The sequence below is a fragment of the Alosa pseudoharengus genome, unplaced genomic scaffold (assembly GCF_046254945.1).
Source record: "Alosa pseudoharengus isolate Yale_2024_CS ecotype anadromous, Long Island Sound unplaced genomic scaffold, YU_APseudo_1.1 YU_APseudo_1.1_scf_16, whole genome shotgun sequence".
NCBI classification, from domain to species: Eukaryota; Metazoa; Chordata; class Actinopteri; order Clupeiformes; family Clupeidae; genus Alosa; species Alosa pseudoharengus.
In genome coordinates, this window is record NW_027468630.1 from 18,780,212 (window position 1) to 18,924,390 (window position 144,179).

The 144,179-nt window shown below is 39.8% G+C and overlaps 1 protein-coding gene across 1 annotated transcript; it reads left to right on the plus strand.

Moving 5' to 3' along the window:
• Nucleotides 1–4,532: 4,532 nt before the first annotated feature.
• On the plus strand, nucleotides 4,533–93,491 carry luzp2 (leucine zipper protein 2). Its single transcript, XM_076288141.1, has 12 exons — nucleotides 4,533–4,677; nucleotides 60,194–60,305; nucleotides 71,024–71,094; nucleotides 74,734–74,815; nucleotides 77,597–77,659; nucleotides 79,444–79,506; nucleotides 80,108–80,170; nucleotides 84,959–85,033; nucleotides 85,232–85,399; nucleotides 89,117–89,221; nucleotides 91,534–91,611; nucleotides 92,594–93,491. Exons 1-12 carry the CDS (start codon nucleotides 4,616–4,618, stop codon nucleotides 92,693–92,695), a joined length of 1,044 nt encoding a protein of 347 aa, XP_076144256.1. The 5' UTR covers nucleotides 4,533–4,615; the 3' UTR covers nucleotides 92,696–93,491.
• The last annotated feature ends 50,688 nt before the right edge of the window (nucleotides 93,492–144,179 follow it).

Genomic DNA, 144,179 nt, shown 5'->3' on the forward strand with positions numbered 1-144,179 from the left:
CCATCATCTCCAGACTGCAGTCTAGCAGGCCTAGCTTCTAACGTTAACGTTATCTCCAGACTGCCAGTGAATTCACCGGGTTGGTCAGTTGCTAAAGAACTTTGTTGGCATTGCATCGGTTGTAAAGACACAGCTCTGTGCGCAGTTTTCACGGATCATCATTGCCCTTGGACATTTTCAGCTGGTTTGGAAATTGGACTAATTTTAACATCACTTTTTCCCCTTTTAAAATATATTTTCTTTTTTAAATTTGTTTGTTTGTTTTGTTGTCTGTCTTGTATGTCTTGGTGTCACGGGTACCCTGGCGACTACGCCGCTCCGTCCGGCATTTTTTTTGTATTTGTTATTTTTTAAATGTATTTGTCTTGTCTTGATGTCATGGGTACGCTGGCGACTACGCCGCTCCATCCGGCATCTTTTGTCTTGTTGTTATGTGTCTTGTTTGTGGAGCGCTTTGGATTGCACTATGTGCATGTTAAATGCGCTTTATAAATAAATCTGACTTGACTTGACAAGTCTCCTCCAAGTGACAATCATATTATACACAATGCTGAGAATAATTAGCATCCTCGTTTATCTTACTTACATTGAGTTGACTGTGTGGCTTAATCCACAGATGTGGTAAAGCACTGTTTCGTTATGGTTTGCTAAGGAGTAACCCATTGCTTAAAATAGTGGAGGGCTGGGATGAGAACATTGTGTCAAATCTTCGCATTGTATCGCAGAGTGATTTGCAAAGTCTGAGTTGAAATCAAAGATTCTAGAACAGAGCTCTGTTCTAGAATCTTTGGTTGAAATGTCCAGGGATATTCCAACTCATGGAACGTATCTCGGCCAATCAGAAACAAATAAATAGTTCCATAGAACCCAATTGTTGTATAATGGTTCTTTACATGAGTGGTTCTTTTTTTAACACGTGGTGTAGAATAGGGTCATTCCAAGTATCTCACCGTGCCATTATCCACACAAACTCATATCATTACAACAAAGATTTCTGTGGGTATACGATTTCTGTGGGTATCTGTGTTACACAGCATGTGAAAAATATGGCCTTAACTTCCTTAATATATTTTATACAGATATCTCCTTTTAAGTATATAGGCAAGCAAACCAAATAAATATTATTCATGATTTGATGTCAAGTAAATTAAGTCCTTTTGTGTAACTAATTATACATGCGTCTCCCTCAACAGCATTTCAATGTACCATAGTCACATGATGTTTGACTCCAATTCCTGATATTTCTGCAAAATGAGACAACCTACAAACACATTTAGTAAAATCTTTGATCCTTGAAATCTATACTCTGGACAATGGTAGCCATTTTCAAGAGTATCTGTCAATAAAACTGCATGCCAACTGATGATGTGCTAAAGTAACAACACATTAGTATTTCAGGCATGTCAAAACAAGATCAATTTGAAGATAAAGTCTTAGATATCCAAATGACTATTCAGTAACCATGGCATCGTAGGATACATCCTACAGTACACATTAAATTATTTTGAGGGCAGTATTAACAACAGTAAACTAGTATCACAAAAACATATATTACAATATGCATATTATAAAGAAAAACATGAAGGCTTTAAAGAATTTGAGCAATTTGGTTCAACATCTGTTGTCTAAAAGGTGCTATATAAATTAATGACCTTGACCTTAGCTTAAACATGTGTGAAAAACAATGTCTTGGCTTTGGTGCATTCTCAATCAATCCATTGCCTCGTGAGAGAGAAGCTCAACGGAGTCGATACAAAGAGTGAACAGCAAAGGCGAAGGTATTATTTGTCGAACTGTACATGGATTTCAGGAGAAAAGCCACCGACTTGTCAGCTCTCTCAGTTCAGTATCAAAATCTAAACAAGATTGCCCCTGGATTGTGTACTCTTGTCACAGAGCGCTGGAGTCATGTTTGAGCCTGTAAGGATAACATTAAACTACCCTTGGTGACAAATAAATTGCACAATATTTTTCCCTTCGGTATCAACCTGGCACCATGTCCACTGTCATATATTAAGCTTTCTCTCTGTACAAGATGCTCTCATTCATGTTGTAATTCAAGTACAAATACTAGGCTATGTCTGTCCAAATACACGTTCTTCGACAATCCATTAGAGTGTTGGGAGATTGCTCTCTTCCAAGACACAGCAAATGGGCTGCAGACAAAAAGCGAATCAAAGTTCTAGCTTAATAATTAAACACTTGACTTTTTTCCTGATGGCCTTGGGGTCCTATTAATCTGATTAAACTCCTTACCAATAATTGGCCACATGCATATGCAAGTTGTTTGATGCGAAGCCTAATGTTGATTTAATAGGCCATCTTATTACCTTTGTTGGTCTGCCGGTGTCTTAGCAGAAATTAAAATCTAGCTCTTTTTCAGAGTTATTTAAGTCTCTGTTTTAGTGGCTGAAATCTGATCTGCCCTTCATCCTTCCTCCACAGTTTGATGCACAGCGGAGTTAGACCACAGAGCACTTCAGCTAGCTGGTGGTGTGAATTGGGTAAGTCCAGTCTCTCATGCAAACTCGTTGCAGTTGAAAAAAAGCCCAGACAGGGATCAAATAGGATTAGGAAAGCTTATCTGGGCACAGTTACATTCACACGCAGTCATTTAGCAAGCATGTTTATCTGAAGCGATTTACACATTGAACTCAGCACCTTGGTATTAACCTGCTACTGCCCTAGCCGTTCAGTGACGGAAATACAGATTTGGGGTAAGTAAAAGAGCACAGTGGCCATAGGTGATGGATTGTGGAACAATTGATTCTTTTCTACATGAAGGATATAGCTGTAAAATGAACTGTGGATGTGTGATCTCCCTCTCCCTCTCTCTGGACATTGATTACATCATATGGCCAGCAAAACCTCAAAGACTATAGAAGCCTATCTGTTGAAATAGAGCAAGTCCAACAGCTTGACCCATTGGCCTAACCACTGAACCAGTACATTCAAAGAGACAGAAATGCCTACATGTTGTTCCAGAGCAAAAACTCTCAGAATGAGAAATTAGTTCTTGTGGAGTCATGATCCAACATAAGTCACATTTTCAGATGTGGAATTTTTGCCAATTCATTCTAATCAATAAAGGTTTTCATCTTCAACTTTCTCACTCATACATGTCAAATGCATGGTAATGGTATTCCCTCACCAAAATGATCGATTACCCCCACTACATAAATCCTGTTGGCGCATTTGTTAGCTCAACCTTTGAGGCTTCTCTAAACTACGTAGGATTAAAAGAGGATCCGTCACACATGCTTCTCTCCCTAATGCGCTTGTGATGGCTCACTAGCCCGTCTCACAAAGTTAAATAACCTGACATGTGACAGGTTTCCCGTCACTCTTCCCTGCGGTAACGCGGGCCGTTTTCTGGCTGATTTGAAGTGATGATTAAGACAGATCATCAAGGTCCACTGAGGACACTTTCTCGGATCCTCCTGTAGGTTATGGCCCAGAGCACTTGATATGGGTTACGGTGTGCGCCTCCTTACCTCCTGCAGGTCTTCTAATTAGGCAAAAATGAGACGGGGAAAAGCCATGGAGAATGAGGCGTAGGAGTAACACTATGGGACAATAGACTCCAAACTCCATTAAAGCTGTAATGGAAATCATTTATCATGCTTTTTATTATGTGACCTCAACCTTAGCGAAATCCCCTCACCATTTGCCAAGTACTGCTTCATAGCGTATTGAGGTCTGTTTTTTTTAACCAAACAAAAAGTACTGGTTTTCCATTAAATTACACAGACAAACAGATCAGCATGTGTAACCCGATGGGCAGAGAAAGGGAGACATATATTACAGCAGTAGAGACAGAGACAAAGTGGGGAAATAAGGACTGAGCGATGGGTAGTATTTATCATCAAAATCCTTGCCCCTTCTTTTCAAACAATATAGAAGAGTAAGGAGAAATATATGACATCAATTACTTTGATGGACAACGCAGGCAAAAATGACACCCTAATGAACCCCCCCATCAAAACATAATCGCAGGGCAGAGTCAATCATTTACCATTTTCTTGCCAGAGTGACCCTGGTTTACGTGTGGCCCGATAATCGCCTCCCCTGTACCCCTGCTGCTGGTAATAACGCTGCCTGATTGATATCATGGGAGAATGCATTACCAGAAATTCATCACACAACACAAGGAAAAGCGGGGAAGAGAGGCAGGGGGAAAAAGCCCTGAGAGAGCCAGTGGCTGAATTGGTGCTGACATCACATCGCCATCTCAAATCATCCACCGCTCCTCTCCTTGGATCTCTGCCCCTCCTGTTTCTGCCCATTAATAAGTCTGTCCGTCTCCTGGCCTGTTATTTAAAGCCAAAGAACCTCCCTCTCGCGCAGCTCACTGTGTTGCATCTGTCCGCCACCGCGAGCAAGACCGAGAGAGAGGGAGAGTGAGTGAGAGAGAGAGAGAAAGAGAGAAAGAGAGTGAGAGTGTGTGTGAGCGTGCGCGTGTCTTCGGGGGCGTGCGTGTGCGCTAGTGAGAGAGAGCGACTGAGCAAGGCGAGAGAGCGAGCCAACAGCCAGAGAGAGGAGAAGTGTGCAGTCGAGAGGGCTAAGAGAGAGAGAGAGAGAGAGACGCGGAGAACACCGAGAGCAACACAAAGCTATGAAATTCGTCCAAGCTGTTTGCCTGCTTCTTCTCTGTCCCGTTTTTAGCCTCAACACCAGGTAAGAAAGAGAAAGACGCAGTGATTTCTCTGTGCTTATAGTCTCTCTTTTAAGGATAAGCCGGTACGGGCGCCTTCCTTGGCTAATGTCTGATATGAATCTGTGTCTGTGTTCAGTCCTGTTGGCTGGTTTAGCTGCTGTCTCCGGTAGATATCTGTGTGTTCCGGGCTTGCTGTCATTGAGAGAGATTGAGAGAAAAAGAGAAGAAAAGAAAGAAGAAAAGAGGCTTATCCTCTCAACTTTCCTCTCACCGTACTCCTGTGTCTGTGCTCCGTGTTGCTTCACTGAAGAGGTGTCCCTTGTTCAGTCAAGGTGATAAATTGACGGAAATGTTCCAGTGGCTTTGACTGAATGGGAGCTCAGAAAATGTCCGTGGAAATCATGCGTGCAAGTTTTTAATCAGTTAGTGTTTTGGGGTAACTGTGGCAATGTTGGAGGTGAGGTTTGTGTGTGTATGAGATTGTGAGGGAGAGAAAGAGAGAGGAAGAGTGCATGTGTGTCTGTGTGTGTGTGTCTGTGTAGAATAATGCTGCAGAAGAATTCTGAGGATGAGAAAAGAAGAGAGAAAGGGTGAAAAACAGGAGGAGTCATGCACAGCAGAGGGAGTATTCAGGATTAATGATTAATTAAACCATTGATAAAATCTCACCACTTTCTGCTTTACAAAACATCATTCCAGTGGTAATCACTTTCACAGATCGCAGATTTTTCTTTTCTTTTCTTTTTCCAGGAGGTTACAGGCCATGAGAAATCGTACATATCTAGTTTGCTAAAGTTATTGCCTTGCATATCTCCTCTACGCAGAGATATTCTTCTCAATGGTAATTCCATGCAGAGGAAGCAGCTTGGATGCACACCAAACAAAGCCACCCTCCCACAATCCCACCCACCCAGCTCACACCTGCTCCCTCGGTCTCATCCACACTCACATATGCACATGTTTGCAAATCTGAGGATAACTAATGGAATGAACAATCAGCAAGCAGAGACGGGACTCAGGAACACCGGTGTGCAGTTTGAATTATATTGCAGTTTGGTAGGTGCTTTTAGGTTTTAGATAAAGATTTGGTCCATTTGTGTTGGAATATGGGAAGGTGTCTGAAAGATCTTCACAGGGAAGTCTCTGACAGTAGAGTCAGGCTTGTTTGTTTATTAGTGTAGTATCTCCATGGATCCCTTTTTTTTATTCAGCAAGAAGGTTGAGGAAATGTTTTGATCATTGTCTCTCTGATAAACAGATGGCTTTGTTTAATGTGGTGTGACCCTAAACAATAATTTTGATTTTACTAAAGAACATAAACAGAGCTAAGACAAAGGAAAACACAATAGGGCTGTATTTACATGTACACACCCATGTGCGCACAAACAAACAAACAAACAAACACACACACACAGTCATAAACATGGCAACTAAGTGGACTAGCTCCTGATTTACAAATAAACCCATATATTGTTTTTTATTTGTTAAGTCATCTGAACTTTATAGATTTTTCCATCATTTGCATCTCATTTAGGTGGTTCGCAAACCAGAAACAGTACTGTAAAAATAACACCTGCTCCACAGTAATTAAAGCAGGCAGTATATTATTCTCCTATAAAAACCAAGTGAAAATGAGCTGTTTCAATTGCTAGTCTATATACATCTGGCCATCTGACACGGTCATTAAAGCTGAGTTAACGTGATTCTCGCACACAGCCACTGACCAAAGTGATGTGTGTGAATGACAGACAGGATGTGTCTCATCACCTTGACACTGTACCTATTCTAGAAGTTTCACTTTTCGTCACTGTGTAATAAGCAATCTGGTTCTTCAGCTTGGCTTTGGGTGAATGATGAATTACTTAAGAAGATGGAACCTGTTTTAATTGCGAGTCCAATCAATTTATCAGTGTTATGTGTACACTGTTTACAATACACAAGTATCAGAAAGTTCATGGAGCAATTGAAGTACTGTATGGGCACTTAAGCACACGCTTCAGTGCTTAAGTTTAAGGTTGACCTTTGGCTTTTGGATGCACTTGTTAGTGCCACATAAATACATTTTGATATTTTAGACTATGGCTTCATGTGTCAGCATGGTCTCAGAAAATTCTGGCAAACCGGCGCTGACATCTTCTGAATATGTATGAGTGAAAATGTGAAGCATGACTGCAAACACAGATTATTTACATGAAATGTAAATACACTGCTCAGAATGATGGTGTCTTATTATAGGGGGATATGGGCTTGCCTCTGTGTTGGTGGTAATGTCTGTCATTTCAGGCCATCACTCACTGACACAGAGTCTCATATTTTAATAGCTTGGAAATTCTTGGTTAAGTCTATTCACTGAAGCCTCCGAAATATGATAAGGTATTCAATTTAGCCTTTGTGTGAATAATGATTTGGGAGCAGTGCTTCACGGTGAAATACTGAAATATGTCATTTGGTCAACTTTAAATGAACCCTCCTATAATAGGATGGCTAAGCCAACCAGAGGCTAACTAACATATGATCGCCTGCCTCTGTGTTGTAGTTGTTAGGATCGTCCCCATTCGTTTCACACACAAACCTTAAGACTAACCATTTAGTCACATACTGGCATGGAAATGCAACAGTTCTAAAACACCTACAGGGAAATATTGACAAACAATTAACTTCATCACACTCATGTGTACTTTCTGTGCCGTTTTCAAAGCTTAACCCAGATAGGTGCTGCTCTGTTCAAATGTATACTCTGCTAATGGTACCCTGCTTACAGCCTATGATTAGTCTGAAGCAAAGGTGCCCCATTTGGCATGTTTATTTCCCCTGATGCCGAAGTTAGCAGTCTAAGCCAGATATGCGAGCACAGAGAGGGAGCCTGGCCAAGGAGGGGGAATTAACCCTCCAGAGAGCAAAGAGCCTGACTACTGTCTGCGATCCTTTCACAAGTGCTGTTTGGAGGTGATTTCTCGCACTAAAGCTCACCTGCTCTCCAAAGTGCGACTTGGGCAAGTGAATCTCCAGGGGGTCAAGTGAAGGGAAAATAGCAAACCGCCCTTCTGACAGAGCCCTTGATGTCCCAGTGCTGTAAAAGACAGACATCTGGTGTGGTTGTATAGCTATGCCTGCAGTGAACCTTTCATTACAGGTAGAATATACGGTGTCTCACCATAAATGTTTGTAATAGATTTCTAAATGTGTTTTTTTTTACTTGTTTTAGAGTATTATAAGTTGAAAGGACAATTTGTTTACTTGCAAAAACTGTAAAGAAATGCAAAAATATTGTTTTATTGAGCTTTTTAAAATGACTGCACACTGTTTGTTTTATAAGACAACAGTGAAATATGTATGCTTTACATTTTGGACTGTATGTGGGCCTATGAATATAACTTGAGTCTATGACAGGCCACTATAAGCATGGTTCAGTCAGCCAAATGAAAAATCTACCAGCAATAAAATCCCTTGACATTATGAAAGTTGAACAGAAACATTTACTTGTTGAACGAATATATTTTAACACACCAAGGTAATTTCAAAGCCCTCTTCCTGCCAAATTTCCCCTAGTCCTCTGTCCTCTAGTCTTTCCTACCCTGAAGTTGATATAATTGAAATTCACAGGGCACATTGTAATCAGTGTACCATAGCGCCACAGACAACCTGACAACCACCAAAAGGGATCACAATCAACAGAACCTTGGGTTATTCATATTATATAAATATAATAAAAAGATGTTATAATTTGTGCTGATGACAATGATAATTCATGGCCACATCAGGAAAATGCCAATACTTGCATTAGTCCTAACAGTACATTTAATATCCCATGCTAATGGTCCCGTATTCCTCATTGATGATTGCATCCCACAGGGCTCCTTGCATTGGTTTGGGAAATTGAACTGTATGCTTGAAACCACCTCAATTTTTCATTTTCGTTCTGTTGATGATGCTGAAATATGAGCGGGAATCATGCAGAACAGACAACCTGATATTATAGCAGGGACCATAAAGGCAGATCAATATACATTATAGGGGTTGTGTGGGATTGTGTTCTGTTTGCTGCCCAGAGAATAATGAATGGCGTAATAGGATTTTAAAGGCCCAAATAAATAAATATCCCACAGGGACTACTACTGAAAAGTGGTAAAGGAACACAGGGGATCTGAGTGGGTGAAAGGGATTTGAGGAATGCTCTTTCAGAGGGAACGTTGGTGCCACACATCAAATGGGCTTCCGCTGAGTGAAAAGGAAATCGTTTAAAAAGGAACTCAAGTTTTTTCTTTTCTTCCTACCCTCAATGTTAAACCCTTGGAAACCACTGTGTGAAATGGATTCGAGATCCGTGTGAAACCATTTATGTGACTGTGTTGTCAAGGTGCAGGGTAACTTTTAATTCTTTTCAGGTATGTACTGCTTATGTCATCAGAGTTCAGTGAATCAAGCAGCCACGAGAAAGGTGCCATATCAACCACACAAAACATTAGATCACAGATGACCAAAAACGATTTAACCCAACCCTTTGAAACGAGATAGAAAAGTCTCCATTCATTCACATAATGTGACATACAGTACCATACCAGTTGCAACAAATGAAAAACCTGGATCAGGCTGCATGCCACATATAGACTGAATGAAACTCACAGAGGGTCGTATGGAGAGTCATATGGTGGACTCCACTAGGTGAATGAAGTCCTTACACGGACACTGGGCTATGATGATAGCAGCTCTTCTCGTTCCAATGGCTGTGTGAAATTGGCTGGTTTTTGGATCTCTGTCCTCATATGCTCAACTGGACTGAGATGTGGGAATAGAGTAGCTCTCCAAAAAAGCAAAAGCCTTTCCCACCTCGGCCGCAAAACCCCATTCCTGGAAGATGTTCCTCTGGAATTATGACATGAGAGAATACTTCCGAGCAGAAGTAATCCATTCGCAGATGGCTGAACTTGATTGGCAGCAGTGCTCAGGAATCCTGTGCCATGCTAATGCTGATTCACTTTCGTCAAGGGACCCGGTTATGCGCCGCAAAAAAACGTTCCCTCTGTCATCACGTCTCGAGCATCCCCTGCAGAGATCAGCTCTCAGGCGGTCCTCTCCGCGGCCCCTGGGCAGACCATCGCACCAGCACTGCATGGAGCCAGTCAGCCAGTCAATGCTGTTTTACAGTCGCCTGGTGTTCAGTGTTTTCCTTCCTCCGCCATTTGTGGTTTCTCGTTTGAGGTGGGAGTCGATGAATTACGATGAGTTGTGCTTTCGTTTATGGCCACACTGTTGTACTGTCTGCAAAATTCATGACCTCCTCCGCCAGCCGCCTTTGTCAATGAGTTGCTTTAACCAGCTGCCCTGCTGGTAGCCTGGAGTCCTTTAGGTAGCCTACAAACCAGACATGTTGCACACAATGTGCACAGAATCATGTGCACAGAATCACAACTAGCATGTAGGGAACCACTGTACTTAATCTAGTCTAGACATGAACTTAATATTTAGTCTAGGCTTGAGCTTCATTTCTAAGCCTGCAGGAAATGCCACAAATCTCCCGTACACTATCTTCTGTGTACGTATAGGCATTACGCCATTAGGCCATATACTTGCATGTTTCTATTTGCCTCCACAATGCATTCTTTACAGGTGAAATAAGACCACATTTTCAAAGCACCAAGCAGAACAACACAGACAATATATTTACATAACAGCATATTATGGCTCCGAAGGATGCATTCAGTATTATCTTCACTGGAGAGTGATGAAAATGGTTGTTTTTATTACTTGATCCATCACATACTTCACACTGAGTTCATTTACGACATTTCTTTATAGAAGATGCAGGAAATTCTTTTGGAAAACAACAGAACGGTTGCATTTCGCCTTTGTCTAAGGAAATTGTTAAGAGCTTACCCCACAATCAGGATTTGTATTGACCTATTGTTCCTTTGTCTTATTGGCAGTTTATGTTTTATGAAAATAACCTTGAATTTCCCTCAAGAGAAAATCTGGTGCCTGTCACTCAAAGACCTTTTTCTCTGCAAACCTGGCAACCGGATCGTGTCTGTGAATGTGTGTGTTTCAATGTGCATCTGTGTGTGTGTGTGTGTGTGTGTGTGTCCGGGGGTTGGGGTGGGGGGAGCTGCAGGAGGAGGGGTTAGAGGCCGGAGGGGCATGTGAATACATGGCCTAGCCGTTAGTTATTTTTATTCTGCCATCAATCAAGCCATCAGCCTCAATCTGGGCCTCTTGGTACCAAAGTGGCTTTTTTTCTAAATTGAGGGTGACACTTAATGACATTGACAATGACGTGGCACTTCTTTGGAAGGACGATGCAGTGTTTCACTGTGAGTGAGCAAGTCCCACAATATTAGAGTCACGTACAGCCACTTGTGTCTGGCTTACAAAAACACAACCTGATGGAGCCCAAAGGGAGGACACGTCATGGGAAAATCTAACTTGGCGACTGGTGTCACAAAGCACACATTACCATTAACCATTAGTATGCCATGACTTCAGAACACCATGGAAACGAATGAAGCGATAACAGTAGCCATGAGAGGCTTTACTAATGTATCTAATGACATTTATTAAATATCTTGAGAGGTTTAATTAGAGTTTACTGTCTGTTAACAGTAGCCATTAGATGTGATAAATGTATTGCTGAGGTATGTTTTCATACTGTACTATCAACAGTGTTAACACTGACCGTGACCGTAAATATGAGATTGCATCGTTGTACAACTCTCGGTATCTGACTAGTTCCTGAGCACTTCATCTCATATTGCTATCTAAATTGTGATCGTGTCTTTTATTCACAATTTCTGCACATGCCTTCGCCAGCCGTCTTGTTTCCTCTCTAATGGGCCTTAATTGGTCCCCCATGGTAGGAGGCGAAATGCTCAAAGGCGTAGCTCACCACTGATTAGCGAGATTAAAGAGAGTGAGAAGAAATTGGGTTGGGCATGAACAAAGGCGAAATTCATAAATAATACACATTAAAAAAAGTCTCTCACCCAGACCATGAAAACAAAGCCATCGCAGCCTGCAAGGCTTCTCTCCTTTCATGCGAGGCTTGGGCGACTCTTCTAGTTGAAGTGATGGAAAAGGACCGATGGTTGACTTTGACCTCGCTAAGGTTATAACTGCTTTTCTGGGGTCCATGTGAACTGTAGTTCACCTCTATGGTCATTGCTGCTGGGGCAATTCATCTCCCCCCACTTACTTTCTCTCTCTCTTCCTCTCTCCAACACTTCCTCTTGCCTGCATGCATGCATAGAAGAAGGTTACATGCTGAACAGGGTTACCATCATGTTCTTCCATGCTTTGTAAATCATTTTTGTCACGTGTACAGTTTGTCCCTTGAAATAATTCAAACTCACACTGGTACAGAAGTTGTGCCTGTACATTTAACATCATTATTGTACTACCAATCCGAAAAACCTGGACCAGAAATTATTAATTAGGTTGAACACAAAGGGTACTCCCATACAATTGTATTCATTTCTTTGGTTTAACAAACTCCAAACTTCAGCCTGAACTTTGAGTTGGCAGACCTCAAAACTGTATGTCGAGTTATTGATGTCAGGATGACTGAAGATTGTGCTGATTGGACTGCCTTCAAGGTGAACCTACAAAGCTAATATCAGTTGATTGCTTATAATTGGATTCACAATTCCACACAAAAAGAGTACCGGTAGACGCGGCCTTTATTTCACTTAATTGGAAGATTATTGATCCCTTGTTTCTGCTGTATTATTATAGATATTTTCAAACAGAATCACCTCTATTCTAACATTGCTTCCTTCCTGGAAAGACCAACTTTAGTCCAACTAACTAAATGGTAACACTTTACGGTAAGTGTACATGAATTATCATGAATTCATGCATGAATTAATTCATGATTTATGAATTACTTCATTCCTTTATATCTTACAGTATGAATCATCAGGAATTTACATGAGTTCATAATCTCTCATTCATGAACAACACATAAACTAAAGCATTAGGTATGATGGGTATACCATTATTATTTTTTTCTTAAGCATGATCATCATTACATGATTTTAAAGTTAATTGCTCATGAGTTCATCATGTCTGTGGCACCTCAGCTAAAGTTGTGAATAATGACATGTGTTTAGGGAGCTGCACAAATTGAGTTCAAATCAGAATTTAAGTAGTGATGACCACATTTTTGGCAGAAGAAAATACAAAAAAAAGAATGAGCATGATTTTAAGTTGTTAATATGTTTGGAAAAATCATGATCATTCTTAATAAATGCTAATGCTTTAGTTGATGTGTTGTTCATGTATGAGGTTACGAATGATAGACTGAACTCATGTCAATACCTGATGATTCATGAGATGTTAAGGAATTAAGTAATACATAAATCATCAATTAATTCATGCATGAATTCATGATAATTCAAGCACCCTTACTTCAAAGTGTTACCAACTAAACTAACGTAAACTGTAATGAAGATTCTGTCTAAGTTTATATGTCAATTTCTCAACAATTTCAATCCTTTTATAATACATTTATTGATTGAGACTGCAGCCTGAACATGCTCCATATTACAGTGAACAGCTTAGGGAAAGGTATAGAAATTATAGAGTCCAAACCTCTTCTCCTGAGCACTTTTGAAAATGGATCTTCCATTGTGAAGAGTGCATTATCCTGGAAAGAAAATGCTTTATTTGAGAAATGTTGAGAAAAGTGATAATAATTTAGGTTTACCACCAATACACCTGCAACATTTACACATAGTTTCCATAGTAACAGACTATTTTGACTTAACTGTAACAGCAAAATCCTTTATTTTCTGACAATATACCTTAGTAGGTTGCTCAACATACTTTCCGGGATTGCACATCCCTTAGATGGAGACATGCACCGGTGTCCACATTACAGAGTTCACCCAATTAGCCAAACAGCAGTACAGAGATTGCCTATTTGAGCCGTGTGAAACAACGAACCACATGCATTAAAGGATGACAAACAAGACAAGAAAATGGCCTTTCAAAAACAAATAGCTGTTTTCACTCTCACTCCTTTTGCACACCTTTAGTCACTATTTTTAAACTGGAGAATGATGCTGTTAGCAGAGAGCTAACATTTCAGGGGAGAGGTGCTGTGTTGTTGTCATGTTGTGGGAGGATAGCGCTGGAATGCAAGCCTGCTTTGCCTGACTGACTTCATGAGAACCAGCGCTACCAATATGGTTTAATGAGTGGGCCTTATTTATTCATGGAATTTCAAACGGAGGCCATTGAACTGAAAAATCTTTTCTCTCTCTCTCTTAGATTTTGAGTGAGAAAACACGAATAGCACATAGAGGCCAAGTGTTTTCTGTGATAAAAACTCGACCACAAAAACACTGCGGAGTAAATCCAAGTGGTTCTCATGAGTCGTGTAACAATTAAAGTTGCTGTACACACTCTTCTCACAAGGAAACAATACAGAGAAAAATGCATTCCATTTCTGTTATCTTTCAAAGATTACTGTCTGCCATGGAGTCAAAGACACTTGTCTACACATTCTTATGTTGCCTCTGTGTGCATGTCAGTGAAGTCTATCCTTTTTTACATTCCCTCGTCGTATTCCAAATGTCATGCCTGTGCTTCTTTAGTGTGGGACTACATAAATCTGAATCTTTATCGGCCACCTCGCACTCCTGATGACATCTGGATGGATTTCGTTATTTTTATCTCATCTCTTCCTCTTCATTTTCTGTGTCCGAATTCATCTTGGCTGACAGAAGTGGGTTCTTTGGAGTGCATATCGCACCTCACTTTGCAGTCGTTTGCAGGGACACTCAGCTCCGATAAGTTCCCCCGGAGTATTCCTGAAGAGCGAACATTTTGTGACCAGTGGTCCTCAAGTAGAACTGATAAAGTCTCTCACAGGGCTGCCTGCTGCAGCATTTTACCTTTGTTTTCCCATTGTAAGAGCTATGATATTATGTTTTTGTTTTTTTTTTGCAAATTAGGTATATATCGACTTCAGCAGCAAATTGGCACACATCTAAAACACACATATCCTCCTCACCTACTCGCATCTTTATCTCGTACAGAGCGCAAGCTATTTCCCTCAGAGTACTGTATACGTAATATGCCAGGAAGTGTTCTGAATTCATAGGCGCTCACATTTTCCACTTGGTTTTCAACCGTATCTCACGATGAGGGTCAGGAATCCCCACTGGCAACATATAGCCTCCGCTTTATGTTGTGCTTTTCCCCTCGCTAAATGTTTAGAGAGCGTAAGGAGAGTTGTTAGGAGAGGAAAGTAGCCAAGGCTGAGGCTGTTGCTCTCACTCTGAGCAGCCTTGGGTTATATAACCACGTGTATTGTGTCCTCTTTGACAGTTTTTTAGGATGTAAGTTTTTTTTTTATTGAATTTGTTGTATAAATGAAAACATCGCTGGTTTTAATGGAAGTGCATTGAGGCGTGTTGTGCTGTGGCAATAGCCTTATCTGAAGGATAATTTGCACTATGTCTTTGTATCTGAGGGGAAAAAAAAACAAATTAAGAGTGGGTGTCCTCACTGCTGATTGCAAGCATGTCTTAATGCTTGTCTGTCTCTTAGCCGGCACCTCACATGTGAGCGTGTGTTTGTTCATTCCCTCCAGTGTGGCCTTTAGGGTGTTGAGGTCTTGTTGCCACGGTGAGGGGTTGCCGTGGCTTTGGGTAGTGGGTGGTGAGAGGGTGTTGTTGTGTTGCTGAAGTCCACAGCTCCCATTTGCCAGGGCTGTCTGTCTGAATGCTCGCTTGGCTGAGCTGCATCTTGGTGACGGCGTTGACAGAATGACGGGAAGGGTGCACCCGGGTGAATGCCAATGTGGAAAGCTCTGTTTCTAGAGGATCCAGCACACAGAGAGACACAGGCAGACACACACATACGCAGTCCAGTTGACGAGGAGTGCATCGGTTCCCAGCTCAGCAGAAGCTACCCATGTGCTTGGACAGACACATCCAAGACGTTTCAGGAGGATGATGCCATGCTACAATGGATTAGTGCAACAGTACATTAGGCTCATAGAACAGTAATCAGAAGTGACGAATGAGATTCAACATGTAACAACAAAACAGGCAACAAAACAACCAGTGTACCAGAAGAAGTATGCAAACAAGTGTTAATCTAAACAGTGCCAATGTTTCATGCAGTTGTGGGTGTGATGCCTAATTTCATATCAGTCTATGAAAGCTTTTTAAAATGGCTGTTTAGAAATATTCACTATCTACTGGTTTTTAATCAGCAAGTAGTTTGTGCAATGGTAAAGCATTTTATCTCATGCCACAGAGAGCAGTCTTGTCCAAACTGCCCTATAACATACATGTCAGTCAGACTAAATTAGTCAGTTGTCAACCAGCCTAAATTAATAGTGCTTCTTGCTTGATCAACATGATTTAGTGTTTTCAGTGTGGTTGAGTTTACAGGCTTTCTGTTGAAAAAAAAAAAAAAATAGAAAAAAAGCTTTATTTTTTAAAAGGGTTTACTTTTTAAAAAAGTTTCTCCTCATATCGCTGATCCTGACAAGAAAACTGTATTATTTTAACTGTATTATTAAAAACAAAAATGTTGAAAAATACAAAAATACTGAACCAACAACACTACCTCTACTTTCTCTTCCCTTGTAGAAGCATATTTATTACTTAGAAAAGAGGGTACTCGCAGGATGTGCTACTGAAATTGGCTTGTTGGATTTGCTGAGCTGCAAGCATTTAGCAAGTAATTGATAAGTAGCCATGGAAATTTGGACACAATCTGCTAGTGCAGCCCTATTAGCCCGTCAGCAGATTGCCGGCAGGTGTGTGGAATGATTACAAAATTCAGGTGTGCCACCAACACCCCAGGGCCCCATTTGAAACAGGCAGAGTCGTAGGACAGACTGTACTACAATAGGTATGTCCAACACACACACACACACATATATTCAGTTCCACTGAGTCACACACACACACACAGACCTGCGTGCACAGGCAGATACACATGCCACACAGTCAGACAGACAGACAGACATACACACACGCACAAGGACATATACACACATACCACACAGACAGACAGAGACACACACACACACACAAGGTCATATACACACAGCCCTGCATGCACAGGCAGACACACACATACACACACACACACACACACACACATAAGGACATACACACAGAGCCCTGCATGCACAGGTGCCCACAAGCAATCCATCACTGCACTACATTTATTAATTGTTTCACCATGGGCGCACTGTGCATAGATGGCAGAGTACCCAGGCACTTCATGTGGCATAATTCCTGTATACATGTATACACACAGGCACACCGCACGCATAAACAACCCAGCAGAGAAATGTCCAAGCTGAGCTTACATATCTCTTTCCATACGATGATGTGGTTTTCTAGTTTCATTACTGCTTGTGCCACTCTCACCAAGAGAGCGTTTTACCCGGCCACTGAGTACAGACGTGCAGCCACATGTCAGTCCGGATCATAGCCGTCTCTGCGGGCATTCTTCCATAGGTGATTTTTCACGGTGTGATGTATTTTCTTAGCCTAGAAATCTAGACGCACCCTAGCGGCGGCACATTAATTTGCTCAGCCTGTACGTCTAGTATCAAACCATAGGGATTTCTATTGGCTGACGCCGTGGACGTCATCCAATCACAGCGCTCTATTTTGTTAGAGAGTCTTAAGGCGGGCTTAACACGATAACGACAGTCCTGCGACGGTGAACAACAAGGAAGGTGGCTATGGCGAACGAAGATCGGTTGTTTGAATCGGCGTTGGCGTCAACTTTGGAGGAGTTGGACTTGTGCTTTTCTTTGAAAGTTGAGCAACACAATGCACTTAAGTCATTCCTTTCGAAGAAGGATGTATTTGCCGTTTTGCCGACCAGATACGGATATGGTCGTAGCACTGGCCTATTGCATGCCTAGGCAGTTTGAAAGACAATTCTCTGCCCGCCCCTTGGATTAAGCGAGGTGAATGGTTCGATTCCAGACTATACATTTCAATGATATAGGATGGCCCGCCAGGCTAGTATTTTCTGGCTTTTGTGAGTATTTTGATTATCTGTATGAATGAGAGTCAGAGCTTACTCCATTCAACCCCCAAAATGAGAACGATCCACCTGTGTGCCGATTTTATGGAAATTATCCTGCTCAAGAATTGATACTGTAGCTTGTGTTTAATAACAACAATATTCATCTCATGGGGAAAAATGAATTCATGCATATTATCCAAAATAAACATTAACTGACTACTTTGGAATTCGGTATCAATTTCTACCTCTCTTTTCAGAATTCAAGTTAAAGTTAAGTTCATCAAATCAGGTTTCATTATTCAGGGGTAGTCTTCCCAAAGCTGTGCAGTTCTCTGTCCAGGAAAAGCAGCCTGACCTAACAGGCTCTCTCTCGACTGACACAGTTTGGACATTCAGTATTGAAATGATTTGCAATAATCCAAGATGAGACAAAGCCTTGGACAGGTTTACGTTGGTATCAACCTAAAATATGGTGACATTTTAACTCTGTGTGAATGAATGGTGACATTTTAACTCTGTGTGAATGCAGGACTGTCCTCTCGAGAGCCATTCCTCTTGAAACTGTTGTCATGTGCCAGTTGCTTTTTGTGCTCTACCTCTGCCAAATGCCGTGGCATTTTTCATTCTAAATCCTGCTCTAGTAGGAACATAGAATAAGTGTTGGACTATGAAGTCAGCATTCATTAAATAGATGCCTGTCTGTAGACGGATACAAATCGCACACAGAGACTGCTCACACAAGCATTTATATAGGATACCACAAGCACAAAGGCATTCCTATAGAATGTCAGCAGTTCATCATGTTCTCTTTTGAATCTATATTCAGGGGTCACATTCAGCATGGCTCACAAGTGGTTTCATAGTGTCAGCACATGCCCCTGATTCTGCCTCTTGCTTGCAGACATTTTTTTTGCAGAGTAGTGCTTTGTACCTTGTTTTGACACAAAGTTTTATTAACCAAGTACCAAATCAGTGCACAGTCCAAAAACACATTCTATTAATTAGTCTATCTTGAATGTCCTGTGTGTATTGACAGCATGGGTGATTTTGTGTATAATATTTAACGTTTCGCCACTGACGGATGGCTGACTACCCACCCCTTACCCAGAGGCGGCCACCGATGTGGAGCAGCCCATCTGGCTTTGGTGGGCTTCGTTCAGATGACCTTACCAATCTTATCTGCGATGCTGTCTTTCACACACAACATGGCAACATGACAGCACTGGATCTGAGCACATCCTTACGAAATTAAGCCCCAAATCAAGATTCAGCTGATAGTTCTTTGCCTATGTTGTGAAGAGAGATAAAGAGATTAATTCAGATGATCACCAGGGCTTTCATTAATCACCCGTTTTCCTCCATCACACTATTCAGCTAATATCACGCCTCTAACAGGGCTTAATAGCAGGTATTTCTGGCAAATATCTGAAATAGTCAAACATTAGTTATAGTTTAGGGGCTGTAAAATCTTGCCTGTGGTTTAAACAAGTGGTGCAAGCAATATCTGTATTCTATTCATCCTGTAGCTTGCAAAGGCACTTGCAAAAGCAACAATGTTGTAAAAGCAGAGCCAACAATTATAAGTATACAGTACAGTGAAGTTGAGAGTGATGCTTTGTTAAATAGATGTATATTACTTTCATTTGATGGTGTGATGACATGACCAAATACTGTGTCATCGCTGTGAGAACTTCCATACAAATCACGCAGCTACATAATAGCAATAGCTCAAGGTCATGCTGTCATACAGTGTATCAGCATAGTAGTGGTATTTTTCAGCATTGGCTTGTGGTCTCATAGTTGAGTCACAGTGTGTGCAATACAACAGCAGCAATGAGGACTGAACTAAATGCCCTGTATAACTATGAGACTTTAGGAACTCGGCAGAAATGATCACATACCAGACTAAAAGTAAGATAGTAGGGACCATGGAAGGCTATTTTGAAAAAAAAGACAGATCTAAAAGCTCTGTGTGACACTGTAATACTTTTAGATAAACCTGTAAAAATATCCATAAAATATAAAGGCAAGTATCAGTCTCTGAAAATTAATGGTTAGAGGACTTTCTGTGACAACGTAACTTTTCACAATTGCATAAAATTAGATTTCTTTGAAACAGGCAGTCAGGGTGGGTGATGAAACTGGAGATAACTCCATCAGACAAAAATTATTATAAAATACAATTAGGATATATAAAAATGTAATCGCTATAACACAGTTGGAGTTATGAACTGATCTGAATGTCCAGCTCCTCCAAGTTACTAAACCGTTTAACATACAGTTTTTTATAACTACAGACCCTGTGTACAGCTGCAAATTTGTTTCCAATCATTTTGCATTAGTGCTTGTTAAACACTGTTTTAGGTACATACTGGTGAGGGTGCATATCTGAGTATTCATTCTGTTAAGTGACTATGGTCTTGTATAATGCATTATACAACCGCCATCAACCTAAATACCTTCCTTGGCTGACAACAAAATCTGAATATAGGGTCTGGTAACATGGCAGCGGAATCCCATTAACTTAATGGATGAGACTAATAATAAAACGTTACTTCTCCCCTAACTGGATTAGCAATGATCATGTGTTTGCAGGGATTTGCTGTGCTGCTAGACTACAGAGGTGTCCCGCCATGCAAAGCCTTTAAGCAACGTCATCTCACATCACTGCTTTGTCAACAGTGGATGCTTTCTCTAGGTCAAGCAGATTAAAGGTTAAAGGAAAATTATGCATTTTGAAAGGATCATTTACAAATGTTTACACTACAGCGTGAATGGATAACAGGCATGAAGTGACCAGATTTTGTACGCTTTACTGTGGGCGATGAGACTATTTCATTGTAGCCTTTTGGCCCCTTCGAGTCCAATAACTCGTAACTCATGTCCTCATTGCAGGGATATGAAAAGGCAACAGCTTAGTCAAATGATATTGTGGGAACAATATAGTCCATAAAAAGGACCCTAAGCTATCTGAACCTCTCATAACGCTGCAAGCTGGATCCACTGCTTAAGATGATGCAGCTGATACTGTCATGGCCAGGACACTGTTTACACATGGATCTGAATTTAATTTGAGTATAAGCAGATGTCTTGTAAATTGACCGTGATTTGGCCTTTTGCTGTAAACTGTACAAGTTCAAACAATAACCACAACAAATTGTCAAAAAATGCAGTTTACAGGAAAAGACAGAGTGAACTGAGCTTTTTACCATGGTGATCTAAGTTCCAGGTACTAATGTAGTAACAATAATGATGAACTGACTCAATGGAATTCAGAGCCAACCATTACCATCATGGTAATCATTAATCTCACCATTAAACAAACCAATTGATTCCAAAAATGAATTTGGTATGATAATTTCACAGTACACCTATGGATACAGCATGCTGGACCAGTTCATGGTCTAGCAATGACATTACAAGGGCGCTGTTTTAATTTCCCTGCCGTGGTGTCCTTGGTGCACCAGCAGTTATCACCAGCAACCAGCAGGCCTTTTGCGATGCGTAGGAGGACAGGCTGCACCCCATCTCCGGTCCATTTGAAGAGCCCGGGCCAAGAACCTGAGACAGCAGAAGCTCCATGCTGGCGTCTCCCCTGGTGCCCCCAGGCCTGGACCAGGAACAAACAGACGGACATATGTGCCCCTGCGCGGGGGGCAGAAAGGTTCCTGTGAGGTGGTTTCCGGGGCACGGTGGGGCCCCTGCTCAGGTGCAGCCAGCAAAAAGGGTGGACGCCGCAGGACAAGGCGCGCCACTGTCATCAGCGAGAGAGTAATCAGGAAACGCAGCAGGCCTCAATCAGCTCTGATGTGCTTGAATCCGTAGGGTGTTCCTACTCCTTGTGGGCTGAACAGCGTGCGCATATGGCTCGGAGATCCCTCAAAACAAAGTGCCACCGGATTAAGATATGAACATATCTTACACAGCCAACATTGAACCTGTTAGTTTATGGCAAGTCATGTGTTTTTTTATGCTTCTGTATCTTACACATGAATGTTGACAAAACAATTTTGTTTAGTGACTATAGGATGTATTGACGTTGATATATGATGTAGCAGAATGTCATTTATAGGTGAAAATAGAAATCTAGGCTGTCAGTTTTATAAACTATCGTCTAATTCTGGTTTTGTTTTTTGGCACAATATGTTCCCGGCAGCTAACCTGTCCGTCCGTCACCTTAATGCCTGAGGTAGATTGCACTGTTTTGCTTCTTTTGGCAATGTTTTTTTGTGTAATGTGCTTATTTATCTGCCGCGACGGGGTTTTAGTGAAAGTGATGGGTCTGTTAGCTTGCGTGACTGACAAAGATCTTCAAATCAGGGCACCTGCCTGTCAGTCGTCCTCCTCCCCTCAGGGATGGCACATTACCACAGAGCCAGCGAGAGCCACTCCACTCTCCGCCTTCTCCCCATGCATCTCCCTCCACTGTTTATTGTGACAGCAAACCCCCATGGGTGCATTGATTGCATCGACCCTTAAGGGAATAGAAGTACATATTTATATTCCGTAAGCTTCTGTTCAGGGTATTGTCTTATCCCTTGGGTCATAGCCTAGCTTTAAATCTACCCCTCAGGTATTTCGGTGTGCTGCGTCACAAAGGGAAATGCAAAGCTTATTTTCATGTGTTTTTTTCACCTTCCTGAAACTGATCACAGAGATATGATAGCTTTTGGTATTACCATACTGAAAGCCTACCTTATATCACAAGCTTCCTGCTACTGCTAATGGAAAACAGAATTCAAATAGGATTTATTGTGAAGCATAACTGCCTCTTTGCTTTTAAACTAGATGAAGACAAGGCCTTGGTCTTTTTCTGCGAGTAAGACAGGGCAAATCGGATTAGCTTCCTGCTGCAGCCTCACAGGAACCTGGTTAGCAGAGCCCTGTGCTAGCTACCTGTCCATCCCTGTGTGCTCCCTGTGTAGCTGGAGGCCGGCCAGTGGAAAATGGGCATTAGCAGAAGTGGCTCAGATGTGTCATACGTCAGACTGTGTTTAGGCTGGGGAATTCACCTTAATATTTTATAATGTTGCCTAATGCCATGGCTCCAGGCTTCCATTTTGAGCTATCTTTAACCACAAGTGTGATTTCCTGAAGAAAAAAACAAAAACAAACAAATAAAAAAACACACACACTTCATAAGCTTATAAAGTGGATTTACATCACCTTTTGGGATACGTCATACTTCAAGTAACTCCTGTCTGCTATGAGCAAATGAGGCAGACCTACTTAGCCAGCAGAACTGGCCCTGGGTCTCTGGAGGGGAATGTGCCTCCCTCGACTGAACCCAGCCGACCACCACCAGGAAGGAACCGTGTTACCTGTCCAAAATGACCCCAAGGTTGTGGCTTTGTATTCCGATGTGAAGTGCAGAATGGGAGGCTCAGATGTGCAAGAGATACATTGGGAAGCAGAGACAGACACCTGATATGGTGTCTTCCTCTCTGCCTGGTCCCTAGTGTCAGTGTCCCAGATGAGCCAGAAGTCACATGATACGGAGTGATCTAAACAGCAAAATGTGATGGGCATCCAGCCAACTTCCATGTGAAGCCTCGGAGAGAGCGTGTGGAATATTGACTGAAACAGGAGTGAATTTAATGAACAAAGGAACCTTTCAGATATCTAACACTTGGATGACATCATAGCCTAACAGCAGGGAGATGTCAGTCTGTAATTAAAAGGAAAATGTTTCCTTTAGCTGTAGAGACCATTTTCAGTCTACAGTATATGGATTCTGCTTGCTAGGGACTACCCTAAAAAAAAACACTAGATTATCTGGTTGGCATGGAGACTCTTTAGTTGATTCAGTATAGCTCATATATATTTGATTACATTTCATATACGATATGCCTTCTTACACTAACCAAAATATGGGCTGAATCTGATACCAATGATTTAATCAGGAATCAAGAAAAATATCAACATTAAATATGGTCAAAATTAAGTATGTCCACAACTCTTGAATGTAGTTCTTATTAATAGCAGGTTAAGATGAGAGCAGGATGAAACACTGATCAGTCAAGAGAGCCCTGCCCTTGAAATATGCTGCTCTGAGACTGTGATTCTGCGTCGGTAGGAAAATCTACAATGGTTTTGTAACTGGGCTATTTTGGCCTTGGATAAGACAGGGAGAGACAGCGAATAAAAAAGGCACACCATCACCAAGACATCTGGTCTATTGCTAGGCTATATTGGGCGGGCAGCTGTGTTCCAAAAAAATTAGCAGTTCGAAAAAGAGGGCGTTACAATTAATGCAACGATGGGGACCGGAGTATCAATGCATTTCTGATAAGCTGTGCTCGAAACAGGGCAGAAAATACCAGCTGTTTTCACCCCCCCCCCCGTATCAGACAGAGAAAGCACTTAGCTGGTAATTGTGGTTGAAGCTACAGACACTGACAATTACCAGGTTGAGAGACCCTACTACGACTCAGCCACAGCAGTTGTAGCTGCACCGAAGCAGGACCTATGGGTGCCTGCGCGGTTAACAAGCTAAGCCCTCTGTCTCCCATCCCGAACGCAAGCCATGATGAACAAGACAACGGTCCTGGCACTGAATCAGCTGTAAGACGTGAAAAGTGCCAGTGTGGCTCCTGTCATGCCACATGCTTGTACTGACCTTCCCCTTGTATTGCCTCGTTAAGAGGTTGCCCTTCAGGTATTGACTACCTGTCTGAAGTGGAATTTACCAGAGCAGCGTCTCGATGTGTACTGTCTGGCTTCCAAGAAAAGAACAGGTGAAAAAAGACCCAAAACATATAGGCTAGCGCTGTAGCACAAAGCCCGCCATCGTACCATCTACAGTACATCAAGGACTGTGCTCACACAACATAAGTAAATCTTTTCCTCCTGATCCAGTTCAAAGGCACTTCTGGTACACTTTCCTTTGAAGTTAACATTCATTGTACTTGGTAAATGGGATCTCAATATGTTGTGATGGATTTGTACAGTGCTGAGAAGAAGCTGTGTGCATTGGATAGAGGATGTATTCTTTGCAAGATCTTCTCTACCTCTGAATATTCAGGTACTTGGCTAATGCATTAATAGGATGTAAGCTTACAAAAAGCACACTGGGAGCCGGTAACCAGTATTGCATTCTCCCACCCTTCTTAACTATAACAATCTTACAGATTCATCCTTACTGGTTGGAGATTCATATCATTTTTAAATACCAAATTACACTTTCAAAAGGAAATATACAGATGGTGGTATCAAAAATAGATGTCATAATTGAAAGCACATTATGATGAAATAACTTTTTTTTATTTATCTCAAGACCATAAAAAAGGATTATACCAGCATGCTCAATGAATGACAAAGAATATAAAAGTAATAAAGAATGATGCATTAATGGAAATTTAGAGGTTAAGATTAATCTCCGCTTTGGTCTTACACAGCCCCCTAAACTTAACTAATTAATCCAACTGATAATAATTCAGTCACAACCTATTACCTTCTCTCCTACACAATGAAAGTCGATTTAGGGCCTTGGAGCAGATTTCAAATTAATTGCAGCTTATTCAGATGTATGTCCCACATTAAACCGTTCAAGTTCTTCAGGATTCAGATATGACGAGCATGGCTGCGAGGCCTGTCATCATAAATTACTTGGCTAGAAATGTGGGCCATATAAAAAGTCTGTTACGGGCTGCAGCAAAACAACATTTTTTCCCTCTACATTATCTCCTCAGAGTTCCTGTTAACACTTAATATCTAGCACTCAATCAACCCTTTAATACTTTTGTGCCTAGTGGTCGACTTAAGTATTCAAGATATACCAGTTCAGGCTTCAGTTGGCACAGTCGTGCTGTGTATGTAGACTTGCTCATTATTCAGCATTTATGTGACACGGCCGTTCATCCTTTTTTTATAATGTGGTAGATATTTTATGCTCCTCTGCCGTTTTTCACGTATATCGTTCGGTATTTATCCTGTCCCTCTCAGTATTCTCCCAGGATTGCTTCATCTTAATTGGAAAGCAGAGTTAATTATCCCCCGGCCCATTGTTGGCACGGCCTCCGCTGGGCCGCTAGGGACTCTGGCAGGTCTGGCACACAGTCCTGAGAACATCAAGGGAGAGAAATGAGAAGAATGCCACAGTCCCCCCCCCCACCCCCTTTGTGGTCCTGGGAACCAATTCAGTGGTAGTTCAAAACAGGACTAAATGCCAGGTATTTAAAGATGATATCACCCAGTTTGTTCCATTAACAAACTTGAAATCCAGAACAGTGTCGGCGAGCACTAATAAGCACTCATGAACACAGAAAAATGTCATCTGCATTAATCCCTTTTTTTATTCTTCTTTGACATAACTGTCATATTTTCTCCCATTCAATTAAACATTGGTCACTCATAGACTTTGCTGGCTAATTAAAATGGTTGGACTTTTGACACTTTATAATGTATGTGTCTGTTTGAGGATATGATGCAAGAAAAAAGTTTTGATTCATGTAGACCATATCTCCCAATGATATAGTATCAAATATTGATGCCATGAATGTGAAAGCAACTTATCTGAAATGGACTTTTTTACCTTCACAAACGAGAATTTTACTCCATTTGCTGCTTGCCAGTTTACAAATGTTACCATCATAGCCGTTTCCCTGTTAGTGATTTCAATCTTTTGGCCAATGTGCTCACAGAAAAAAAAAAAAAAACCTGAAAGCCAAATTTTATGCTGGTTCCCATTAACATATAATTTCAAGCTCGATACAGCAATCCTTAACCAAAGTACAAAATCACATTGCTTTATACACATGTGCAATTATTTCACGTAATTTTCTCTCTTTAGATGCCTGGCTGGATGAACAGTGAATGTTGAGCCAGAATATAAAAGAGCTTTACTCAGATTAAAGAGTATCAGTGATTGTTTCAGGCTATGTTCTACCACTTCTGGTTGCAGGCAGGCTAAACACTGAAATGTTGAATGTGTCTTTTTCCTTTCCCATTTTTTTTTTACGGCTTTCAATTATTAAGTAGGATTTTAAATATTTACCAATCTTTGGTTTCAAATCACAAAAACGCCTCCTTCCTCATTGCTTGTTTGCTCTTTGAAGGCTTCCCCAGTATGCATTCTGGCCTACACTGTTGTAACAACAGGCCCTCATTCAAAATGTCCACTTGTATTGTGAGAGTAGTAGTTTGCTTGCCAACACCAGGACACATTATAAGATCCCCATCTGTGAGCATCAAAGAACAGGAATTCTACTTAATTATATTAGTTACCCGTGCCGTTCCAAAACAGTAGGGAGAAAGAGCACCGTTGAAGGCAATATCTTACCCAGTGGGGAATAATCCTCAGATAGCTGAAAGACAGCAATACTGAGGGAGGATAAAAAAAGACGGAGGCTGCAGTGGTGATCGCATACAGTAATATTTTACATGCCACACTTTCAGGAATGACTATAGGAAAGCCTGGGAGTGTGATGATTATCATGGTTTGTGATCATGGCATGTCAGGAGAGAGATGACAAATGCAAAGTCTCCTGAACAAAGAAGTTGTCAGTCCAAGCCGGAGCAGGGAGTGTGCCATAAATCTGTGAGGAAACTGTCTTGGAATTCCTCTTGTTTGAGAAAGGGATATAATCACCATGAGCTTCTCATCTGGGATACTAGCAATTAAATACCTATATGCAGTTACTTTAACTACAGCGGAAACTCCCTTCACTACTGATATGACATTTTTTACCTCTTTTGACAGCTGGATTTGACAATTATTTAATTTTTTATGCTTGTTTAGCTCCTGTGAGTGACTACTGTCTCTATACAACATATTAGTTTATTTGGTCCTGAAAGGGTTAGCTTTTGGAATATCGTCATGTATGTTAGAATTCTCAAAAGCTACATTTAACTCCACATCATCCCCTTATTTGGCACACCAGTGTCCTTCTCCAGGCTAGCTCAGGTGCTTAAGAGCCACACGTACTGTAACAACACACCTTGCATCCGACAATCCTACTGTAACACAATCCATATGCCTTATGTTATTGTAGGCCTACTTATAAACGAATGTAATAGCGTTCTATAATAACGCTTTTCAAGGCTTTTAAATGGGCTCCCTGCAGCAACTATAGTACTTCTCCATGTTTAATCCTCATAACTGAATATATGATAGTTTACACAGTTTGGAGGCATAGGTGGTTATTAAGAAATTCCTCTGGTTTAGCAGAACGTAATATGTGGAAATTGAAAAATAACATTGAACACACACACAGCAAACCTTCACCCTCAAGCCCAATGTCGACCCAGACTAAAAATAAACACACATTACTTCCTCAGGTTGAGAAGGAAAACATTGGAAGTTTTCAGTATTTGTGTTTCAGGTAGAGGGGATCAGCAGGAGGAAAGAATCTCCAGATCAATAATGACAGCCCTTCTCTCGAGGCTCCTCATGTTCAATAGACGGGTGTAACATGCTTTGGGATAGGCTGACATTTTCTATCAGACGTCACGGAAAACACAACCTGCCCTCAAGGGGAACTGCAGTTGTCAGGCAGAGGCAAACATAGCAAGGAACTACACATCCAAAATGGATTTAATTCATGGTTCTAATATTTAATAATACCACAGCGGTGGCATCAGATTCTGAATCGTCAATTAACGAATGGCAATGAAACTAATGTAGAAAAATTGTCGAGACGGATGGTGTCAAGTTACTAGTTCATTAACAATCAGTCTTACTTGATGAATGGCTGCTAAAAATCGTGCTTTTCAAAGGACCACAGCTGTTACATCTGGGGAATGCCATGTTTTTTGCCTGGTTTTATGTTTAAACACTAAACTACAGTATTTATGCACTGTTTCCATGCTGAAATTGGCATGTGTTTAAGTATATAGGTCCACAAAGATAGCTTTGAAATGACCAGGTGATAATGAAAGGGCAGTATTCATGCACTTTGACATTAATGCATATAACATCTTCAGCACAAGTAGAGAGAGAGAGTGTTAATGTGACACCCAGCTAATGTGTCAGCAGCGAACATTACTTGTCATGTAAAATTACATGACAAGTATGTCAGGTATTCAGGAAACTGTCCCCCTAAAACACCCATTTATGTCATTGACCATGACCATGATATATCTCCTTTCTTGATCAATTGTGTTTGTGTGTTCTGTGGTATTTTGAAGATGAGATTGAGGTGACTTTGATTTCGTTTGATTTCGAGTTCATCTCATCAGCCCGGGTTGTCAGTTGATCATTTCCAGGGGACTATATATTTTTTCCCTTTGCAGTCATAACATTTGTTTGAGTCAGAAAAATAATCCAAATGTTTAAGAACATATTCAGTGAAACACACAGATTAAAATAGTTAGAAATTACAGTAGATGTTATTTGGTCCATTAACTGGATTCATTCTATTCAACTTCCAGTGTTGGATGCTAAAGAATAAGAGGTGGTTTGGGATTTATTTCTTCTTCCACTAGGAATTTAAGTGGAAAGATGGTGATGGTATCTGCAGAGGTGAAAACAGAGCACCCAAGTGTTGCAAATGCCCACAGCCAACTGGACCATGAGAGCCCTGCATCCCCAGCATCGCTCCCTACACCCTGAGAGATTAGAACTGGGACTCCAATCATTATTTTCCCATCAAACTTCTGGCTGCAGAAAAAATGGCCTGGTTTAAGCCGGCAGCCATAGAAGTCCATCACCACAGCAAGGTTAATAGCAAATCACTTTGAGGAATTGATCTAAGCTGGTGTGGGCTTTGGACTCATGCAGTGTCACCCTAGCAGAGACGGAGGATCCTTGTCTGAGGGGGGACAGCCATTAATGACAGGAGCCTTCAGGAGGCAGAGCCCTCTTAAAAGGTTGATTCGGAGCCAATCTGGGCCTGGATAGAGTGCCACCATGCAAAAGCTTTCCAAACGAGTGTTTAGCCACCAGTTTTGCACTTTAGCCCAGATAACTTAACTGACCGTCTGAGATAGGACATAAGATAGGATTTTTACTGTTTTCAAGGCTACTGGAGATGTCAGCAGATGCTGAACTTGAATTCAAAGCTTCCCTGTTGATTTATGCAATGGATTATTTCTGAATAGATAAGCAAAAGCAAATACGCTAAAAGCAAATAAATGAATAAAAACGTTTTCAAACAAATAACATTGTGCTGATGACTACCTATATACATTCAGTTTTAATCGCCTGTGAACTTGAATTCAACAGCAAATCAAAGCTTCCCTTTAATCCTATGCAATATATAATATATAGCTGAATATATAAGCTCTATACTGAAAGCAAAAGAAAAGCCTTTGCAAACAAATAACAGTGTGCTGATGCCTACAGCATATACAGTGCATTCAGTTTTAATCACCCGTGAGTTATTTAGAAATGAGTTATTTTATTGCCCCTTCACACCAAAAGGGCCATCTCTGTACTGTTGATATGGTGCGAGGCCATAGGAGGCCAAGTGCCATTGAGAACACAGAGGTCATGTCCTCTGTAATTTTTATCCCATGAAATATCTCGTTGCTATCGACACTTGAGAGACATTAAATAATTGATTATCACAGAGTCGTTTGTGACTCTCCTCACTGGAAAGAAGGATGTCAGAGAGAAGAAAGAAAAAAACCCTCTCTAGGTTCTGTAGGCTATGGAGCCATTTGGCAGGGGAGATCAGAGCTGTACAGAGAAACAGACAGGGAGATGATGAAATAGTGCATGGACTGGCAGCAAATCTCCTGCAGAGGAGGGAAATGAGCAGTCTAATATTGCCTCAAATCTTGAAGCATATGGCCGGCATTTACCTTCAAATGTGTCCTCAGTGAAATGACCAACAAGGGGGGAATATGTCCCTAAGTCTACATTATTAGCAGTAGCTTGGCCTACAAGCATATGAATACGTACCCATGAGGTTACGATATGAACTTTAGCAATACGTGCATTTACAGTGGAATCAAGATTAGACGTGTGTTGGAAAATAAAGAAACTAGTACAATGAATTGCATATTTGGTATCCTTTCTCAGGCCACTCATGGAAGTATGTAGAAGTAGAACAAATAGTTTGAATAAAGACATGATGTAAATTAAATTTACTTCTGTAGTCTGACATGAGATGGATGATCATGAAAATAAACGCTTGTGTTTGAGATTGGATCGTTAGTTTTAAATTCACAGTATATGAGAACAATCCTTATCCAAGTTATACAGACCCACTGTAAGTGCATTATACAAAAGTAGCTAACTCGACAAATTTTAAAATGACTAATGTAATTACTTTGGAGTGAAGTCAGCCTCTTCTTAATTGAATTATAATGAAATGCATCCCGTATTACTAATGTTTTGAGGGGTTCGCTTGTAGCTTGTAAAATCATATGCGTTTAGTGGCAAATTGTTTAGGAAAAAATAATCCAATCAATCACTCAATTATATAGATAGCTTTAATGAACTGAGTAGAGACTTTAATGTGTAATGAAGAATGGTTGGGCTACGATTTTCTTGAATCACAATCACACATTTCCCTTAAAATGCACTGAAAAATGGGAAACTACATCCATAGCACAAATTGCTACCTATTTGGCATCCCAGGGATCCGACTACAAATCAGATTGCACTAACAGCAGCCTAAAAATATACAATTACATTTTAACCTCTGTGATAGGATATGCTAGTGAAGCTATATGGAAAAACTTGGAGCTGTCGTCTGTACTGCTGGCAGATCCCCGTCTGTATTAGTGAAAAGCATTCTAGCATTCGTCTCATACAAGTAATACATGCAATTAGAGGCGTCTATTTGTATGTCCCCCTTGTTTCCCCCTGTGTAATCAGTGAGAGAGCACTGCTACCTGTTCCGAGCCGTGACATGCAGTCAGGAAGAGTGAGTCTATGTCAGAGGAGATTTTTGTACCCCGAGCCTGTCCTCAAAGGAGAATACCAGACACACTGAGCCTAAAATAGGCTTTCCAAGGCATGAAGTGCATTGTGAATTGGAGTTTGGGCGCAGGGAGGGGGACGGGGTGCACACGCTGTGCAGTGTTTTACATAATGTGCTTAGCTTAGAGCCTGTTGGATGTGTGAGTGGGTGGGGTGGGGGTCTGAATGCAAATCGATCCTGATGCAACCATAAGCAGCAATCCGGTGTCACTCAGTGCAGCGCAGATCACCTGCGTGCCAGGACTTTTACGCCCCGCCAGGACCAAGCGGCTCTTGCACTGGGCTTAAATTGGCCTACATTCAATTTTCAAGGAATCAAGACACCCCCCCCAAACCCCACCCCCTCCGGCTTCACCACATTTAAATGATACATTTATGATTTCAGGCCGTGGCTCACTGACGTCACATATGGTGTAATGAAACAAAAAAATCTGAGTGACATGCCTCTTACTGCGGCAGAGAACAGGAGGGAAAAACCCCATGACAGGATATGAGCAAAAATCTAAATCTCAGCCACTTTGAAGCAAATGCTCACTACCTTTGGTGTTCATCGTCTCAGTATTCACTGATGACTTCAACTCTTTTGTCTCCAGAGAGGACGGCCAGACCTCAATGCAAGTGACATTAATGCAAATCAGTTCTTCAGAGCCGGGGCCTAACCTCCACTAGTTTAGATCTGAATGGGAGACAGTGTGTGTTCTGAGGAGTGTTAATGAGAGAGCTGATTATTGCTCGCCCTGTCAGACTGGGCCGACACAACAGCAGACGGAATTGGCTGGCTGGTGGTGTCTGTAATCTCTCTGATGCCATCGGATGTTACCCATCTGACCCCAGCTGTCTGAGAACAGAGATGCTGCTGCCACAGCAAGACAACACCGACTTCAGAAGTCGCCATTGTTCAGACTTTGAAATGTCTATTTTAATGAGAAATATCAACAATGGGACAAAAACAACTTTAGAAGTACACATTGTTCAGACTTTAAATTATCCATTTTCTTGAGAAATATCAGCAATGGGACAACACCGACTTCAGAAGTAAACATTGTTCAGACTTTGTTGAGATTTCTTTTAGACTTAAAATACTTATTTTTACAACAACCTAACAACAACATCCTTTTCACCTTGCAAGTGCTCCTTGCTGGTGTTCAAAGGGAAAGTGCAATTGAATGCAATTGTAATGCGCAGTTGTATATGTGCGCTAATGCAATTAGTCTGTTAGGGGCTCAGCGTGCCACCTGCTAAGTCCCAAGATATGCAAAAGCCAAACAAAAACGTGTAATCCAAGATGATGAAAGGCTTTACTGTTCTTTGGCAGCAAGCACATTTTTAGTCCCATCTCTATACTAACACTAATAGCACTACCAGGGAAAAGAGATGTCAGTGGAACTGCAAAAGCCATCTGCATGTGAAAGTGCCAGAGATGCATCCTCACAAAAATTTGGGGAAATTTTGAAGATGTCGTATTCCGATCATAATCAGATTTTTGGCTTTAACTAAACTTAACAATAGATTTTACTGCCATCAGATCAGGGCCTATACAGTATATGAAAACCTGAATGTACTAAACTAAATATAACTTGTAATGGCTTGATTTAGGGGTAACACTTAAAAGTAATACCACTCCTAATTTTAGGGCTCATACATTTTTCATTTGGGTGAAATCCAGAAAGCATTTCAAGCACTAAAAGTAGCTCCTCAACCCAAGTCATTTTAGGGGTAATCTAGAGCGGCAGATTCTCAATTCTGCTCCAGTAACCTCCAGCTCTTGCATACTGTATGTCCATGATTTAAGTCATCAATATCACTCCGGATTAGCTAAATATACACCTGATTTATTTCCTCAAGAGCATTGTAATTGCATATGCTTTAATCATGAGTACTTTCAATAGGGATAGGTGGAGGCAGTGGGTTTTCAGAGAAAAACAATGATCCAAAATGTCTGCTGTCTGTTACCTGCTTTGTGATGTTAACGTCAGGAGAGATTTAATGTCAACTTTTTGAGGAGACATAGACAGCCACAATTGACGTAGTGTATTATTCATTATTTATCATCAGAAAAAACTTATCATCAGACTTTAAATGCTAAGAGTTAAGAGAACATTCTTTCTAAAAGGGGGCACTAATTGAAGAGCAGAGAGCTCAATGTCATGTTTTGTTAGAGATCATCAGTTAAATGACTTCACAAGCTGTGTTATTTATTGTAGGTCTCCTTGATCAGTTGTGTATTATTTTCCTTTTCTTTCTATTTGCTTTCAGGAGGCTTCATCTGTTGCTTGAACAAGGTGATTTATCGTCATGAAGTAGCAATTACTGTTTCACTTGTAACATAACCCGTTGTCTATCGAGTGCAACACTCCAACTATTCCTGGGGGACTCGACTGACTGAAGGAGGAAACAATCTGTCTTTTATAATTGATGGAGGTTCAAAAAGATCAAGAGTCGAGAAGCGACTAGGGTAGAAAGGGCTGCTTTTTTTCACTGTTACAATTTATTAGCAAAGTTATATTGGCTCGTAGGCTGAACTATGAAAAATATGGAAAATATGTTTTTCTACAATTTTTCTGTTTACTGATAGGCTGGAGTTCACAAGTACTATAAAGTCTGCACAGGAATGGATTAAAATTGGTTGAAAGCAAACAAGGCTAATTGAAACCTGTTGCTGAAAAACAGGTGCAGTGTCCCAACATGACTCAGACTTGTTATGAAAAAGATGGGCTGGCATGATTACTTATTGTTTGGATAAATGGGATCTCAATTTCAAATGATGTGCAATTCGTTTTTATAATTATTCTGCATATCTGCGCCTGACAACTTAAAACTCCTAAATCCCTGAGCCTACTTTATAATAGGTATTATCCCCCTCATCTTAAAAAAACTGTTTAGATACAGTAGATCAATAACTTTTTTCTTTCTTTTTTAAATAATCACATTATTTTCATTATTGGGATTATTGTTACCCCCCCCCCCCCCCCCACACACACACACACACACAAAAAAAACCCTGAATAGGGCGGCATAAACCATGAAACACTGCTTGCATGGGAGACTTTGCTATATGCTGTTCAGTGGCACTGGTCTGGTCTATCCTTGTTTTCTTGTGTATCTGGAACACTACTGAAACAGCAGTGTGTTTTATTTGGAGAATCCTTTTACTCTAAATGGCACCCTAAATATTTAATTGGTTTCTTTCACCATTTTTAGCACTTCAGATACCATGTGTTGAGTCGTAAAGGTCATCTGTTGTGCAAGACTGTGTTGCAAGGCACTCAAACTGTGAAAAAGGGAGTCTGTGTCATTGAATATAGGCTGTGTTGGTGTGTGTGTGCAGTGTTGGGGAGTAACGGAATACATGTACGGGCGTTACGTATTCAGAATACAAATTATGAGTAACTGTATTCCGATACAGTTACAAGTTAAATAGTTGGTATTTAGAATACAGTTACATTGTTGAAATCAATGGATTACATGACGATACTTATCTGTTTCATAAGTTTGTTCCCTTTCTAAATAAATTAAGGCAACTCCATTTCCCAGAAGCTCCTGAAAGCAATCTATGATGAAATTGTTTACATGTTTAAATCCAAGCCCTGCCGTCTTGCACTAGCCTCAAAACCATAAAACGCAGCCAGCGCGCATTATGGAAGCGTCATCGGAGACCCTGAAATGACTGTTTGCACAGCAAATTGAGTAAAGTAAGTGGAGGTAACTCCTGTTCCTCACTGATCGTGGTTCCTGATGTCTGTTCAAAGGATATTTTCCCCAAGTATTAATAGCTCAGGCTACTTCGGCCAATCGGTTACACAGTTTGCTAAGCAATAAGCAAAGCCTAGTCACGTGTTGATTTAGACCTAGGCTACAATAAAACCAATCTCTAAAATAGGCACTGCATTCTAAGTTTTTTATTCTAACTTAAAATAGCTTTATAGATTATTATTTTTTCTAGATCTACATTTACGTTTTAAAATGAATTATATGGTGCAGCCTCTGAAGAATTATTCTTGCGAGTAGGCCTAGCATATTTTAACGTGCGGTTTTTGATTGTCATTACGCGATCACGTTCATTTTGAGAGCACTGATATACAGTAGCCTAGCCCATAGTGTTTAAATTTACAGGTAATTTGCGTTCCACCTGTCATATGCGCCCCTCACTTGTAGCCTACTGGGTTGATGTCACCGAAAAATCTCACAGGCACACCTTAATTAGGGTAGACTGAGTACAGTTGAGACATGTGTACAGTTGAGACACCTTAAATATCTTGCTTGCACAGCAAGCCCAAGTTGTGATTTTTGCTATGCACATGCGTATTAGTGCCCTCTTTGATCATGGAAAATCTCCCATCCAAGGATATCGGCAAATGTTTTTTTTCCAAAGTAAGCATTTCACTTCACCTTCGATGAATAGCTCATTACACTTATGTTACTGTTAAACGTAACTGGTATCATTACAAACATTATTCTGTGTTCTAAAAACTGGCATATTTTATTGCATTGTGTCATGTAAGGTCGTTGTAAAATCTAGAGAAATGTGTGAGGTGGTCAGCGGGGGACAATTGAGACACACATTGGATCGATAATTTCTGGCTATACGCCCTTAAAGTAGCCTATTTATTTGTTTATTTTAATTAGCCTAGTCGCCTGCTGTAGTTTTAATGGTCACCTTGCTATTTTAAAGTTGTATCAGGTAGCTTAGTTGACTTTACATTCTCCTATGTGGGCCTAACACTTCAGCCATTTGGAACAGAAGAACACAACAGAATAGGCCTGTTTAGTATAGGCCTAAGCAGGATTTGATGGCCGCATTCCTACGCTTATAAAATGCAATTCAATGCGGAAGTAATCTAAGTATTCAGAATACTACTCAGATTGAGTAATGTAACGGAATACGTTACAGATTACATTTTTGGGCATGTATTCTGTATTCTGTAACGGAATACGTTTTGAAAGTAACCCTCCCAACACTGCATGTGTGCATGAGTATATGTGTTCGTGCGGGTGTATGCATACTTCTGCCATTGCGTGCAAACACAGTGAGCTCCTGACATTGATTTGTACACACAGAGACAACCACACACACACACACACACACAGGAGTGCACACACATGAGGAAGGAGCATTGTCATGACAAAGGGAGCATGTCGTCAGCTTGCAGCCTCAGAGCAAACTAGGCTACACCTAATTCCCAGAGACATACGTGTCACTCCGGCACCCAAGCTACCATGACTTTAAACCAGTCTCTGTCTGATTAAATAAGAGACTTCATTTTAAGCCACTACTGATGCAGCCCCCCCCCCCGTGTCTGTCCCTAACTGTGAGTTTATCCAAGCCTAATCTCCTGGACAGATCTGCTAGTGCCAGAGGGTGAGCTCTGTGGAGGAAGCTGTGCTAGCACTGTGTGGTCCTCCAGCAAGCCAATTCCTGCAGTCCCATGCTGCCGCCACGATAAGCAGCTGCCTTGGCAGACTTGGTCGGGACATTTGAAACAGCTGAGCTATATGGCTGTTACAATGTGCCACTGTTCCAAACTAATTTGGGTCTGCCTGACAGTAGGGGGCTTGAGACAGTGGAGCAAACCATTAACTCATCTTCCCATGGCACCACTGGATCTAAAAGAGGGCATCTATAACACTATTAGATGCCTCTGTCCACACAAAATAATGTTCTGATATTTTGTGGATCTGTGGATGCAACTTAGATGTTCCTTGGATACTCTACTTCTCTTCCAGTACCTCTGTGTGCCAATGTAATCATGTTCATCAGCAACAATATCTAGGTGTGTTATGGGATCTGTGAGGCCACAGAACCCATTACATGGACTGACTTTCTTATCTGTTGATACACTGGCTGATAAATACATTACACACAGGATTTACACCAAACAATATTTGACATCGCTGTTTGGAGAGACAATGTGCAAATTAAAACCTGTTGCTGTACAACAGGTGCTATGATGCATTAGGTCTGACGTACATCATAACAATGGCATTTTAAACAGACATATACTCATATACAGTACATTCATATACATTATTTTTATGGCATCTGTGCATGTATGCACAGTTTGCTCTTGATCATCTGTAACCACTCCACATAATGTACAGTACATGACTGAAAAAGAAATCAAAGATAAAGGGGGTTTGCCCTTTCCCAAGGGAGTATTGCACTGAATTTGCTGTCCTTGAATTTACAGTAAAAAAAAAAAACATTCTTAGAAAAAGCTATGGCATATTTTTTCTCTCATCTTCACTCTGAATTGCCTTCCAGACACAACAGTACATCTCCTCCCACTGAAGCACAAAAGCTTTTATCCCTCCAACCCATCCACCCCCGCACCCTCCCAAATCCACAGAGCTGCATTAAAACACATGATTCAAATAGACCTTCCATCCACTTGTTGTTCCAGCTGCTGATCACTACTGTATGCATAGATTTCTTTTCTCTCCTTTTTTTTAAAAAAAATATGAAAATGATCAAGCCCGGTAAACACAGCTAAACCTGTCATGTTTATCTCTGCTGATACAAAGCATCCAAACTTTTTTCTTTGGCTCATTTTAAATTGGAATATGCAAATTTACTTTTTCATGAAGGTAGATGACCTCTCCTGGGAAGCCCACCGAGCTATTTTCAATTTTCATCCATTTGCGTTGCCACACAGACGTCTTGTAACAACTTTAAGAGTAAATTAAAGACGAATCCAAACAATTTTGTGGAGCATTAGGGGGATGAAACTCTGCTGTGGCATTTTGATGATTTTTTATTTGTGTGCTTAGAGCTCTTGAAAGACGGAAGGGGCCAGGGCGCCACTGAAAGGGCTGATATTTGTCGATACAATGCTCCATTTGAGAAAGCTCTCTAGATGAAATAGTTGTGCACCGAGATGATTAAAATGGAACAGTGCTTGATCAGTACGAATCAGTTCGTGTGCTGAGTGGAATAAAATGGAAGGTACCGCACAGGTTATTGATTTATTGTCAAGAACGTGTCTAAACATATACACAGTGCACCTATATCAAAACATAAACACACAAACAGGTACACCTATAAAAGGGCATTCCTCCATTGTTCATAAAGTATATATCACTGTACATAGCTAGAAACACAACCGGCCAGTTATGGTCAAAAATGACGACATGGGGATTTTGGTTGCGGTCTTACTCAACAGCAAGCCCTTTTCACGCTGACAGCTCAGGATTACACAGGCCAGTGTTCTCATCTCCTCTGCCACATATGTGAAGGAATTCTGACACCTGTTTTGTTTGGCGTTAAGTGCCCATCGATTCCTCCTTTGACATCTTGTCCCTGTGACTTAAATAGAAAGTCTAGCACATTCAAGATTAGTGAAACCATTCTATTCTCCGTCATGTCCCGCCTGCTACATGTCTATGTGAGGACAGATCACAGATCCTCTGACCACTCTGGTCCCCGCCCGCTTCTGATACGACTCTACGCTGTATTATGTGAGGGGAGATTGCTCTGCCAAATAAACCCCAGTTCCTTTGACCACAACAACACAAGGAAGAGTGGCACAAGACTAGATCAACCATAACAACCCATAACATGCACTGAATTCCATTCATATGCGTCATATGCTAAATCACTGTCCACCTTATCCAATTTTATTAATGATTGTTCATCTAAGCATATTTTGCAGACCGTTATGACAGGCTCTGAGGCATTTTTTATTCATGTTTAGCTTGAAGAAATAACTATTTTTCTTACATCATTAATATTCATTGATGTATTATTGCAGCAGATTTTGAAATGACTGATGAGCCTATTTAAAGCCACCCTAAGCTTGGGGCTAGAGGGGGGAGGGAGGGGGGGCATTAGAACCTGGACTTTCTAGCCAAAGATTCCACAAAGACACATATTGAAACTTCGGTGGAAGCCAAACACAATCCTACAATGCTTTATTCATTAGACAAGCAATTTAGAAGAGCTTCCCTAAAGAACTGAAGAAGCAGACAGATGCATCAGGGGCATGAGCTGCTCTTTAAATCCCAACATGATGGGAACAAATCTGAAACAGGTTCCCGTTGCAAGACACGCCGTTGATTGCCAATGTTTGGCGGATGTTGCAGCTGGCAGTGCCAACTGCCAGGGGGCACAACCCAAGAAACAGGCAATGGAGCATTTCACAGAGCACCCTAAGCACCCTGTGGCAAGTCAAGTCTGCCATGAATGCAGTGAGTGCAGGAGAGAGTGTAGGAGGCTCCTTCATGATGGTGTGTAGGTCTGAAGTATCAGGTGGATGCACTGGAATCACAGTGAATGATTGAACGAACCTACGGATATCTGTAGGTTTGAAGAATGACAGATGCATAAGGTATCTTGCGTCTACTCTAAGTTTTAAACATTTCCCAGTCAATCTCAAAAAATATGTGTTAGTAATAAGTGAGGAAGTGATGTTTACACCTGAAAAGTTGTGGGTTCAATTCCTGGCTTCCACCGTTCCCTTGTGCAAGTCCCCAAGTTGCTCCAGGGACATTGGCCCTTGTAATATATCCAAACTCCCCCTATTACCGTCGGTCCCGTATTTCCGCCGTCTTGCGTGTATGTGTCACTTAATATCCATTTCTATACAAACCAAGACGGCGGACTCCTAAAGAGGTGTATCTAAATTAACTATGTACCAACAATGACATTTTACCGTGACTCGAAGAGCTGTAAACAGTATTGTAAGGCTGCGTGTACACAACCGCTTGGAGCTCCAGTGGAATTTTAACAATTTTGAAAAATGTAAGGTTCATTTAGCAAATGTTATTTTGAAGTGTTAAAAAACATCGTTGTTTTAGAATTTCTGAACAAAAGTGGTGATAATTGGGGGTGTTACGATAATTGACATATGTAAGTCGCTTTGGATAAAAACTGTCTGCTAAATGAATAAATGTAAATATACTACATACAGGAAAGCTATGCACAAAAGTTTTTTTTGTTTGTTTTTTACTGACTGACAGTCACATTATATACACTTTGGCATAACATGGAAATGTCTCCATCTCAACAGAAGAGATATGCATACTTGGGCTGTATTTAAAATGTAAACAATGAGCACCAAGAGGTTGTGTTCTGTAGTGGAACAGATATGGGGTTGTTGTTAGGCACGATGCAAAAACACTTAGCTGTTCTAAAACTAACTGTACCTATAACCACACACACTTACAAGTAACACTTACTGTAAATGGTCAATGCATCAGTGGTTATTTAACGTAGCATGACTGTAGTCCCCAAGCACACAGAAGGCTGTATACGTAGTGCTTCCGTCTTACGTCCATCTTTAGAGAGCCCATTTGATTCAGTGCATTATGTTTGAATAAGCTACTAGAAGTTAGTCAATAATTTAATTTGATAAACCCCATGGCACCTAGACTTGGGTGTGCGAGCTTGGGTGTCCACATCTTTCACTATATCATAGAGTTTGGCAGACACTGGTTTTAACCAGCCACTATTTGTCCTGAAGGTGACAATCTCACCATTAACCATCTTAACCTCGAATGTGGTAAGAGGGCCTGCCCATTTAGCTATTGCATAGTTTGTTGGAATCCAACTAGATTAACTTCAGCTTGAGTGCCAACTGTCATATTTTATTTGAGGCTGCTGGTTTTGCTGTACACTTTTTTTCATCTACAATGTTCCCAGGCATACAATAGTCTTTGCATATAACATTGAGGAAAACATAACATTTAGGACAGCATAACATTTAGGACAAAGGCCACAAATCATAAACGTCTTGAGGTATAATCCTTAATTTAGGCCTACATTTTGCCATGTTGCCAATATTGCTATAAGCGCTGTCTTTATTTTTTAAAAGCTTTTGGCATGTATGTGGAAATGGCTGTAATGAAAAAATCGATCACGGGCCTACTGCTGATGTCATAGGTGATGAGCACTCATGGCCTAATAGACAGGGAAAAACCCAGAACAATCTGATCACTACCAAACTTTTCTCAATTGATTCTATAGTACTTTTTTGGCGTAGAATCCATTTCTGCTTGGGACATTTTTATATCACGCGTAGTTAATGAGATAATTTGCATATTTGAATACATTAGTGAATATAAATGCATAATAAAGAAATGTATTGATAATATGGCTGTAAGCAGATAAATGAATGGCTTTGTGGCCAAATAATATTCAAATTGTATCAAATATAACAAATGATCATACAAAAGTATGTTTTTAGATGGGATATTGCAGTTACATTATGCAAATTAGATTTTTTTTAACCTTTTTTGTTCATGTGCCACTTCACATTTACAAGAACATCAATGCAAAGCAATTATGAATGTTTTTACTTAATTAGTGCAAATATACACTCTGTGCATTATTTTGTGAGAGCAAATTTGCATATGGGTATCATTTTGTTGACTAATTTGCATGCGGTGAAGAAATATTCGTCTTGTTTTCATGCTGTGTTGTAACTGATCTTCCCCTTCAGTTGTCCACTTGATTTAGTAATAGTAAATAGCTTGTAGAAATAGTATACAGTAATAGTAGATATACATGTTTTTATATCGCGCATAGTTAATGAGCTATTTTGCATATTTTGACTAATTAGCAGAAATAAAGGATATGGATTGTCCCACTTATGTTTGGGTGACATTTTATGATTAATTAAAGAATATTCTATCTCTTTGAGGTGTAAAGTTATCTGCAGTGTAAATTCTGGTCATGGTTATATTAGTAAACTTACATAAATAATGCCAATAACAAAAATGCCAATGCAGACTCTAGTAAGCACAAGCAAGCTCTTGCAACCCATTTTTTCAGTTTTCAAATGTTCAATGTCCTCCGGCAGATCTTTCATCGGATAAGCTTCCTTATCCTTCACTTTCCTTTCGATCAATTTCAGAAAGTCCTCAGTAACATTATGGGCTCTAATATGATTATCAAAAGCGCAGCGCAAAGTGTGTTATCACTACACAAAGCTTATTCCGATTGTACACTCGAGTTTTTCGCCATGCGCGTCTCTTTTATTGAACAATGCGCTCAGGGGTGTGGCAATTAACGACCTAAGGTGTGGCCTGGCGCAAGATCTAAAAATCGCTATCGTACACTATCTAAGAAGCATTGCACCACTGACCAAGAAAAAACTGGTCTTTAGCAAGGTGCATATGGAGCACAGCTGAAGACGCACTGTCACGAGATGTAAGCAGCAACTCCTCTGCATGATAAATGTCCTTAAGTTTTTTATTCAGTCATTCGAACATTATTGGGGTAAATTTTTTCAGGCTATGTTTTCGATGGTAACCCATTGTGAGTCATTAGTGAAAGTAATTAACTGTGTATTACTGTTTTGTCTTTGACTATAACACCACGGTGAAGTTAGTTTCACTTTGCCAATGAGTTCAAATAATAGACGAGTGAGGATGCAAGTAGGCTATTTTGTTTGAATGGTCGCCAGTGACCATGCATTTTTGATCGCCAAAATATAGCCCAATATTTCAATGTTTCCTTTTCTTCTCTGTCCAGTGTAGTCTCTAAGTGGCTGTAAGGGAAGGCAAAAGACAGGTAGCAGCTTCCATGGTAGTATACATCCACAGCAAACATATCAAATGATTGTCCACTCAAAAGAAGACCCTATCTTAACGATCTGAAACACAAGTATCAAACACAAAATGCAAGTAGCTTTATGGGCGGATCTCAAGCGCTGTTGCTACTATACCGGAGGGATAAATTACTTTTGTGCCCGACGCAAATCTAAAATAGGTTGGTCTGAAGTAGCTACATTACACGTGCAATAAGCCAATCAGAGCGTCATCTCACATTCCCTTTAAAAGTAGGCGCGTTTGTTCCATGACAGATTGCTATTATAATGGCTGATTTGCCAGGTGCACACCAGGAGCGGTTCACAGCCGATGAGACCGACGTTCTGTTCCGTAAAAGACAGAGAAGTGGCATTGTATGGGGATGGGAGAAACACACCCAAATTTGCTTCGGTTAAACAGGTGTGGGAGGAAATTGACACAATTGTTTCCATGGCTGCCATTTTTTTTTTGACAAAATGTAAATAAAGAAATGTCACAAAGACATACTGTACTTTCCAATGTTTTAGGCTCACTCTCACTGACTCACGAGGTTATGAATGCATGGTGATATTTTTGCAATGTAGTCTAACATTAGACTTAGATTACTTTGCTTCACTATACCTCACTATAGACGATGCAGCTCTTCTGTCAGATAAGCTCTCCTCTTCCGTGCTGCTGGGTTAAATGGCATCGGTACATGCAGTTCAACATCACGCCTCCTTATGTCCTCTGATATTTCCTCATTTATGTCATCAACACATCCATGATTCATGGAAATGTTGTGTAAAACACAACATGCCACAAAGAATGCTGCGACTTCTTGCGGACTGTACTGTAAGTGCCTCCTGACCTATCCAAACACCTGAAGCACATCTTCAGTATGCCGAATGTTCGTTCAATTACACTGCGTGTTTGTGTGTGTTTTCGATTAAATAGCATTGCCATGAGATGGCAGACATCTGTCACAGCCTGACGGGTCAGGTGTAGCTTACGCCTACATTCCTCCTCACTAAGGGAGAGAGAGGTCAGTCTGGGCCGGCAGACCCTTTCCCTCCCGCGTCTCTTCTCTGTCCCAAGACTTACTCCATCTCACTGTACAATAGAAAAAATATGAGCAAGCGCATCTTAACCACGCTACATTATTGCCAAGCATGCGCCCTTGAAATAGCATCTGAAAAACGTGCCACTGACTTTAGACTAGGTTTTTTTCTGGTCTGTGGCGGAATTGTTTTCTGAAACTGCAAAATAGCACCAGGGAACGTTTGCGCCAGAACACGCCTCCTCTTTTCGCTGAACCACCCCCTGGAGCGCAAGTTCATTCCCTAACCGATGTGCGTCTGTGGAAGGAAAATTCCGCTGCATTCTGCTCGAATGTAAAATAGGAATGATACAAGCGCCAGTGTACAAAGTAAATTGTGCTTGAGTGCAAGATAGGGCTCTTAGTCTCTTTGCTGCCACTTCAAATTTGTCTCCAGGTACATTTTGTAGAGTCATTTGGTTGTAGCTTTTTGAAAGACCTTTCTTTAGAGCATCGGCCTCGGCTACAATCTGCATATGGATTTGTATCTGCATTTGTCCCGTTGTTGCAGATGGTTTCTTCACCACTCGTTCAGAGACTCTCTTCTTTTTGACTCTCTTCTCTGTTTGTCATCTTCATATACTTCTTCATGTGTATCCACACCTGTGACAGCCTTTCACACAACACTCTTTTTGCTTCCTCTCTAAATGTGTCCTGATCAACCTGCAAGTTGAATGAGCATGAACACTTTGTGCGGTCATGCTCACGAGTCTGTCTCTCACATAAGTAAATTCTTCATAAGGCTCATCACCAGAATGTACTTGCACCTTGACTAGGGATGTAACGATTACCGGTATAATGGTAAACCGCGATAAAAATGTTGACGATAATAATTACCGTTTTTATTTCAAACATCATGATTATCACTGTTGATTACCGCGGTATGGAAACCATGTGTTTAAGCATCCGAGCCTGCTTTTGAACTGGTACCCTACTGATTCTGTTGTCTAATTGATGGTCTTAACTACGATTCGGATTAGGCTACACCTGATTTTAAAAGGCGGAACTTTTTCACCGCAAAATGTGCACTGTATCATGTAGCCACTCCGTCCACATTTAAATCAATTCCACTCACGTTATCAGGAGAATATAGTAGCCTAAAGTTTTATTTTGAATGCTTACTTTGGTCTCACTCATTGCATCCAAATAACAGAAATGGCAAACTCCAAGTTATGGTAGGGTAAGTTAAGCTATAAGCACATAGCCAATTAAACATGAAGAAAAAGTGAACGGGACACTTTTTGAAACTATTTCAGCTTGTGCCTATCAGTGCTTTCTGAACACAATGAACACACTTTTAGAAATACCGTGATAATACCGAAAACCGTGATCATTTTGGTCACTATAACCGTGAGGTTAAATTTTCATACCGTTATATCCCTAACCTTGACCCACAGAGATGCTTTGTCTTCAATTGTGCTCAAACCAGACGCAGCAATACTTTGCTTCTTATCTCTCTCACCTATGACTTTTGAAAAAAGCAAGCACTGCTGTCTTCTGTGGAATGAGAGACTAAAAATGGCTGGACTGCCATTGCCAATCAACAGTTATCTACAAAAAAGTATTAAAATCCTAATTAATCTATTGTTAATGTTGAAAATATGACCAAAAACCTTTCAATTGTGATAAGATTTCTTTGACATGTAAACCATTGCCTCCTACTATGCAAACATTACGTTAGCTGGACATACCAGTCTTGATTTGATAGCTAGCAAATTATGCTGATGGCAATACTGGTTGAAAGGTACATGCAAATTAGCTCTCACAAAATAATGCACAGAGTGTATATTTACACTAATTAAGTAAAAACATCCATAATTGCTTTGCCATGATGTTCTTGTAAAGGTGAAGTTGTACATGAACGAAAAATGTAAAACATGACCTAATTTACATAATGTAAATGCAATATCCTATCTAAAAACATACTTATGTATGATCATTTGTTATATTTGATACAATTTGAATATTATTTGGGCCTAAAGCCATTAATCTATGTACTTAAAGCCATATTATCAATACATTTCTTTATTATGCATTTATATTCGGTAAGGTATTGCAATATGAAAATTGTCTCATTAACTATGCGTGATATAAAAATGTCCCAAGCAGAAATGGATTCTACGCGAAAAAGTACTATAGAATGAATTGAGAAATGTTTGGTAGTGACCTGAATCAGATCCTTCTGGGTTATGCCCTGTCTATAATATGTAGGCTGTGGTGTTCGTAGTCCTACACACTGGTGGTGAGCAACAAGATTAAATTCTCTGTTTACTCTCTGAATAAAAGACCCATGATAAAACATTAGACTAAGGAGTAATTCATTTCAGGCTGATCTACAAGGTTACTTAATTTCTCTCCAATTCTGTTCCTTGACAGCAAAGTGTAATTTATATATATATATATATATATATATATATATATATATATATATATATATAGAGAGAGAGAGAGAGAGAGAGAGAGAGAGAGAGAGAGAGAGAGAGAGAGAGAGAGAGAGAGAGAGAGAGAGAGAGAGAGAGAGAGAGAGAGAGAGAGAGGTGTGATCATCAAAAGGTGCGATCATCGTTAGCATACAGGAAAGCAATCACTTAAAGCACAATCTTTTAAAACAGTTTAAATGGGAAATAATAAAAAGTTAATAGAGAAAGGAGTTTGAAAAAGATGTTTATCAAGGCAAGACTAAAAGCCTTGATAAGAAACCAGCAAGGTCATTAAATCAAGGTTAATCATTACATTAATCTACAAATATGGCTCTACGTAGTGCTAGATACAGCATTTTGAGTTAATACCATGCCATTAAAATCACACTGGTTTTATGACTGCCAAATCTATTATTTGGGCTGTATTGTTTATTGTTACAAATCGTGAAAATAGTTGGATTGATTTATTCAAGTTAGCCATTACAAAAGCCTGACAACCTGATTACTTTTTTTGTGTGCCATGAGTCAAAGACTGTAATAGATGTTAACAGAACGCCAGTATAAATCTGTAACTTTCAAATGGCAGGACAAAAGCTGCACATAACTACCCCTTAGACACTGTGTGTGCCATGCAACTCTACACAGGCTCAATGAGAGCTGACATTTTCTGTCTTTCTCACTCAAACTCATTGCAGGCTGTTTGTTTTTTAAGAGGCCACTTTTTTAGGTCCAACCGGGAATAGACTGTCTTATCGAGTTTGTCTTCCTCCACTTCATAGGCTACAAGGCATAGGACAGTTCTTTTCCATCTGTTTATTTATGGAGTGGTCTGACACAGTACAGACTGGCTTCACTCGCTACTTCTAAATCCAAAACCTCAAATTCAATCTGTCAACAAATGCACAATATTCACCAAAAAAAACTGGTCTAAATGATCATTTGAAAGAAAATGTTGGCAAGAATTCACAAGTTTACACTGACCTTGAGTTTTTTAATACTCTTATGGTTATAAGGATGAGCAACCTGAACTTGACTTTGCAGTCTAATACCTTTAGCATCTAATACCTCGTCGATTTAATTTGGGAAAACTCCAAAGACGTCATCATTCTAATCCCAGAGATGCATCCCAACAATAATAGGCTACTGTGAGGGCTTTCCTGTTGTGGCGATGACAATTTAAGATACAGATATACCATAACTAAACCAACAAACCAGCACTTGCAGATTTCAAAACTAAAAGAGCAATGACAAATGTTTTTACATCTGTCTCTGTGGGATGACCTATTAATTACCACATATTTTGTGAAGCAAATTATTTTTCTAATAAATGAGTTGCTTAATTAGATGAGAGATGAATAATGCACCAAAAAAAAAAAAAACTAACAGCACACTCAGTGTCAAAATCATAAGGAAATATCTTTGGTTTGTTCTGTCCTCGGAACCCAGGATGACTCCCTGTGTCTAAGATAGGCCTTATCTGTTAGGCAATTAACCACTTTCCTCTAGCCCTCAAATGCAATTAATTTCTTGACTCACACAAGGTTGAGGCGTGTGTTAATCGCCCCCTGAAAGGTTACCCTGACATTGTGATATGCAACACTAATGTTTGTTACGATATATCTTATATATAGCCTTTATTTTTTCCCAGTCCATTTATTCAAAACATCCTGATTAAATAGGACACAACTAAACTAAGCGCATGAGTTTAATACCGGTTTTAGTGAGCACAGGCTTTATTTCACCGCACGCTGGCCTAAGGCGGAGCTGACTGTCTCGTGTTTGAGGGTTGTGCCTCGCCTCAGGGGGATGAGTGTACGTGAACAACTGAACACGGCGAGGTACTTCATTAGGAGCTAAACTAAATCATTTGTTATTGGTCAAACTCTCATGGACCCTGTATAATTCAGTCAGAGAGAAGCGTCCTATCATTTTCATTTAAATCTGAGCCACTGTAAGTAGAGTGCACACATATATTGTACTTCCGGGAAAATGTAATTAGCGGCAGCATGTCCCTCTCTGAAAAACAGAGAAAGAACGAAAGAAAAAAAGAAAAGAGGCTCAAATTGGGTTCAGACTTCATTTCTCAAAAGACGATGGACGTGACATTGTGGTCCTTGGTGCCTTTTTTTCAGACACAGCCATGCTCAGCTATGACATCACTTAGTCATGCTAGAGCATAAAAAAAGCCAGATAGCTTATCATTTGTGCGACACTGTTCTCTGTGTAGATAGGTTAATGTGGAAAATATGGGTGAGAGATTGTCCTTATTTCACACACACCCTGTTCCAATATGGCTCTCGCTGGGGTTCATCCTATTGAAATACATGGCTTTCATTTAGACTGAATTGGCATGGAGGGACATTCTGCTGGCCTGTTTTCCATGAATGCTTGAGTGAGCACAAGTGCATCCTGTCTTCTGGAAATTGCTTCGGGTCCAGAGTGGGGTTTGGAAGCCTCCCACTACCGTGCTTTACTCTCTTGATCACAGATGAACCCTAAAGGTCATTCTTTTGACTTGGCTGGGTCTGTCAGATTGGTGTCCTTTGTCATACGTCTTATCAGCCGAGGCAAGTGTGGAAGTCAATGCTGGTATCTGTACATAATGGGATCGGATTGATTTTTAATGTTTCTGTGCCCTTCGGAATGAAACAAAAGCACTACTCACCGTATTGGTATTCTACCAAACATAATTAGATTTTTTTTTTAGCCTTCTTTGAAGCACCACTGAGAGGAAACATGGAGTGAATGGTCCTTCACCATAGATGGTCAAATACTTCTTAGGTCAAGTCAATCTCTCATTAACTCACATTGACTGAAGCATTTTATTCTAGCAAAAATGCAGTGAAAGAAAACAGCATGATAACAAAACCTTTCTGGCAAATAAAATGTACAATCCCTGTACTTGCTATGATACGACAACACTGGCAAGAATTTTACATTATCACGATATACCACGTGTCAAAACAATTCTGGTACAGTCACCGCTTGCACAGGGTGCTGTATCCCCTTTGGCATTACATGCTCAACTGCACCTGACACTTGACAACAGGCAGTCTCTTATGTCGACCCCTTTAGATGTCTTGATTGATCACTGCTCTGTACCGTCCTCAGCCATGAACTTCAAGTGTCTATGAACATTCCATTAGAGCATCATTTAAAACAGTGGTTCTTAACTGGTCTGGCTTTGGGACCCACAATTTCCCATGTTCATGAAGTCACGACCCATATATATTTTATAGCGTTCAAGACAACAGATTTGGTGAACTACATGCTAAGAAAGGCGAAGTGCCTGTAGGCCTATTTGTTTGGAACATGCTGTTTGGCATTACATTTGTGAAGTCTCCAACTCCTGATGTCACCTTAAAGTACTTGACAGGTCTGTCATTTTCACTCATGTTCCAGCAATTGTGAACATCGCACACTGTGGATTCTGCACCCTTTCATCTCAATTTAAGTCTATTTGAAATGGGCGATTTCTTCTTCTTTTTTAACCACAAGCTCCGCGACCCACCCAGAATGGTTCCGCGACCCACTTTTGGGTCCCGACCCACCAGTTAAGAACCACTGATTTAGAATGTTTTTACATGGCACACTCTGAAGAGAATGTGAAGCCTTTGATGGGTCTTATGTCCTTAAATCACTGTGTTCTTGTTTTGACTGTAGCTATAGAGACTACAGTATATGCTCTTCTACCTCTCTGTTTTGCTCTCGTTTTTATGTCAAATATGTATGTTAGTATTAATTGTGTAATGGCGCTTGGGGTGCTAATTACGGTGTTCACAGCATAAGGGAGAACAAAACCGTCCTCATTAGCAGACATGTCTGTTCGACGTGTTCATCATCCGTCATTATGCTGTCTATGCCTTAGCCGGAGCTTTGGGCAAAATTCACACAATTTCTGGTGGACAGGTTGTCTGAGAGAATATGGAGAATATCTGCCATCTTTCTCCCATTGTGGGCCTAGCAGTATTTGGATTAGTTTCAAGCACAATTAGGAGTAAGCACTCTTCCTCTGTTTGCACTAGTTTGAGTAACCCTAGAAGGACTGTTTTGGAGGTTTTAGACTAAGGCTTCTCTGGAGTCTCTTAATACATTATTAGTGATTCAAATATTTTACTTCCATTATCATCATGAAAATGATGTGAACAGAGCCCTCGCTTTGAAAGTGCTAGCCCCACAATGTATTTCACAAGGATTTCAGAGGCCCAAATCCCTTCCCGAATGTTTGAAAAATTCATTGATCCCCACTGTGGGGCCTGATATTCCGGAAGGAATATTCTTTCGAAGTCCCTTCTGTACACAAGTTTGTTTAAAAATCACAGTTGGGACAAACATGGTCAGGTTATTAAATTAGCAAAAAAAAAAAAAAAAAATTCCCAGCAGATCGTCCCCTTCAAAGGGGCAGTCAAGTTTAATACCGGCAAGACTAGCCAGCTTGACCTGAGCTTTATTTGATAAAATATCCCTGCAGACAGGCCCACAGCTAGGAAGATGACTTTGTGTCACACATCTAAGGCTGGAAAGAATCAAAATATGTGCATGAGAAAAAAAGACCACAAATATAGACAGGCTCAGCGGCATCAAATGCATACTCACATGCACACACACACACACACACACACTCTCTCTCTCTCTCTCTCTCTGATTTGTTCAGTGCACGGATGTGTGATTCTTGCCCCTGAAATGCAGTGTGCTTATTTATTTATTTTTGTGATAAACAGTGACATTATGTCAGACACCTACTCTTCTCATCTGTCCTTCATGTAGGATGGGAACAAAACAGGAAAAATGTCTTTCACAAACAGGAAATTACAGAACGACAAAGGCTTTAAAATCCTGGGAAGTAATTGGCTGACATTTATGCATGGATATGCCTGTAAGAAATTACTGAATTATTCATCCATTATGATAAGTATTTCTATTTCAATTAATTCCAATTCTAAAAATATCACACTATTCAAGTGATGAAGAAATTAGTTGATTTTATACTGGGTAAAGTAACTGACAATGAAAGCTAGTCATCATCTTGTTAATTGTTGATGATATTGAGATAACATAAAAGCTATATCAAAATCTGACTGCACAGATGTTTCATGTTTTACCAAGACTGAGTTAGATGCTCTGCTGGGTCTGTTGATAAGCATGCAAGCGGAATTACTTACGAAAATGGGCTTTAAATCCCACAAAGTTTATATGGGCAACACACACATTGAATTGTTATCATCAAAACTACAATGTGTCCTAATGGCTTTCCCATTTTACTTCCCTTTCAAGTCTCAGTCGATAAAAATACATTTTTGCTACCGCAGTTAACACAGACCAGTCCAAAACATTCAGGAAAAAAGGCAAGCACTGATGTCATCTGTTCTAGTTAACAGGGCAACCAAATTCACTCCACTACTCCTTAAAACAGTTTGAGACTGTCAAAAAAAATATAACTCACTGATGCTTGTGTAACAAATATGGCTGTATTCTGGGGCCAATTGCAGACATGACAAGTAGATTTTTTCTCAAGAAAGTGTTTAAGGGTTGACTGGCTCACTCTGCAGTCGGCAAAGGCCAAGTCACCACTGAAATACGATTATAAGAAAAAAAATGAGGAAATAACAAAACAGGTCTGCCACACTATAAGAGCAGTGATTTGTGTATTTTTTTGTCTTGGATTATTAAGAGCTCACTTGCTCTGAATATATCCCCACTTGGCTATATACAGACAGCTACACAATGTGAGAAATTTGTATCTCATTCCAAACTGGGGGTACATAACAAACCTGTCATGTCAGAGCACAACTATCAAATGACATAATCAGATGGATTTACTCAAGGAAATAGTGCAATGTAAAGTTAAAATAATATGTCATCAATAATTCAGCTTTCAGCATGTCATTAAGATATTTTACAACTGTGAAGAACTGTGTAAGGGATAATGGCCACTAAGGTGTCCTGATCCATGGAATTAATGGATGAGGCGGATACAAAGAACTCCACGACGTGAAGGGGAGTGGAGTTTCCTCCGCCAAGTTCATTAACTCCATACATCAGGACACCTTGAAGTCCGCTGTCCCGCTTCCCTGGCTAAAAGGCACAAAAGGTTGGCGTAAGAGTTCTCTGTGTGTTTATGGGATTAATGTGACCATTATGTTCCTATTTTTTGCTCTTTCCAGTTTAGCCTAGGCTAAGGAGTGTCACGAATGTAGGCACAGTCAAACTGCCCATGGCTGACTATAACTAAGTTCGGCAAGCTTAACTTTACATGTCATAACATCAACTAAACTGAAAGTCACACATTCATTCTATCACTTGTAATATGAACGTAGCCTTTTTCCTACAACTAGGTGAGATAATTGGCTATGCCTGTTATACTGAAGTTCCACAGTTAGCTAGCTAGCAAGCTAACCGTTTTACATGTATGGAAGCATATGAGTAGCTTTTTTCAAATGAGAATGCAATCTGCAATATGCAATTCAAAAAGACATTACATTATGCAATTGACAATTCATTATGCAATTTAATATTGCAATTTGCAATAATATCCAACAAATTGTATTTTAATCTGCAAAGTGACAATGAAATCCTAAAATCAATTCCAATAATTTTGGTTAAAAAATAGAATAAACATGGATTGAATTGCATTCCATTTTGCCATGGTACTTCAGTCTCAAAATTCAAATGGCAATTAATTTTGCATTTCAATTTTCAATATTCAGTTTCATCATTTAACTGTCAATTCGTTTTGCAATTTAATATTTAAAGTGCAATGTAGGATTGCATTTTAAAAACATATTTGGCAAAACTGTCAATGCCAGCTTGAAAAGATTTTGGATTATTTTGGGCAAAACGTTTTGCCATCGTTTTGAAGCATTTTATTCAAATGGAAAAGAAATAGCGCCCCCCGTGATTGCATTGCACTTTGGTCACGCTCTTTGTGTTGCAAAATTCAAATGGCCATTCAATCTGCCAAACGCATTGCAATCTGTCAAGTCACTCGTCAAGGCGGGAACTAGGCTACGTCACTTCCGTGTTAACGTCTTCTTACCAGAGCCCGTCTACGGGCTGTTCTTACCCAGTTAGCGTTTGCAATGGAGGAGTTTGCAGTCTTTGGCCGACAGACCCGGCTGTAGAGTACAGTAACAGAGGGGGCGACCGCACCCCCCGGTTTGCTTATGAGGCTAGCCAGACCACGGAGGGGAGTCTCCGTTGTGTGTGTGTGTGTGTGTGTGTGTGAGAGAGAGAGAGAGAGAGAGCAGGGCAAGGAAAGGCTGTGAGTTTTAGCCTAACTAACGACAATGGACGACAGAGTGGGCGATCTAGCCCTACTTGTCCTGTGAACTCCAAAGAGCTCCGCGATCTCCCTAATAGGAGAGGTAACCTTCTATTCCCTCCAGTGGTATCCACAGAAGGTCTCCCCACCGTCTAGCGCCCATTAGCTGTAAGGCCTCAGAAATCTTTGAACGGACCAGGTTGACATCAAATCGGACAAGTAGGGCTAGATAGCCCACTCTGTCGTCCATTTTCAGTAATCTGTCCGTTGACTCAGACTCGTTGACACGGTGGTGTTGTACATAATCAGCCAGAGACCTTAGTGCAGCTGCCTGCAAACTTCTGCAAGCACTAACTGGGTAAGACGTAAACACGGAAGTGACGTAGCCTAGTTCCCGCCTTGACGAGAGACTTGACAGATTGCAATGCGTTTGGCATATTGAATGGCCATTTGAATTTTGCAACACAAAGAGCGTGACCAAAGTGCAATGCAATCACGGGGGGCGCTATTTCTTTTCCATTTGAATAAAATGCCTCAAAACGATGGCAAAACGTTTTGCCCAAAATAATCCAAAATCTTTTCAAGCTGGCATTGACAGTTTTGCCAAATATGTTTTAAAAATGCAATCCTACATTGCACTTTAAATATTAAATTGCAAAACGAATTGACAGTTAAATTATTAAACTGAATATTGAAAATTGAAATGCAAAAGGAATTGCCATTTGAATTTTGAGACTGAAGTACCATGGCAAAATGGAATGCAATTCAATCCATGTTTATTCTATTTTTTAACCAAAATTATTCAAATTGATTTTAGGATTGCATTGTCACTTTGCAAATTAAAATACAATTTGTTGGAAATTATTGCAAATTGCAATATTAAATTACATAATGAATTGTCAATTGCATAATGTAATGTCATTTTGAATTGCATATTGCAGATTGCATTCTCATTTGAATAAAGCTACTCATATGCTTCCATATACATGGGATATGGTAGGTGTAGCTTGTCTTTCCCATTAGAATCAATGTATGTTAACTTGTTTTCCGCTAAAATGGGGCGTGATGCAGATTAAATGTAGCCTATCTTTATGATGATGCGCCTTTAGTAGGCTTTGTAAAGGCATGCTGCACACACTTGTTTAGGCTTATGAGCCGGCCAAAGAGTAGATTCGTACAATAAACACCAACGCAGGTCTGAACTCCCGGTCAGCTGAATGGTGTTTTAAATTGCTGTGGACACCGATGCCGACATGAGTGCAATGCCTATGTTAATAATTATAAGGCTATCACAATTAAAATAATAACCATATGGTAGTAGGCAGACAATCTTGTAGCAAATACATTAATCTTGAGCAAATACATTAAGCAAATAGTATATAAATGGAATAAATCTCCTTAAAAAATAGCATGGAGGTCTGATTTGAATGACAGCTAGCTGAACCAATAAGACAACATAATTACCATTAGAATTAACTTAGCTTGGCTGTTAGCCTGGTCGGGACCAGACTAGGTGCAGAGAATAAATCCCCATGGTAACTGATGTGCCATCTCTTTTGTGAAACCAAGTCAAGGCTAAATTCATCCAGGATAACCAAAAAATCCCAGCTTAATCCCTTATCTAGGTTTTGTGAAATACCCCTCAGATCCACTTCATTGTTGTCCTAATAAAGAATTAATCAGCATATCAGAAAATACATTGGGGAAGAAATGTGGCTGAACTATGAGGAAATGCATCTGTTATATTCTTAATCACTTACGTATGAATGATCCTTACCTGAACAATCTTACCCATAACTTCCTGTGCAGTAATATTTAGTTGTGACATTGTTGTTGATGTTTTGTGTATTCTCTATGACCTGTCCTTTTAATAAAATGGGAATGTACAGTAGGGTGGCCTGGCTTTTCCCCTATACTTCATCAGTGAGTGAACCAAAGAGTTACCCTCAAGTTCAAGAGGTCATTCATTGTCCATTGAGTACTGTAAATGCTAAAAGCTTAAAGTAAGACCTGTGTACGGCCTCACATTGGAAGACATTTAACAAATAGGCTGTTTTAATAGGAGGCAAATCTTTCAGCAAATTACTGACATTTTGGCCTCTTAAGATCAGCTGTGAAGTTTTGACTCGTGGTGAATGATTTGTATTGTGCTTTACTGCCTCGTGTTATCTTTGCTTTGCAAGCTGCCTTATTTAAATTTCACATTTTCAGCTAAAGTCATTTCGGGCCAAATGTTGGCCTCAAGGGCACAGACACAATATTAGCGTGGATGGCTTTTGAACCTGCTGCGTTGTTTCGGTCTTGTCTCGAAAAAAAAAAAAACACTACACCATAGCACTGCCTATTGATGGGTTTTTCCTGCTTTGCTCCAAGCTTGTTGAAGACAGCCCGTGCTTATCAGCACCAAACTCATAATTGGTTGAAGGAGAGGGGTGAGGATTTAAATAGATGAATGGTTTAGGGAATATGTGTTGTGGCTTACAAGGGTATGCTGCCCAAAGATTTATTTCCATTAGCATTATGAGCCCCTCACACATCAGTCTTCTGGAGCTTTCCATGTGAGGAATGGCTGGAGGTTAGCAAGCTGGTATTTACATATCGCCGTATATATCACTCGTAAATGCCTGCAGTCTCAGAGGTCCATAGTGTAAACAGACAGATGCTGCACTTGAAATCGCATGGGCTTGGTTTTACACAAGCAGAGCTTCAGAGAACAAAGCTGCTGATTAGCTATGCTAATGTTGTAAGCATTCAGGAACTGAACTGCTCTGACGAAAATGGGTTACATAGCTATCAAGCCGACATATTTTCCAGTTGATTGGGGATAAATGGCAGATTTGCAGAGAGCCCTTATTCGTCCCTAGCCTCCGGCGCCTGTCCCCCCAGCCCTATACTCATCTGTACACCTGGCCTCTGACACTCGATTCTTGACATCTTTCTCATCTGCGGTCAATGGGAAATGGGCCTGCGACATAAGCTTTGTCTAACGACAGCTCAGTACTATTGCAATTACAGGAGATTTAGTGTCAAAAATTCAGACAGAAACAAACTTAATATTCTACTCATATGGGATGTTTGTACAAGACGAGACTCTGTAAACATGACTGATTGATTTTGTCGCAGGTGTTTGGTGGTCATGCTCAGCTAAAGCAATGCATCAATCTCCTTACAACCCTTGGGCTGTCCTCCTCATTAAAACTATTTATTTGCATCCTCTTAATGGCATTATAAATCCACATATAAATTGGAAGTTATACAACTGCTGTCAGGCAATAATGTCTATGACAGAAAAGTCAACTATCTAATTTGCTGCTATTAAAATTAAACTGACTGACAACAGGACAAGACATAATGAGTTTGTTTGTTGCCCTCTCAACCGGTAACAACCTTTTTGGGCGCACTGACAAGGTTTGCTTTCTGTACACTACGCTGGGGTTAGCAGAATATGAATTAGTACAATAAAGAAAAAAGGTCTCCTATGTTCTTAACATAATTCAATCCCCCTCTTTTTACTGTACAGCCACAAAAGGCAAAATAACGTCTTAAAGCTATTAATGCTTATTCTAAGGGCTTGGGTCAATAACTGTTAACCGGAGAGCTAGAGTGGAGAAGTGGTTGTCCCTGGCCTGTCGAGTGGAGCACATCTCCCGGCCCGGCCTCCTGTTTGGCCTTGTCCACCCTTATTGAGCTGTATCAGTGAGGTTGGCTTGTGCACCTCAGCACTTTTCCTTCTTCTCGGCCCAAAGCTCAGCACTTCTTCATTATATGGCAGGGTCAACTTCATTTAGCTCAGTCGCTGCCGGGGCCACAGAAACAGTTGTTCTCAGAATGTGAGCAGATCGTCCCCATGTGCTGTAACCAGAGCTGGCATGACACAGTCTATCACAAACAATATAGTATTTTCTATATTGCGAACTTAACTGGTTTTGGTCCAAGTGTTTTGAGACGTAAATGCTCCAGGTTGGCAGTATGCCTTTTTTGTTATTTTATTAAAAGATCTATTTCTCTGAAGGAAACAATACCTTAAACCATTTTTTTGTTTTGATAGTGTTGCCAGTATACTATATTCTATAAATAATTATACTTGCAGAATCCTCCACACACACAGTTCAGATGTAAACCAACTGATAATACACATTAGCAAATGATGCAGCAGACTACTCTCCGAGCCTCCATCTAATATCGTATCCAATACTGCTAGACTGCATTCCTCAGAGGGCCTGTGCAATCAGTGTTGTGGAAACTGAGCCTGGAAAGTTCCGGAAAGTTCTTGGTGGTGGTGGTGGTGGGGGGGGGTAAATCAGTGATTGAACGAGTTAGCAATGACATGGCGTCCCTTAATACGTTGTCACTTAATCTTCTAATTAGTAAATCAAAGCTAATCTCCCATGCACATCACGCCATTCCCCTCTGAAGATGAGGCCACACATCTGAACGTTTCAGTATTTGCATAATCTTGAGGCTATAATCCACTGATTGGCTTCATAGCAACAGCCATGTTACAGACATAACAGCTTTCCCTCCAATTGTCTTTCCCCTGAAATATGTTGGTTTTCTGCTCTGCCAGACAATTACGTTGTTCTGAGAATAAGGTGCATGCCCTCTCAGGTCAGAGCACAACAGGTCATCTCTGCTTGCTATCCTGGATTAATTTGGAAGGAAAAAAACTACAAATTAGATGGAGCCATTTTTCTTTTCCCCACACCACACTTATGTGATCACTGGCACAAGCGCAGTACAGACTGCAGAGAGTGATCATAAGGCCGTTTGTCTGACACCCAGCTTCTCATTACTGCACTTCAGCAATCCAACTCTTTTTCCTGTGTGTGAGAGCTTGCCAGAACATCCGTGTCAGGAGAGGTCACAGCACAATTATGCATTCCGCACTTTTTCTTTTTTCCCCCACACAGTAATGACCAATTTACTCCTCATCCTAACGTGAACGGGGGCCAGCTATCTGTAGTATTGCAATAGAGCTGTTTCTGTGTCAGTGGGACTCAAATTGCAGACCAACAGAGCCAGATGAGCCGACTCCCTTGGGTAACAGGCTTGGCAGACACAGGGTGATTTCTTTCCCTTTAAAAAAAAAAAAAATTGTCTTTAAAAAAATCATCTGAATTCACACGCATCCAGTATAAATTTCACAGATGCCAAGAGAAAGGGATTCCTGTGTAGGGTGCATTGCTGTATGCATTATTTATTTCCCAGGTGCTCCCTCTATTACTGATTTATGTGTTATTGTGCTGGAGATGTTGACGTGATTTTTGACAAGATTCAATGTGATGCTCTGCTGAGGGGCTTTGGATACATGCCTGTAAATGCCCGGATATATTTGAACAAGCCAACAGCTTTTGTTTAGTCCCCACCAGCATTATTTACATGAACAAAATCAAGCAGTACCAACAACATTCTGATTGGTGTTGTTGATCATCTCCAACATAAGTCATGCTGTGTGAGTGCATCAAAATGAAGCATTCCTTTCAGCAATGGAGGCCTTCTGTGGTTTTGTTACTCACAAGGCAGCAGTGTGAATGTTCTAATTGGTCCCTATCGAACATGTTGCCCATGTCTATTTGTACAGCACTAAATGTGCACATCTATGTATTCGTGTGTGTGTGTGTGAATGAATAAATGTGTTGATGGTTTGAGCAAGACAAGCTCAGTGTTTCTGTTTTAGGTTCGTGGTCCATCTGGTGCAGGGAAGGCAGACCTGAAGCAGTCAGACATCAGTCTCCCATATCTTTATCTCCCAGCACAGATGACAGGGAGAGAGGGAGGGAGGGCAAGAGACACATAGTGAGGGAGGGGAAAGAGAGAGAAAGAGAAAGAGCGAGGTAAACAGAGGGGGGGATAGAGTGGGAAAAGAGGGCAAAGAGATGGAGAGGCACTTTGACGCAGAAAGGGTGAAAGAAAAAGCATTGATCAGTGCTCTCTCCGGGGCCTGTGAATATATTCCCTCCCTGCACAATGTCCAGAACAGTATTTTGAATAAGCGAATGGTCATGCATAAAATAGCACACTATATGGAGAACTTCTACCTGCCAACCCCTTGAAGTTGTATTCTTTTTGCTTTTATTGTACTTTTCCCTTTCTGAATTTCTTTAATTTCCTTCAGCTGGCTTCACAATTAGCTGTGGAGAAAGAAACCATATGCCAAATTCTGATGAAAAAACATCAGCAGATATTCTAAAATCTTAAACTACAGTAAGGATTGTTCATCTTCAGGGTTAATGTGCCACCCTCTCAGTGCATGTTAATCTTCATGAAATGCCTGTTGCAAATTCTCCAGGCTCTGCACGCAGACTCTGGAATACTAAACTGATTTTCTCTAGAGGCAAGCGGTATAAATGAAGTAATCTCTCTTTCTCCTCCATAGCTATGAGGGCCTGGAGAAGAAGCTGAAGGAGGTGTTCACAGAGAGAACGGGGATCTTACGCCAACTCTCCAAAACTTCAAAGGAGCTGGACAGCATAAAAGGAAACCTTCAGGTGAGTATTCTCTTTCTCTCTCTGACAGCCTTCACAGTTCAAATAAGTTGATGTGAATGCTACAGGAACTTTGAGAGACGGTCCCCAGTAATCTCTTGGATGTATAGTAGAACTTTCTTAGAAACATTTAAAAAATGAAATGTCACTACTCAGCCAAAAGGGACCCTTGAGAGAATGAACAATAAATGATCTGTAAAGCATTCTGCAAAGATGGATGCGAGTTGATGGCCATGAAATGACAGTTCTGATATTATATATGGGATCAGGACTCAGCTAAAAGAACCATAGCTATGCAGCTGCATATACTCTACTACAGGGCCAAATTCACCTATTGAGCAGAGGTACCAACATGCCTCTTCAAAGAATATTCTTTCTATTCAGTTCCCTCGTCCTAGTTGTATTAGTCTGTAGGCGCTCAATGCCTACAGAGGTAACTGCATTTCATGGTGTATGTGTCTATTGCAGACACTGAAAAGATATTGCCCGTGCACTGCAAATGTGTAAATAATCCTGCAATAATTTCATTACAGAAAAAGACGCACCGCCTAGCGGTACATAACATGACCACCACACAGTGCTGTATGTACTATGTGAAGAAAATAAATCACACTTCTCAACTTCTCTCCATCCATGCTCATTATAAACTGTAAGCCTTACCCATGGTTCCTCAATGATTGTTGGAGGTCAAATGTTTGCTTTTGCATTAGTAATACATTTCTCAGAATATGTACAAGTTGTAAAGCAACACTCATCCTCATATTCTCTACAACAGGGGTATTCAATTAATCTTCAGCGAGGTCCAGTTACAGAAAATTTCCTCAAACAAAGGTCCGGAGCATCATAATGTTTAACGTGTGTTTAGGCTATGTATATGTATGTATGTATAATATTAGGATGGATGGATGGAGCCTAGTTGTAGATAGATATAGATAGATAGATAGATAGATATACTTTATTGATCCCCAAGGGGAAATTCAAGAAATAGAAGATTGTAGGCCTAGGCCTAATGTTTAATGTGAAATAAAATAAGTAGCCTAAAAGGCAACATTCGAAATGAGGAGAAATAAGGCAAGATAAGAGTAGCCTAATTGGGGAGAAAAACTGAGTAGCCTTGGCTATTTTTAAGATCTTAACGTGCACTTAAAATAAAATTTGAGCTGAGACAAGGATGGATATTCCACAGCTGGTTCCTTGAACCCATTAATCAGCAAGTTTAATTTAATTGTTTTAGCTTTTTTTTATGTTGACCAGAAATCCTGGAAACCCAGGAATATCACGTTGTTGGGCAGTGAATGCATGTAGGCTTAACTAGATTGTGGTGGATCAATCATATTGCCTTCTTAAATCGTAAAATATTCTGTGGTCTCAGTTCACTGTTGAATGGGCCTAGCCTACCCTATGCTTGATCAAAATATACGCTTTGTCTAGTAGAGGTGCTTCAAATTGGCGCTTAAAATCGCCTCTCAGAATATATAGAAGAGGTCCAGGGCAATTCCGCGCAAAACTGTCACATCCATATTTAGTTGGCGTTACGGACGTGACAGTTTTGCGTGGTATTGCCCCCGTATCGTTATATAAAGCTCTGTTCTCGCTGTCTAGCTTTCTCCTCTTTGAGTAATCGATGATTTGAAAATAACTTACTTATCGTTAACTTAGATATCTATCTAATTGTTTCTCGGCCCGTCTCCTCTCCTCGCTCGTTTCAGGCTATCAGTCTCTTCTCCATAGTAGGCTACTTTACTCACTGACTCGACTTTATCAGAATTCACAGATTTCACTGGCTGAGTAGCAGCAAGCGAAACTAGAATTGCGGTTCCGAGGAACTGCAAGAGTGGGTCGGCCTCATCCAAGGATTCCAACGGTACCTCATTTATGAAAATCGGACACACGGGTCAAAAGTTACATGCACACACATTCATACACAGACAGCCCAGCCCAGCCCATTAGACATTGCCAGATGGCTTAGAACTCTGCCAGGTGCAAGCTTAAACCATAGACTGTATATATAGAACTGGACAGTGTGCCGTCTGTTAAGAGTGATGCAAGCGCTAGTCCAGAGCCCCCTGGTGGCTGGCTGCAGTACAATGTGTAACTCCGCCCACCCCCATGTATTTCAATGGCCAAGTAGCCAACTATTTTCTAAAAAGGGCGTGTTTACACCTATGATTGACAGCTGGCTGGCTGCAGACACGACGCTTTGTCCATTATGTTTTACCGTCTAGGCTGCAGACACTACCACGTCATCGCTCACTTATTTTAACGACATCTGATTTCGACACATAATCTAACCTAAAGAAGTGTTGCTGTTATTATCATTAGGCTATATGTTATCACAGTCTGACTAAATACATATTGATAGTCATACATTGTGTAGTTGTTTGTAAGAGACATCGTTGTTAGTTGTGACCGATTCTTTGTGAAAAAAGATATGTGCTGTTCTTTCGTAGATGCTAGCTGCTAAGTATATTAGCTCATAGCATGCTACATCATGCTAGCATTAGCCAGTTGATAGGTAAAGTAAAAGGGCTCTGCTTGCTATATTGATCCGAAGTGACGTTAGCCATAGTCACCATCATTTACAGTCCTACTTGTTTCAAATGGTATAACGTAACCAGTGATTGCCGCCATCATCGTTGCAACTTCATTTGAATACACTTTGTCACTGGAGAAGGCGATGTTAAGTTTCATTAACGTTAACTCTTGCTTAGTTTTGCGAATGGCAATAAACGCCACCTAGCCTGCTAGGTCGACAACCTCGGTATGCCCATTTATGAATCAGCCCGACAAATAACGTTACTTGTGTTTTAGTGAACACATTATTGGACCATAGCTTAACGTGAGGAGGGATTCAAAGTTACAAATGGCCAATTTGATTAGTATGCTCAGAACAGCGGTATCTGAAAATGCGTTAAGGTATCGTTGTTACCTGCGATTGAACTGCTGGAGAAGCATTTTGCATTGGTATGATTTGATCAGGTCTTGCCAGTGATGTGTAAATCCTCCCGTAGACGTACATAATTTCAAAATAATACGTCTAAATTGAAAACTGTGACAACTCATTGATAGGCTCTCTCAATATGTCTGTAATCGTATGCCTCTACCAGTGTTGCGCGGGTTTGATCACAAGCGGCCCGCGGTCGCCCGATATTTTAATCAACCCGACCGCAACTCGGACCGCGAATATTAATTAGGACAAAATTATACCCGACCCGCGATCCGACCCGCTTATTTACAAAATGTGTGCTTTTGGTTATAGGCTGCATGCAGTGTGACAGTAGGCCATTTCTGTAAAAACAAACTAATTTATTTACGAAACTTGATGCAGTAGAACTACACGCAGTAAGCATGCAGGACATAATGTTTGCGCAGGAGAAAGAATGAGAATAAGAGCGCAAGCACGCACGCAACGCACAAAGGATAAGAACACTAGGATAAGATTTGAAGGCCATGGACATACATCTTTCTTTCGAAAACAGAAATGGTGAGGCGAGGTAGGCAAGAGAGATACATTGCTGGTCAAAACGTTAGCGTAAGAACTGGTTTATAATGCTGAATGAAACACAAAGCTTTACTAAAGCACATCCACTGTTTAAAGTCACAAACACAACGAACTAAGGTAACTTTTATGCATGCGCGAACCTATACATACCGGTAGATATGGCTGTGTAGTCTGTGCCATAACATTTATTCCTGCAGGCTGCCCGTTTTGGCTGTCATACTTTTAAATGGCTTCGCAAGAAGTAGGCCTAGACCATAACCATAGCCTATATCGCTTTTCCTGAAGGGGTGTCTTTATTATTTTAACTCGCGTCTTGCTTCTTTACTGTTGACTTTACTGTATTGATGCTTTACTGTATTGATGCTAGCTTTCTCGTGATATTTTAAGTAGGCCTATTTGTAGAAAATATATATTTAATTAATTTTAACTGACCCGCCCGCAAATGACCCGAATATCATTAAAATATTTTGTTTATGACTCATAACCGCGGGTGACCGCGGTCATCCGCGGGCGACCGCTTAATTTCGGGCAGACCGCGCAACACTGGCCTCTACCACATGCTCGCTAGTCTTTCACCAGAGAGGGTGCTCCATTATAAATCAAAAATGTAATACTGCAGCCTTCATGTCAGCTGTAAAAATATGAGAACATGGATCTACTACATCAGGATACTCTGTAAACATTTTACACATAATCAAGAAGCTACTTTGCTGTTCAGTGTGGGATGTGTTTAAAGTGGTACTACGTTTAAAGAAACATTTTTATTCTTTGTTTCAAGTGCATAAGAAAATACCACATTATGATGATGATGGTTATGGTTACCCTTAACAAATACAAAACAATATAATACTTAAAACAGGGATCAATCAATAGCCTAATGAAATAAACAATGAAAATGAGGGGGGAAAGCAATAATAAATGATAATGCCCATTCAATCAGTAATATAATAACAAAAACATGGTAAGACTACATTAAGGAGAATATCAATAATAAACAATGTCAAATTAATCAACAGCCTATAATGAAAATAAAACAGTACTACTGCATACAAACCATAATGTATAAGTGCTTAAAAGACCAAAAACTATCACAAGAACGAAGAGCACTGGGCAACTCATTCCACCAACATGGAACCACTGAGGAAAAGAGTCTTGAATTTGACCTAGCGTTTAAGACTGGTCGACACAACAGACGCTCATCAGAAGACCACAGTGGGCGGTTGGGGATGTATATCTTGATCATTGAATTAAAATAACAAGGAGCAGATCCGAGAATATCAATAATAAACAATGTCAAATTAATCAACAGCCTATAATGAAAATAAAACAGTACTACTGCATACAAACCATAATGTATAAGTGCTTAAAAGACCAAAAACTATCACAAGAACGAAGAGCACTGGGCAACTCATTCCACCAACATGGAACCACTGAGGAAAAGAGTCTTGAATTTGACCTAGCGTTTAAGACTGGTCGACACAACAGACGCTCATCAGAAGACCACAGTGGGCGGTTGGGGATGTATATCTTGATCATTGAATTAAAATAACAAGGAGCAGATCCAGTCAGTGTCCTATAGGCCAAAGTGAGAGATTTAAATTTAATTCTGGCTACTGTAGGGATCCAATGGAGAGTAACTAGGAGAGGAGTTACGATGTGTCCTCTTTGGCTGATTGAAGACCAGTCATGTTGCAGCATTCTGAATGATAGATCACACAAAAGAAATAAAAAAAAACATTCAATATTGATTTAGTATCAACCAATAATTATTCTGATATTAATATTATTGTAATGTCTACATCTTTGTGTAGGCTACAGTTAAATACTAAGCAATGGCCTCTGACTTAAATACCAAGGCAGTTAAATGACCGTGGTATGGTATAGTCTACGTGATACACAGTAAACCCATTTGAAAAGCATCATCATCTCAGTATACCCATTTAAAATAGGCAAGGATACGTATTTAATAACATTTGGGGTTGCTCACAGTATACCCACCACTACAACTAACTAACTAGACTACACCACTGGTTAAATGGCGCATTGCAATTTACAATTTGTGTGAGTTCAGGGGCATACAGAAAGTTGAAGTTTGGGTGACATCAATAAAGAAAATAGAAACAAAGGGATGTGTACAGCCTCAAGTATGAATGATGTCACATTAACAGAAGGTTCAGAGCAGCGGCAGACCTTTCTTGGTGCCACGCAAGTTATTGAAAGTCATGTGTTTTCAGAACGTAGTGGTGCTGTGCCATGTCCCATGTATAAGGGGCTTCAGGTTGATCCAGTGACGGTGGGTGATGATGTCAGGGAGATGGATGTCAGGGGACTTGGAGAAAGGGGGAGGACATGCCACCTCAGACCACCCCAGCCAAACCACTTCACGTAGGCATTCCCTTGCTTGCAGAGTAATGTAGACCATGGAGACCACCTTGTCGCCACCTCCAGTACATTCAGCCATCACCCATATCTTACCTGCAAAAAGGAAAGTTACAATAAAGTTAGTCAGACAATTTTACAACATTACAAAGCATCTAATCAGGCACTCAACACCACTAGTAATACCAATTAATTAAATATATGTGTGCAATAAACTTCACAGCCTACCTAATGTTAACTACACATTTAAATATGCGGTGTGAATGTTATTAACTTGCGTCAGCTTGAAAAATAACGTTATCAGTATGACTGATCATGGACGTTAGATGACAAACTAAGGTCTTTCTCAAATGTTTACCGATATCCCTGGGAAGTGACTGGTTGTTGGCGTAGTGTTTAATGCAGGCGTTTCATTTATCGATCATTCACTTATGCGGTCTACAACTACCGACCTATTTTTTACAGTCTATGCTACCGACCTACCATCACAGAAGTAGCTCTAACAGAGGTGTCTGTCGTTAACGTTAGAAAAAATGCAACGCTGGCAAATTGGCTAGTAGTTACATTAACATGACAGGTTGATGAGGTCCATGCTTCACATTAAGTTAACGTTAACTTGCGTTGCTTTATCACATCATACCGTTGTTTTATCACACACTGTACTGACTGTCTAGTGTTATTAATCCCCATGTACAGTCAATGGTTACTCCATGTTGAGATGGCATACATTGAGATATTTGAAAACAGCAACAACTAATAAAACCAAGTATATCATGCATCGACTGTTACGGGAGCTGTGTGCTAATCTTCACTTCAACGACTAACTTAGCCTCCCGTTAACGGTAACGTTAATGTAGCTGCTAACGTTAGCATGTAATTCGCTGTCACAGTCTATAATCAACATAATAAGCTCTCTTAGACGTATTTAAGAACACCAATAGACAAAAAAAAACTTTTCAGTTGATACGCAACACTTACCAGACAAGAACAAACCGATTGTTGTTTGTACTGTTTAGCTAACTCACAGCCGCAAAATTCATCCAGCCAGCTAGCCTTCGGCGCCGAGTCGACCTGCGTTTTGGAAAGGAGAAGGGGGCGGGTTTCACTTGACAAGGGGCGTGTTTAACTCGCTGAGTGACAACTGAGTGGGTGTGCCTGACCGCGACTCCTCTTCACTGCGCATGCTTCAACTTTTGCTGCGCAGCCGCACTTCAAATTGGCTCCAAATTTTCCAAGATGGCGTCGCCTCGGCGGCTTCAATTCCATAGAACACTGCAGAATGCAGCCACACTGTCCAGTTCTATATACAGTCTATGGCTTAAACAATTAGAGCTGTGATGTCACAATCGGATTTAGAATCCTTGAACATTCCGCCATTCATTTCAATGGGCCCAAAAAATGCCGAAAAACGGGAATAACGCGAAAACGACAAGGACCAGCGACACAAAAGTAACACGCGCACTACACCGGTTCGGGCCTGAATTTTTGGAGTTCGAACCGCGTCGATAGCTCCAACGGTCTAGGAGCAGTAGTGAGTACAAAAAGTGGGTGAAAAAGAAGATATAAGTAAACTTAAGAAGAACAATAGTGGGCTTGCTGGATCAAACCCACTAATGATGGTTCCTGAAGCTCCTGAAACTCTAAATTAGGCTATTATGGTCTGGGCCCGGAAAGGATCACGTCACGGTCCGGACTCGGACCGCGGTCCGCCATTTGGTGATGGCTGCTCTACAAGGTCACAAACTTGTGTGCACTGACTCACTAAGACTGCACCAAGTCTGCAACAACAAAGTATTTTTTGATGACACCCACATGTATATCTGTATTTGCATTGCTCAAGTATACTTTATGTGTGTGTACATGTGTGTGTGTGTGTGTTATCAACTGCCTTTGCCTGTCATGCCACTGGTATTTGGTAGATGTGCCATTATTTGGAACATACTGTATGTGAGGTTTAAGGTCAGACATATAGTTATCATCAGGGTTAGCTACTCTAATGTGATCAATTATGTATATGTGACTGATTAACCTTTTCTGGAAGACTGTCTTTTGGTAGTGTTTATTTTCATAATGAGATACCCCGAGACTGTGGGTCAGCTTATCATAATTAAACTTTGCCTGATGGACCTCATAGACTTGGCAGAGGCTTTACGGGCTGCTAGGGTGAACCTTGGCAGTGGCTTCATGCCAGCATGCCTTGGACATCAGGTTGTCAGCCTTTATACAGATCAGCTACTGTGTGTGAATAAACACACACACACACATACACACACACACACACACACACACACACACACACAGAGACACACACACACATACAGTACAGTACACACACATACAGTACTGTGTGAGAGAAAGAGCTTGTTTGGGTAATTGGAAATAATGATGGTCTAAACACAAAAAGATATTTCGGTATTCATGTTATTATTTCTCTTTCTTCGGATCTTGCATAATATCACGAATCTAAACAGGCCTTTCAAACCATAAGGGTCAATTCAAGGTTGCACCTGCATTTGTATTCATGCTGTGTCCTGTAATATCAATTTATTTGTGTTGTACACCAGTAATGCAATCTTGCTGCTCAGGGCACCTCCATTCATTTCCATTATTAATTCTAGAATTGTGTTTAGACTCCATATATGTTGCCATGCCGTTTTAAAGTCACTGTTGCACAGAACAGCATTCACATGAGGCTGTGTGAGACTAAATTAATGCTCTCTTACAGTTAAATGTTAATCTAGGGCTTCTGTTCAATTGTCATTGATTGTTTCTTGAATTTCATTGATCTATTTTCCTCTGAAGTACACAGATTTCAGCCTTGATTTGAGTCAAAAGGCCTGCCGAAGGCACTTTATTGATGTGTTTGTTTCAAATCAAAGGCAGCTAAGTAAACTCAGGTGCAATGGATGACTTTAATGGCAACTCTGAAAAGACCTCTTGGGATTGAGGTCATCTTTGTTACTCCGGAAACACTCTATCTTTGGGTTTGGGTACAAAGGCAAAATGATTAATTCTAACAGAGGATACTTGGAAAGGGTCATGGTACAAATGGTGTAGACTCAGAGATTGTGTGATAGTCAAGTGCTGATATTCAATGGTGATTCATTTCATGTGTGTTATGAGTCACAGTGTTTCGTGTTTGTGGGGAAATGCTAAATGACGTACACTACCGGTCATGAGTTTGGGGTCACTTATAAATTGGCAACGGATACGGTGAGCTACATGGTAAGCCACGCAAAGTGCCTGTAGGCCTACTTGTTTGCCATTACATGTATGAAGTACTCGACAGGTTTGTCATTGACAGAGGTGCTTTGTTTCCATGTGGCATTTTCTCTTATGTGTTAGTAATTCAGTGAACACCGCTCACTGGGGTTTCTGTCCCATTTTGTCTCAATAGAGAGAAATTTTGTCTCCATTTCTGTCCCAATTTGTCTCAATTGTCTCTTGTGTGAATAACGGAATACCCAAAACGGTTCTGCAACCCACTTTTGGGTCCCGACCCACCAGTTAACTCACTGAATGCCAAGCTGTTTTCGGAAGCTTTGTCCTAGAGTGCCAGCAATCTAGACCATTGTTGATGATTTTTGTACAGCCACAGCATATTCTGTGTTATAGCTATGAACACATACAATGGCTCGTTTGAAAGGTGAGACTTTAAGCTCTCAGTGGGTGCAAACCGTGTATTTCTACACGCCTCTGTTCCTGAGAAATTCCAAGCTAAACAGTGGCTAGTTTTCATCAAAATCCCTGTTTTTTTTCTAGAAATGGAGATATTGCGTCTTTTATGACCTGAGAAGTGTTGCCTGCAAAGTTTCTGGGAAGAGATCTAACGAGACCTGCCACCTAGTGATAAACCCACGAAAATAAATGACCTGATTTTGACCTGGCGTGCATGTCACTGATAGGCTAAACAGTGACTGATTCGAAACAAAGCGGCAACCATCAAAAGCCGAGTTAAGATCAAACGTCCAGATAAAATGATCTTGCGTTTTCATGAGTTTTCGATCGTCATATATAATTTCTATTCATCACAGAGTTCCCAAAATCACATATAAGGTGTGTTAGAGTGTCTAGTTTCGTAATTAAAAAAAAAAAGCTAAAAACTTAATATTACGTTTTTGGCACTCAACGCATGGGATGGAAAAACGTAATATTACGTTTTTGGCACTCAATGAGTTAAGAAACACTGCATTGAAGATCAGCCATTTCTTTCTACAACAGTCAAGAACCCTTTTGCAATTATGTAAGCACATAATATTATCTGAAATCTGCTGCCATGATTAAAAAAACAATGCAACTGATCTCAGCTGGTATTCTGTCTATAATGGAGTGGAATGGACATTTCTAAGTGACCCCAAACTTTTGACCAGTAGTGTAAATGGCACTCTTTAACCACTCTCCTGGTACTTACAGGGTACTTACAATCCTCATTAAAAGAGCGCTCTAATTGTATAGTTGCTAACACAGATGATTAAGGGATGATTATGATGTGACATCTACTGCTAAAAATCTATGCATCGCCTTAGCTACTGTGCAGAGTTCAAAATAAACATATCCCAGATAGATATTTTTAAGAATCCACAGTTGTTTGTGAATAAGGTAATGTTATTTATAATGCTGGCTAAAACAACTAATACACTGTGTATACTGTGATACACTATCCCTCAGCCATGTAGTTTGATACTAAACGCTCACAAGGACAGTCTGGGAACTACAATTTTAAGAAGGGATATGATTTATCCAAAAGGATACTGGAGCAAGGCAGTGGACTCTAGTACCGCAGACTTTTCTCTGAAAATAAAAGACTCTCCCTTTCTCTCTCTCCACCTCTCTCCTCCAGACGCTGAAGAATGATGACTCCGTGGCTAAGACGGATGTGCAAAGAATTCTGGAGCTCAGCCACAAACAGAGGTAAATCTGTTTGACTTCAGTCAAATTCTTTTCTCTTCTATTCCCTCCTTTTAATGGTCTCTTATATTCCATGAGTATTGCAATATCAGATAAATGCAGTCTTTTCTAGATTGTCTTCAATCAATTGAAAATGTTCTCATATATTTCAAAGAAAAGAGGAATGCGTGACATAACCACTGATTTTTTGGACAGTTTTTGGACTCTTTTATGTAGAACCCTCCCTCTGTTCCTCAAAATTATTGCTTTCATCAGTAATCTTGTTTCTCTCCCCAGAGCACTTTAAATGAATTTGAAAAAAACGTATCTGATGAATCAATAGAGTGCTATTGACTGCCAAGGGGTGCTTTACTAGCCAAATATTATAATAGTCTTTTGTGAAAACAACAGTAATGATGGCACTGGGATGATCTCCGTAAGCGTTGACTGACACACATTGATCCTTGAATGTACCTGAGCACTATTGGCAAGTTAGCACCAGGCCATTGCCTCAAATTAAGTCCTCTTGAATCATTTGTCATATCACTGATGCACTTATGTAGTTTCAGAACACTATCCAAAACAGAATGCTCAGAATACAGAACACTGTCCAAAACAGTGGCACTAAGATCAAACCATGAATCAAACAATGAGAAAAGAGATTACTGATTCATCAGTTCAAACAGCAGCGTGATTATCCCTGAATTGCAGCATGCTTGATAGTTCACTTGGCTTTGCCTTCATTTACCCCAAAGTCAGGCTTCAGTTGGTTAGACTTGATTCTTCAGATGGCTACCACGTAAACTCTCCTTGACAACATCATAGCAACAGATTAAATCCATTAAGGGTCATCCTCTTTGCGGCTCCAGGTTAGACAGTGACAGAATTCAATTTCCCTGAACGTCAGGTGTGGATTGATTTTATTCCTGCAGACACTCAATAGATTAAATAGTTTTAAAATGATGGTTAATAAGAATAGTTCTGATATGTTGTTCACTTCTGCAGACAGCTTTAAAAAAATCCATAGCTTAAAATAGCAGTTGGCTTATATACTACTATATAAGATAATGGGCCCTTGTGAAAAGTGGTGTTCTTCTGGTTGAATAGCAATTAAATGGTACAGGGAACTGTAGATGGATGCTTCTAGCGAGCTGGAGCTGAATGTATGTTCCCAAGCTGTGGCATCTGCCTCAGGAATATCACAAACATCATCTTCAGCTGTGATGACTAGTTCTTACATAAACTGCATTTGTCATCACAGTAAGAAGTCCTTTGCAAAACACTGATTCAAACAGTATGCTACTGTATTATTACAGTGATGTTAATGGTGCTGTGTGTCATCTACCAGCAGTTTCTATACTGCATGTAGGAGAATATACAGTGTTTGTCAGGTGCCAAGGGCTACATCCAAAATGGTGCCATCGTCCATGGCCGCAATATATTCAGAAACTGTTAGGTCTTTAGTCTGTAGAGCTACAGTATATAGAGCCTATATCAGTGGTGGACATTACCTGAGTACATTTACTCAATTACTGTACTTAAGTCGCTTTTTCATGTATCTGTACTTTACTTAAGTATGTCAATTTTGTTAAACTTTTTACTTTTACTCCAGTACATTTCGAGGCCAAATATCTTACTTTTTACTCCACTACATTTTGTGACAGCTGAAGTACAGCTGAAGTTCCTTTTGGAAAAAAAGACTGTACAAATACATGTGTACTTACATGTACTGTATATTTTCTATTAAGCAAGCTACAGTAGGCTTTAAATAAAGGTGTTACCTAACCTATGTTATTGTCCACTGTTTACTGTACCTTGTTGACCCCTTTTCACAAAATTGATGTTAACTAGCCTCTTGACGCCATCGAGCAAATGATTGACAATGATAGACAATCTGACACTGTCAAACACAAAAGGGAACATCTTGATTTGGTCTGAAAGTGTAAAGCATTCAACAAAGAAAAATGTGGTTACTTTGAAGTATCTAAGATATCACATTAGTTCGTTTTTAGTTCTTTCTACATACAACAATTATTAGCCGATTTTGTCCTTGAATGGAGGAGAAAGGCTCAATGAATGCCTATGTCTGTGCCGAATCATTTCAACAATAGTAAATGCAACTAGTCATAATACATTTCAGGACTTTTACTTTCGATACTTAAGTACATTTGAAGGCAAGTACTTTTGTACTTCCACTCAAGTGGAAATGTAAAAGGAGGACTTTTACTTTTACTGGAGTAACATTTTACCATGTGTATCTCTACTTTCACTCAAGTACAGGATTTGTGTCCTTCGTCCACCACTGGCCTATATTTGTTAAATTTAGTATCTCAAACTTCTGTCATCACAAAATAGTTCAGCAACCACTGGTTCCTTTTCCTTTTCTTGCCACTTCAACGAAAAAAAGCAAAAGGCACTCTCTAAAGCAGGGGTGGGCAAACTGCGGCCCGTGAGCCGGATCCGGCCCGCCAAGCACTTTCATCCGGCCCGCCGAGCATTTAATTTGGTTATCAGACTGCTCGCTATTTTTTTCCTGCGATAGAGACTACTGTATGTTGGTTAGCTTTACTGCAAACTGCTTTTCACTCTCCTTAGAGAATGTTTACAATGTCAAAACGTCATGTTAAATAGAGATGATAGGCCTACTCTTAGTTATCTCCTTTGCAGCAGATCTAACTTGAACATTATGCTACTCCATTAAATTGGGAAGCGGGTTGTGCGGCCCGCTGGCCAATTTTCAAAACCCAATGTGGCCCTTGAGCCAAAAAGTTTGCCCACCCCTGCTCTAAAGCCTATGTTGTCTGTTTCGAGTTACTAAAGAGTTACTGGTTTGTGGATAAGGACCAACACCCTATGTATATATAAAGAGCTCATCATAAGATAATCCTACTGATTCATAGTCAAAGCTGATTATACTGATAAAAATCATTATAACCCATTCATGCTAAAGGATCCCTTAAATCCTACATACCGCACCTTTAAATGACTTAAACTGTTAATTCACTGCTAAATAAGCCAATATCACAGATATTGAGCAACTCATTAACCTGGGATTACTGCACCTTTTAGTAAATGTGCCCCTATGTACTGTATACACATGCAAGTTATCAAGAAAATATAATACCCTAGTTACATATTGTTTGGGTGTAAGATCACAGATATGAGATGTTTTCATATAAAGTGTTTAGACTAGTCATACTAGATCTTTCAGTAAGTGGACTTGTGTAAAACTGAAATTGTTTGGACAACCTAACCCTCTACTCTGCCTCCACGCCAATCTTCCTGCCAATAACAATAAATTGCTACTGTTGAACATAGCTCTCATATTTGAAGACGGTATACTGAACAACCTCCAACAAAATGCTATTCATCATACTGTACAGTATGTATGGTTTAAATTGTCCATATGGAATTGGACTAACACTGAAAAAATTTAATTAATTCAAGTTGCACTGACAATGGAAATGACCACACTTCAAAAATTCAATTTACTCCTCCTGTTGGATGTACTGTAGGCATGCATGCTCTTTTCTAATGCACACTCAGGCACTCTGGTGAGCTCTCTCTTATTGCTTTATTCTCTCTCTCTGCCTCTTGCACACACATGCACACATAAAAACACACACATACACAAACGTCAAACACACACCAACACACTCACAGGGAGGAAATGAAGTCGCTTCAGACGGCCCTGCAGAAGCAGCTTGATGAGGCGACGGAGAAAGCAGAGAAGCAGCAGGCTACGGTAAGCCCCGGCTACAGCCCAACCCCCCCCCCCCTCCCATTGCTTGTCTCTCTTCTTCCTCTTCCCCCTTTACCTGAACCCTTGCTTTCATTACCCCTCGTATGAAATCATTGGTTAGGTGAGAGCAAGTGTGACAGGATCCAAACCGAGTCCACTGGCACCGCCGCTTTCCTCCCCTGTCAGCCCCTCTCATCACGTTCCAGTGGGCCTCGCTCAAGCATAAACGGCACGGCACACCCCAGCTAAAAGTTGTCAGATGCATGGTAGGCCTTTGCCTCATGCCCCTGCATTCGCTTCAGTGAGACGATAACAGTCACCCCGGCATAGCCTGCATCATTAGTTCACTCTCAGGCAAATGTTATTTTAACAACGGCGCTTTTTTTTTTTTCAAATAATTTACATATTCATTTCACACCTCTTAAATTGTATAGAAGTTGGCCACTGACTATACGATCACAAAGTGCCTGGGCGCTTTCTCCACCAATTAGCCAGCAGCCGAAGCACATACGCCTTCTCCATAACCTGGGTAGTCTGGCTGTGGCACTCACTAGCATCCAAAGTAGCTCATTAACCATCTGTCTGTATGAAACCAACAGTACGTGTTCATCTGCTTGCATGTAACCGACTGCTTTATGAGAACCACATCAGCACGTTTGCACAACAACAGCTAAGTAGGCTTGTTTGCACAGTGCGTTTAGTCATGACTGATGCAACTCACTTGTTAAACAGCGTTTCTTCTTCCTTCCTGTCGTGGTGGCATCACGGTCCTATGAGCATCTGCCTGCACAAGTGCCCTCTAAAGCTAATTATCAGGAAATCAAAACAGGATGTCTAATTAATGTCACAGATTATGTGGTGGAGAGGCAGACTGGCATGTATTGTATTTTTAAGTATTAAAATATATTTTTTATATCTATTAAGTATAGAGTATGTTAATTATAGAAAACAGTGGGAGGCATCTCAGTGGCAGGGGTAGAGAGGTATCTGCATTCTGGAACTTTTCCTCAGCTACTCTCGTTCTTCCCCCGTTACTTTGCTAAGGGCTGTGCAGGAGAAGAGCTCTCTGGCAGCCGTGTGTTGAATCTGAATGAATCACTGGGGAAAATTTGCATTTTACCAGCCTGAGCTGTTCTGCGCGCCCAGTTCACCATCATCTGACGCTAATTACACATTTGGTGACAGATTCATGGCCTGAAAATTGTAAAAGTATGCCCATTCAGCTGAAGACATAATCAGTGCTATGGACAAGTATGGAAAAGTATGGACATGAATTGTGCCTGATTTTTTTTTATTTTTGGAGGAATCGGTCCAGTGACTTACTTTGTGGTCTTCTATTTCACTGTGTCTGCCAGCCAGCCTAAAAGGTGACACAAACGGAGAAAGATGGCAATATGTCAGTGCACTCAGGCTGCAGGCTTTATTCTCGTTGGGGATTTCTGTCCCTCTGTTGAGCGTTTTTAATAATACAAAGGGCATTCATATCCACTCAAACGTGGTATTGTCTGTGACAAGAGCACGTTTGTACCCCCATCAGTGATGCAGCTCTGGGGCTTTGATAGTGATTTTTTGATGGGTGACAGTGGAATTCACCTCTGTGGTCTTCTAAAGGCCACTATAATGGAAATAGGAAATATGTTGAAACCATTTTCAATATTGCCCTGTTGTGAGTGCAAAGAGGCCCTTTAATGCCTCTCTCTCCCCTGCTACACCATCAGATGTCCTGCTATATCTTCATCTCTGTCACAGCTCCTCACCTCAGTCTCTTATTGGCTGGGTCCAGTCCAGTCCAGTACAGTAGACATACAGTGCATTCAGAACTCACAAAATGAGTAGTGCATAAATTAGGGGCCTCTCGTGAGCAATATTCAAATATTTTGGCTGACATACAAATGCAGCGTCTTAATATTTGCACATTTGTGTTTGTTTGCTTGCTAGCTTAAACAGCACAGCAATATAGGTCTGTTGTGTGGAGATGCCCATAGCTGAATTTATAATTACCTGCGAGTCAATTACTGTAAAACTAGCCCCGGCGCTGGGCATTTTGGATACACACACAGATGTTGTTCTCTAGCTTGCAATTAGATGCATTTTTCCCCCATGGTGGCGGCCATTGCTTGAGGCAGAAGAGTGGAATTAGAATCGAGGGTGTTTGACATTTGAGACTGAGCTTGGCGAATTCAATATAAGGGCCGAAGGTAGAAAACATAGTTTGATTGGTGTTGCGTTTGCCCCGCGGGAATGTAAACAGTGCAGATCATGTTCATTTTTAGAAACACGGCACATATTGTTTGTGGAAATTTTCTCTCTTATGACATAACACCACATCCAGGAATGGCCCTGTTGCATTTTCTTTTGCCGAACAGTGGGTTTTTTGTTAAATTACTTTATCATTACCTGAGAATTTATAAAACAAAAAACAAATATCTTCTAAGCAAGGAAATTGGTGTATGCTTAATGACAGAGTAAGTAGACCTGGGAGGCTATTCTTGGTTTGCTTATTGTTTGGACATGTTATGGGCAGTTACTGTACTTGGGATACTTTTCTTTGAAAAAGGTTTTATTGAAGAATGTGGTTATTTGGTGGATATACAGTAACATGTATGGCAATGTAGTTTATAACCAAATTCTGCAGTTTGTTTCAAATTATAGTCCGATTTTACTATGTTTAACTCAAATTACAATGGAAAACATATACACACATGTTCTAAAGCTACTGTATCTTTGCAGTGCTCTACACTTAATGAGATACAGTAGCTGAGAGGAATATTCCCCTTTTTGCAGATCAAGTTCCTCAAGATGGAAATGGAGAAGAAGACCAAGATAATTAAGGACCTGCAACAAGAGGTACAGTGTCTTTACCACACGTTTAATCATTATCTATATCAGAGGTTCTCCACATTTATGGGGCTAAGCCACACCAGCTTATGGTTACTGATTATAAAGTATCACACATATTATTATAAGCTATAACAAGGGTGTTCATTCTTATGCCCATATTTTTTTCCATACAGTGTTCATGAGCTGGGACCACAGTGATAGGCATATGCTCAGATGATGTTAACTGAGCTTTTTAATTAAGAAGCTGTGTCATTGATGCATTTGCAAAAATAGCCCTATACCCTATTTCATGAGCCTGTATAAGAACGAATTGGGTTCCTCAAAATTCCATGGCACACCTCACTTTGCCTCACAGCACACTGGTTGAGAACCACTGATCTATACATTTAAAGGGTGCTTTTTAACAAGCAGTATGCAAGTTGATTGTAATGCACAGTGGACAGCAAGGAACCAACCACCATGAAGCCCTAAACCACAAAGTTCATGATGATACATCAAACCCCTTTATCGATACGTGTTTCCACTGCCAACAATTTGGGTAACTCTGAATTTAATGGGCATATGTTTTTGTGCCAGTATGCTGCGTGCCACATGTGTTACACAACCTCTTGCTGTTCATTCTTAAATTGTACCAAAGGGAGTGTTCGTGTGTCATAAAATCTGTCATAAAAAAGTGCTATCGTTTGCACTTTCAGGCTCACATGCATGCCCTGGAAACGTTTTGGCTGTTATCTTGTTCTGCCGCAAAGTCTTTCACAGGCCTTATCTGTTATGGTGCCATTGCCTAGAGTGGTCCCATCAGCCACAGTGGAGCGTTTCAGGAAACTTGGCACTTTGTGCATAAAAGTCACAGTACAATGACATATCTGCTCGGATGGATCTCATTTTCACTCAGGGTCTGTTCTGGTGTGGCCACATGTCACTTTTAATGACAGCTGCCATTTCTCTACCAGGCACAGAGGATGGCCCTTATTTAGAAAGAGGAGATGCAAGTGCCTGGACTTGATTCCAGGCCAATTCCGCCTCATTGAGTCACATAGCACAGCTATTCTACCTCATTAACCGTGTGTGTGTGTGTGTGTGTGTGTGTGTGTGTATGTATGTATGTGTCTGGAGAACAAAAGAGTCAGAAGAAAGATAGGAGATGAGATAGGGTTTCATGTGGATCTCTGGGAAGAGAGTGGTGTGGCTGGGGGCATCAGTGTCACAGAGTTGATTTGATTTCTGACCCATGGAAACCATACAGCATGTACACAGATATGAGAAAGCTCCTTGCAAATGTACAAAACCAAACAGTGCTTTCAAAGAAAGCAAACTCCCACCCCCTACCCCAAATGTTTCCTGTATCTGCACAAACACATTATTTTAGTATTGATGTGTTTTCCTTTGTCCGTGGCAACAAATAACTGGCACCCTGACAGAACAACTATCTGCCCTCTCCCTAAATGTTGTGTTTATAAAGAGGACCATTAAGACTAGGGTGGATATGAAAAATGGAGGAAGTGAGCCGTTTTTGTGGCAGTGTTCTCTTAGCTGTCACTCCATCTTGAGACAGACGTTCATTGTCATTTCCCTCGTATTACTGAAAGAGAGTCCCGCACCTAGGTCACCTTGAGGAGTCATAATAGGCTTACTCAAGAAGAAATGTATTTGTCACTGGGGACAACAACAAAGCAGGAGTCTTCTATACAACAGACTTTTTTTTCAGATCACAAATGGATTAGCTGCTCTAGAGCACAAACATCAATCTCTACTACAGTGCATCTTTGTTTTTCCATATTTTTCAACAGAACAAAAGCCTAAAGAACAAACTTCTGTCCGGCAACAAGCTCTGCGACATCCATGCAGAAGAGGCAAGTTCCCTTTTTACTACATGGGTTTCTCTCTCGTTATCTCTCTCTCTCTCACACACACACACACACACACTTAAATGAAGCTTTATAGAATATCTAATTATAACTCAGTGAATGTTATACACATTGCTAAAAAGCTTGTCAAATGGCTTCTTTATTATTGTAAGCATTTCTATGTGTCTATGGATGCTAACCACTATTTTCTGCAATGCACTTATGTAATTACATGTACAGCACCATAATCTGTTTGGGGAGGGGGCTGTCTTTTCCCACCATTAGATGTACAAGGTTTGTGTGTGTGTTGTGATGTGTTTTGGTTTGTGTGTGTGGCAGGATAGCAGTGGGAGTGGGATTGAGCATTTATTCAGTGGGCAGGCCGCCAGTGCGTGACTGTATCATTGTGTGGGCCTTGCAGTTCACTGAAGGGAAGATTTTTATATTTTGCCGTTTTGTGAAGGTCTCTCCTTTGACTGGAAGCTTTGCCCAGCAAGCGTCCACAAAAGAGTCCTCTGCTGTGGCTCAAAAAATCCTGCTACGTGATCTAAAACCAATTTCACTATTTGAATAAGCTAACGCACATTTCCTTATCTTCCTTTTGCAGTCCAAAAAAATCCAGGCGCAGCTGAAAGAGCTGAGGTACGGCAAAAAGGATTTAATTTTCAAGGTAAGCATCAACCAAAAAAAGATTCCTCATTATTGGCCCTTAACAGAGGTAAACTGGTGCTTCAGTCCACCTTCAAAGGTGATTCCAGCCAGGCCTCCAGCTTAATTGAGTCTCAGATCATTGACTTCCTGCCTTGAGGGAAATGCCTACGCATTTTGGAGCCTCAACATGTCATCCTATCCAATTTTCAGTTCTGTTTTCTTCCCCATACAGTATAAAACAGCTTTATTTTTACGGCATTTCTGAAATGGGTGGCATTGGCAGAGTCACTCCCCTGAGACTGGATTCTTCCCTTTAAAAAAATCTGAATACCGGGACCTTGTTATGGGCTACTGCACAGTTGATTTTTGCAGAGCTCTTACTTGAAAAGGGTTTGACAGAAGCATATGTTGGTCTTCCATTTTCTTTTCCAGCCAAGGTGAGCTGGCATTCAATAATTTAACATCTTCAATACTAATTGCTTATGCCAGATTTTGCGAAAAGATTTATAATAAAAACCTTCCAAATCATCCATCCAAAGGTCTAATGTAAGCAAGTATGTACAAAACACACTGAAATAATTTTCAGGTTATTACAAACTTTTCACATGGGTGCAGGAGCAGTTAACAGCATGCTAATAATATGATGCAGTAAATTTAGCAAAACTGGTCATTAACCACCAAAACCAACAAAATAAAAAAATAATAATGTGTTTGAGGAACGAGTTTACTGTAGTTGAGAAAAGTGACCTTTGTAAAAGGGTTTTGCATAAGGGAATACGTGTAATGATCATTGGCATTTATTGGCACATGCAGGTGACCTTTCCAGTCTTGCATGCAGATGGGGAAATGTCAGTGGTTATTTCTGACACAGTGGATTTTTTATATCAACCTATAAACCTTGAGACCTGGCACACAAGTTGACATTAGTGTTCATACATGATGTAAGCCAGGGGGTCAAAATTGCATATCTCTGACCACATGGTTTTGATAGGGCAGACTAGCTGGAATCCCATCAATTTCTTCCCCAATAGTGTTTACCACAGAATATCAGATGGATCAATATTCATCCTTATCGATAAGGGGTATTTGCATTTTGTTTATCTGTGATGCTTAACCTTGGTGCAGCCTGTCACTTCCCAAACCCCAATGTAACACAGCCATGTGTTACATTGCTATTCATTTATAATTAACTTTTATGGGCATCTCACCATCGGCATGATCTATGTCTATCTTTCTAGACAGTAAATGTACAGGCCATGCACTTGAAATTAAGGTAACACTTTACTTGACGGGTGAGTTCATAACACATTCATAGCAGCTGTCATAAACTGCACATAAAGCATTCATGACTGTTTCATGAGACATGACTCAACATTCATACTAAACCTTTCATGAATGTGGAAGACAGAACGACGACAACATGTCAAAATAAAAGTCCAACAATCGCAAAGCAGCATTGCCGTTTTTGTTCCAAACCTCTTACCTGATCACGTCACATCTGAGTCAATTGGCTACTCCAGTGCCAAAAAGACAGAACATGGTAAAGCAAATAATTTTTGCTTCATAAAAAATTATTTGTTTTATGATGTAACCTTTGCAGATAATTTCTCATCATTTGCTACTGGGAATGTCCATTGTCCAACCGTTCCAGGTTAACAAATAAGGGTCAGCTGAATATAGGCTAGTTTAGGCTACCTCCCAGTGTTAAACTCAGTGATTACGAATACTTCACAACTTGTATAGTAAAGTGGCATTCGATGTAGACTTCATAAGATATTCATGAAATATTTACAAAGCAGGGCTCTACACTAACATTTTTTTTCAGGAGCACTTGTGCGCCCAAGTTAAAAAATGTAGGAGCACAGACAAAAATTTGTCAGTTCTGTACTTAACTTACACATAATCTAACATTATACTGCAGCTAACAGTTAAACATGCCAGTGCACCAATTGCGAATATTAAGAATGACTGACAACATTTAGGCTACAGGAAACAGGATTTTAAAGATCAGTGCCTACTTTATTTTCAGTCTGTTCTATTTTCCTACATTTTGTTAATGTAAAATAATATAATACATTGCCATATTTGCATTTAGCCTGTATATCAAGTATCCTGCCAAATGTAGGCTAATTTATTTATTTGTGAATCCATCTATAGCTAATCCAAATATGCCCATGGTGACCTATCTGACTGCATACTGCCTAATAGACTACTACTACTAAAACAGTCCATTTTCTCTTCCACAAAACCCAACATTAATCAAGGATATATGTTTTATACTTTTAGTTTTTATTTGAAATATCTGCATTGATGGGGGCAGTAGGCAAACGTTAGGCCTACTTTCGTTTTGCACTTCAGCTTGTATTCGGTGTAAACAAACATACATGCGTGGAAGCCTGGAGTTGTCAGTAGTGTTCTACCTTTGAATAAAATGGGAGTATTACGGGAGGGTACTTTTGTGCCGGTTCGTTCGCTACAGCTATATTTTGCATATTGCAGCCAATACGTCAACTGGGCTAAAAGGCATGTTAGGTTACCTTTCCTTCTCTCACTGCATTCTCAGAATCTCATCCTGTTCCTCCTATATCCAATGAATTCGGTGGATAGAAGAACTAATTTCTTCAATCTTTGCATCTTGGCTGGCTAGTCTAACTTTCCGCTTTTTCTGCGCGCTCTTGGATTTGATAGAAGCGACTACTAGCGAGTCACAACGCGAAACTGCTAACGTTGATGGGAGGTGTAGTTTTTATGCTGCATTCGCGACGTGATTCTATGGTTTGCACCAGTAATGTTTCTCGATGTTGCGGTGTATTTTGTAGACAAACATTGACATGGTTAGAAGTCATTCGCACCAGTTGGCCTAAATATTTTTTTGCACTCGCACGGCATCATTTTTACTCGCATGTGCGAGTGAAATGGGCGCACTGTAGAGCCCTGCAAAGGCTGAAGAGAAAAACGGCAATGCTGCTTTGCGACTTGTTGGACTTTTATTTTGACAAGTTGTCATCATTCTGTCTTCCACATTCATGAAAGGTTTGTTATGAATGTTAAGTCATGTCTCATGAAACAGTCATGAATGCTTTATGTGCAGTTAATGACAGCTGCTATGAATGTGTTATGAACTCACCCGTCAAGTAAAGTGTTACCGAAATGAATAATGAAGTTCATCAGATTAATGATGACACGCTATGAATGTGCTGAGGTGAGGTGTGGCAGTGCAGTGGTTCATGCATATGGTTTGGCATTAAGGGAGGCAGCCAGATGGAATATGATCCAGACACCCACCACCCCACTCCACTCCACACACACACACACACTTACTTTCTTCTTTCTGGAATACATGATTGAACTAGGTGCTCTTTGAAGCGAAGACTTGATATCACCACTTGAATTCTGTAAAGAACAGCCACTGTCGCTATCAGTGTGATATCTGTTTCATTCTTAAAGTCAGGTTTTGATTCTTCTGCCACAGGTTCAATGATGACAGTATTTAAAGACAAATCTGATCCTTTTTTTTTTTTTTACATTTTCAATTATATTTAAAATGTCCCTATTTGAGGCAGTTTTGTTCAAGCGAGTACATCCATGGTCCGCTTTACTTTAAAGTCATTTGGTTTAAGGAACACAGCATATACAGTTTGTCTGCCTTTCAATTTGAAATTGATGTGGAAAGATTACCCACTGGCTTTTTGGGCTCATGATTAAAGAAGACCATCAGAGACTTTATAGCATCGGCTGCCTTTCAAGTACTGAGGAGTCATTTCAAAAAGCATTGTTCAGTGATGTCACAGACAATAGGGAGGGCTAAGATTGCTTTAGCTCCCAGCTGAAGTTTTTCAAAACATTGATATGTGATGCCACTTGTGTTTTCCAGTGGCCAATGACTTGTTAGGATTCTTCTGCGTCTGGGGAACCTGTTCATTTGCAGCTACTGCATGTGGTGCACTTCAGTCTAATAACTTTAAAGACATCTGCATTTCATATCATACCATAGCGAGTCTTGAGAAAGCCACCAGATAGTGTAGTAATACGTAATACCGTTTCACAAACTGTGGAAAGACATACTGCATAAATATACCACTGTTTACATTTCCAAAAAATCTATTCAGTGAACCAACAACTTCTGACAAACGAATTGGTACTATGTTGTTGAGTAAATGAGCACAAAAAAAGTGTTGTGTTCATTAAAAAAAGTTGTTAATACTACACATGGCTACCATGACAGTTAAAAAATCAATGTGTGTGGGGTCTTGAGTAGGTCAGTTGGCTAACTTGAACATGTGCATGGAGGATGTGTTCTCAGAATCTCAGGCGTCCACATGAATGCCAGTTTAATAACATTTTGATATTAATTGGCTATACATCATGGAGCTTATACAGCTTTGCTATTGATTTCTTTTTTGAAGATTATTTTTTTGCAGGCTTAGCTTAAAATATTAAATGGCTTGTTAAACTATCACCTCTTTTGGAGCAATGTAGCCTCTCCTCTCTCTGGACCAGTAGCTTTTATCCATCTAGCTTTCAGCCAACTCAAACCATTAAGTGATAATTATCAAGGTATGCACAATGGTGGAAGAATCCAGGACATTTCTATTTTATATGCAGTCTATTTCCAGAACAATATGGCATGTGAATACTTTTGTAGCAAAACAAATGCTCATATATTTGCAAGCTGATGTGCCATTATGTGAATTAACCAGCTGGAGAAATGCTGTGCCATTGGCTTTGTATTTGCTTGTTAGCACATACCATACTGTATGGAAATCTCTTGAGGTCCAGTTGTGTCAGCAATGTGTCTTTCCTACAGGGTCAACAGCTAATGGACTTGGAAAACAAGTTACGAGTAGCCAAAGAGGAGCTGGAGAAAGCCGCGCTGGACAAGGTAAGGACAATTACAGTGTTTCTGAGAATTAAGTTGCCCTTTCCCTCTCTCATTTGCATGCTGCTTGTCCTACCTTGGGACCTTCATTTTGGCCAGACAGCAAGCACATCCCTAAAAGGAGGGAGGAGGTTACAGCACTGCAGGGAACAGAGGAATATGCCATTATAATCCCTTTTCACATCTATGTGCTGTCTGCAGGAGTCTCAGCTCAAAGCCCTGAAGGACACAGTGCATCTCTGCTTCTCCTCTGTTCTGCACAGCCAGACGGCAAACGGACACAGATTCCCTGCTAACCCGACTCACCTGTTTAGGTACGCTCCACTGATCAACAGCTCCAGAGTCACTTTTCAGCAGCCACACGCAAAGGTAAAGTACCTTCCAACCTGACACATGCTTACTCTCTGTAAAATATCTATTAAACAGGCCATGTACAACACTGTTACCTAGCCCCACTGGGACATAGCTAGACTTGCCAGAGTTGCAATGCATTGAGCGCAGTACACATTACACAGTCCACAGAATGTCTAAACTTGGTTGGCAGGCAAAATAAAACATTATATCTTATTTTGTGCTTATAGCTGTTCAGCAGGACTTCTGAGTTCTTTTATGTTATACAACTAACCTATTGTGTATGATGTGAGATTTTTCACTATTCATGAACCATTGGTTTTCATTTTTACTGCATCAATGCATCAATGTTCATGCACTGTTTTACGGGTGTGCATTGTTTATATATTTTTTGAAAGAAATCGCAGGGTAATTGCTGAGGTTTTGCAATAAGATTTGTCGGTAACACTTTACTTGACAGTATCGACATAAGAGTAACATGACACTGTCATGAACACATGACACTGTCATGACACATGAACCCTAACCCTAATCCTATCCTCCAACCCTAATCCTAACCGTAACTTGTTATGACAAAAACCGAATGTCACTTAATAACAGAAGCGTTATGTCATAAACGTGACACATTCATGACAGTGTCATGTCACTCTTATGTCGACACTGTCAAGTAAAGTGTAACCGATTTGTCTCTTTAGAAGAGCGTTTGCAGCTTTGGACAAGGAAAAATGTATTGCCAGTCATTTTTGCATTGCGACTGAATTAACGTACTATACTATTCAGCAGCTAGCACCACTGTGAAGCTAACGATAAAGTGATCATGTAATTGTGTGGCATAGGTCAACATCATCTTCCCTACTCCCATTTTGGACCAAAGGCATCTGAGGGGTGGACTTTTGAGTGAATAATGTGCTCCAGCTGTGCTACTACACATACCATTATTCCATTGTCCTTCACAGTCTCCCAAGAGCATGTGCGTAAATTACTTTTTAGAGGTATACAAAAGCTTCTCTGGAATATGTACAGAGAATTAATAGATTCACCACAAAAAACAAGAAGGAAGAGCACATAGCATACTGAATGGAGGAACACCAATCAGTATCAGCAGTGGCATGCAGAATCCTGCTATAAAGACACGCCATGAAAGAGACAGGATGACTTCACTAAACATCTGCTAATTGACACTTTTGATCATGGTGATCCAAAGAAAGAGGAGCTCTTTCCTTGTATTGCACTCTTTGTCTGTAAGATTCCTGTCATTATGGATTTCATGCTGTGCCTTTAGGAACAAACAGTCCTTTTTAGATGAAGTACATGGTTTTTGCGACAGCTCCTCTACAAAGGCTATCACTGTGATATTGGACTAATCAAGCTGATGACAGCACTGCAGTGTCTCACAGCTCACACTGCTCTTTGTGAGTGAATCAGTATGTAAGAGGCTTTTCCCTCTGTGTTGCAGTCAGAATGCATTCAGCCTCTGAGATGTCTTGCTGAGAGCCCTGACGTTATAAGCTACCCAGAGGACACTGCAGTTATTTTTCATTACACCCCAGTAGTCCCGTCCATAACCCGGATACGTCTCCTGAACAATATCAAGAAACATCAAATAGTTGTATAAAAGCCATCTTATAGTGCCGTCTATGGTATCGAGTTAATATCTGAACACAGTAGGCGAAGCACATGAGAGGATAACCTCATCACAGCAACCTGTGATTTGGCTATAGCTTTTAGTTTCAAGAGCAGTGAACAGCAAACATATGCTTGATCAACCGAAAAAAAATCTAGATTGAAAACACTGCTTATTATTAAAGAAAGTGAGATGGTGAAATGTTATGTTTTACAGCCTGCTTGATTAGCATTCAAATAGCTAATGCACATCTCCCATCAGGAATTGGTGTACTCTCATGTTTCCACTGTGCTAGTCTTCTTAATGAATTGGAAATGGTATCTGTCAGATACATAACTGTTGCTCTTGTCTGTCAATATGAAATACTCCTTTTACTTGAAGCAAGGCAGGGAAATGGGGTTTCAATTAGTGTCCGTGGCAAAACTACAAATTCAAAATGCATTCACTTCTACTTTGGTGGTAGTCTTTTTCTGCTCATTTAAAGCTATTTCATCAACTGGTTTTCATCTGTAAAGGTTTTGCAGAAGTTGTGGCTCTACTGGTTCATGGAGTTCCAAACATTTTAAAGTGCCATGCCCAAACAAGCTCAGCACCCAGGAACTAATTTCAAGGGGATAACGTTCATCCCATTTAAATATTCAAATAAACAAAATGAACAGACACTATCACTTAATAAATGGATGAACACAAAACCACATGAACATAAAACTACTCTATCAACATGGCTTATTGTTCGCCATTCAAACCAAAACGACCACAGTAAAATCTTACTACAACATTTTGTATGCTAGCTTAAAATGCATGCATGACCTACAATGTATTTACATGTATACACATTTTGTTCAGATGTTCCTTAAATTCTTTCTCTTAGCATTAACTACATAAAGACATAATACATAAACGTAATTCTCTCAAAACATGAAAAGGGTGTTTTGAGTTATCAGGCCTGACTACACTCACTGTATTTACTTTAAAGCTAATTTGAAATGCAGCAGTTAGACACAGTGGTGTGATCAGCAGTACATATTAATTATTACCTTCTCATGGTTATATTTATGTACAGGGAGCTACACTGTGATAAATGATTAAGTATTGTGTGCTCTGTGGATGCACAGGTATTAAGTTGTTATGGCAGTGATTTATTTCCTCATTGTATTTTCTTACAATCAAGAGATGATTTGTTTTAAAGGGATATTTGTACCTATTGTGATTCAACAAGACTTTTCTGGACTATCTATAAAACATTATTTTTTGAAGAACTCATAACCATATCATATCTATTTATAACACATTGCAGCAAATCTCTATTGTCTCCCCAACATCAATCTCTAAAGCTTGCAATTCATTTTCATGATCTGCGGGAAAATATATATATTTTTAGTTGCTGGTGGTTATAAGTGAAAATCGTCTTTGTGTTAGCGCCAAGCTCATCTTCTGTTTGTGTGCGTAACATGTCCTAAGCTCCGACACTAGTGATAACACCGCAGCCTCTGCACACAATTCCCGGCTAGTGAAAGATTCATTAGTGGGGTTTCAGGGATCAGCCAGATTGGAGGGGTTTCTTCATATTTAACAGGCCTTGAGAGGTGGCAAGTGCTCTGGTGAAATAACATGCTGATTTTACTAAAATGTCCAAAATGCTTTTCGTCTTTTACTGTATGTGATGTATATTGAAGAATAATATTTTTTAATATTTTAACTTTTTTTGTTGGGTTGTGTGAGTGATATATGATTCAACTAATTTGTCTTGAAGATTAAAGGGAATAATCTAATATAAGCACACTTTCAAAGATAAATTATACCATGGACCACTGTTGAAGATCATTTAACATTTTAATTTAAAACTTCAATGCAAAGTCGATGCAATAATTTGAAAAAAGCCCTGTAAAATGACTGAATAAAGCATTCTTTATTTCACATTCTTACATATTTCATCTCCATGTTGTCTTATAGAGCATCCCATCAGATTCTGTTTTGTAAAAATAAATTCAGACAGTGCTTCTGGATATAGATCTTTGCAGGGTAAATGCATTATTGATGGTGTGTGTGTGTGTGGGGGGGGATTCTCCACAAAATATTAAACCACCCTTTGTCCTCCTTTCTTGTCACAGGATATCCCAAAAGTTCCCAGAATCACTACAACAAGTAAATCATCTGTGAACACAGAAGCAATGAGGAGAGACAGTTCAGGAGTCAAGGACTGCCAGGTGGTAAAGGTAAATCTTTAGTGCAATTACATTCTAATAGCCAATTCCTGACCCTCCGGCCCAAATGTAGCGGCAAATCTGTTCATTGAGCTTCACTGCATCCCTTTGTCATTAGAACATTACAGTCCATCAGGAACTCTACCCCAAATGTCATCCATCCAGGGGGTGCTTCTGCTATATTATTCTTGCCCTTTTCCTCTGGAAATCTTTAGTCCACAGGTCACAGGTGTCGTCAGAAGTCCAGGGTGACTAAGAGATAGTTTGCACTGGTCTTCTGGAAAGGGCCAGTGTGTACACTGATATTCATTTCCCTCTAGTGCTTAATTGACTGAGTTAAATAATGTATCTTCACTCAATGGATTTATCTGCTTTAATCGGTGGGTTGTTGCAAGGTGGCTAAAGACCATTGCCCTTAAGGCACAGCAGTAATAACAGAAACTCTCTTCAGGAGAAACAGCTATAGTTTTTCACGCTACAGTATCTAATGGAAAAACAGACACACCCAATGCTGAACTTAAATCAGTGTTCTTTCAGTTTTTATACATCATATATTATTAAATGTGGAGATACATAATACAGCATTATGTCATTGCCTTAGTTCCACAGTTAAACACTTCCAATATGCTCTTCAACAATGTCATTATCAATATCAACCAACCGACAACATTGGGTGCAAAGGCAGGCACTTGATTATAAGTTTACAAATCAATATTCTAATAGCCATTGTTTCTCAATCCTTATACAAACTTTATTGTTCCTCATGATTTACTAGTGGGGATTTTTGGGGTCGAGGGAGACATACATGATCTTGTTTCAAGGGCTAATGTTCATTGTATTTGGCTCATTACTAGGCAAGCAAGCAAGCAACCATAAAATACAACATGCTTCTAGTTTCCAAATAACTCTCACTGTATGGCCATTGCCTCCTTGCAAGGAGGCCACAGGGGGACCTTTGTCAAGATTCAGTGTATCGAGGAGAGACAAAAGAAAAGGGAAAAGTTGGGTGCGGTGGGACCTTCTTGACGTGTGGTTATCAATAACACTAATAGAAATGAGGGGGTGCGTGCGAGGCTGAAGAGATGGGGGCGACAGAGAGATGGTGGTGGGGGGAGGGGCGGTGGGGTTGGGGAGATAGATGGGCAGAGAGGAAGAGAGATAAAGAGAACAGCCTCCAGAGGGATCACATCTAGTGAGAAAATCACCTTCCACGAACAACATGTCAGAAAGATTGTCCCTTAATGAAAATGTGCCAAAAACAATGTTCACTCTCATGGTATTATTGATGATATCATTTTGGCAGAGACTTGAAGGAGGAAGTCCCATTGCGGTTGGGAAAAGGCTTGCATGTCTAGATTAGATGAGACAGATCAAAATTATACTTGTGGTATATCATTCATGAACACTGTTCAATTTTGCATATTTTTCCATGCGAGTTGGTAGGAAGACAGGCCGAATCTCCTTTTTTAATCTCATTCTGTACATGGAAGCCACTAGAGAGGGAGTGGAAGAGGGCACAAAGGAGTCTTCGAATTTCTCACTGTGCGACTGCAGTCTCAGAGATACTTTGTGTGTATGTGTGGTGCATAACGTGTGTGTACTATACTGTATGTGTGTGTGCATGACGTGTGTGGTGTGGTGTGTCAACGTGTGTGTGTGTGCTTCTTCCACGTTGCTTCAAGATTCCTGACTGAGTCCTCAGTGTACACCCTTCTCTTAAAGCACTGTGCATGAGCAATCCTAACTCAGCAAGCAGCCCCAGCAGTAAGCAATTACACTCTTTCCAAGTGTCTCATGTCAATTTTGGACACACTTCCAATTTACAGTGGGATTCAAATAACCATGATTTTATATTCTGTGTTTTTTATGTGTATTCTGGTTTTTATAAACATCAAGTTTTGAGCAAATACCCCCCCCCCCCAAGCATCTCAATGAATCTGTTTTAAATGCAAAGCAGCCTAATCATCATGTCGTAATCTGTGCTTTTTTGGAAAGGTTCCTGCTATGTGTGCAGCATAGACCTTTTATGGATCATTGCTTTATGCAGATTAAGCTCTAACACACACACACAAACATGCGCACACACAATTTTCAGGAGGAGAGAGAGACACAGGAAGAGACAGACAGTTTGAGGGTAGCGCATGTTGAGACATAAAAGAGAGTGAGATAATTTCTTGGGAGTGGGAAGAGGATAATGATCCAGAGTTTATGGCATGCAAAAGAAAGGCTCCATTAAAATATATGTGCTGGCGCCTGGGTGCTGGGTTATATCTTTAATTCTGTCTATAATGCCCTAACTAAGACTATTTCCCTGTTCATTCTAGGTCGACGGGACCTGTTCCCAGAATCAGACTGAGAAGGTATCTGTGGAGACCAAAAAAATGATGGCTCACAGCACCCAGGTGAGCCATCACTTTTCCTCATACGAGTAATCTCATGTGATCTAGAGAGCAGGCTGCACTTACAGTGCATGCCACTTTAAAAATAAATCTACTGGTCCTTTTGGTTCTATCTGCAGACACAGACTGACGTTAGCTCTGACTGATTTCTCTGCGACTGCTCGTAAGACCAGCGCTTCACAATTTAGCAATAAGTACCACTCTCCCATAAAGCGTTAATCTCTGCTAACAGTCTCTTGACAAGTTCCCTCTGCTCACTCCGCCACAATAGTGGAACCTTTTTCTCAGATACGCTCCTGTTTCTGGGCTTTCCTCGTACATTTACGACCATTTGTTTCCAACCTTATGAATGGAGATATTAATGCAATCACACAGTGGATTGTGGAAATGAAACGGCTTGTAAATTCTCTCCCCTGAGTACTCAGGCCTTATCAAGTCCTTAGGAGGATATTGGATTTCACCGTAGAGCTGATCCCCTGCCCTCAGGATAAAGGCACAGAGCTTAGGAGGTGTGCAGAGCCAGTCATCTGAGAGGGCAGCCCACTGGGATAGGTGAAATAATGTTCCCAGGTCCTTCCTCTCTTTGTGTCTGTGTGTGTGTGTGGGGGGGATACTTGCGATTAGCATATGCAAGCATAATGAGGTTTCACCTCGTTAACTGTCCTCATATTTTTTCAGTGCCCGACTCTGAGGTTGCATACTGAAACCTAGGGAAAATAAATGTGGTGTTCACACTGTCATACCTACTATGAGCTAAATATGCTGTTGAAATAAATGCTCCCATCCATCAGTAAAGCATACAATGGCTAACCTTAAAATTCTCTTGAGAACTTGTGTTTGTTGCAATGCTGATGTATTTTCTGAAAACTAACCCCACTAATCCTGAACAAAGCTGCTTCTCTTCACACAGGCCTAGACCATAAAGAATATCATTGCTTTGTTTCGCCATTAAGAATATCATTGTTTTGTTTCGACCCTTTCACAGAAGAGCCATGACAGAACTGGAAATGGCAATGCAAGAACATCAGAGGGCGACATGACAATGGAGGGTGCCATTAAAAAGACACATCTCGACAAACACAACTGAAGGCAGACAGGATGAAGCTGCAGATTTTCTGCATGGTCTGGATGATGTCAAATGAATTTAGGCCCCTTCTTTCACTCAAAAAGCATATAAGCACACACACATGCACGCTGGCAAGCACACAATTAGATTCGCTCAGTCACACACACACACACACACACATACACTGACATACATGCATACACATACACACTCTCTTAAAACCAATGTCACATAGAAGCTCTGCTCTTGTAGAAATGTCACTTCCCAACTTACTAAATTTTTGAACTTTCTTGATTAAATAAGCAGCATAGTACTATGGCATGCATACTAGACTTATAGGTTTTTTAAAGGTTGCAATGGTATTGGTAATTTTGTTTTATAAATGTTCATTTCTTTGTTAACTCCTTAATTTTTTTAAGTGAGGACACCACTATATTAATTTGTGATGTTTATAAATAAACTACTCTTGTCAACTGGTTCAACCTAGATTTTCAGTGCTGATACTGCTCTCTCTCTCTTATCAATTAAGAACTGTTCTGCAAAATTGAAAACAAAAAGTATGGTTTCTCACACATCGTAGCAAAGGTTGATTTATTCCCTGTTCCATTTTCCAAAGTACGTAGGCTCAAGTTGGCTGGCCAACTTTCACCATTGAATATTCCTGAGCTCTTCCTTCCTTGTTGGTGTCAGAGGTGAAGAGCTAAAGACTCACAGTGAGTCGTTTTCCCTGAGAATGATGTGCCATGCACTGAGTATTAATCTTCGCTACATCTGTCTCTATCTCTACTTTTCTGTGTCCTTTCAATAAACCGTGATTTTTTTGGTAAATGTGTAAAGAATAAATGGTTCTTTGTGGAGAAAGAAATGCCTCAATTGTGCTTTGACTTCAAATACTTAACCATTTTACTATGTGTCCTTGATTTCAAATGCATGAGTATTTAGCATGTGTTTTCCTGTTTAATAACAACATTCTCTAGTCTACAGTATATCCACTATTTAAGTAATGTGAGAGACAAAAATGTCTCAGTGTTTCAGGAAGATTGCATAATTTTTCAGATCATATTATCTCCTATGTCCATATATCAGCAATCATTACCACCAGATATAGTTATAGTAGATAGCATACTACTCTATGTAAATACCTGTTAGCAACTAGTTCAGGGAAGTTGGCTTGGTTCTTTTGCACTAAATAACCTCAAATCCTAAGAATGCAACCTACAATAAGTAGGCTACATTGAATGATTATAAGCATGCATGCTTGACAGCATTTTGTTACCCCCATCCACATATGTTTTCCATGAAATAGTCAAATTTGTCATTTTCAACATTTGATATGTTGTCTTTGTGTGTCCTTTTTGCAACTAAATATGAGTTTAAGAGATTTACAGATTATTACATTATGTTTTTATTCACATTTTACACAACGTCCCAACTTTTTCTGTTTTGGGGTTGTAGTTAAAACAAGATAATCACCACACCAAAATGAATTGGTTTTGTTCTGACAATTGGTTGACAGTGTTGAGGGACAGGTGATTTGATTCAGGAGCCAATTAAACATAGGACAAGAAAGGGTCATGCCAATCAGGTGGAGGGGGGGGGTGCTAGGTAGGACTGTCACTGCCAGGAGAGAACAAGACCTTGACCACTGACCACATGTGACCTTGACCTATGGCCCCATGACCTTGAGTATCTAATCAGTGCTTTTAGACATTGTAGCAGACTTTCTAATGTAGAGACACAGCACTCAAAAAATACTCCATAGAAATGCATGGGGCTAGTTTGTCACGCCAATATGGCCGTTGTCTACACATATCCCACCCCTTCCTCGGCAAAACGTCGACATGTGAATACATTGAGCCAATCATGTGGTGTGATGTGAATACATTGAGCCAATCATATGGTGTGTTGTGAAGATATCGTGCCAATCATGTGTTGTGATCTCGCCGCTGGAGCAAGATTGGAATCGTGAAGCCTTGCGCACGCGCAGTTCGACCCAAAGACTGTGCCCGATGAGTGCCCATAAAACATTGGTATATGGCCGCAGAGTGGAGGGACTTGTCTAAAATGACTTTGATTGTAGTGAATAACAAGCAAGGTTTGTTGAAGATCTGTCAAACTACTTGGGAGAGGTCACACAAACACTGTATGACATCTGGGACCTCATATGACAACGACCTCACCTAACTACGTGGTCAGTTCATCTAGCCTATAGTAATAGTAGTAACTTCAAACCCCACAATTGCATATTAAGTAATGGGCTCCACGACCCATAGCCCCATAGCCAAGGGGTCCGCAAAACATTCAAACATTTTCTGCCCCACAAGGGGTCGTAGGAAACAAAAGGTTTGACAACCTTAGACAACCTCAAAGGAACTTGAAACCCTCTGAAAACGTTTTATTTACTGAATTAAAAGAGGCTTAATCCCCCAACTGGGTCATCTAAGAAATGGAGGCTCAGAGCTGGTCTATGCTAGATAGCTAGTAAGCTAAAATATCTGAGGTGATGTCCCACATTTGTGTAAAGTTTCTCCATTTCCTTCACCATTAGTCTATCTGCAAGCCTTAATGTGTCAGTGTCTATGGAACCTCTATTTTCTTTTAAAATTCATGGACTCATGGATTATTAATGGACTTGTGGATCCTACTGCCTCCATTTTTACCAAGTAGGTGGTATGCTCAGTCATAAAAAAAGTGGGAGTTTGCGTCATGCATTTAGTGAGTCATTTGATTGTGTTTCTGTCACCACAGGCGGGACCTGAAAAATAAGGATGTGGACTAACTGAACCTGAAGTCCAGATTGTCCATTTGCAATGTTAAATGGATGGCGGAGATGATAACATTCTACTCCATCTTAGAAATAAGCCCAAGGCAGTCAGTGCCCAAGATAGATATTGACTGTGCCACTGTGTTAATTCTCACATCAGAAATAAGCGCATGATGTGTCACTACCTCTCAAGTACCCCCCCTCCCCCCAATTTAAATGCGAATAAAACAAAACATGGGTTTTGCATTTAGACAGATATTCAGACGTTTTGTTTCAGAAGTGTAGAATAAAGCCTCTGGGAAAGATCTCATGTATTTTTAAAGGTTTTACACACTAGACACCTACAATGCCTGAATAAAAAAACACACATAACAGGCCTCTCATAGAACTAAGTACCAAACTCAATTAAAAAGTTTGCTTCTGCCTGAAAACACATGTTCACAAGAATGTTGACTTTACAGAGTGCTTCATCTTTCTAATGGAAGTGAACATCTACAGTATAATGTGGCACTGGTACAAATACTTTTTGTTCTCATCAGACAAGGTAAAGGCTAGTAGGTCTCTCTCAGTGCTTTGTTACCCTATTTGAAAACATCATGAAGAAATACAGGGCAATAATGCATAGTACATATGTGAAAATACAGCATGGCTGTAGTCAGCTGTGATTGCTTAGGCCCCATTTATTTCTTATCTATATCCCTAGCATTTCCCATAACCCCATGATATGGAGTACAAGGGATAGTGGTTGAAATCTTTCCCTATGAAATGGGACAACCCTTCCTTTACTTCATGTCAATGGCTTTACATAAACAGTCCTTTCTTTCATTTGGATGGCTGTGATCTTCAGAGCCTCAGATGGCACTGCATGAAATACAGACCTAATTATGTAATGAAAATCCTTACATGGGCTCAGGAAAACTTCTGATAACTATTGTCTACGAATACAGTTTGATGCTCCATCTACAAATGCTGGTTAAAACTCTACTATGCAAAGTAGAAAGCATAGAGATGATCCATAAATATTGCTGTCTTATCGTGGCCGTGTAAAATAGACTAGATGTGAAAAACTATGCTGTGGTTAGACCAGTGGTTCTTAAACTTTTTGTATGGCGACCCCCCAAAAAAACATGGGCCTCGCGACCCCCTTCTCTTCAACCGGCAAAATTTGGTTTCAAAATGTTGCGAGATGGGCATTGGAAGCAGAGGCATCATTGCAAGGGGCGCAGGTAGATATTTGAGTTAACAGAGTATCCACTTTCTGAAAACACTGAATTGGAAACCTACATCTACGGCTACTGAATATCCCCATTTTTAAAACAGGTTGGTCTAAAAACTTTTGGAAAAATGTCTTTAATTCAGACTGCAAATCATTCTGCGATCCCTCCTATGTGTTTGGTGACCCCCCCCTAGTTTGAGAACCACTGGGTTAGACCAATCAAGATTTGTCATTCTTTTTGGAAATCATGGCATTCATCAACTCTGCATCCTTTTGACTAAAGATAAGAGGGACCATCCAACTAGTGCACCGGGAACACAATAGGGGCCTTTATGTGGTATTAGATATAACCATTTTCACAATTTTACTTCTTTAGCATTTTAAAGGAGAAATCCGGCAATTTTTCACACAGATCTCTGTTTCTCGAGTACTGTCAGTATGGAACAAAAAACTCCGAAAACAACTAGTTCCAACAGCTGAAGCAGCCAGGTATCTACAGCACTACACTCTGGGGGCATGAACATGGGGGCTAGGGCTGCAGCTATCGATTCTTTTTGTAATTGATTAAACTAGCACTTTATCGATCGATTAATCGATTAATCGAATATATATTTTTTTGCATTTTTAAACAACCAAAACAAATAATGCATAACGAAAATGACATGGCTGTAAAATGATCAAGCAATTGGCACAGAGGTATTTATTCTAACTTCAACATTAGGCTACAAAACTAACCCCATCTTTTGCAATTTACCCATTTAGTGTTTTTAAGTGCCAGTGCCAACAATTAAATAATGTTCAAAATGCTCTCTGTAAAATTGCAGCCTCTTGTGCATGACTTAGCTGGGCGAACAAAGCTGTCCATACTATGTTGTGAAGTGCTGGGAGGGAGAAGAGGGAAAGCAATTTAATGTATTAATATGCACAACAAGTTTCATGCTGTAATCTAGACCTGACATCAAAGTAAATATCAGTGTTATGTAGATTTCTACACCTGCAGCATTTACCATTAGGCTACTAACAAATAATTTTACCATCAGGCTCCTAAAAAATAGCCTACCATTAGGCTACTAAAAAATAATTTTACCATTAGGCTACTAAAAAATAATTTCTGGGGTGAGCCTATTTGCTATGGTAACCTAGCAACCTGTGTGTGTGTGTGTGTGTGTGTGCACGTGTGCGGTGCGTGAGGAAAGATGAGGGTGCAGCATGCATGTGTGTATAAGGGGTTCTTTTTTAGGCATACTGTCTTGCAATTGAACGTGAATAACTTTACTACTTAAAAACATTTCTGCCATTTATGGACATCTTGACTCCGCCATGTTCCGAATCGTTTCAGCCCTAATGGGGGCTCAAAGATTTTGTTTTCGTTTCAGTACTTGGTGACCTTGAGAAACGGATATCTACATGAAAAATCGCCGGATTACTCCTTTAAAGGAAAATTCCGGTATTTAGCACTTTGAGTCCCTTTTCTGGTTTGTTTTGGATGAACTAGAGTGGTGGACACCGAAATTTTGAGGATTGGTCCTGTCTCGACTTCTCTGACTCGTTTTGAATCGCCTTTGACTAGTCAGAGTGGCTGCCTACAGGCATGCTCAAACATGTCCTAAAACAACCCTTTTTAATATCACTTTTAATAATCACCGAGTGGTTTAGTGGTGTTCGTTGATTATTAAAATCAAATATATCGGCGCATATATCGGCGGTGAGTTGCACAGTTTTGAAAACGAACGTTAAGGGTTGTTTTAGGACATGTTTGAGCATGCCTGTAAGCAGCCACTCTGACTAGTCAAAGGCGATTTAAAACGAGTCAGAAAAGTTGAGACAGGAACAATTGTCAAAATGTCGGTGTCCACCACTCTAGTTCATCCAAAACAAACCAGAAAAGGGACTCAAAGTGCTAAATACCGGAATTTTCCTTTAAGACTGGCTTCATTTCGAAGTAGCCTAAAACATAATAATTTGCTCATGTTCAGTCACCTCAGCAGATGGAGAGAAGCAGATGGCAAAATAAAACAGAACTGTGAAAAATTCAGTGATCTTCAGTTGGCTGGCCCATTGGAGATTCCTGATTGTAAAAGCCTATTCCTTTGTCCATATGACAAAATGAACGATTATGAATCTCTGCAGAATCTGTACACTACCAAGCACATTTGAAACTGATTAAAGTAAATAGATCACCAGCAGTATGATCTACATTTAAGCATATTTTAGACAGTAAATTCCATTGTTTCTGTTTCTCCAAATGTTTTAAACGCACTAGATAAATAACTTTATCCTGACTTGTTTTGTCTGTGTTTGTGTGGCTTTACAGGCCTGTTGGCCAGGGGTGTGTTTCCCAAAACCATAGTCGCTAACCTGTTAGTAACTTAGTTGGTTGGCAATGGGAAATTGCATTGCAACCAACAAAGTTGCTTACTTAGTTAGCAACTATGGTTTTGGGAAACGCGCCACAGATGGATAAGGGTGTGACTGACCATTTCCTGCATGTTTGGTTAGGATGGGAGGCTAATTAAAATGCTATACTATTCTGAGAGGGCAGATAACCAATTGGGCTTCAGCTGGTCCTGTTGAGATGATGTTTTGTTAGCACAGTGACCACTGGCTATTATCTTTATTTTGGTTGGTTGGTTGCAACACTTCCTGACACAACAGAGCAAGACGTGATAAAACACCTGGTAGGCTTTTCAGAACGTGCTGAGATGCCCCACAGAACTACTCACCAGCATGACCTTGAACTACTTGAGATAAACCAGCAGGTAATGTGATGAGCTCTCTCTTTTTCCATCTCTGTTTTTCTCTTCCTTGCACACATACACACACACACACACACACATATAGATATGTATGCAGACACACACACACACACACACAAATATCTATGCATGTGTGCGTGCACACACACACACACAGTCTTTAACGGAAACCACTGCCAAAGAATTTCTTCGCCTCAAGGGGAGTGAAAAAAGTTGTGTTGTCCCTCCAGGAAATGTTCCCCCTAGACAGCCAAGGCTCTCGTTACCTCCAATAATATTTTCCTTTGTCACACACACACACACACACACATCTACATGCACAAGCACAGGAACATGCACACTCAGTCACACACACACACACACACACACACACACACACTATTGTATACACACCACATTTCTGTCAGGGTTGATGCTACAGGCCAAAGGCAGAAATTACACACTGAAAATACATTCTGCTGGTCTGACAAGCAGCTATACTTACAAGACTTGAGGTTTGTTTTCTATAAAAACAAAGAGCTGTGTAAATACAAGTGGTACATGTAAGTAAATTATCCAGTGTCCTTTCTTCTTTGAAGTTGCTATATTTACTTAATAAATGAAGTCCTTGTCTCTTGTGCATTATTTCAACTAAAACTGAAATGTCATATATTTTACTGCTGAGGGCAAGCTTTGTTACAGATAATTTGCTACAATGCCCAATCTGTGCTAGGGGATGATCTCTATTTTTGATAATGCACATTTTTACTGCATCTTTTCAAGCTTTATTTAGACAAATGTACAGACTAACAAAGAGTGAGCATGTTGATTTCTAAAGAATTTAGCCACACAAATAGATCTCACCATGTCCTTCATCACCATGTTAAAACTAAGCATCCAAGTGGTTATGGCTTCAGTCAATTAAAGACACAAGTCTCTAAAGGTCAACAATGTAATCCATCTCAATAGCACTCAGCACCATCTAAGCCCACTACCTAATTAAACACTCACACTAATTACATAGTCCCTCCTTTCCCAAGCATCGCTGTATGCTGGATTTCAAAACAAAGCATCTTCAACCAAATCCGATGTCTGTCCGTCAGCCACACAGCATGAGATGACACCATAGACTTCATGTCACCTATCGTTCTGCCTAAAAAGCATGCACACACTTCATGGCACTCATGATTTCAAAAGAGGTTAGTGATGCAAATAGAAATTAAGATGTCACACGTTACTCAGCTGTGCACTTGTGTGTACGAGATAAAGCTCTTACTAACGTCTGCTGCTCTACTGAGTTTCAAGTAGAGGTGTACTGGGTTCCTACATTTCCTCACTTTTCTCCCCATCATTCATGCTCAAGGATGACGTAAATAAGTACTCAAGTTCAGGGCCATGGAGCAGTCACACAAAGACCTAGTACATCACAGAAAACTCTTTAGTAGGAGTAGAATCTGTAGAGACACATCAGACAGATCCAAGTCTCCTCTATCATATTATTTCAAACTGCATTTACGAAGGCTGATCTTTAACAAATGGAAAAGAGAATTTGTGGTTTAACTAAACTAAAGGAATTCAACTGTGGTTTGAAAGCCTGCTATGTATCCTCGTCAGGACTTTAAGTTGTCAAAGATTTATCTATGTATATTTGTTTATGTACAGCCGTTTGTAGGTCATAAATATACGCGGTTCCAATCATAACACTCTGATTTGTTTTTCTTCAGAGAATATCTTACAGAATCCTCTACAACTATGGTTATATAAAATATACACTGCACTGCATAGAACAATAAAAGCCTTTTTAGCTGACAGTTCTATGAGACAGTTGGCCTTCTGAATCTACTGCACTTCCCAAAGTGAGTCCCTGCCTTTAAACAATCTGCTCCACTTACAGAGAAAACTTCCCAACCCAACCTTCCACTGTCATCAAAACTTGCAGGGAGCTATTGACTGAAATTCCTGTGGGCTGTCATCTCATTCCTTACCAAATGATTGCAGCCATTAGTACTTCTGGCTCACACTGCGTCTTGGATTAGATTACCTCCCGGTACCAATACGATAAAGCCTAATCAATTGAAAATCAATCACCTTGAAAAAGTGTGCAGCTGAGTGAAGTGTGTAACATCTTAATCTCTAATTGCATCTTCAACCTCTCTTGAAATCATGAGTCAGGAAGTGCCCAACCCTGAATCATCTTTTAACAAATAAGGGAAGCAACAGGGTCAACAACAAACACCTCTATGATATTTTAATGTTCTACGGTGGACTCACTAGAGAAACCTTTGAAAAACTATATTCAAAAACGATAATATGGACGGAGATCTTTTTCATCTCAAATATGTGTTTTTTTTATTTACCTGTTTTAATGTAAATACAGCTAAACCGCACATCATAGTATTTGCACTCTGATTTCCCCATACACACTACAATGCCAACCAGGTGTTTTCAAATGTATCCAACACTGCAAAAAATAAAATCTAACCAAGTGTTATTAATCTTATCTTAAGATCAACAAATCTATTTGGTATTGTTTTTAGTATGAAGAGACATACCTAGCACTCTCAAAAGATCATTTTGACTTAATTTAAGAAGAAGATTAAAATTCAAGAAATTTTAAGAAATTTACTCAACGCACTGGCAGACAAATTTGCTTGTTTTCAGGATGGGGATTTATTAAGTAACAAAGTATTAGACTTCAGTTACAGCTGCACTATGCCGTTTTTATCGACTTCAAACTAATTCAGAAGTAAAGTGACTTATATAGGGAGATGACCATCACTGTCATGTCCACACCATTATCTTCACAAAAACTGTACACTTAGGCTACTCTTCATGGTTATCGGATCTTTACACTGTATATTGTACACTAAGTTTGGTCTACATGTTGGAACATGTTGCTGTTATGGGGCAAACCCTGTTCCAACATTTGTAATCAAGTGCTCTCCTTTCCACAGCTGCCCCACACTCAGAAATAGCACTGGGAGCAAGCTTCTGCAAGCATGAAGCTCAACCATGCAAGAAACGGGCTCTGTTGCCAATGGGCCAGTGAGTTTGGCCTGTGAGTTTGGCACTGAGATTCAACATGGCACTATTTCCCTGGCTCACCTCCATAGCATAGCATTTAGGCACACTATGACAACAGGGACCCATAGCGTTAAAAGTATTATAGCAGTGGGTTGATGTGTGTGATTTGTTTGCGTTCAGCAACATTTAGTGATGGACATGCAAACTGACCCGCCACTGAGTAACACACTCACTCAAAATCAAAGGCAATGCAAAATATTTTTTCAAACTCTAGATTCAGCAGTTTGTGTAATGGTAGCTTGGGTCTGGCTTTCTCGTGTTCTAAACAACACAACATTCAATAAATCACACAGCTGGATAAATCTGTACCCTGACAGCAGCATGCCTGTTGCTCATTTAAATATCTGTAGCACCAATCTGCTCTTGTGATTCCAGAATTCCGCCTAACATGAATAAATAACGAGTCAACATTGTCATTTCATAAAACATATACACCACTAAATGATATTTGATGTATTTTCCATGTGTATTTGACTTTTTCCTTTTAGGTCCTTTTACAAATGACCAAGATTACACCTTGGCATTTGAAGTTAGAAAGGATAAAGTGAAGCTAGATAGGATCTAGTGAAGCGAGTAGGATAGAGAGCTTGGAGATTAGACTCCAAATCCCCTGTTAACACTGTTGGAGGTGTAGAATATGCAGCCCTGTCTAGGAATAAATGGCTGGTGTTAATTGTTGTGAACATGTTTTTCCTTTTTGAATTTTGCTTTCCTTCTTTCCCACGGAATCATTAATTCTAATTAGTTGACTCTTGAATACATTTTCACGAGCCAGTCTTTGCACATATGCTGTTTATGATTCAGTACCAGTCTACTTCACGTGTTTCTGGCCAGTGTTGGCTGAAAGCATAAACAGAAAAGCTTTGAAAGAGACATTAAAAACCAAACTCTCCAGCCTTAGGGAACAAAAGTAATAGCTAGGTAATCTTTCTGTTTTTTAAAGAGAGTCAGAATTGTTATCTTAATATTGCACGCCATCCCACCTCGACTCACTGAGGAATTAGACTCATATGCTCCCAGAACAAATTAGAAAATAAGACTTCACCTTCGTTTTCTGAATTAAACAGATGTTGGGTGAGAGATGTCTACACTACGTTACCCATATACCCAATGAGTAAACCTAGTAAATATTAAATCAGAAGTCTTCAATGCTGAGAGTTAAAGACAATTTATGGAGATTTTAATTAATGGACATTAAAATATAGCTGGAATCTTTCTCATGGTCTGTGTCTACTACACTGCTAATGTGTCTTGTAAGCAAGATCATACAATTTAAACACACCAATATCAAATATTGTCATGATTAATGAGCCTTTGTTATAGAAAAATATAAACTCTCTTCTATAGTATTGTGTAATTGGGAGAGTCAGGCAAGTATAAAAACAGTTGGATGTAGGTCACTGAATATTTCAACAGTCTATGGTAAACATATTTTAATAGTCTGGAAAAGATAAGAATGTTGGAACAAAATTACACTGTCACACCACATGTCTATCTTTCCCATCTGATAAGATGGCGGTAAACTGCTTTGATCCAGCCAAATGAGGTTTCCTTGAGCTAAGATTTTTCCCCCCCAGTAATTGCTAGCCTCTCAGAGGCAGCATCGGCCAACAATGAATCAGAGAGTCTAACATGCTGCCTCTCCTGCAGGATGCCTGTGCTGAACCCACACTGCCCATTGAGCTTCCACTGTCTGCTGCATACTGATGCACGGCGACAGCACTGGGCTTCCACAGAGCAGAACAAGCGACACCTCATTTCCATATGCAGGTGCTTCACAGCATGCTGGCACTACATTACAGTAGATAGAGTAGGAACGCCTAAAAGGGTACTTCACAACAATAACCTTTATTTTCCTTTTTCCCCCCACAACTATTAAAGTAAGAGATGTAGTGACCTTATGGAGGATATTTTCCCCATTGAAAAAATAAAAAAACATATCTACTTTCTCTTTAAAATACTTAATATACATTGTATCTGCATTTTTATTGAGAGCAGTACATTACATACAGCGTCTTCACATGTGTACAGTACATGTAAAGAAATTACAGTAGAAGTATCCTAAAGGAAACCACTTCCCAGGAATAAAAACATGACATATATTATGGGAAGGAGAAAATAAAACAGGTTTGACAGAGAGAAAAAAGCCTATTTCACCCTATTAAGATGAGATTCACACACACACACACACCAAAATCAATACCAAAGCTCAAAGTCCGTCTCAAAATGTTCTAAAATGTTTAACTAGAAAAATCTTTAGCAAGATGCTTCCCAAACAAGCCCTTTCCAGTAACTGAAACAACAGACTACTGTGTGAAGGAGATGGAAAAAGCAAAAGCACATGCTACTTCCAGAATTCCAACAAAGCTTTTTTTTGGCCAAAATGTTTATATGTATTTCAGCTGGTGATGGAGTAGTGTATTATTCCTCAATAGTTAGAATCTGACCAACGGCATGGACCATTAATACCAATGGAAAAAATATTTCAGACAAATTTATTTGAAATCACACTTTACTACTGACACTTATTCTAGCTATAGGCTTCCTATTGTATCCACATTATGCAATTAACTGATAGCCAATAAACAGAAATGATACACCAAATATGTTCACATTTCCAACACACCTGCGGGAGACCTACTTCTGATTTGATAAAATTATTTTGTTACGAGAGGATATTACATTTTCAGTGATAATAAATAGAAACCTTCAATGATTGTTTAAAAAATCAACACCATGGAGTTATTAGAATAGGCTGGATGTAATTCCTATTAAAAATCCAGCAGGAGATTTCAGTGCTGCCCTGAAAAGATGAGCCAGGGGACTAAAGTCTCTTTAATAAAGCCAAACAGGACTAGATCAAGTGCTTTTTGTCATTGGCTATTCCATTTCAGTCAAGGTCATACCAGAAATATCCAAGCTATTATAATGTTCCTCACAATGATAAATTATACCTGAATGTTTTGTTTACATTTCTGCACATTGCCTTTACAATCACATGTGCACAGTAAAACATTTAACACGCACAACACTTGACTTGCATACTTGTATTATTTTACTATGCAAGTAGTTTACTATCAGAGTATGCACAAAACAATCAAGTACTGTATACCAGAAGCCTCCTTGATATAAAAAAAGAGATGCTGTGTATGTCAGAGTAGTGTTATAGATGGGTGTCAGGCATACTAAGGATTATTATTTCTGCATATGCTCTCAGATGATTAAAGTAAACACATTGTTCCGGAAGCTTATTCCACTTCTCACCGTAGCATAGTGCGACAAATATCATGAATTTCTAATAGAGGGGTCAAAGTTCACATTGCCATGTGTCTTATCATTATGTAAGGGATAATGTATAGAACGCCAGTCATTATTGGGAAAATAAGTCCCTTCAGGGCGGAACAAGACCGGTTCGCCCTGTCGGGACTTATTTTCCCAATAATGACCGGCGTTCTATACATTATCCCACTTATTACATGGCTACTTGCCAAAACGAAATAATAAACTCCCCACAATATGACTTTAGCCTACATAGCCTAGTCTATTTGTTACCGTTCATCGTGGCATTTGCTGAGAAACAAAAAGTGTGTGAACTGATAAAAAAGAGTAAGACATGTATGTGAATTAAAACTAGATGTACCGCATAGCGGTACATAATATGACCGCCGCTCAGTCCTGTACATCCATTCCGCGAAAATAAATCACATTAATCAATGTCTCCATCTTCTACTAGATTCCCCACTCTTGAAACTTTTGTGTATGCTTGTTTGGCATGTGTGTTTGCGGGCCGCACAGAAACTAGCCTACTGGCGCTGCAAAGGTGAATAGATTTGTAGCACTTGCCAAAACATTTGTAGCATTGTTATAAACCTTTAAAATCTCTAAACAATCACAAGTAGGGCAGTTCATCAGTCCATCCATTGCAACTGGACAGATGAAAGGTACACCTGTAGGCTACATTGTATTTGGGAAAAGCAGAAGGTAGCAGCATAATATATTTATTTATTTATTTATTATTAAACAAAACAATCCCTGTCAGTTCCATGCAGTTTTCCACAGAAAACTCTTCCTCAAATTGCTGTGCAATTGCAGTGGGCTCCCAAGACAACCCCATCATTCCTCACCACCATCCATGGCTTTAACTGCGGGTCATTAACCCTTTGGGAATGATTAACCTATACATGAAATTAAAAATGTCAGCTAACTTGGTTGAGCTACAGATAGCCAGACGCACCACGGTAGCTTGCCAAGCTAACATAAACAAACAACCCGGACCCCTACTAGCCATGCTAAGAGGTAAATTACGATCCATCATTAATTAAAACGCTCATTCCAAACACAATATCAATAGCTATATTTGTCGACTCCACGTTAATGATGGACTAGCGAACATTAGGCCTACTGGATGGCCTTTCCCCCGACAGTTGGAATTTGTTGTTGCCCGAGTGGCATAACCACGTGTCTTAATAATGTCGTTACGTTTGTGTGGAAATTTTCTCTTTTAACAATAAACTACACATTTGAAATAATTGTAGGCCTATTTAATTATTATTATTATTAATAATATAATTATTATTATGTAATAATGGTTGTAATATTATTACATTTGGTTTAAGCTGGATGAGAAAGATGTGACATAATTCTATAGCATTAAACAGCTGACAGGAACGAAATTAACCGTTCCGGGAACAGTATTTTTTTGTTCTAACCGGTTCGGGAACGTCAATTTATTGGTGGAACTCATAACCGGAAACGTTATAATTCCGTTTCTGTTCGGAACGAACCGATTGGAAAAAAAAATCGGTTCAAAGCCCTGGTACAAACAGATGACCTGTCTACTTGCTCCCAGGCGACCTTAGGGACCTAGCCTGGCTAGCGCCACCACTTCTCAATGAGACGTGGTCTGGGAACCAAGCGTTCATTTACTCGTATCTGAAAAAAATGCCCAGATCCGTTTATTGGGTGCCACGGATGTCTATCAAATGCGTCTGTGCATAGCTCATCATCGTCTTGCTTTCCCCCTTGTTCTGTGATTGGTCTCCTATCTCAGGCGAAAATTTGCTCCATGGTCTCCAGGCTGCCTTAGCAGCATGAATCAAATCGCGCGCAAGGCAGCATGGGAACACCCAGGCTATTATGGACCGTCTAAAAAGTACCTTCTGAATTAGCTTCATAGTCTTTTTTGTCAATAGCTTTGACATCATGTGACCTAGTGACTCCAAACCAATTCAAAATAGTTATCCTATATGGGACTCATCAGACACACCTATTTTTATAGTCACTATATGCACACAGTATTCTATATGAATATTTTAAAGAAAATACCTTATTTCCCATAAGAAATGGTCTCCTTTTTTTCAATTCCTCCTAGGTCATGTGACCTAGTGACTCCAAACCAATGCAGAATTGTTATCCTATATGGGACTCATCGGGCACACCTCTTTTTTATGATCACTGTATGCGCACTGTATTTTATATGAATATTTTAAAGATAATACATTATTTCATATAAGAAACAGTCTCCTTTTTTTCAATACCTCCCAGGTCATGTGACCTAGTGACTCCAAACAAATGCAGAATTGTTATCCTATATGGGACTCATCAGACACACCTCTTTTTATAGTCACTGTATGCACACTGTATTTTATATTAATATTTTAAAGAAAATACATTTTTTCATATAAGAAACAATCTCCTTTTTTTCAATACCTCCCAGGTCATGTGACCTAGTGACTCCAAACCAATGAAGAATTGTTATCCTATATGGGACTCATCGGGCACACCTCTTTTTATGATCACTGTATGCACACTGTATTTTATATGAATATTTTAAAGATAATACATTATTTACCATAAGAAACTGTCTCCTTTTTTTCAATACCTCCCAAGCCATGCAACCTAGTGACTCCAAACCAATGCAGAATAGTTATCCTATATGGGACTCATCGGGCACACCTCTTTTTATAGCGACTGTATGCACGCTGTATTTTATATGAATTTTTTAAAGAAAATACATTATTTCATTTAAGAAACAGACTCCTTTTTTTCAATACCTCCCAAGCCATATGACCTAGTGACTCCAAACCAATGCAGAATAGTTATCCTATATGGGACTCATCAGACACACTTCTTCTTATTGCCACTGTATGCACACTATATTTTATCTGAATATTTTAATGAAAATACGTTATTTCCCATAAGAAACGGTCTCCTTTTTTTCAATACCTCCCAAGCCATGTGACCTAGTGACTCCAAACCAATTCAGAATAGTTACCCTATATGGGACTCATCAGACACACCTCTTCATATAACCATTGAAAGCACACTCTATTTATATTAATATTTTAAAGAAAATACATCGTTTCCTATAAGGAATGGTCTCCTTTTTCAATACCCCCCTCCCCCTCCAAGGGAAGTGACGTAGGGACACCAAACCAATGCAGAATATCCTTTATGGGACTAATCAGACACACCTCAAATTAATATAATTTTTGCACATACTATTTTATAGTACCCATTTGTTTCCTATGGAAACTGTGTTTTTCTGATAAGTACCCCATAGCAGAACAGTTCTGTATTGATCTGTGTTGTCTAGGACCCCTTATATGGCAGCTATTGAGCAAAAAGCTGTTTTCCATAGGAAATAAATATGATTCTTTAAAAAAAATAATAGTTCATGCAAAATATTATTTCACATTGACATGTGTCTGATTAGTATCACATAGCAGAACAGTTCTATGTTGATCTGTGATGTCTAGCGAGAAAAAAGCTTGCGAGGTATTGAAAAAAGGAGACCATTCATGATGGCAAATAATGTATTTTCTTTAAAATATTCATATACAATACAGTGTGCATACAGTGACTATAAGAAGAGGTGTGTCTTATTAGTCCCAGATAGGATAACTATTCTGCATTGGTTTGGAGTCCCTAGGTCACATGGCTTGGGAGGTATTAAAAAAAAGGGGTCTGTTTCTTATATGAAATAATGTATTTTCTTTAAAAAAATCATATAAAATACAGCGTGCATACAGTGGCTATAAAAAGAGGTGTGTCTGATGAGTCCCATATAGGATAACTATTCTGCATTGGTTTGGAGTTCCTAGGTCACATGACTTGGGAGGTATTGAAAAAAGGAGTCTGTTTCTTATATGAAATAATGTATTTTATTTAAATAATTCATATAAAATATAGCATGCATACAGTCGCTATAAAAAGAGGTGTGTCTGATGAGTCTCATATAGGATAACTATTCTGCATTGGTTTGGAGTCACTAGGTCATATGGCTTGGGAGGTATTGAAAAAAAGGAGTCTGTTTCTTATATGAAATAATGTATTTTATTTAAATAATTCATATAAAATATAGCATGCATACAGTCGCTATAAAAAGAGGTGTGTCTGATGAGTCTCATATAGGATAACTATTCTGCATTGGTTTGGAGTCCCTAGGTCACATGACCTGGGAGGTATTGAAAAAAAGGAGACTGTTTCTTATATGAAATAATGTATTTTCTTTAAAATATTAATGTAAAATACAGTGTGCATACAGTGACCATAAAAAGAGGTGTGCCCGATGAGTCCCATATAGGATAACTATTCTGCATTGGTTTGGAGTCACTAGGTCGCATGGCTTGGGAGGTATTGAAAAAAAGGAGACCGTTTTTTATGGTAAATAATGTATTATCTTTAAAATATTCATATAAAATACAGTGTGCATACAGTGATCATAAAAGAGGTGTGCCCGATGAGTCCCATATAGGATAACTATTCTGCATTGGTTTGGAGTCACTAGGTCACATGGCTTGGGAGGTATTGAAAAAAGGACACTGTTTCTTATATGAAATAATGTATTTTCTTCAAAATATTCATATAAAATACAGTGTGCATACAATGACTATAAAAAGAGGTGTGTCTGACGAGTCCCATATAGGATAACTATTCTGCATTGGTTTGGAGTCACTAGGTCATATGGCTTGGGAGGTATTGAAAAAAAGGAGTCTGTTTCTTATATGAAATAATGTATTTGCTTTAAAAAATTCATATAAAATACAGCGTTCATACAGTCGCTATAAAAAGAGGTGTGTCTGATGAGTCCCATATAGGATAACTATTCTGCATTGGTTTGGAGTCACTAGGTCACATGACCTGGGAGGTATTGAAAAAAAGGAGACTGTTTCTTATATGAAATAATGTATTTTCTTTAAAATATTAATATAAAATACAGTGTGCATACAGTGACTATAAAAAGAGGTGTGTCTGATGAGTCCCATATAGGATAACAATTCTGCATTGCTTTGGAATCACTAGGTCACATGACCTGGGAGGTATTGAAAAAAAGGCGACTGTTTCTTATATGAAATAATGTATTTTCTTTAAAATATTAATATAAAATACAGTGTGCATACATAGACTATAAAAAGAGGTGTGTTGATGAGTCCCATATAGGATAACAATTCTGCATTGGTTTGGAGTCACTAGGTCACATGACTTGGGAGGTATTTAATGTTTTTTTTTTTTTACAAAATATTCATATAAAATACAGTGTGCATACAGTGACCATAAAAAGAGGTGTGCCTAATGAGTCCCATATAGGATAACTATTCTGCATTGGTTTGGAGTCACTAGGTCACATGACTTGGGAGGTATTGAAAAAAGAGGACCATTCATATAGGATATAATGTATTTTTTTTACAAAATATTCATATAAAATACAGTGTGCATACAGTGACTATAAAAAGAGGTGTGTCTGATGAGTCCCACATAGGATAAATATTCTGCATTGGTTTGGAGTCACTAGTCACATGGCTTGGGAGGTATTGAAAAAAAGGAGACCATTCCTTATGGGAAATAAGGTATTTTCTTTAAAATATTCATATAAAATACTGTGTGCATACAGTGACTATAAAAAGAGGTGTGTCTGATGAGTCCCATATAGGATAACTATTCTGCATTGCTTTGGAATCACTAGGTCACATGACCTGGGAGGTATTGAAAAAAAGGCGACTGTTTCTTATATGAAATAATGTATTTTCTTTAAAATATTAATATAAAATACAGTGTGCATACATAGACTATAAAAAGAGGTGTGTTGATGAGTCCCATATAGGATAACAATTCTGCATTGGTTTGGAGTCACTAGGTCACATGACTTGGGAGGTATTTAATGTTTTTTTTTTTTTACAAAATATTCATATAAAATACAGTGTGCATACAGTGACCATAAAAAGAGGTGTGCCTGATGAGTCCCATATAGGATAACTATTCTGCATTGGTTTGGAGTCACTAGGTCACATGACTTGGGAGGTATTGAAAAAAGAGGACCATTCATATAGGATATAATGTATTTTTTTTACAAAATATTCATATAAAATACAGTGTGCATACAGTGACTATAAAAAGAGGTGTGTCTGATGAGTCCCACATAGGATAAATATTCTGCATTGGTTTGGAGTCACTAGTCACATGGCTTGGGAGGTATTGAAAAAAAGGAGACCATTCCTTATGGGAAATAAGGTATTTTCTTTAAAATATTCATATAAAATACTGTGTGCATACAGTGACTATAAAAAGAGGTGTGTCTGATGAGTCCCATATTGGATAACTATTTTGAATTGGTTTGGAGTCACTAGGTCACATGATGTCAAAGCTATTGACAAAAAAGACTATGAAGGTAATTCAGAAGGTACTTTTTAGACGGTCCCTAAGGTCGGCTGGGAACAAGTAGACAGGTCATCTGTTTGTACATTGTCTGCAAACACGGGGTGAAACCGGCCGCATATTTTTTTTTTAAATATCTGTCGAATATCCGAATATCAAACTAACTTCACCTCGGTGTGTGTGTGTGTGTGTGTGTGTGTGTGCGGGGGGGGGGGGGGGGGGGTCCTGAGTGCTGAGGAGTGAATGAGTGCAAAGTCGGTATAGTGTGAGTTCAGGGTTGGAAAATGTTTGAGAGTGCTGAGGAGTGAATGTGTGCAAAGTCAGTATAGTGTGAGTTCAGAGTTCGGATGGCCTGGGGATAAAAAGTTCTGGCTTTGTGACTACATAGGCGTCTTCTTGATTTCAGCGGTAGGAATAATCCATTGTTAGGATGAGAAGAGTCCTTCAGAATCTTTTGGGCTCTTAGGAGTACTCTTCTGGAATAGATATCTTGTAGAGCAGGGAGTTCAGTTCTTATAGTACGTTCAGCTGAGCGCACTACTCTCTGCAGAGTACTACAATCTCTAACTGTGGAGTTCCCATACCAGGTAATGATGCTACCAGTTAGAACACTCTCAACCGCTGAAGTGTAGAAGGCCTTCATGATGGATGTAGAAACTTTGAATTTCCTTAGCTGACGAAGGAAGTAGAGTCGTTGTCTGGACTTCTTCAGAACATATTGAGTCGGTCGGTAATATTTAACCTATTTAATTTTTTAATATAAAGCTTAATGTCATGCGAATTAATGTGAGATGAGTACTCCGATGGCTTGAAAGCTTCGGCGCTGGTCATTTTTTACTGCCAAAATGGGGTCCCGAACACCAGTAGTCACATGGGGTCCGGATCTCTATTGTCTTTCCAACCCACTTCAGATTAACTTCCAACAAAATTACGTCTCACTGCAACGATGCACCATGCAGCTCTGAACATCTTAACTGAAGAGAGGGGCGATTAAAGCAGAATTATATTGCATTTTCATTTTTTACCGGGGGGTGCAAACCACAAATGAGTGATTATGGGCTAGGTTGATGTGGGCCCTTGAGACCAACATACCATAAAAATGTCTTCATCCTCGGTGCCACGGTTCAGGTAGTTATTTAGGAAAAAATTAATTTTTTGGGTTTCGGGGGCCCAGCCCGGGGGGGGGGGGGGGGTAAAAGTCTAGTGGGGCTACATACCCACCAAATTTCATGTGGCCCGGTGTTTCGGTGTCCCGGGTATCGTTGCCAAAAATTCAGGAAGTTGATGACGGGGAAAAAACAAAAAACAAAACTTTGACAATCCCTGATTTGATAAACTGATCAACCATTTATCATTTACGATGCCCAACTGCCAAGCATGTTTCACAATACGCAATTTCTGCTACTTCAGTGGGGTGTACTACGAATCTCGATTAGTGGGTTAGCGAGGTATGTTGCGCTCAAAGCCAGGCTATGCTGTGACACGAAAGTGGATCTGTTTTAGTGTCACTATATCACCATGGTATCTTATGCTGTCAACCAAACCTGGTCGGGAGGAGGTTATGTGCTAAGTTATAGCTCAAATCATGTAATCTACCGCACACTGACCAATCAATTGTCTTAAAAACGAAGTTATCTGACGTGTAGGATTCTGTCATATATCTTACAGGTGGAGCTCTGCCTCTACTAACATTTTGGATCTCGAATGCGCTTTAATAGTGCTGTGCGTGCAAATATCCCACTATGGACGTGCATACCATACAACAACTGATGACAATTGATTTATTTGATGTTAAAGGTTAGACACAAAAAATGACCGCAGTGTAGATTAAGCTATCGCTCATGAATGCGGAAGTAATTGTTTTTAAATAGAGGCGGTCTTGTGCGTCTCCACGTTACACGATTGGCCAAAGTCATCCCAACACCGAGAACGCGCACAGATCTGAGCTGAAAGCCTAGTTTGACAAATATATCACATAACTGCAATCGTAGTATCACTTAACGTATACCCCTGAGTCAAGGCTTTGTCAAGCCTCGATATGTCTACATAGCCTAGATATGTCTAACGTGCTTCGTAGTATACCGCACTGGCCTTCAGAGGATGTGTTGTCACACTGCAGTTCATCACAGACCTCTGTGTCAAAGCAAAGCGACTCACTGGACAATAACATGAGGATTTTGAATAGGCTACCAAATTAGCTGGACTTTTTTCCACATAGAAGCTAGAGTATAAGTATAAGTATATATACTCTTTTGATCCCTTGAGGGAAATTTGGTCTCTGCATTTATCCCAATCCGTGAATTAGTGAAACACACTCAGCACACAGTGAAGTGAAGCACACACTAATCCCGGCGCAGTGAGCTGCCTGCAACAACAGCGGCGCTCGGGGAGCAGTGAGGGGTTAGATGCCTTGCTCAAGGGCACTTCAGCCACTTTCTACTGGTCGGGGTTTGAACCGGCATCCCTCCGGTCACAAGCGCTAACCAGTAGGCCACGGCTGCCCCAAGTCAGTGTTTATGCAAATATTTCACTCTGCATAACAATTTAGTTGGGGTCCAAGGCTGATTCTGATAGCATTGCAAGATTTTCCTCTAATGCCAATTTACTGAAACCCTGCTCATTAAACATAAAGTATAGAGCTTCCTCAGCGCTAAAACATGTGCATTTGGTGGATATGATAATATTTTTGCTAACGTTACACTGTCATTGAAATGGAAATGAAGCTAGTCTCTGTAAACATCTGCCAGTAGACTGAAAAAGACTGCAGGTTTTATGGTTCTGCTCCAGCATTGCGTCAGGAGAGGCGGTTCTGTTTAATTAGAACATTTCACTGAATCTGAAAATGCAGGCTAAACGAACAGGCTTTACTTGGGAATTCATTTTCCAAGGGTGACAGGTTTCCTGTAAACAGCATGAATGTCTGGTTTTGACTGTATGACAATGAACTTCTGCCAAAACTATTGTATGCAACCAAATAGACATCAAGATCTGTTTACTTTTTCTGCCTCCTGACAAAGACTGTTTCTATAGCAACATGTTCCAACAGATGCAGATCCTGCAGATGTGAAATCAGACAGAGTCTTTTCCACTGGCCAGACTGGTTCACACCAGAGTGTGATGTCTGATTAGATTTTACCATACACTAAGAGTTCAGCAGTACTCGATTCTTGGTACAAGCTTAAGTAGCATAGTTTTTTTTTTATAGTACTGTTAGCATTATGATGATAGCATAATGATAATGATGTTTCACACTCTTACATCTGCACAACATAGTGCTATAGCCTTTTGAGATTTCTCATTTACATACTGTATAATGTGACAAGCCAGCCATGTCTTCTTCTTTAGGCTATTTCTTTTTCCTTTGAATAGAAAAGGTACAGTATATATCTCTCTGAGCAGGCAGTCTCTGTAGCAAGGCAGATATTTTACTGGTGTTTACCCTAACATTTACAGCAAGACCTGCAGCAGTTCACAAGACGTATCCTGCTGCCTGACCACTTGGTTGATGAAAAGCACAAATGTGAAGCTATATCTACCACCATGACCCCTGCAGGCATCTCCCATACTGGGCTGTAGTTCTATGTATCGGGGCTCATATCAAATTCCTTTTCATATTCATTTTTATTCAAAGCAGCCTTCAAAGCTAGTGTCATCATTCTAGGAGCTCACGGTACAGGAGACACTTTCCAGAGATGCTGGAAAGCATTCAAAAGAGTCTTTTTCCAAACTGGTACGTCAGGAAATGCAGCATGTTTGCTGCACCATTACACATTTTTCTTCTGATTAAAAAGGCACACAATCTTCAGTCTTCGGTATAATTTTCAGTGCTTTTTAAGTTGTGCATTATATGAGAAGAATACCTTCTGATAACATTTGTTCACAATAAGTTAACTTATTGGATTTTCAGAAAATTACTCTCACCTAGAATAAGCTTTACATGCAGCATTTTGTGGTTTTGTTTTAAACTAAAATAATATTTTATCTTTTAATTTAGATATCCAGAGAGCAAATACTCATGTATACCAACTGGCCATCACATGTCTACACACAGGATGGCAGTTAAAGTTAGATGTACATGTTACTCTCAGCATTGCAGTGTTTCCCCAGAGTCATAATAAATTGATAAGTCCTCTTTGGATGAACATGTAGTGCCTTGAGAAAACGACACATTCACTTAAGACCCATGAGAGAGGAACCAGCTCACATGAAAGCGAAGCAGAAGCAACAGGTAAATTGAGACTGTGCCATCCTTTGGCTGCTGGCATCAACAAAATATGATTATTTCATTATGATTTCCAAGTCTGGCTTGGCTTTCACTATTTTGATCTGCAAATACATCTCAGATCTCATCCAGAAAGAATGTCCAATAGCACTGCAAGGCAAAAAGCACATAATTTGCATTTCCATTATGTAATTCCATAATCACATTTATGAATGTATATTTTACTTGTTTTTGTTCGCATATGTAAATGTGTATTTGTCCTGTTGACTATAAGGCACCAAAGACAAGGTTTTGGGATAGCTATTCTGTACCAGTCAACTATCAATGAGCTAACCATCATATAAAAGTGGTAAGGCTGTTTGATTATGAATGTCATCATGATAAATATTTCATGATTATTTAACACGATTATTAGGGGTCCAAGCAGGGAAGCTCATGGATCCCTGTTGTATTTGTAAGGATTATTATTCTAAATAATTTTCCTGCCATAAAATTGGTTGGGCGGCAAAAACTAAAAGTCCCACAGGCACAAAACTTGGCATGTAGGTTCATCATGATCTCATAACGCTGTACAAACAAAGCCAAATCCATTGTCAAGGATGCCACCCACATAAACCATGGTCTTTTCACCCTACTTCCATCTGGCAGGCGATAAAGGAGCTCCCGCACCAGCAGGCTTAGGTACAGCTTCTTTCCAGAGGCTATAACACTGCTGAACAAAACTACACCTCCTGTTAGTGTTGCGTGGGTCAACCCGCTACCCGCGGAACTTTTGTTAAGTTCGTGGATGCATGCTATAATGATAATTTTCAACTTTCTTTCATTAGACAGATTTCTGGTTCAGTTCATAAAAATGTAAAGTTTAGGCAACAGGGTCATTCCGTGTCAAATCACCCAGTGGCTGGCAGGTCACCCTCTCCCAAAAAATCTGAAAAAAATCACAGGTGTTTGTAGACCAATGCATAAATCTTAAATAGTATATCTGTATCACTAATGGTTCCAAAACTACAGCCCTTTGAAGTTTCAAGTCATTTTAAGCATTGTGGTGAACAATCCTTTTTGTTCAACTTCCAACATTATTGGCTCTTTTGGTATTTCACACACATTAGTGAAACTATGTGAATAGAAGTACATTTTCCTGTTGAATTAAACAATCCAATCAAATCAGGTGTATCTTGTGTAATTTCCCCTCTGCAAAGCTCTGAAAATGGCTATAAATTCATTATGTGAAAAAACATCACCACCTTTGAGGGCTTGTCATTCAAAAAGTATGTGACACAAATTAATCAGATTTTTTCCCCACTCATGTATGGATTATTAGGTCATGTCCATGCATTAACTTTGGTTGTTAACATTATCATATTCCGTTATTATCAAAATAATTCCGTGGAAATGCATGGATTCCAGTTGCTGCTACTGTAAGAAACTGGAATCCATGCATTTCCACAGAATTATTTTTGGAATCTGATCCCTTATCATACCTGTTCATTCTTACTCGTCACTCGACTTATCGTGACTAAATTCAAGATGGCTGCAAACGCTAAACTTCGTGAAGATACTGTCTGTATAAATCGTCTTGTAAGTAAACTACCAGTGCTTTTTAAAAGTTCTCAATGTCTCGTTTTAAATGTCAGGGCCTTCGGTAGTCTACCAATGAAGTGTGGAGATACATTGAGCCTCGTAAATGGTGTAAAACAGTGATTTATTTGCATGGCTAGCCCGATGCCGAAGCACCACAATTGAAAAAGCTGTTGGTAGCATCGGCTAACTAGCGCCAGATTTTGGAGTGCAGGGGACAAGCCGAGATGGGCTATGAGACATACGTTCACACTCGGTATCATGTTTCAACACACTTTAGGTCAATATCACACCGGAATTCTCCTTTAACACCGGTATCGGATGAAACCCAAACGATACCCAACCCTAGTCCAAACATAACCAAACTATAATGTTAAAAAATATCACCAAAACTTTCTTTGGAGACAGACTACATTCCATGGAATTCCATGCATAGGGAGCAGGTAGGGAACCACTGACTGACAGGTGTCGATTCAGTGATGTCACTACCTGAGGCTAAATAGGTCAAAAGTGCACCTGTCTTCGCACACACGGATAACAGTTAGAAGGCTCAGTAGAAGCTGAGGCCTTGTTTCCCTTGCTTGTTTTAAAGCTTAATTTATAATTTGGCATTGAAGCGATGCAGACTGCAAGGGCCGTAATTGGTCAACTTGCCCTGTGTGTTTATAGCCGGTGTACTCCAGGGGTCTACTGTGGGTAGTAGCAACATGCTAGTTCACTGACAGAAACTTTGCAAATAAACTCTGACATATTTTTGGTTAGTATGACAGGGTAACCCGATTGTACAGTGTCTATTTGTCAGTATTGTTTTGAAATCAGCACTTCGCCAGCATGCAGTACTGTGTGGGCAGTTAAGGAAAGATCGCTTGCTAACACAACATAAAACATAAACCTCGCAAATAACCTCAGACGTATCTTCTGGTTACAATAACTGGGTTATTGGAATATACTGTGTTACATTTCATATATAATATTTCAACACAGCAGTCTATAGAGTTTGCTATCCTGACTACCGTTTCGGTGTTGAGCTATGCAGACACAGGAGCAGGAATTCTCAACGGGCCTGAAAATTACAACCCGACCCGACCCGGCCCGTGGCTTTTAAAGCCCGGACCCGATGTAACCCGACACATCAACATGAATTATCTGCCCAAACCCGCCCAAACTTTTCACTAACTCCATCTTCTTCTCCAGGCTAAAGGCTTGCACGCAGCGTCACCGAGCAGAAAAGATTAAGCCCGAGGTCCGACCCGACCCGAGTCATTTGCTTATATTTTCGACCCGAACCCGGCCCGAACCCGCGGGTCCCGTCGGGTTTGTCGGGCCGACCCGACCCGTTGAGAACTCTACACAGGAGACACAACTGAAAAAGGTTCCTGACAGCGAAGACGCACCAGCATAGTAACCAGTCAACGCATAGAAGCGTTGAATCAAATGTAAGCCCTTTGTGAATTTGGGAAATCGTGGCATTTTGGATTAGTTTTTTTTTTTTTTTATCAATCACTACCACCATAAAAAAAACGGAAGACCAAAGAAAACCAATGTTTGTGCAGGCCTGTTGAGATCAGCCACTGGGCAGGGAGAATAAGCATGCCTCAGGTATGCTGACCGCTCTCTGAGGCTCCTGCCAAGCGGACACTCACTCACACACATTAACACGAGGTTAGGACCTATACTTTCAAGTTATGCATCACACATAGGATTGGCAGGGAAGTTCTTCTGGGTTTTTCCATTAGGTTGCAAGCTACGGATAACTTTTAGTGAAGTTTGAGTTATCCCTAGACAGAGCTGGCCTTCCGCTTCGTAGCACACCCACTTATTTCAGAGCAGCCTGCACATCACGGCTGAGTGCTATGCACTGAGAGTTTTTTTTAAAATTAGTCTACTCAAAGTAGAGTACAATGATGTAAGCCTACTGAATAATGGTACACAGTCGTGTCAAAAACCTGTTGGGTTATGTAATGTTTTCATTTGGGGAAGTGACGTGAATATTTATTTATTTTTTTTATATTTTTTGGGGGCTTTTTATGCCTTTAATGATAGGACAGTGGAGAGTGACAGGAAGCGAATGGGAGAGAGAGCGGGGGTGGGATCCGGAAAGGACCACGGGGCGGGAATCGAACCCAGGTCACCGGCGTACGGTGCCCCAGCCAGTTGCGCCACAGCTGGGGCCAAGTGACGTGAATATGATGAAAACTTTTATTGTCCTCTCAAAATGAGCTATTTAAGTATTTATCTATATATATATATATATATATATATATATATATTTATATGTGTGCTAACATTTACATTTAAATTTGATATTTATATTTAGCATTTATATTTAACATTTATATTTATATTTAACATTTATATTTAATATTTCACTTCATATTTTTCCCTTGTACAAAATCTTATCCTAGAAAAATATATTGTCATTTTTACACCAATTTGTCTGTAAATGTGTGAAAAAGAGATCATTTAAAATTGTGGCGCTTTTTTTACATGTTTTGATGCTAAATGTGCTAAAACTGTGCTAGATAAAACAATATGCCTTAATTTACAAACGGCACCCCATACACAACACTGCAGTTTTATCAGTTCCATTTGGATCGCCTCTGGGACCTCGGAAGCGTCAATCGTGAATTGAGAGCAAAAAAGCGCTAAGTCCTTTTCCAGTTTAGCAAAAACCGTGAATCGATTGTCAAACTCATGCCTGAGTCCGGAAAGCAAGTTTGCGTAGCCTACTTGTCCATACTCGATTAACAGGCTGAGATTTTAGACAGGGGAAGTGGGCTGCATTGCGCTTGGAGGGCTGTGTCTTCCATAACGCCAGTTTACTTTGAAAAGCACGAACACTATCATAATACTTTGTAACAAGTTTTATAACATTTCGATAGCGACTAGTCTACCGTCAGCACGCTGCTGCAGCTGAGGCGAGCAGCAGCAACAGACCAACTGACGGATTCCACCGAAAATCAAATAAAAATAAAATAAAAAATATATTCTCCCCTTATCACCCGCGGGCCGGATGTGACATACAGTCGGGCCGGGTCCGGCCCACGGGCCGTAACCCTGGCATCACTGTCTTAGAAGGACATTTTTTTTAGTTTAATCAAGGGTTTACAGAATAAAATCTACATTCATGATTTTAAAGAATTATTAATAATACAAATATTTGTTTTAAGTAGAATAAAAAAAAGAAAGAAAATAATAACTTGGTGTGGAATAATTTTGATCAGGGACTCATAAACGTGTATTCATCATTTCTCATCAAAAGAAGGATACTCGATGATTTAGATAAGCATGGTAATGATCATTGCACCATCTAAATGTAAATGTGGACAGTTTGGAGTGGTTTCGTTATCAAACTTCGGGCGGATGGCGCAACAAGGCGTTCCTAGGTTTCTTAACCAGTCATGGGTGTGTTTTGGGCGTAACATCATTTAAACCAATGAGAATGTCATTCCCTTTAACAGTAAGCAGCGCAACTTCAAACAGCGCATTGGTATTTTGATAGTCAGCAACACATTTGAAGGAATCTGCTTGCATGCAAGATCATATGGAACAGTTATTTCACTAAATCATGCTTAACTAAAAACAGAGTATAGCCTACACACATTTGCACTCGTCTATTATTTGAACTCATTGGCAAAGTGAAACTAACTTCACCGTGGTGTCAGTCAACGACAAAACAGTTATACACAGTTAATTACTTTCACTATTGACTGACAATGGGTTACCATCGAAAACATAGCCTGGGAAAAGCAACACTTACCCCAATAATGTTTGAATGACTGATTAAAAAGCATTTATCCTGCAGAAGATTAATTTGTAATGCTTTGCATGGATGTGCGCTGGTATGCATTTGTGGACAGTGCCAGCCGAGGCATAATCGAACTAAGCGGCTGCTGATTGGGGGGCCCCCAATCGAGTTTCTTTCTTTTTTTTACATAATAAATGACGTAAACAAGTGACATCAATGAATGAATAAATGAAACAATTAATAATTCAAAACAAGAAAATTCTGATTTTATGATCAATATGCCTGCCTACCTCTACTGTGTCTGCCAGCCTTTGAGTCACGCGCATAAACTAGACACCTCGGGTGCATAGAGTGCAGACTGCATCAAGTTCAAAAATCGGAAGAGACGGTAATGTTAAGAAAAGTCACAAAAAAGGACGTATCCCTTTGGTGCCGAAAACAGAAAGAAGAAAATGACAGAGGAGAAAAACGAGCAAGATACAGGTATGTTTGCATTATTATTTACAGAATGTTTTGTGCTTGAGGTAGCTAGCTAGCTGTCAATCCCCGCCATCAACAGAGAAATGTCTCCCATTAATATATATTTATCTAGGTGTATTTCAGATGTCAAGGATATTGGGATTGTTTTGGATGTTCAATCAAGCATGTACCCTAGCCATAGGTGGGCTTATGTTGTAAATTAAAGTTAGCTAGCTGACTGAAGTGGGCATTAGCACTACAGTAGCTACATGAAAACGTACTGTAGCTGAAGGCAAATTTACCACGGAGGGATTGTTTCTGATTTCGCACCTGAAAGTGTTGATAGTTTATTACTGTTCTATAATATGTGACATAGTGGTAAGTCTGATAGCAACAGCAGGCTAAGCCCAGGTTCCCAGTCCCAACCCCAACCCACTGACTAGCGCGACTCTGGGCATCGGTAACGTTCCAACTTCATAGGCAAAGATGGAACAGTACGTGCGCTCTGCTCTAAGATCTTTGGAGAGAGATGGTAGTGTTTGAGAAAATATACCATGTTGGGTGGGGAGACTTCTGTGATGAAAATAGACTTACATTTGATTAAGATAGTGGCAAGTGATGTAGCGGTGCTACCCTAATATTTAGGCTGCAGTAGATCACCATGTTAAGCGTTCACCATACTGCAATTAAGTATACTTTTGATGCCTCATTTGCCAATAGAATATGAATTGTTACATGTGGAATTGCTTGTTGATGAGTGTAAGTAATGATAGCAAAATAAACTTTCTGCTCGATCAAATATGCACTTATGCAATATTTTTTTTTTCAGAGACACTGTTGAAGTACTTTGGAGCACATCTCTACCACTACCTAACTCTACCTCATCAGTGTCTGCCTCCATGGCTGATGACACAGAAGGTGAGGTTTTCTTGATGGCAAATGGTTACATAGCCTGTTAATATGACATGACACATTTAACATAGTTTTTGTTTTATTTATTTATGTATTTATTTAATCATTGCAGGTTCGTCCACTGCAGAGTTGCAGATACCTGAAAGCCAGGAACGAAGTAGGAATAAGTATCTATTTTTTGGGATATTTAATTTTTGATTATTAATGTTTGTCTATTTTGGTTTTATTTTGTAGTTAAAGATAGCTCATTTAATGCACATTTGCGGATTTGTTCTGCAAATCTGTTGAAAAACAAGTCATTAAACAGATGTACTTGTTTACAACAAATACAAATGCTGTTGTTCTTTGTTATTTGTCAATTCAACTTCAGTAAACCACCCTTACTGCTTCACTTTGAATATGAATGTTTCAAATAAATCTGTAAATAATAAATCAATAAGTACCCTCTAAGATTAAAAGGTGACAGGGTTGGTGTAAATAACAACTAATACATTGGTTTACCAAGCACATGGGGCCAGAAGTCTACAGCGGAGCCCCAAAACATTTTTGGCATGTGAGCAAGGATGGATTACTGAATGAGCCTACCGAGTCCTTATGCATCTGTGTCCAGGGGGACAGTAGTTCATAATCAGTCACAGTATTAATACATAACCTCACTGTATTAATTTATAATATGACATTATGTGAAGTTGTCAATTATCGCCAAGCACAGGTGACTTTGCATTGTGGGAGGGGGCCCCCAAATCAAATTCTGCTTAGGGCCCCCAAAAGGCTCGGGCCGGCACTGTTTGTGGATGAGAGAAGCAGGGTGCATTGTGCACTCACCCATATCACTGTTGATAATGCGCTCTTGAAATAACTCGCCATGGATTTCTGACCAGGTTTCTCTTGATCAGAGGCGTAATGCCTTTTAGGTAGTGTACGATAGCGATTTTTAGATAATGCGCCAGACCCCTCCGTAGGTCTTTAATTGCCACACCCCTTGGTGCATTGCTCAATAAAAGACACGTGCAAGATAAGAATAAACTTTGCGCTGGGATAATAACCCGTTTTCCGCCAGGTCGCGAAAATAGGGCCCATGATATTAAATATAGAATTAGGTTTTATCCTTTAAAAAATACAAAATGTGTGGCCCTGGCCTTTATCAATTGTAGGTTGCTGCATCAGAAATATATTAGAAATAATAAAATATAATATAATATACCTCCCCATGGCAGCCTAAGTCGACTGTTGTCCAAAACCAATTGGACAACTGGAGCTTCTATTTATTGTTATATAATATACAATTCAGCAATGTCTTGTTAAGTATATATATACTCTTTTGATCCCGTGAGGGAAATTTGCACATCTGGAATATCTGGAAACTCACAAATATATAACACTCTGTTCAGAAAGCATGGGGCTATCAACAACAGGACTGAAATATTATTTTTATGTGTCAAAAAATGTCTTTCCCACAGTGAAAATTCCTATCCATGAATTATTCATATAATAGAGCAAAACTGGGCTGGATGGAGGATACTTTAGGGGGATGCAAAAGCTAGGTCAACTAAAACACTTCAGCTTGATCAGTGATATGGAGAAAGAGAACTGTTCCAATGAAACATTTCACATTGTTCAAGTTTAGTCTCTTAAATATACAATCAACTAGTTCAATATGAAGTTTTCCGAGAGATATTTCTCTGCTGATTTGATGACCTGCCATTGTTTGACTTGATAGCACAGTTTTTAACAATTCACAGTAAAATTAATTTTCTTTATTTTTTTTTGGCAGCTGTTAGTTTGGCCGCTTACAGCTTGATCCATAAACAAAACAATGGTTATTTCTAAACAGGACAAGGACTTCACTGTTAATCATGTGGTGTTAGCCATTTTTCAAAATCAAGATGGAATACTGGGGTTATACTTGTTTGGCTGCTGCATTTTAAAACTATTGACTTTTGCCAAAATCATTGACTTTTTGAGGCATTTCACTATACATTTTAACAGGAAGTGAGCTAAGTAGAATTCCACCGTCTAATGATTGGCTTGTAAACTGTCAGCGACTGATAATAAAATTACCCTTGAGAGTTTCAGATCTCCATAGTCGAATGTAATTTGTTCTGAGAGCAAACAGCAATCACTCTAACACCATGGCTGGCAGCAGGCAGGGGGCCCCAGAGCGCGAGACCAGCTGGATGCTTGCAAAGCAGGAGAGCAAGAGGGGTGCAGCTTAGAGCTTTGAACCTGTGGGAGACCATCATGTCTAACTCACAGGAGGACACCCTGATACACTCTCCTGGAGGCAGTCACTCTACAAGGAGTTTGGGTTCAAGCTGGTTCTTCTTGTGAGCTGATGGCGACATTAAACTCTTTTCGTCTGGAAGAAAACCTGGCAGTAGCAGCAGAGGTTCATGGTGGACTTGTTGTATTCCAAGTCTGGCATCTTATTGGGTACATCTGTTCAGGTGCATAATGTCCTCAGCCATCATATCATTTGACAGGACATGACAGAACACATTGTTTATCTTATCAATCAGATCATGCTCATGTACTCCACACCCTCATTAACAAGCAGAACATGGATTAGCTCAGTGAAAAACAAAACTAAGGTCTAAGAAATTGTTGAAACAATCGTAATGGAAAGAATAACATATGAGCCATTACCTCATCATGTGTTAGCATTAACAAATAGAGCATCCTAAATTAATAGTCTTCCACTGAAAAAACTATTTGAGACTCCAACTAACAAATAAATGAAAAAATGCATTACATGACAAAGATGTGGCTGAGCTTTTCAGCGTAAATGAATTTCATGATGTGCCAGCATCAACATTATTGATGGGTCTCCAAATGGATCACTCCTGCTGTTGAACCTCCCCACTGAGCCTCAGTTGTTACATGGGAAAAAGGGGAAAAAACTCTGATGTCCAACATCTCCAAAACATAAAGCTCATTCAAGGGTGCCATTACGTTTATGATCACTGTTCAAATGATTTCTCTCTCAGCACTCCATTGCCATCTCGCTCCATCTGTGAAAATGTCCTCTATTAGAAACAGGGCATTCTGTGCAAGGGGTGCACACAAAGTTTAATCAAAGCTTGACTGTTCGTTCAGTTGGAAACCAGCTGTTGTGCCACACTGGCCCACCCAGAGTGAAGAAGTGATTGAAACATTAACCTATACCATCTCCAAGGTTAATAGAGAAACAACAAAAAATCCTGAGTCTGCTAATCTCATCTCATAATGATAAGGAATATGATGCTTCAGACTCAGGAGCTACCACACAGGTCTCTCTCATGTGGATGCAGAATAATACAGTATGTATTAATTATGCAGTCTGAGATGTCTCATCTGCAGTGAGGCAGAGGGAGCTGGTAAATTAATTAAGGGAAAGGAAGGAAGACTGTCAGATAACAAAACAGGCTAGCTGGGAAGAATGGAATTTCTGAAGCGCTGTAATGGTTTTTCACCTCTTTGTTGACTAGGTTGTATTATGTCATTGCTTGGTCACCTTGAAAATGCTGAAGGGTGCCTGGTTTGGAAAATGATCTACTATATCTACTATATGTAATTCACTAGCAATCATTTATATCATTAGTTCCCAAACTCCATCAATGTGGGCCTCCCCTCTGAAAACAGTGACACCTCCGCACCCACACCATAAGTTTATCTAAATTAGCTATGTACCAAAAATTACATTTTACCGTGACTCGAAGAGCTGTAAACAGTGTTGTAAGGCTGCGTGTACAAATCCGCTTGGAGCTCCAGTGGAATTTTGATTTGCCGACGAGAATTCTCGGGCTAACCGTTCACTGGTAACTTGCAGCTAGCTCGGCTGGCAGCACTGTTGCTAATTAACGTTATGACGTTTGGCACAATACATTCTCACACAGGATAGGGATCAATAATACTTTCCACTATCCCAAAAATTTTGTATACATCTCTTCTATGATTTATTTCGATTTTATAATGTTGACAATTACATAATCATTGAAAAAAACAAACAATTCATGCTTTAGACCATTTTAATTGAAAACATTTTAAAAACAAAGTACTGGTTCAGGCACCGTTTCGGCACCGGCACCGTTTTAAACGTATCGATTTAGCACCGGTATCGTATAAAACCCAAACGATACCCAACCCTAGTTGCTGTGTGGCCACAGCATCACTTAAACTAGCAGCCATGTCTCGCTACTTATCACGGCAGCTGCAGGTTAAAAGCTGTGTGTGTGTGTGAGGAGAAAAGACACATAGGTTACGGGAAGCACCGACTGCCATTCTTAAAAGTATTGATACTATTAAAAATATTGTGACGTTTCTAATTTCATGGTATTGCGATTCTTAGTATTGGTGCACCGTGCAGCACTAGTCAAAGGAGAACAAACACTTAGTTGGTGGAGAGACAGCAGATGCCAGGAAAGTAGGAGCTATCACCCTTATCACGTTAGGTGCACCAGTACGACCCAGGAACATTTTTAGTCGCACCCTAAAAAATGTTGGTCGCATGTGCGACCAAATTGGTCACACTCTAGAGCCCTGACACAGCTTACAAGTGCCTAATATGTCTAGCAAAATAGCCTTTTTACTTCGTTGACATATTTATTTCTTGTCACATAGTGAACCAGCACTTTTGGTGCACGACATCACTATAATAATAATAACTAGAAAAGCATTTCCTGAAGAAAATACAGTGCATGAAAATGCAAAAAATATGATGTAAATTATCATATAGAGGAAAAACAAATAATGCAGATATATTTGCAATAGTGTTGCTAGGGTACATATGTTGGTTGTTAGGTCAAATTAAGTGGTTGATATGCTTGTTGCTTGGGTAATCCTGTTGGTTGCTATGGTGGTTCACTAGGTTGACATTGTGGTGGTTGCTAGGCTGTTGCTAGGGTATTTGACATGGTTGCTAGGCTGTTGCTAGGGTACTTGAGGTGGTTGCTAGGCTGTAGCTAGGTTAGTTGTGGTAGTTGCTATGCTGGTTGCTAGGTTAAACTCATTGGTTGCTATATTAGTTGCTAGATTGTAACTGTGGATGTGGTTGCTAGGCTGCTGCCAGGGTATCTGACATGGTTGCTGGGCTGTTGCCAGGGTATTTGACATGGTTGCTAGGCTGTTGCTAGGTTAGTTGTGGTGGTTGCTAGGTTAAACTCATTGGTTGCTATATTGGTTGCTAGGTTGTGGAAGTGGTTGGTAGGCTGTTGCTAGGGTACTTGAGGTGGTTGCTATATTGGTTGCTAGGTAGATGAGGTTTAATATAGTTGGAATGACTGAACAGTTAATTAGGTGGATAGTTTAAATGGTTACATTATTTAATAGGTAGATGAGGTTTAATATAGTTGGATTGACTGAACAGTTACATAGGTGGATAGTTTAAATGGTTAAATTATTTAATAGGGAATTATTGTAGTGAGGACTTTTATTTTGAAACAGTTGTGGACAGAGGAAACAGTTGAACAGGATGTGTAGTCTTAAGAGAATGAGACTGTATGCTTAAAGCCTGAGAAACTGACAGTGGGTGCAGGTGGCCTGGCCACCTGGCCTAGGATTCTAATTGCTTAACGGCCCGATTGTGATGTCATCAGCCCAATGTTAAGTCTATGGGGAAATTTTGAGTAGTTTTTAATTAATAGTTTAAAAAGTATAAAAGTTACAAAGATGAAAAATGCAAAGCCCAGATGTCCTAAGTAAGACCTACTAGAGATGCGCGGATGGGCTATTATTTCAACCATAACTGCATAGCAAAACTTATCATCCATCCGCCATCCATCCGCACCAACATTTTTTGACCAATTTTCAAACCCGCACCCGACTGGTATATGGGTGATGCGGCGCTGCTGACGTGAGGCTAGAAAGCTCTTGCCTGTTCTAGAAAGACTGATCCAATTCAGCAAATATATTAAAATGCTAAAGTCCTTCATTGGCTATGTTGTAGCCTATCCCCAGAATATCAGCAGCAAACTCGGTCTCTGTCTCACAACAGTCTCCAAATAAAACGCACATCGGCCTGTAGCCTATAATTTTATCATTGTAATAAAAAACGCAATTTGGCACATAATTTCAACATGCTGCTATTTAGCCCACTAATAAATGCCTATTGTACTTTATTTTTTGCAAAAAGAAAGAAATCCTTAATAAATCCTTAATAAAAAAAAGTCATTCATATTATAGGCTACTTTACGCACTGTCATGTCAGGGTGACACTATGACAAGCCTGCTCTGAAGACTCCCATTCATTTTGACTGCATGGGAAGAGAGCGCGTCTTTTTTAGACAGACAGCGCAATTCATTTTATACCAGCAGGCTGATTGGAAAACTATGGCGCCTCGATATTAAAGAAAAGCGACTCTATTCATTCCGAAAGTCCACCGCACAACAGTGCAACGTGCATGTTCAAATTTTAAGTAACAACCGCCAAACTTGCTTGCTTGCCTCACACATCTAAGTTTTCCGACTATTTTTCTTACCTTCTTTTTTCCGCTGTGGATGTTATTGAGCTTGTAGAAGTTTTAACTCTTACGTTCTGAACATTTCGCACTGCCATTGCCTGATGTCATTTCTGAGTCATATCACTCCATAATCTGTCTCTCTTTTAAATGCCTATTCCCTGAATGGTAGGCTACAATGACTATGTGTTTTATCTAATATCGAAACAAAATAACCCAGTCAGTCTCATATACGAGATGTTTAGGCCTCCAATACTGGCAGCTGGGCTCATGGGGTTGCAGATTTGCTTAGTGGCCTACCAAGGCTCTGCAACGAGACGTGACATGGGAGATGAATCATCGGTCAACTTGCACTGTAGCCTATTCTACTTTCTTATTGCACACTGAAGAGGAAAAAATGCTGGTAGGCTACGATAGGCTACTTAATTTACACTTTTGTTACCTTTAGTGTGTGTGTGTGTGCGTGCGTGAGAGGGGTTGCTCAGTGAAACACACCATACACCAATACACCAATTCCGCAACACCATCTCTGATAGTAGCCTAGGCCTGAACAAAGCAACATGTATAAGCAACTAGGCCAAATTACCGCTGAGGAAAATTTGACTATTTCAAAGTGTGCTCGTTTTTTTCCGGATGTAGGTAACACAATTTAACAATGTATAGACTATATATTTTTTTCTTTTGATTGGTTCAACTGCCACCCGCCCGAATTTAATTAAAATATTATATTTCTTCATGTCATCCGCCCGATCCGCGGTTTAACCGCGGAGTCCGCGGCTGTAACCGCGAACCGCGCATCTCTAAGACTTACGTAACATAGTTTAAACCATAGACAGTAAAAGATATGGACAGAGTCATCGCGTAGACGTCAATCGAGGCGGGTGAAGCAAATTTCAACCGTTTCCTGTTGGTGGACGAGGCTTTCTGCGCAGGCTCAGGGGACGTAAATGTAACGTAGGCACGTAGCCTGACTTGTGTAACTCTTGTGATAGCTGCACCGAGAGATTGGGTATGTAGCCACTTACTTCGTTACCACCATGTCTACATTACTGTTCTAAATGTCCTAGTTGTTCGTAGATAAATGTGATTTAATATAAACAGCACTCGCCACATTCATAGCCTAGGCTACTGTCAATCCATCAAAACTTCGATGAAATGTTGTGCTCCGATAGCCTGGCGGGGCCATCCTATATCATTGAGATGTATAGTCTGGCATCGAATCATTCACCTCGCTTAATCCAAGGGGCGGGCAGAGAATTGTCTTTCAAACTGCCTAGGCATGCAATAGGCCAGTGCTACGACCATATCCGTATCCGGTAGGCAAAACGGCTAACACATCCTTCTTAGAAAGGAATGACTTAAGTGCATTGTGTTGCTCAACTTTCAAAGAAAAGCACAAGTCCAACTCCTCCAAAGTTGACGCCAACGCCGATTCAAACAACCGATCTTCGTTCGCCATAGCCACCTTCCTTGTTGTTCACCGTCAATGGACTGTCGTTATCCTGTTAAGCCCGCCTTAAGACTCTCTAACGAAATAGAGCGCTGTGATTGGAGAACATCCACGGTGTTAAGCCAATAGAAATTCCTATGGTTCGATACTAGACGTACAGGCTGAGCAAATTAATTTGCCGGCGCTAGGGTGCGTCTAGATTTCTAGGCTAGTGCTCCGATGCTTTTGTTCTTATCCAGAGAATACGGTTATTTTGCTCCTGTGCGACGCTTTCACCCGCTCTGGCTGTATGCTTATTACGTCACTTTAGCATTGATTTCGGAAAAAAGTTTATTACTCAGTCTGTAAGTCAGTTATGAGGTTATGACGTCAATCACACAATGTTGTATTACTCCGGAAATAGAAAAAGTTAATATAAAGGCTTAAAACGCTTCAGCTGTAAAGTTATTTTATGTCAAAGTGGCGCCAAAATTGAATGGGCTTCAATGGGGATGGCTAGGTGAACTGGTCTACTATTTAGCCTCAGATCCGCCATAGTGTCCGCTCTCCGAACGTTCGCCTGCCCCCTTGGTTTAAACGGTTGAAGCTGCATTAACTGCGTTAGAAGAAGAAGAAGAAGAAGAAGAAGAAGAAGCCTAGAAAGAACAGTACAGTGCACTGTAATAATAATAATAAGACTTCCTATAACAGAACAGTGCATTTTTATGCACTGTAATAATAAGACTTTGGAAGAACAGTACAGTGCATTTTCATGCATTGTAATAATAAGCTTTATTTGTATAGAACCGTTCATGTACAGAATGCAGCTCAAAGTGCTTTACATTTGGAGCATTTAACACAATAATAAATTAAAATAATTATAAATAAAAATATAATAATTCAAACTAGAAATGCAATTCCGAGGAATTACACGAGGGGATGCAACCTGCTGGTTAGGGTGTTGGTGGGGCTGTTGAGCTTGCTGCTAGCTGGTTGGTAGGGTAATTGTGATACCTGCAAAAGTGCTTTTGGAGTAAATTTGAATCTTGTGTGACATGGCATTCTTGAGATATCAAACTCAAGGTGTTTTTGACCTTCAACCTCCAACATCAACTCACTTAATCTTTGAGTCCATAAAAACACTCATACCAAATTTGAAATTTGAAGCATGTACGTCAAGCCGTTCTGGAGATATAATGCTGAATGCATGAGATATGGCTGGGACTTTTATTTTGACACACAGGAAACACTTTAACAGGATGTGTAGTTCAGGTAGAGCTAGATTGTATGCTTAGAAGCTGAGACAGTCGGATTCCTCACAGGTGACACCTGTGCCAGTGTTCTGATTAGCCTGGGAACTGCTCTGAGAACTACTTAACGAGTGCAGCTGGCTCTATTATGACATCACAGCCCCCATTCAAGTCTATAGGGGAAAAATACACTTTTAATTACAAATATCTCAAAAAGTATAAACTTCTCAAAAATGAAAAACGGATAGGACGGTAAAGCCTTGGAAGATCTACGGAACGGTGTTTCAACCAAATTTGTACGTTAAGCGGTTTGGGCTGAATAGCGTGCACAAAAAGGTAAAAAGAATAATAATAACTAGAAAATGTAATTCCAGGGAATTACCATTGCATGTAAATGCAAAAAAACTGCTGTTTATAACATTATATTATTTACAGTATAATTATTCAGATTACATAGACTTACAGTATTCTTGAAAACGACTTACTTGGTTAGATGTTAGCTTAGAGTAGGCTATATGACAGTCAGTAAAACTAAATTGTTAATTCAATATTGATCAACATTCTTTGTTTTAATACAGCAGAATGATACTCAGAATACACTAATGAACACTTAACAACCAATGTAAGCTTGAAGTAAAAAAAAAATCACAGTTGTTGAAACCAATTTTAAAGTTACCCAATAATGATTAGGGAGAAACCAGATGTCTACTGAATTTGCATTCTTACAGAACTTGATAATGGCAATCATATCTTAAGACAGATCTATTTATCAGTGGTAATTCTGAACTGGCAGAAAGAGCTAGAGGTCTCAGTTAATAGTAATAGGTCACATTTGGTGGTGATACAGACTGACGAATAAGATTCAGCCCTTTAAATGATCAGTTTTAGACAAAACTTAGGTTAGAATCTTAATTTTCACACAACACAGCTCAGGTCTAAAAACAGAGGTCTAACAGCACAGCTAAGTTTCACAGATGTCACAGCATAGGTATGATTCAAAGGTATGAATGATTCACAAGTATACAAGTTCCATATAGTTAGTAGTCCTCACACAACAATATAGTTCTTAGAATGTCTCAGTGTAGATCTCGAATAAGTCTCAGTATGGTTAAATGGTATGTGCACAGATATGTCGAGATATGGTCACATGTTTTTAAGAATGTACGTTAGTAGGTATGTTGCTAGCAACATTGTCAGAGATGTATGGTTGACAGGTGTGCACACAGACAGGCACACACGTAATGTCATACACGGTCATCACCACTGGTCTGGTCTGGAACCTAAAAGACAAAAGCAAACAAGTTTAACAGTTATATACCAAAACAATACAAGGAATGTCTGCAATTGTACAACTCATTTATTTAAGTGAAGTTGTTACATTACATTAGGCTGACACATTTTTAACCTTTTAACGACTAACATCGTAAACAGTTTAAGCTTTAAACAATTCTCTCAACAATTCTAAGACAATAAAAAAAAAGGTAGAGTATAATACAATTGTTGCACCATCAAGCTACTGGTAGTTAAATACTAGCCTATAGTATTAAATTGCAAACAAAGCAGAATTCTGTGTTTTATTGTTTTCAGTTTAAGGATAGTTGATAGAATCATATTTTTTTACATATAAAACGTTAACAGCTTAGAAAACTTTGCAGGCAATGGGTTTGTTGTTGCTGTTGATAATCATATGAGTAAGGATGGATCATTCTGATACTAAGTATCTTGATAACCAACTGCTATAACTTGAACAGCTTGCTAGGTCTGTCAGCCACATTTTTTCCTACAGATTACGATGTACTACAACTGGAAAGCTTGATTCACGTGCCAGGCTACACTTTAATTTATAGACCAGAACAATGCAGAAATGAGTAGGCCAAGTAAACATTGTAGCCTATGTTGACAACACAGCTCAACTTATGTAGTGTGTTTTAACAAGACTTTAGTCGTATGGTCCATTTCCTAACAGTAGCCTATTCATGGCTTTCATAAGGTCCCTTTCCACAGGTGTATTAATAAAGCACCAATGCATTCATAATCTAGGTGCTTGTATTGTATACAGCTGTGGAAAGGGACCTGATGAAACCAAACAATAGACGAACTATAGCATACCGTGATAGTGTTTACTTAGGCTACGTAAGAATCAGGAGCGTAGAATGAAAATGTAGCCTGGCCTATTTGATACACAAACAAGCAGTGTACAACGTTAAACATGTGTTAAAATAAAAACAGGCGCATATTTGTTAGCTTTAACTAAAATGTGAACGGTAGAAGCTATAACGTTATGACCATCAACAAGTAGCTAACGTTATTCATGCCATGAATGAAACCCATGATGGGTTTCATCAGGTCCCTTCACACAGTAGCCTAGGCTATAATCAAGCACCACGCAGTCTGCATTCATAAGCTATTCTAGGTGCTTGATTCTATACACCTGTGGAAAGTGACCTGATAGAACCAGAGCCTAGTATCTGTAGGCCTAATTCTCTGGTTTACATTAACGTTCTAGTTAAAACGCTGCTGGTTAGTAGGCCTAATGAACAAATGTAATGTTGGTGCATTACGTTTGATTGTCGTTAGCTATCGAAACCTACAGCTAATCGGTCACTGTAAAGTTGACGACATATTAACGTCGATTAACAGTGGGTTTCCTTACATAATACATGTAACGTAGCAACGTAGCAAGGTGCTAACGTCAACTATTTCACTAACGTTAACGTTACCTAACGTTAGTTTAGTTATTTGTGACCCATCATTTCATACATAAAACGCTAACGTTACATAATGTTTGACGACATAAATGACTCAAATACCAAAAACCGGAACACTTACCTTGTCTGTAATTAGAGAAATGTGCCTCTGAAGGAGAGTTTTACGAGCAAATAAAGTGACCAAGGCACAGCAGGCGAAGACGTTCAGAAGATTCACAGCTCCAGCGGTAGCTCGCGTTCAGCTGTTAATTGCTTTCAGCTGCAGGTCACGTCATAATGCTTAAAGTTGCCGCCACGGCGGTCAATGTTAAGTCAATGGGAATTTATTGCTCTTTTATCGTAAATATCTCAAAAAGTATAAAGTTCACAAATGTAAAAATTACTTTGTACAATTGTCCGTTACAAGACCTTTGTAGGAGTGTTTGAATGACGTCAAACGGTTCAGTGGTTTTAGTGTCATTAAACGTCAAATTTGGTCGGAATAATAACAGATAATAAGAACAGTGATAATAGTCCATTGCATTTACATGCAATGCAATAAGAAGTCACCGGATTTCAATAGAGGGGATGCATCCCCTCTAACAAACAAACAAAACTAACAAACAAATCCAGCATCTACTTGGTCCTTGACTATCTCCTTCAGTATCTTAGTCACTCTCACACATGTCGTTGTGTTTTTGTGTTGACTAAAGAGAGAAAGTGCTCAACAACAGAGCCATGCTTAATTGTCCCTACTAATTTTCTCTACCATTTGGGTTAAGCCCAGTCAGTGTCTCTCAACAACTGGCACACAAAGTTCAGTTCTTCTCTGCATTGATATTCCTTAAGTGTCCTTTGAAATGTCACTCTTGTACTGTATTGGACCATATTTCAATGCCCAACCTATCCTTTTGGCAATATACATACTTAAATATAAAATACCGCTCAGCGGTTGTATGACATTTAACATGATGTTCTCAACAGACAGCGTTTGTTTCCAATCAGCTACCATCAAAGGGCATGTTGCCTTGGAACTGAATGTCACCCTCTGTGTGATGTGAATTGGTATTACTATTTTTATTTATCCTCGTTATGCCTGATAAATCCATTTTCAAAAGCTGTTTTATGTATAATATGTCTGTGCCATATGAGATGGGACCTTTTAAAGTTATTCATCCACAGACCTATTGATGATGGTAAGTCTTTCTTAAAGATGCACTCCAGCATTGATTAACTCCTAAAGATTCCCCTTAGCTATTCAAAGGTACATATTTCTAAACGTTTTAATGGGAAAAAAATCTGTTCATGGCCTTGAAACAGCATGTACTGTATGCATCTCTACTCCCTCTGCCTCATCTCAGATGTGGGGAGCTAATTGACTAATATGAACTCGGTTTGACAACACAATCAAATGACTAACAATGTTATGCTAATGTAAGATAGTTAACTGACATGTTAGCTTGCTTATCTCGTGAAGCTGAATGTGCAGATGCGCTCTCAAGAAAGCTATTTTCCAAATTAAACTCCAAAACTCCACCCTGTAAGTCAGTCAGGATTGGGTTCTATCTGTTGTCATGCAACAATAACAGGTTGTTCTGATTCATTATCTGGAACACTGCCCATTTAATCCAGAAATTCTCGGCCATGGCGTACACCCGTTTGTTTAGCTTGTGATATGTATTGTAACACAAAAAACACCCAATGGACATGCGAAAAAGGTTGAATTGTTTTTGCCAGAGTGGGTCTTAAACTAAGAAGGTACTAAGGCAGAAATAGATATATGAAAATGTTTCAGAGACTAGGGGGAGACAATGAATTACTGAACAACTCTACACTTTGGGTCCAGTCAGTAAATAGACCTGTAAGGGAATTATGGGCGTCAGAGGCTTTTTGAAAGTGGGTGGAACAGATGAGCGGGGGGGTCCTCCCCCCGAAAAACTTTTATGAACTAGACGCAATTTCCTGAATTCTGGTACATTTATTTTTTTATTTTTAAATATTTTTTGGGGCTTTTTATGCCTTTAATTTGATAGGACAGTGGAGAATGACAGGAAGTGAGTGGGAGAGAGAGACGGGGTGGGATCCGGAAAGGACCACGGGGCGGGAATCGAACCCGGGTCGCCGGCGTGCGGTCTTTCAAGAGGGGTCTATAGGCATAGCCTATCTGATCAGCAGGCACTTAGTTAATTAAGCGTTTTTTATAAGTTATGGTTTGTATATTATAGGCTAGTATACTATTCTGAGATAACCCTGATGGGATGCTACCTTGTCTCAATACATTTTTACTTTGAACTTTGGCCAAAGTAGCCTTATGGTAAGGTTTAGCACAGCCCCACACATTGTGAACCCACTTGTTATAATGTTCAGTGGAACACATGAAGCTAAATTTAATCCAGGGCTTAAAATCCAAGGGAAGGGGGGGGGGGGTAGATTTTACAAACTGAAATCGCATTTTCCTTATAGGCCTATAGGCGTCAATGAGAGAACACTTACACTTACATGATTTTGGTTTCGATTTTCTAATTGGAGTAAGTCTTTGTGACAACACGTCATGATACATTTGAGAATGTTTGATCGTTGTTTTGGTATGAAGCTAGCCTAGAAATCTAGACGCGCCCCTAGCGGCAGCGAATTACATTTGCTGCCAGGGCTAGTCTAGAAACTCTCCGTTGGCTTGTGAGCTCCAGAAATCGAAACTTAATCAGCCCAATGAAATCGTGTATAGAGTCGTTAGGTGGGCTTAACATAATGATTGATGGCAGAGTTGCAACGGTTTGGCTTGAATTCCCTGCTACTTGAAAACAAATAAGATGGATGTTGCTGCTGGCGAACAGTGTGACACGAGTTAAGCTTTTATTAAGTTGGCAAACGTTTGAACTAGCCAACTAGCTCCGCTGGTGGGAAACGCATGGGACTCATAGCGCTGCCGCTGTCCTATTGCGTGCAGAGGGAATTTAAAAGACAACTGATTATCCCGCCCCTCGGACTGAGCACTGCGAACGGTGAGTTTCCAGACCCTACATTTTAATGTGGGTCTGGCTCGTCACGCTAGTATGAAGCATCTTTTACGTAATTAATGCGCACTCTAGAAAGTGAAAGTAACCTAACCTAGGCCTATATGCGCTCTGTGTCTGAGCTGTCTGTGCACGTCCACAATTGATTACGTTCCTCAAATGGAGAACACATCAATCCCATGGTATTGTTTGCCCTAAAATGCATGAAACATGCAAGTTCCGCATCCCAGATCGATGCCAGCTATATGCCTTATTTTCGGCATTTATAGTTAGCCTATGTTTAGTCTATCATTTAGGCTACCTTATATTTAATTACCCTACAGTCAGAAGCAATAATCATAGGCCATCCACAAAGTATACATTTCAGAATATAGGGCAATGGAAAATTATTATTTTTTATCTATAACGCCAATAAAATGTGATGGTAGGCCTATGATGTGAATGATTGCATGAAATTTGAGCATTTGCTATTTTTGGCATACAAATCATACAAATGCCAAGGTTTGGAATTGCCCTTTAACAATCATAGCACGTGTCGCTTGCTGTAGGCTTGCTGCATAGCCCAATACCCCATCAGAATCGAAGAAAATGTTTACATTTAAAAAAAATCTTTATTTAAAACATCACATGAACATAGAACAATTAATCCAACATTTAGCTGGCTTTTTTCATCGCGCTGGCGCTTGCTATGCCCCCCTCCATTCAAAACATGAACAAAAAACATAAAATCCAAAATTTAGCTGGCTTTCTTCTTGTTCTTCACGCTGGCGCTGGCGCTTGCTACAGTACGTCCCCCCTCCCGGTCATGCGCCAGTGCGAACCAGCGTATGGCGCACTGGTGGATGTCAAGTCAAGTCAAGTCAGTTTTATTTGTATAGCGCATTTAACGTGCACAGAGTGCAACCCAAAACGCTCCACATATAAGACATTGTCAATGACACATAGACTAACAAAGACAATAGCGGACGGAGCGGCGTAGTCGCCAGCGTACCCGTGACACCAAGACAGAACTACATTTAAGAAATAACAAACGCAAAAGATGCCGGACGGAGCGGCGTAGTCGCCAGCGTACCCGTGACACCAAAACATACAACAAACAAATTAATAAATAAATAAAAATTAAAAATTAAAATTAGTCCAATTTCCAACCGGCTGAAAATGTCCAAGGGCAATAATGACTCGCGTGAAACTGTGCACAGCTGTGTCTCCACAACCGATGCACATAGGTGCCAACTCTCACGCATTGGCCGTGAGACACACGCATTTGATTAGTTTCACACACTCACACCCCCGATTTCTCACGCTGAAGTGTCAACCCGGTCGGTCAGATGCCTGAAAAATGAGTTTAGCCTATTTAAAGATCTACCTGTTGAGCCACGGTTATGCTTTCAGAGACGGTGAGAGGGTTCAAGAGCACCCCCTGTCTGTGGAATTTTCTAAATTTTCTCTCATTTGCAAAGCTACTTCAGAAGCCGTCCCAGGCGCATTCCCCCCGCATTTCGCCGGCTTCAGGTATGCTTTGAGTATTATTGAGTATTTTTCACGCTGAAGTGTCAACCTGGTAGGTCAAATACCTGGCAGATGAGGTTCAACTAAACTAAACCTATACATATGATATCACACATCAGGTGAACGTGCGGAATCTAAGCTTTCCAATGATATTAGCGGCAAGTTGCTGTGATAAATGGTTTGTGAGAAAATTAACATTGAACGTGCAATTTAGGCTAATCATATTTGCATTTTGCACACAGTGCACACCCATTACTCTCGGTTTAATATTTCACTAACCCTTCACACAACACGTGGCAAACCCAATATCACAATAAACAGCAAACCGTACCGAATACGAGGATATAAAGCATGTCTCTGTGCAATAAGTGGTTCCTGAGTAATCCGGTTTTGAAATTGCAACACATTTCTACATAGCCTCATTGGGGCGAAATTATAATGTATTCTAATGTAAACTATTTGTCAGTAAGCCTACATACATTTTTGTAAATTGCTCAGCCATATATTATCCCACTATGGTTTTTATATTGTCAGGTTCCAGCCAATCCCATTACAGATAAATGAATATATTTATATTGTCATGCTTCTTAGTGACATTAATGCAAAAATATGAAGAAAATCTAATAACGAGACACAAATATTGATATAAAGCCTGACATAAGCCATAAGCCAATTCACATCATGCAGATATGGGTACATCCTGAAAAAGGAATAGCATGTAGGCTATGGCCATTACAATTACCAATATATTAACTAGCTGAATAACACAGGTGACCACTTCTGCATAATTTCATGGAGTGCTGAAATGTACACACATTTTTGAACATTTCTGAACTGTGAAATGTAGCATATGTTTTTGTGGTTGTGGACTTAATGCAATATCACCATAACTATTCCACCTGTGTGTGCATGGTTATAATTCTGAAGTGCAAAATAGCTTAGGCTACAGCACAAATATTTCCATAAAAATCTGACCTCTGAATTTATTTTGAAAGTGCACCTGATTGATGCATTTAAAAGTTAAAATATACAAACATTTCTTAAATTCTTACAAAACACCCATGCACCACTTTTTAAAATTGTTAGTTTGGACCCCCTCACTTTTGCCGTGCGAAATACCAGTGCTGTTTTCAGCATCTGTTTAGTGCTTCATTGTCATTTTCATTGGAACATGAAAATGCACTGTACTGTTCTTCCTAGGCAACAACTTCTTATTATTCCGCTTACCACTTTTTCCGTACGCTATTTCTCTTGAACAGTTTAACTTAGAAACTTCATTCAAACTTTGTAACGTAGGTATTCAAACGGACGAAGCTGCTACAGTATGTCTTTTCAACTTTGAAACTTTTATACTTTTTAAACTATTAAAGAAAAACTTTTTAAAAATCCCCATAGACTTAACATTGCCGATTGTGACATCATAATACGGCCGTTAAGCAATTAGAATCCTATGGCAGGTGTTCAGGCCACCTGCAGCCTCAGGCTTTAAGCATACAATCTGGGTCAATTAAGACTACACATCCTATTCAACTGTTTCCTCTGCCCAAAACTGTTTCAAAATAAAAGTCCTCACTACAATAATCCACTGTTAAACAATGTAACCCATTAAACTACTGAACTTTTTACATTCAACTTTTAAACGGTCTACTTTTAAACTATCATTAAACTATCTATCTATTAAACTAGCTGTCTATCAACAACTTTTAAACTATCTACATTCAACTTTTAAACTTTTAAACTATATACATTGACCTCTCCAGAATAAGTCCCGCCTCCGTAACTTCCGTATCCATCCAACTTCCGGGCGTGGATTGTCTATGGGAAATAACATGGCGTTTCGAAATATACCAGTAAAACATCTGTAGGCAGCGAAGTTGAAAAAGCTGGTGGGCAGATTGGCCTACACACTTCTGCCATATAGTTTCCACTGGATTTTTTGATTGTCGGTGCCGTTTAAGTAGTATACTATAGACTATACTACTTAAACGGCACCGAAAGTACGATCTTTCAAAACGCCATGTTATTTCCCATAGACCAGGGATTCCAAACTGTGGTACGCGTACCCCCGGAGGTACGCGAGCTGCTTCTAGGGGGTACGCGAGATGAAAAGGGCTATGGCGGACAGGTGTAAAATGAAAATTTTAAATCTTTTGTAATTAATTTATGAATAAATACATAATTTCAAATCAGGTCATAATGATATAGAAACATGAAATTAAAGGATATCATTTATAAACTCTGTATGTGTTCGTCAAAAAAAGGGCAGCTTATTAAACATGACGCCTGGAATAGCTAATAGAATGCGTTACTTTTGAATGCGTTGGATGGTCCGTGGTCCGTGGGGGGAAAGTTTTGCGGATATAACAGGTTTTTGAAAACAACAAAAACAGAAAGGAGGGAAGGAGCAAAGCTAGGAGTTATTTCAGATGGGCAAGAAAGGTAACATTAAGCTAGGCTTTACATTTAACAAACTAAAGGTAGCCTAAGTTTAGCCTTTCTAGGCTGTATAGTCTAATGTTGTCCAAACGAATACATCCTTGTCAGGCGTTGTTGTAGGCCTATTATAAGATATTGTATGTGGATGTAGTTAGGCTACTATGCAGGCTACTTTTCATAACTTTTTAACTGACCAAATGCACGCACCTAAAACCGGGAAACGGACAAATATTGTTATTGTAAATGCGTTACGTTTTTATGTGTTTATGTGTCGGAAGGTGGGGGTACGCGAGCCGAGTTGGAATGTAGCCGGTGGTACGCGGGGGGAAAAGTTTGGGAACCGCTGCCATAGACAATCCACGCCCGAAAGTTGGATGGATACGGAAGTTAGGAGGCGGGATATATTCTGGAGAGGTCTATTCACTAGCTGTCTATCAACTACTTTTAACTTGTCATCAACTATGACTCCTACCCACTGTAGCTAGTTAGCATGGTTAGCAAAGTTAGCATGTTAACATTGTTAGCATTTTTAACAAAACTGCTAAAATTGATTAGCTAGGTTAGCTAAGTCACATGGTTAGCATATTTAGCATGTTAGCATGCTAGTTAGCATTTTTAACAAAACTGCTAAAAATGATTAGCTAGGTTAGCTAAGTAACATGGTTAACGTAGTTAGCATGCTAGCATGCTAGTTAGCATAGTTAGCATAACTACTAAAAATGATTAGCTAAGTTAGCTAAGTAACATAGTTAGCATAGTTAACATGCTAGTTAGCATAGTTAGCATAACTGCTAAAAATGATTAGCTAAGTTAACTAAGTAACATGGTTAACATAGTTAGCATGCTAGCATTGCTAGCATGCTAGTTAGCATAGTTAGCATAACTACTAAAAATGATAAGCTTGGTTAGCTAAGTCACATGGTTAATATAGTTAGCATGTTAGCATTGCTAACATAGTTAGCATGTTTAGCAAAACTGCTAGAAAATGTTAGTTAAGTTAGCTAAGTAGCATGGTTAGCATGTTAGCATTGCTAACACTGCTATAAAACATTAGCTAAGTAGCATGGTTAGCAGAATTAAAAATCTTAGCATAACTGCTAGCAATGACAATGTCTTATATGTGAAGCGCTTTGGGTTGCACTCTGTGCATGTTAAATGCGCTATACAAATAAATCTGACTTGACTTGACTTGACAAACATTAGAGCCATTCCAACTTTCAGTTATCGTCAAATATCTACCTATACACAGCCATTAAACTATTTGAATATCAACATTCATTTAACTTCCAGTCTGTCAACAACTTTTAAACTATTTACCTTCAACTTTTAAACGGTCTACTTTTAAACTATCATTAAACTATCTATTAAACTAGCTGTCTATCAACAACTTTTAAACTATCTACTGTCTATCAACAACTTTTAAACTATCTACATTCAGCTTTTAAACAGTCTACTTTTAAACTATCAACTCTTATTAAGCTATGCAACCACCATGTCTATCCTAGCATCACCGTAGTAACCATCTCTGTATTATCTGTTTTAACTATACATGATATTTTACATCACAACTTTAGCATTTTCATGCACTGGTAATTCCTTGGAATTGCATTTCTATTTGTTTTAAATATCGTTGCTTAGCCTACACACGAGTTTGTCAGTTTCACTTGCACAGACGCGCATAGACTTTGAATGCGCACTCATTGCCAATCACTGCCGTTGCAAAGCGCCTGAATGCAGTCAGCAGCCCTGTTTACCGGCAATGCTACAGCAGACTTAAGCTGCCACCTCGTGGCGAAAAATTTTAATATATTTCACGCAGCTCTGTGAATGAAGTGTCACTTCTAATGAAGTGACCCACTGGCTAATTCATTCCGCAAACTGGTGACTCACGAAATGTATTTTAGCAGGTCACAAAACTGATTTTGTGATTTCAAAATCGGATATTTCAGGCAGTAAAAAGTCCCGGTAAGAACCAAACTAGATTTTGTTCAAATCTACACACCTATGGCTACTGAAAAATGTAAGATTCATTTAGCAAATGTTCTTTTGAAGTATTAAAAAACATCGTTGTTTTAAGAATATTCGAACGAAATGATTGGTAATTAGCACGTTTACAATAGCTGCTAGCAGCAAATAGTGGCATGGGGCAAACAAAAACTTAAAGCAGAAACTTTCATAGTCCCATATTTCACACTATATTCACCATAATCACACAATTGACAACGAAATATAGTATTAAAAGGCAATATACGTACCCATGTTGGCATCCATCTTCTTATGTGCGCCAGTGCAGGTTTTTTACCCTCCACGACGTTTTTTCCCCACGATGGCAATACCATTGCTCCTGGATAGTGGACAGTTGCTAATGTATTTT

Coding starts and splice junctions, on each gene's coding strand:
- luzp2 (XM_076288141.1), top strand. CDS start 4,616: ATGAAATTCGTCCAAGCTGTTTGCCTGCTTCTTCTCTGTCCCGTTTTT. Junction 71,095..74,733: donor GAGCTCAGCCACAAACAGAG/GTAAATCTGTTT, acceptor ACACACTCACAG/GGAGGAAATGAAGTCGCTTC. Junction 91,612..92,593: donor TGATGGCTCACAGCACCCAG/GTGAGCCATCAC, acceptor ACCCTTTCACAG/AAGAGCCATGACAGAACTGG.